The sequence below is a fragment of the Astyanax mexicanus genome, chromosome 13 (assembly GCF_023375975.1).
Source record: "Astyanax mexicanus isolate ESR-SI-001 chromosome 13, AstMex3_surface, whole genome shotgun sequence".
Taxonomy (NCBI): Eukaryota; Metazoa; Chordata; class Actinopteri; order Characiformes; family Acestrorhamphidae; genus Astyanax; species Astyanax mexicanus.
This window is the reverse complement of record NC_064420.1, coordinates 32,674,236-32,818,414: the sequence shown is the minus strand read 5'-3', so window position 1 is coordinate 32,818,414 and position 144,179 is coordinate 32,674,236. Positions and strand designations below refer to the sequence as shown.

General features: G+C 36.9%; 6 protein-coding genes, 1 long non-coding RNA gene and 1 other non-coding gene across 22 annotated transcripts in view; 5 read left to right on the top strand and 3 right to left on the bottom strand.

The window, feature by feature from the left end:
- LOC125780569 (uncharacterized) overlaps positions 1–2,463 on the top strand; it is a 5,130-nt gene extending 2,667 nt beyond the window's left edge. Inside the window, exon 3 of the long non-coding RNA XR_007423848.1 lies at positions 1–2,463. This exon is cut by the window's left edge and continues 543 nt beyond it. This is a non-coding gene — a long non-coding RNA (uncharacterized LOC125780569).
- Positions 2,464–43,491: 41,028 nt separating this feature from the next.
- slc17a9b (solute carrier family 17 member 9b) lies at positions 43,492–63,922 on the bottom strand. Its single transcript, XM_049462710.1, has 13 exons — positions 62,959–63,922; positions 60,900–61,097; positions 58,448–58,587; positions 56,933–57,032; positions 55,329–55,459; positions 51,935–52,031; positions 50,904–51,000; positions 48,903–48,990; positions 48,555–48,589; positions 48,314–48,429; positions 47,755–47,810; positions 47,612–47,641; positions 43,492–47,427 (listed from the first exon to the last, which is right to left on the bottom strand). Exons 1-13 carry the CDS (start codon positions 63,087–63,089, stop codon positions 47,249–47,251), a joined length of 1,398 nt encoding a protein of 465 aa, XP_049318667.1. The 5' UTR covers positions 63,090–63,922; the 3' UTR covers positions 43,492–47,248.
- A 1,755-nt stretch (positions 63,923–65,677) lies between these two features.
- Positions 65,678–69,998, bottom strand: gid8b (GID complex subunit 8 homolog b (S. cerevisiae)). Its single transcript, XM_007249984.3, has 5 exons — positions 69,908–69,998; positions 68,275–68,402; positions 67,982–68,178; positions 67,390–67,587; positions 65,678–66,698 (listed from the first exon to the last, which is right to left on the bottom strand). The coding sequence occupies exons 2-5, from the start codon at positions 68,393–68,395 to the stop codon at positions 66,525–66,527; spliced, it is 690 nt and encodes a 229-aa protein (XP_007250046.1). The 5' UTR covers positions 68,396–68,402; positions 69,908–69,998; the 3' UTR covers positions 65,678–66,524.
- A 1,540-nt stretch (positions 69,999–71,538) lies between these two features.
- Positions 71,539–94,398, top strand: dnajc5ab (DnaJ (Hsp40) homolog, subfamily C, member 5ab). Of its 2 annotated transcripts, XM_049462861.1 has the most exons (6): positions 71,539–71,706; positions 88,297–88,433; positions 89,400–89,570; positions 90,165–90,378; positions 90,580–90,751; positions 91,145–94,398. In XM_049462861.1, exons 3-6 carry the CDS (start codon positions 89,461–89,463, stop codon positions 91,243–91,245), a joined length of 597 nt encoding a protein of 198 aa, XP_049318818.1. In that variant the 5' UTR covers positions 71,539–71,706; positions 88,297–88,433; positions 89,400–89,460; the 3' UTR covers positions 91,246–94,398. The 2 variants fall into 2 exon arrangements, with proteins under 2 accessions (XP_049318818.1, XP_007250047.3); XM_007249985.4 differs by lacking the exon at positions 88,297–88,433.
- A 3,941-nt stretch (positions 94,399–98,339) lies between these two features.
- On the top strand, positions 98,340–111,176 carry trim101 (tripartite motif containing 101). 2 transcript variants are annotated; one of them, XM_007249997.3, is made up of 11 exons: positions 98,340–98,766; positions 103,279–103,427; positions 104,112–104,286; positions 104,383–104,478; positions 104,613–104,846; positions 106,667–106,689; positions 106,793–106,917; positions 107,006–107,274; positions 108,374–108,805; positions 109,142–109,253; positions 110,632–111,176. In XM_007249997.3, exons 1-10 carry the CDS (start codon positions 98,602–98,604, stop codon positions 109,226–109,228), a joined length of 1,755 nt encoding a protein of 584 aa, XP_007250059.3. In that variant the 5' UTR covers positions 98,340–98,601; the 3' UTR covers positions 109,229–109,253; positions 110,632–111,176. The 2 variants fall into 2 exon arrangements, with proteins under 2 accessions (XP_007250059.3, XP_015461437.2); XM_015605951.3 differs by lacking the exon at positions 108,374–108,805 and having other exon boundaries at positions 98,359–98,766.
- Positions 111,177–112,982: 1,806 nt separating this feature from the next.
- tpd52l2b (tpd52 like 2b) lies at positions 112,983–135,251 on the top strand. 13 transcript variants are annotated; one of them, XM_022662936.2, is made up of 10 exons: positions 112,983–113,258; positions 116,820–116,971; positions 117,103–117,251; positions 120,509–120,568; positions 126,357–126,404; positions 126,902–127,003; positions 129,622–129,648; positions 130,502–130,543; positions 130,833–130,881; positions 133,418–135,251. In XM_022662936.2, the coding sequence occupies exons 1-10, from the start codon at positions 113,240–113,242 to the stop codon at positions 133,505–133,507; spliced, it is 738 nt and encodes a 245-aa protein (XP_022518657.1). In that variant the 5' UTR covers positions 112,983–113,239; the 3' UTR covers positions 133,508–135,251. The 13 variants fall into 13 exon arrangements, with proteins under 13 accessions (XP_022518657.1, XP_022518656.1, XP_022518659.1 ...); XM_022662935.2 differs by having other exon boundaries at positions 130,499–130,543; XM_022662938.2 differs by lacking the exon at positions 129,622–129,648 and having other exon boundaries at positions 112,984–113,258.
- Positions 135,252–137,721: 2,470 nt separating this feature from the next.
- Positions 137,722–137,793, bottom strand: trnae-cuc (transfer RNA glutamic acid (anticodon CUC)). The gene has a single exon. It is a non-coding gene; the product is annotated as a tRNA-Glu (tRNA).
- Positions 137,794–138,083: 290 nt separating this feature from the next.
- On the top strand, positions 138,084–140,725 carry ppdpfb (pancreatic progenitor cell differentiation and proliferation factor b). Its single transcript, XM_007249998.4, has 5 exons — positions 138,084–138,243; positions 139,197–139,290; positions 139,401–139,478; positions 139,864–139,963; positions 140,319–140,725. The coding sequence occupies exons 2-5, from the start codon at positions 139,236–139,238 to the stop codon at positions 140,443–140,445; spliced, it is 360 nt and encodes a 119-aa protein (XP_007250060.1). The 5' UTR covers positions 138,084–138,243; positions 139,197–139,235; the 3' UTR covers positions 140,446–140,725.
- The last annotated feature ends 3,454 nt before the right edge of the window (positions 140,726–144,179 follow it).

Here is a 144,179-nt window from a genome sequence, read left to right as displayed (position 1 = left end):
GGCACTATAGTCTGAGGTTTATGAGGATATAAAGAGTATTGGGGGATTTACAGTTGGAGGTGAAAGAAGGCTAAGGGACAGATCATTTCTGATTGAAGATTTGCATCAGAGAGCAACTACCTTAACCCACAAGCTGCAAAGACTTGTTTATTGGCCCACATTTCAATTTCTGTAAAATCCTTGTTACTCTATTTATATATTTTATTTATTGTGGTTTCTGGGATTGGATCAGTTGACATGATCCACAATGACTTTTTTGAAGGAAATATTTGAAACCTCTGTGTTTTCACTTTTTTTTTTTTAAGAACAACTTTCACTATTGTTCCTATTTATTCTGTGTTTATACGATATATCCATAAAAAAGGTTGTACAAAGTTTATGTCATGATTTGCGTGACTCTGTGTGAGTCTGACCTACTAGTGCTATAGTGGATTATTTTGTTTATAAATTGTGTACTGTTGCTTTAAATTACTTCAAAAAGAGAAAGTGAAATACTTTGATTAACACTAAGAAATGAGAAAGGCCAGGAATCACATGGAAAACTGCATGTTTTATTGGGAATATTTCTCCTATTTCTAAAATGCTAATGTTTAAATATTAAATTGTGCTTTTGACATTTTGACAGTTAACATATTTTATGTTAAAATGGCACCATTTTTTATTAATAATTTTGCTGAATGTGAATCACCTAAACATATTGATATGTTCTCTTTATATTTTAAAATAATATTGAAAACAAATACGTTTAATTTTCTCCTCTGGAATGCGCATTTTCCTTTTTCATTGTACTTTGAAGCATTAGTGAAAGGTGCAGACTGGATTTTAAGAGTGAAAGCTAATGTCAGACAGTGGAAGTAAGTGGGGGATCAGACACACATACATACATAAACACACACACGTCTGTGCTGAGTGTGTGGGGATCAGGGGGGAGATACACACACCCCCTTCTTATTAATCCCCTCAGTAGTATGCCCAGTCATGAGGAGACAGAGTCTGCTAGTCTGTACCTCCTGCCACACACACATACTGTACATTTGTGCGCACATACACAAACACACTTTTTTAGGGATGTGTGAAGTGTGTCAGTGTTACGAGTCAATGCCTTTAAAGCTCTGTTGACTTTGAGAAATGCCTGACTCAGGAGTTTGTTGCTAAAATCTGTTAGTAGGCTAAATGTCAGTGTATAGGTCCACAAGATATGCTACCCATTATTATGCTTTCTAACATGCTAATTTGGGGTGTTCTGGATGTGTGTGTGTGTGTGTATATAAGAAAGTGGGCATGTTTTTGTAAAATAATATTCTGAGATTGTAGGTAAAGCAGCCTTTAAGATTTGGCAACCAAAATTATTAGGCCAGAAATGGCAGTTACACAGTTTTGGTGTTTGTGCAAATAAGTGAAAAGGCTGAGTGATTTCACCCACCCCTCCTTTCCTGGCAGCATTGTGTTTTAGAACACTGTGTGACTAGCGTTGCACTGCTGATATAAAATCATGATTGGAGTAGCACTGCTAAGATGAATAAAATAAATTGTAGTTTTGTAAAGACTTTTTCTTTGAAAAGTAAGACAAACATACATTTAGGCTATATAATTTGTTCATTGGTTAATAAAGGGGGGAAATGCATGAAAACCTGTGAAAAAACATCTTTAGTATTCAGTGTTTGGCCTTTGGCTATTTTTTTTTTTTTTTGGTTTGTTTTTCGTTCCAGTTTCAAAAAATGTAATTCCCTTGCATCTCTAGAAGGAAGTTAAGGTCTAGGATTAGAACATTTTTCTGTATGTAAAATACATGTGGCATATATAACCAACATATAGTTTATACAGGACCAGTACAGACTGCTTCTTCTCTAATATACAGATATCACATAAAGCAAGTGCACATGTGAACTCCCTTAACCTCGCTCAGTCATTATTTACATTAGAAGTAGAGAGCTTTCTGTGGTATTGCTTTAATGCAGCGCTTTAATCCACCACAGAGCTACAGGCTGACACTCTCTGAGCAAGGCCAATTTCTCCCCCACTAAACACACTAAGATCTTGTTGAACAGCAGAGAGTGAAGCGCTGAAAAAGAGCCGTTGCATTGCTTGTCATTCTGTTCCTCAGTGAAAATAATGGAATGCCTGAAATCCCTGTGCTAACTATGTACTTTCTTTAATACTCATGATGTTTTTTTTGTTGTTGTTGTTTTTTTTTTTTTTTAATAAATTAACATTCATTATTAATAATGTATAAGTAGCTGGATTCTCTCTCATATCATTTTTATAAGGTAGATAACACATTAACAATTACATAAAATATTTCTTATCTATTGAATTACAATATGATAGGTGAGAAAGCTAACTTATCGCTGGCATGTAGAATAATAGAACCCACCATCAGACCAACCAATGGCAACTTAGTTTGACTTTTTCTTTGGCAACTTTATAAGTGACTGTGTTTTGAGTAAAACAATGTATTTATGTAAATTGTACTGCCTAATGTAAATAAAATAAAATGCAATGAGAATTTAACATGGCAAAATTTGAGAAAAATAGTAAAATGAAAAAAAAAACAACAACACTAAAATAGTTTAACAATAAATAAAAATCAAGGCTAAGACAATTCAACACTAAAATATGAAACTTTGCCAAGAAATAGTAAAAATCAATTAATGCTACAAAAACGCAACAAAGAAGAAACAACTGATTAAATAAGTTTTATGGGAACCAATGCAAGAAAGAAAATTAACAAATAAAAAAAATAAAACATATTCAGCACTAAAAAAGGAATCAATGCTATGAAAAAAACCCTACTAAAATACAGTCAGCAGTATAAAAATAGAAATCAACCGTATGAAAGATTTTAGCAATAAAACAGAATTTAATTCTAAGAATGCTAAGGAATTCAACACAAAGAAGATGCTAAAATAGAAGTCAATGTTAAAACAATAGAACACCACAAATATGATTTAAAAGCTTCAACACAAAAAGTGCTACGCAAATTCAACACAAAATAGAAATGAATGCTACATAAAACATACATTAAATTTAAATGCTAATTAAAGCAATGATAATTGCGCAAAAAAAAAGTATCACTAAATATTATAAAAAAAATAACTGTATCACTAAGGCAGCTTTAGCCCCGCCCCTCCACTGGTGTGGTTTCACTGTAGATGAAGCTCAGACAGTCACTAGACACCAGACCCCCTGTTAGTCTCCTTCCCTCCACACAAGGTGTCAGTTAACAGCCATGATGAGAGGCTCCTCCCCCTCCTCCTCCTGGAATCTGGAATCATGGTTACTCATGCGTGTGTTCATATTTAATATGAGTGTGTGTGTGATTACTACAGATATCAGGTCAGAGAAGCACAGATTAACACCAATAGCTGTAATGTTGAGCAGCTGTTTAGTTCCCCCTTTCTCTCTCTCTCTCTCTCTCTCTCTGTCTTTCTCTCTCTCTCTCTCTTTTTCAAGCATCAGATGTTTCATGCTCCCCTGTCCTACAGATTGTTTGTTCTAGATTAGGGACGGGGGAGGGAGGTGCTCAACCAAACGATGATCCATATTAAATCTCTATAAAATGAAAATTGCAAAGATTTAGCAGGGGATCACGAGCAATGGTGAATTAAATCACAACCTGTTAGGGACTGTGTATGCCTGCCTGCCTGTGTGTGTGTGTGTGTGTGTGTGTGTGTGTGTGTGTGTGAGAGAGAGAGAGAGAGAGAGAGAGAGGGAGAGAGAGAGAGAGTGTGTGTGTGTGTGTGAGAAAGGGAGATATGAGCAATGATAGTGTGATGGTGTAACACAGATATACAGCAGGATTACAGAATGTATTTACTGTGTTGTGGATGATCATTCATTAAACATATGTCGTGTTCATTTCTGTATCTCTTACTTGTTCTCTTTTCAAGAAGGTTAAAGGGGAAGTTTGGTGGAAACTCAAATTTGCACAACTTGCCGCACACCACAAATGTTCAAAGAAGCTTACAATTATAAGTACACAAAGGGTCACAGACAAACTAGAAAACAATATTACTACAAGCACTACAAATACAGAGTACTGCAACCTGAAACCTGAAAATTTTGCATAGTATGAAAAATGTAAAAAAAAAAAAATAATAATAAAAAAAAATAATTACTGTGTGGATATAATTTACTTTCATTAAATCACATCCATGATTTTCATCCGACATTAGATGAGATGACGGAGAGTAACATATTTTATGGATGTAATTTACTTGATGTTAGGGTTTGTGTGTTTAAATCAGGCACTCACATGCCCCAGGAATAGGTGGACCAAGTTCCCAGCAGTATTTTTTTTTTGTTAGGACATTACCTGTTAAGGATTACATGATTTTCCAATACTTTTTCTACTATTTTATAGGGTCATCCATAGTACCTTTTTTATTTTATGTGATGTTGTATGTTGTAAAATTAAAGAAGGGTTCCAAAACTTGTCATACAGTATATACCCAATGTTAGTGATGGTGTTACTAATTTTAACTTTAGTGGTCTAGGGTTAAAGCCACAATGCTATTGATTAATTTTTGTTTTGAGGCCAAAGATTTTTGGGAAATGATTATGGTAACTGACCTCCATCTGCAGCAGACAGAGATCTGGGAATAAATGCTAAGTAATAAAATGCATATTACTTTAGTGTGACAGAGCTGACTTTTACCACAGTAACTGTAAGAACCTTACTGGCCAGCCAGCTCACAGGCATTCATGTGCAGGTAATATCCAGGCTGCTTTGATCTGATTCTACTCAGGTATGACTGAGTGGTATGTGCGTGTATGTGCAGCGTGTTTGGGTGTCTTACCTGTCACAATGACTGCATGTGAGTTCTGCAGCCTGGGGCTATGTATTTGTTGTTTGTGTGTGCATGTGTGTGTGTGTGCATGTGCGTGCGTGTGCGTATGTGTGTGAGAGCGTGCGTGTGCATGCTTGTGTGCGTGATACTTCAAAGTGTGAGGCTCATTGCTGGCCGTCCTATTTGTGCTCACCTGCATCTGTGTCTGTGGCCTCACTAAACACACATGATGGCTCAGTCGCCTCCAAGCAACACACATGCTCTCTTTCTCTCTCTCTCTATAGCTCTCATGCTCTCTCTCTCATGTTTTCTCTCTCATGTCTCTTTTACACACTTTTGTTCTTATAATCTTACCATGTACTCTGTACAAGACTGTGTTTATTCTTTACCTGCCCCATGTATTTTATTTCTCACTCTGGTCTCTCTCTTTCATATTTTTATTTATTGTCTCCTTTGTCTGTCTCCTTCATCTCTTGCCTTTCTTTTTCTCTCATCTGCCACTGTTTTTTGTCTGTTTCTTTCTCTTTTCTATCTCTTGTCTTTTAACTGTCATCTCTCCCTGATAAACCTCTTTTTATTCTTCTCACACTCACCCGTCTCCTGTTTTTTCTCTCATTTCTCTCTCTCTCTCTCTTGTCTTTCCCTTTCTCTTTCTCTGTCTTTCTCTTCTCTCACCTTTCTTTCGAATGTTCTTTCTGCCTTATCTTTTTCCTTTTTGTCTCTCTCATATCTCTCCTTCATCCCTCTATTTCTCTCATCTCTCTTTGTTGTTTTTCTCATCTCACTCTTTTTTATTTCTCCTATCTGTCTCTATCATTCTCTTTTTTGTCTTTCTTGAGTATCTTTCTTTATTTTTCTGATCACTCTTTCTCTCTCTTTATCTCTTTCGTAACTTTTTTCCCATGTATCCCTATTGTCTTTCTATTTTTCTGTTTCTCCCTCTATTTCTGTCTATCCCTATTTCCCATCTCTTATTTTCTCTCTCTCTCTCTCTCTCTCTCTCTCTCTCTCTCTCTCTCTCTCTCTCTCTCTCTTTCAGCAGTAAGTCTGCTTGGCTGTGGAATCGTCCTCAGACTGCAGTCGGGCACAGAGCAGATGGTGACCGTATTCAATTTTCCAGACTTGCATTAAATGTTCGTTATCAACTGCAAATGCAGCCAAGCTCTGTAGCACCATCACACCCCTTTACACAGATGAGCACACACACACACACACACAGTCCTTCAGCAGCCTACCAATGCCCCACACCCCCCTCCTGCCATTGACAGTCAGCCCATAGACCTAAAAACCTTTGACCACACGTCTTCTCAGAGTGACCCTCACTGTGCCATAATCCCATTTTAGCTAAGAGGTCAGACCCATTTGTTCTTTCTGACTTACTCTTTCACCCATTTCTTTCCCATCCTCTCTCTCTCAGTCTCTCTTGCTCTCTCTCTCTCTCTCTCTCTCTCTCTCATACTCTCTCTCTCTCTCTGTGTAATCAAAATCATAGAAGATAAACCCTGTTAGCAGTAAATCAGCTTTAATCTCCAGCATGAGGGAAAGATGAGCATTAATCCACATCTGTCCATACAAATGTTTACCGCTCACATTTCATACCGCCCTCAGCCGTGCCTGCGTGTGGGGACAGCCGAGCACAGGAGTGTATGTCCTGCTTTTTGTGCACTGTTGTGTGTTTTGCAGCACAAATGTTGATACAGTGAGTGTGTTCATGCCAAGATTTATGGATGCGTCTGTGTGTGTGTGTTTATACATGTATGTATGTATGTATGCTGGTATGAATATGTTTGTATGAATGTGTGTGTGCATCTGATCTGTGTATGTGAGTTACAGTATTACCAAGTGTGTGTGATACATGTGTTTATATGTGTGTTTGTGTTTTTGTACACTGGTGTCTGAGTGTGTGTGTGCGTGTGCACATTTCTCTGTAGTTGGGCTGAACTGCTCTGAGAGGTCAGGGGTTGCAGGCTTATGACCGGCTGCCTGGCCTCGTGTAGGCGGTATGATAATGTCATCTGCGGTAAAAGAAGTGGCAGTTCGCTTCCCTTGCTTCGTCTTATAACGTGTTGCACTACTCAGTTTCATGATCGATGACAGTCTATTCAAATTGCCTCCTCAACTTTGCACAGCTGTGTGTGTGTGTGTGTGTGTGCGCGCAGTCTGCATCCCTGGACAGAGCGCAGGGAGAATATAAAGACCGTTTCGGAAACCTTCCGAGGCACAAAGCTCTCATCTGGGCACATGGTGTCTGAGTCACAGCTCAAACAAATCTGGAGAATTCAATTTCTGTCCTTCCACCTCCCCCTTGTTGTTAATGTCAGATATCTGATGCTGAGTCGCACCTCTTAATCACGCAAAAACACACAAGTGCCAGATTCTCGTCTCGCAAACTCTGACTCCTTTTGCACTGATTTTTGCAGGAAGTGCTGTAACCCGAGCTGCCCTCAGTAACTGCTCGGATGAACCTATTAGTCAGGGATACTGTGACCTTAGAGGGAGAGTTAAATACAGAGACTTGACCTACAATACTAATTCTGCCTAATCTGAGACCAGTCCTGACAAAAGTTAATGGTTAATGCTAATGGTAGCATGTAGATATACTACTCTTGCTCCACCTCAGGGCAGCAAGACTTACTGACCTAAGTGAAAGGCTAATCTGACTTTCTAATACACTTTCTTTGCAGACCGAGTGAGTGAAAATCAATTGATAGCAAATACACTTGGCCAAAAAGGTTCTCAGGAGGGACCTCATCCCTTAAATAACTGTGTGGCTTATCTGTATGACAATATGTATTTTTATATTCAATTTTTTGCTCTGATTGAATTTGGCCATCTTGACAGTTTACATTTATGAATTTAAGTGGTCTGTATCTGTCTGTAATATGAAGAAATCTATTCCTGAAACGGCATGCATGCCACGCTCATTGATATGTCTATATACTTTACCTCTGTTGTTTTGCCTCACTGCTGGTGTTATGCAGAATTCTGACTTCCTGCTAGAATCCATGAATCAATATTCTATTAATCTATTGTTTGTTGTGAAGAAAAACTAAATACGAACAACGTGACAGTTATTCATAATTAAGTAGAATGACTTAATAGCTATTCATAAACTGAAACAACTATTAGGTGTCATCTTTTTGTGCCTATAAATATGACTGATTACAATAGCATTAAGTGCATGCACTCAGCATTAAAGTTTTGGAGCATGCCACAAGGGTTCATGCCCTAAAAAACTGTGTGGCTCATCTGTTTGACACTGCACCAAATAATCCTATTTGGCCCATTTGTTTTGAGGCTATGTTCACATTACAAGCCTAGTTAATCAATCAGATGTTCAATTAATTTGAATTTTTTGTTCAGATCAGATTTGGCCATATTGACAGTTCATATTCATAAATGTAAGTGCCCTGAAACGGCACGCATGCCATGCACATTAATTTGTTTATGCAGCAGAAACGTTTTGAAGAAGATCTGTATGATGAGTCCTTACCCCTGTAATGAGCAAAAGCCTCTAGTGGAAGCCTTGAGTAACTTGTGCAGCTCATAGGCAAGATGTAAACATTTACATCCGCAATACAGTTTTATACATGAATGCACGGCCAAAAAATAAGCATACAATATTTCTAGCCTTATGGAACTGGTAGAGATTCTTCTGTGGCATCACTTAATAGAAGCATTTTAAGCACTTTGTTTTTAGGTTAAACTTGACTCGTGTTTTTTTTTTTTTTTACACTTTGTGCAATTTGTTTACGCACTCGGTTTGCTATTGAGACACAGCCTTAGTGTTGGGATATTAAGGCTTGTTCCCTCCTTGTTGAAGATCCAGTAATGCAGTGTAAAAGTCATGGAAGTCATGGAGGACAGGAAACTGTACATCAGCAGTTTTAAGAGCGCTACTATAGGAAGAGGCTAGCCTGCCTGCAGTCGGATGTCAAGGTTTTTTAAGAGGACAGACACACACGCACACACTTACACACTTAAATCTATTATTAATTACTGCACTATAGCCATTTACTGATGAGCTGCTTCCATTGTAAAGGTCTGCATGCTCCACAGCAGCTCTCATTTCAGGTTAAGGACACATGTTCATTAACCTGTATGCCGCTCTTCCTGAAAACTCTTTACATGGTTCATGGTCCATCCGACTTCTCGTGTTATCCTGTCTCTTTCTCTCTCTCTCTCTTTCTCTGTCACCCCCCACTCTCTCACACACACCTACACACAGTGTGGTGGGCCACCTGTCTCTCATGGCTGTGTGATCAGTGCGTTGCATAATCAGAATGTCCATCAGCACTGGCCTCCTACTGACAGCCCCCAGTGTCCTGCTTGAGCAGTGCATGGGTGTGCATGCACACGTATGTGTGTGTGTGTGTGTGTGTAGATTTTTCTTTTGATTGTGAATGCTTTGAGGCTTGATACCCCTCTAACACACATCTTGTATTAGACTTGGTGCCAATAGGTTCATTTTTATCTGCTTCTTTGAGTCCTGCTCCTTTGAGTTACTTCAGTATCTGAATCAGTTTCTCTGATTTTGCTGTTTATAGGTATATGTTTGAGTAAAATTAACATTTTTCTATAAATTATGGACAACATTTTTTCCAAATACCAAAAAATAATATTGTCATTTAGTGCATTTATTTGCAGAAATTGAGAAATGTCTGAAATAACAAAAAAGATGCAGAGCTTTCAGACCACAAATAATGCAAAGAAAACAAGTTCATTTTCATAAAGTTTTAAGAGTTCAGAAATTAACATTTGGAGAAAAATCCCTGTTTTTTAATCACAGTTTTCATGTGTCTTGGCATGTTCTCCTCCACCAGTCTTACACACTGCTTTTGGATAACTTTATACCACTCCTGGGGCAAATAAAAAATCAAGCAGTTCAGCTTGGTTTGATGGCTTGTGATCATCTTTCTTCCTCTTGATTATGTTCCAGAGTTTTTACATTTTGGTAAAATCAAAGAAACTTATTATTTTTAAGTGGTATTTTTAGGTGCTCATTTTTTGGCAGAGCTGTATATGCTATGTATGTATGTAATGGGTGCAACTTAAAAAAGCTGGATACACATCTACCTAAAGGACTGACTTGACAGTGCCCACAAGTGTATACATTGTGATGTGTTATCTTGTGAGTGAGACTCAACAGTGGCCAGTTGTTATCAAAAGAGAAGTCTTCTAGTGGGTGCCAGATGGATGAGATATTCCGTTTCTAAAATTGTGAACTATTTAACATTCCTCAATCCACAGTGTCGCATGTAACAGGAATATATCTTAGAAGGCATTACCACCCACAGTGGACAGTGCAGTGGATCTTGACTGGCTGTGTCTGGCTAGAATTGTCCATATAAACAAGCAAGTGATATTCTGGCAGAAGTCACATCTACATTTAGTGCAGGAGGCCTCACACACACATATGGTTAATGCAGTGTTTTTGGCTCCCAAAGGACATGGCTAAAGTCATGGGACACTATATATTAGTTTTTGTCCCACGACTTTTGGAACAACTAACTGTATACAAAATAGTGTACCCAAACTATGTAGACTAAAAAGATAACGCTGTGTTGATGCAAGATTTTTGAGTGAAAGTGAAACAGAAGCAATCTAGCAATATGAAATCAAATCAAATTAATGTATTGCTTTTTTTTAAGCGTACAAACACACACACACACATCCAACCTGGTGCCCCAGACGATTTAATCTGCAAAGCGACGTCTAACAGAGACGTTAGATACACCAGAATTTGCAGTGATTTAAGGGGATTGATTTAATTACTGTGCTCTGTGCACCATATTTATTTTTTAGGATCTGAAGTCAAAAGCTGAGCATTTGGCGCATAACTAATGCATACCATTAGTCTGATTGTGTTGTATTTTAGTTCATTCAGTCTGGTCGTGTCTGAGTCGCGTACTTAGTGAAATACAGAGCCCCCCCTTTAACTGAACATGGTGTAATGGCTTTTAAATAATGGCTCTCTGTTGCAGTTAATCCAGATTACAGGAGGTTAATGTGAGTGTCAAATGTACTCTTACAGCAAACCCACTGGCATTGTGATACAACAGAGATTGCATAAATGCTACAGAAGAATTAAACAGAAAAATGGACATTAATCCTTTCAACAAAGTGTACAGTTCAGAGATGACACTTTTAATCATACTCTACTTATTTATCAATAGAATATTAATTTTTGATATTATTGGAATTAAAAAAGGCAAAATGCCCAAAATATTCTTTCAACACTCCAAAGACACATGACAAATATGTAGTTAAATAATAGTTGGGACAGTATGAAAAATACAAATTTAGTATGTTTACTTTGATTGCAGACAATATGATCCCAAGATATTTGTGGTTTGTGCTCAATTTAGGGTCATATTAGGGCTAGTAATCAGGTAAAATAAATAAATAAATTAATTAATTATATGATTTAAAACAGGTCATTGTAATCATGATTTGGTAGAGGAACTCCAGTTTGTCTGTCACGGTTTAGGGTTTTGTCAGTACACTTCTTTGATTACAGCATTAATTCAGAAAAGTATGTTTAGATGTTAGAGAAACACATGTAATTTCCTGGGTTGTAGATGCAGTTTCCAATAAAACTGCACAGATTACATAAAAGGGAGGTGATAAAAATGGGTATTAGACTGGAATACATGCACACCTTAAGATGTCGTTGCAGGAGGAATGGGACAGAATAACACATGAAACATTTGTGTATCACTTGGTATCCTCAGTGCAGAGAATGCAGGAACAAATGTATATTAATAATAATGAAGTTGGCCAGACAAAATCTATGAAATAGATTTGGTGCATCCTTTCTGAAATGAAATAAAAATAAAAGACAATGAAAAACAAATTGAAAAAACACTGTTTTATTTACATCTTTAATACTGTCCCATCATTGTCCAATTTAATCTACATTGCAGTCTGTTTCTTACTGTGAAAACAGTAAGATAATTTTAAATGCATTATAATGCAAATGCAAACTATTCATGCTTGGTTTGATACTGTCGATTTGTTTTCAAGTAAGACTTGAATTGAGGACTTGATCAAAATGTTTGTACTGTATCTCAGTCCAAAGTATACGAATTAGCATATTACAAGTTCCACTGCCTCCAAATGTCTCTAGTCTGCTGAATGGTGTAGGTGCTGAGAGCCCATTAAAATAGCCATAAGAAAAGAATCATTTGTAATTACTGAAGAACTCACAGATTTATTTTTCTGTGTTCTTGGACGTCTGAGTGAGCAGACAGCTTGACCAGGCTTTGTGTTCCAAAATCCTCCCCCATGCAGTCCACACTTACAACGTCCATCTCCGCTGTGTGTGTCTGTGTGTGTGTGCAGGCGCATTTGGTGTGAGATCGGCATGGGTACAGTGCCAAATGTCGGCCCACTCGTCCATCACTGACTTGTACCTTAAGAAGCGCTGCTGCTGCCACTGCTGCTACTGCTGCTGCAGTAATGGGGTCTTTTCAGTAAAGGGGCTGCTATCTTTTGTACAGATTAGTAGAAGGCTCTTTATTGGCATGGCCAGCTTACATGCATTAACAGTTGAGCTTATGGAACCTTCTGACTAGCAGATGCTGATGCCTCTTCTCTTATGATAAGTTGTATAGTTATTGTGTAAAAGCTTTTTATTAAATAGAGATATTTTTGTTTGGATAATGTATTGTCCTAGAATAATTGTGATAAACTGTATTATAAGACCATTTTCAAATAAAAGTATTTCTAAAATTCAGAAATTAGAATTTAACTAAAAGATTTAAACATGAAACAAATAAGTGTATTAAATATGAATATGTTTGTTATACTAGCAATTACTAGCAAAATCAAGGTCAGCAAAAGTCAGTAGCACAATTATTTGACAGGCTTAGAATGAAAAGCTGCCAAGTGTGAATACTGAAATAATAACACAAGCAACATAAAATGTTTTTAACTGTTTTTAACCATTATTTAACCAAATACTCTATATGTAGAAAATATTTTGATTTACTTATTTTCGTGATATCACAAAAAACTGCAATGTTTATATTGTTAACTTGCTTGGAATTGCATTAAAAAATCAATGGAAATCCAAAAATCTTTTTTTACAGAAAACAATGAGCTAAATATATAGTTAGTAAGATCAACATACAAAAGAAATTCGACAAATATTTGTAGATATTTAAGTGGCATTCACTGTTGGCACTGTTTTGCCAAACACACCACCTGTCTGCCATGTACTCAAAGAAGAATTGAGAAAACAGTGTAGTAACCGCTAGTAATATGGAGCTTTCAAAAGAAACAGTAAGAACTTCAAATTCTACAATGTGTATGTTAGGAATAGGGTAAGGGTTAGATTAAGGGTAGGTTTAAGTGTAGGAGTAGTATGTTTGTAACTTTAAGTTGTGATCTGTTAGAGCTTTGTTTGAAGCAGCCGCGAGACATACATATTGAAATCTGGATTAATTTAATTCACAAAGCTAGAAATTATTTAAGATGTTAAATATTTCAAATGTGGAGGTGAAGTTTACACCATATTCAAACAGATAAAAAAAATAGTGCATGCATATATGAGTATGTCACTAGGAGCAGATTGAAGTGATTAAACTCATCTGGATATGTCTATTTAGCCTACAGCACTGTAACTCCACAATGACTTTAACTTCACTAGAGCTTGAATACGATTTTGAATAAGTGATGGCAGCCAAGCACAATTGAGTTTTTTTGTTTATTTAATTAGTGAATTAAAAAAATAGAATAAATGCATGTAAAGGCTAGGATCAGAATTATTGTCAAGCTGCTTTGTGACAATAAGTTGCTTATTTTGACAGTAAGTTTGAGAAAAATCTGGAACAAAGCTTTCTTCAAACTCTTCTTTCTTTAAAATGAAAAATTAATGTTACTTTTTTCTGTATTAATGTGTACCTTTATCTGTTCTAAATCATTGTGGATCATCCAAAACCTCTGCACAGTTCTGTATGTCAGACTGACATGCTTATAGTTAAAAAGTATATTTAACTGAATATTTTATAAATACTGAGTAAAATTAGGAATTATGTCGTCTCTAAAAGTACCATCTCTAAAAATGTGGGAAATTGTCTCACAGTTTACATCACCACTGTAAAAAAAAGGGAATAGTTGCTTGTCAGAGGCATCCAAGAATGCTGAATAACCTCATAGACTGCCCAGTTCTGATTGCTCACAGGGTTCAGTGTAGCGAGAGAAAGAGGAAGAGGGAGAGATAGAGAGAAAGAGAGAGAGACTTCAGAAATGTAGAAAGCAAACGCTCATTAGGGGAGCGATTTAGAGCACACTTGTTCCACCATCACTCGCTTTGCTTTTACCACAGACAAGACAAGGTCACTTTCGATTACACACAGGCTGTCATCAGATCATGTTTCAGACCATTTTAATATCTATTTCCTGCTCCCGCTCCTCCTCCTCTCTCTCTCTCTCTCTCTCTCTCTCTCTCTCTCTCTGTGCTGACTTTTATGTCTTTAGCTCGGCCACTACAGATGAGTACACTGCAGTAATTATCTTGTTTTACAATGTCTTTAAATGTCATATCCAGTTATGAAATTAATACCATAAAAAGAGAGCGAGGCTTTTGGCTGTCTTCATGTCTGCAGTGAATCTCAATACAGTTTTTAAAACAGATTTTATGTTTCTATACATTGATTCACTTAAAATATATGATATATGTATAGCTGCGCCCTGCGAACGTGAGAGGAATACGACTGCATCATAGCACCACTAGTTGGGGGTATGTTTTTTCACACTCTGATCATTGGAAGTCTGTGAGGTGGCTTGCAGATATTTTTATTGCTAATTTGATGTGTTGTACTTGTACTTTCATATTGTATGTGTGGCACATTTATTGTCTTATGTAGTGTTTGGCATCGTAAACATGATAAAAAATAAGAGACCACTTAAAAATGATGAGTTTCTTTGAATTTACAAAATTGAAAAGCTATGTAATATAATCAAGAGGAAGATGGATGACCACAAGCCATCAAACCAAGCTGAACTGCTTGAATTTTTGCACCAGGAGTGGTATAAAAATATACAAAAGCAGTGTGTAAGACTGGTGGAGGAGAACAAGATGCATGAATACTGTGATTAAAAACCAGGGTTATTCCACCAAATATTGATTTCTGAACTCCTAAAACTTTATGAATATGAACTTGTTTCTTTGTATTATTTGAGGTCTGAAAGCTCTACATCTTTTTTGTTATTTCAGCCATTTCTCATTTTCTGCAAATAAATGCTCTAAATGAAAATATTTTTATTTGGAATTTGGTAGAAGTGTTGTCCTTAGTTTATAGAATAAAGCAACAATGTTCATTTTACTCAAACATAAACCTATAAATAGCAACATCAGAGAAACTAATTCAGAAACTGTAGTGGTCTCTTTTTTCCATTTAAAAAAAGCTTTTCCAAAATTGCAGGGCTTCAGACTAACACCATCCCACAATCCTGTGACAGATATAAATAGCACACGGGACAAGATTAAAGTTAATTTGCGTGCGGTAAAAACGGTTATATGCAGTTTTTGAGGAGACTAGCTAAGCATATAACTCTGTTTACAGATAAAGATAAAGTCACACCTTTTAATGTAGAGCCAATCCGCTGGTGAGGAAAGGCAATATTTGTGGTTGGTAAATAGTGATGTCAGTTATCTAGGGAGCTTCAAAAGTGGAAACAGTAATCAGGGAAACTGCGCTGGCTAACGGCAGAACTGAGCTTTTAGAATGAGCAAAAGGACATCAATTAAAAACAAATAAACAATGTAAACTGGTTGATCACATCGGCGTTTACTAGATCAGAAAATGTTAAATGTTTCTAATTGTTTCACTTTAGAGCAGCTGTGAGTAAGTGTATGTTAACTCACATTAGCTCATTAAAAAAACAGGAGAGAGGATAAGCTGAATGTACCAAAACTGGTGTGCCACATCATGCCCTTGCTAAATACAGACAGCTCTTTTACTGTAGAATGTTTTAAGAAATTTACAAAATATGTTATTACTTATGTAATGTTTAATTTACTTTACTGTTTAGTTCTATATCTTGTGATACCTGATTCCACTGGGTGTACATATATTTTATAATTGACAATAAAGAGTTATGGTATAATTGTGTCACTTATATCAATGCTTGTTATCACATATATATACAAATAAATCTTTAGGACAGTTCTGGGATGGTTGTGAAAAAAGTCGGTTGGGACAATAACCAGCTATTACTTGTAGATATTTTGACAAATAAGAAAATTTTATAGAGGTGGGCAAAAGCAATTTATTGTAACAGAATATCATAGAAAACTACAACTTTCTTTCTTTTTTAAATATAGTAATGTGACAAATCATAAATCCTGCTTCACATGGACAGGAGCATGAACTCATTGATTTCAGGGTGACTTGATTACAGGTGTGTAATGTTGCATGTGTTAACACCTAGCTCTTACAAACACAGAAGTAGATAAGTAGGAAGAGACAGCTTGTTAATGTCTTCTGTAAAGATTATGAGGGTGTTAAAGGTCAGCAGACTCACATCAGGAGCTCTTTGATCTCTCCTGCTTTAAACCTGTCCATTCTAACCTGTCTTTATCATTGTTCCTTTAGCCTCCCTCTCCACCTGTACCTGGTTCTGCCTCTCATCTCACCCCCACGCTGTAGCGGAATACAAAACGAGCCATCAGAGCGCTGCGGTGCTCCGCCACAACCTGGCCAGTGAAGAGTTCTGTTTACTCAGGGATCCGTGCACATTTGGGATGTGTTCACATTCAAAGATGTGCCAAATCATCCTCTCTTTCTTTTTCTCCGTCAGCCCCCCATCCCATCCCACCCCACCTTCTCACCACCCCTCGTTCTGTCTCTCCATCTCTCTCCATCTCTTTCTCTCTGCTCCCTTTCCCTCATGATAGATGGAGATGTGAAATATTTAAACACACTTTGTTGTTTAGGGACAATGCACTCCAGCAGATGGGCCGGCGCTGCGCGGGGCCGATGTATGCAAATCTCCATACAAAGCAGGCCAGGATGTTTTCAATCTAGCAGCAGCGCCTCGGGCCCTGTTTTAATCCCCCTTTACCCGCGGCCCGGCCGCTTTTTTTATCAAGTCAAACGCCTTAAGCGCTGTGTCAACCTGGACATCTGGCCTCACCATGCAACCAGGAGAGGAAAAAAGAGAGAGAGGGAAAAAACGTGAGAGAAAAGTCTGTGTGTGTGTGTGTGTGTGTGTGTTTGAGAGAGAGAGAGAGAGAGAGAGCTGAATGATGCTCAGCTGAAATGTTTGGAGTTGGTTTTGAGTTATGGAGAAGATTCAGCCTGAGGTGGATGTAGTTATAGTGAGAAAAAATGTGCAAAAAATACATTTCTGTGGAATTCTTCAGAAAAATAAATTTCTATTGTTAAATCATACTCAAAGAAATGTTTAAAAAACTGTATGTTTATTTTAATTCAATAAAATGAAATAATGTTACATTTTAGTTTTGTAATGTAAACCTTTTTCTACCCTATTTCTATAATTATGTTTTAAATTTTGTGTGCATAATAATAACAGCATCAACTCTAGGACTAGGATTTTTGACAAATATTGTGCTGCTCCACCAAAGTTACATAGTGCATTTAGCAGCATGCAAAGCCCAGAGTGACTATATAAAAAGAGACCACATTCTCCGTAATATAATTCAGTGTACCATCAACATCACTTGAAGCTCTGAAGGTACAATTGTTACATATAGTTGCAGTTACAGTAATACAAGGATGGTAATGAGAAAAGCTATTGTCTCAATCGTATTGAAGGATTGATTGTTATGTTGTTACTTTATTATTACTGAGAGTTTTATATTAATCTTCTTAAAATTGAAGTGAGAGAATTTAGAATGTGCCTTGAGTTTTCTGTATTTTAATCATTTATATATGTTAGCTTTACATTAATCAAATATATATATAAATATATATATATTGTTTTGTTTTATTGTCTTGTTTGTTCTAGTCAGGATTGCAGTGGATTCAGAGCTTACTTGGAATCATTGGGTGTAAGGCAGAGATACAACTTGAAAACAATGCCAGTCCATCCCAGGGTAACACACACACACACACACACACACACACAGTCAATTCTCCTAGTTTTTGGGAGATGGAAGGAAAGCAGGGAGAAAACATCATAGCCTACTTTTTACACACAATTTATCGTAATAATAGATTGTTTCCACATTCCACAGATTTACAATAAATCAAAAACAGAAATTGGCCATTATTTAGTACCATTTAAAAGTTTGGACACACCTCTGTTCATTTATTGTGTTTTCTTACTTTGTAGAATTTGGCATTGTTCATTTGATATTAAAGATATTTAATCTATTCAGAAAAAAACAAACCAGAATATGCTTTATACTTTAGATCCTTCTAAATACTACATTTAGCTTTGAGGACAGATTTTTTTACACTCTTGGTATTTTAATCTCAGTGGCATCATGAGGTAGAGTCAACTAGAATAGTTTTCTCAGCATCTTGAAAGAATTCCTGGAGGTGCTGAACAATAGTTAGCTGCTTTTCCTTCACGATGTGAATCTCCAGCTCATCCCAAATCACCAGCTCAGTTGGGTTCAGGTTAAATTGTGGAGACATTATTCCATATGTGTCCCTTAATTGTTTCCATGTCTTTAACATCAATCTACAATGTATAAAATAAATAAAATAATAAAATAAACCATGAATGAGAAAGTGTATCCACAATTGTGAGTGGTACTGTGTTTACCCATTCTCACCATCAATAGAAGGAAGTTTCAGATAGCAATGAAATTATAAGAGGCATCATTATGTGGATGAGCATTGTCCTGTTGGAACCGTGCAAGAGAGTGAGGATTCAGAAGAGGTAGGGCCATGTAACATTGGCCTGTTAAAGATCCTGTTATAAAGACATTGTAGGAAATGGCACCTCACACCATGACACCAGGTCTTTTAGATGTTTGATGCATGACAGAACAAACTGTTCATCTTGGCGCTGACCACGGTGCCTCTATACATGGATTTGTTGGTCGTCTCCATCAAGACAAAAGCATAATTGGTGCAGGTTACTGCTTGGCACTGATGATGATGAGTGTGTGTGTGTGTGCACAGAACCGCTGTATGAATCGCTTAAATTCAATGTGATATTTTTTTTATTGTGTAAGGGGTTTTGTGTGTGTACACTGTGTGTGTTTGTGTGTATGTGTGTGTTGCTGATGGACTTAAACTGGGCAGGTTTTGCTTTTTGGATCTGAAGCAAACATAGTCTTCTTCTGATCTCTCTTTCTCTCTCTCTCTCTCTCTCTCTCTCATTCTCTCTCTTTCTCTGTCTCTCCCTCTCTTTCTCTATGTTGTTGCCGGGCGATTGAGGTCAGCTGTGTTTGATTGATTGGTTTCTGATGTGACAAATGAAGCAGGATACAGCCAGACACCTGGACACACCTGGCATTGGATTTCACCTACAGGCAGCACATGCAAAAAAAAAAAAAAACACACACGCACACACACTCAGACACTCATGCAGAGAGCCATCAGCTTCCCCCCCCCCACATAAATTTAATTACTCGCACATTTACTTAGTAAGGCCAGTGAGGCATGCTGCTGTAATTGTAGTCAACTAGCATCTAATTTGCTTTGATTCAATTATTCATTGATTAATTAAAACGACATCACGTAAGCATAGAGCTACGGTGGTACTACAGCGCCCTGCGCACATCTGTATGAGGCTGAATTCTGCATGTATTTCTGTTTCTCTGAATGTAACGGGGACGAGTGTATCATTTAGTCGGAGTGTGTGTGTGTCAGGTCTTTTAACACTCATCATTTAGCACTGCTGAGATCGCTGGTGCTTGTCGACCTACATAACGTAGGACATCTCTTTCTCTCTTTATTCCCCTCTCTTTCTAACACACACACACACACACGAACATACACAAGTTTGTTTCTATAATAATTACATGATTAATATGTATTTAAAAACTTTCTTTTCTTTTCTTTCCTTTTTTGTAGCATTTAAAAGTATTAGCAAATGCCAGTGGTAATAGTAATTGAACAGAAATATAAAATTAATATATTCAAAATATCAAAATCAAATCTAAATATTTTATTAACACAAAACACATATTTATATGACACGTGTCAAATGTTTGGATACACCTTCTAATTCAATGTTTTTCTTTATTTAATTTATTTTCTACATTGTAGGTTAAGCAATGGAGACTTTAAAAGGGAAAGCTCACAGCTCAGTAGCTCATTCACCCATAATAAACCCAAATTAACAAAGGATTGACGTTGTGAAGTTCTGACTGAGCGCGCTCTCTCTCTCTGACTAAACATAACCTGGAATCTGATTGATCTGCTCTTAATGGACACCGCATCACACCCGCCCAGTTTAAAATGATTCTTCCGCATGCTCTGTGCAATGAACCCTTCTCAATGTACTTTTCTGCATTTTTGCTGCCATCACAGAAGTGTACTGGAACCACGTCAAACCATGACAGACCCTGTCTGGTTGGACCTTTTCACCTTTGGTCAAAAGCATATGGCGTTTATTTCTGGAATATTGGAATTCATGTATTTTAACAAAAGCAATAAGTTGAGCAGATAAAACATGGGTTATTGGGTTCATACTGATTTAGGGTTGTAATACAAGGAATATAGATCTACATTATGACAAAATATGGTAAATAAAGCAAGATATAGGTCACAATACGTCGGCACAGATACACCATATGGTGTAATATAGCTGAGAATTTAAGTGGTTAATCTGCTTTTTGCCATATGACCTATTCTCTTTTGACAGTGCAGTAGCCACATGTAATACATGTGGGATAAATTATTATTACACATATATACTTATGTAGTACACAAGAAAATGATTACTACATACACATACCTTAATTCAGACTTACAGTGCATTCATGTAGTTACAAGCAGATTAACACCTTTAGTTATGGGTTTATTTAACATATTGGATTTATTTGAGTTTATTAAAACTGATTGTTCTATTGCTTAAAAATGTACAAATTAATAACTTGTGAATATTCAAAGTTATTTTTAGGTCGATAAGACTATAACATTAAGTCATTTCAACAGCACTGTTTCTAATATTTTAAGTACAGCAGCTGCACTTTACATTTGAGTAGAGATTGTATGATTAATGGACCAATAAAAATAGAATACAATAAATTTAGAATAGTTTTTACATTAACTTTTAAAGATACATTGTGTTGTCAGGGCAGCAATAATATATAACTATATGAAATAATAGTATCTGTATTATATAGTACACAGCACACAGGTTTGTCAGCACCATGTTTAATTATGGTTTATGCTGTTTTATATATAACCTGTATGTGTTTTACTAATTACTTAAACTGTGTTTTGTAAAACTGTTCCATTTATACATAAACCTGCCTATGGACTGCAGAAAAAAAATGGCACATTTATATTATCAGATAATGATATTGGTTCATGTGTATTGTCCCAGTTATTCAAATAAATCAAATCAAATGTCCCATATATTAGGTATGCACGACATATTATCGCTTTTATGCAAAAATCTCCAAAACTACAACTTTAACTACAACAAAAAAAGAAAAAAAACTTCTTATATTTCAAATCAATTTGAAGCATTTCTATTGGTCCACTCATCATGAAAATGTAAAGACAATATAAAGCATGGCTTCCAATATAAAAATGAGTATAAAAAAAAGAAAAGGAAAACAGCAGAAATGAAGCCATAACATTTTCTGACAACTAATAATGTACCATAAGCCTAAATCTAACCTTAACCTCAATCATCAGTATCAAAAATAAATTATGTGGGCCTTAAAAACCCAAGAAATTAGGTAAAAAATTTATGATTTAATTAATTTGTACAAAATGTTAACCACACTACTGATCCTGATCTTCAAGATGTGCCTGGTTTTCCTACAAAGTGCGGGACATTTTTATTCTACAAAAAAAATATATAAAAACAAACACATGCGCATACTTATCTTTAGACAGAACTTTTAACGTATCACTGTATGACCGACAGCTGTGTGTGAGTGATCTAATTAAACTGGGAGAGTATTGTGAGGAGGATTAAAGGAGGCTGTGTGAAGAGATGAATGGGCAGATGGACAGGGTTTCTCTCTCCAAGGCGGCGGTCCAGCTTCTTCACTCTATATCATAGCCCTTATTATTAACACCCGATTCACATTTGTTTCCTTTCACTGGAACATGCCTGTAATGATAAGAAGCCCCCTAACCCAGAGAGGCACAGTGGGCACTGTTAGAATCCTTTTTGACATTTCAGTATTTTCTAAAAATATTGAGTTTAAAATGAGTGTAAAATAAGTAAACCTGTAAGTGATGTAAGAACTGTTGTATTTCTGCAAAGCTGGGTTTGCGTAATTGTTGTTGGGGCCAATCCAAAACTGCATATCAAATGATTTAGGGTGGTTTTGCATGTATAGTAAATTGAAGTATATAACACATTATAGAATGATACTTTACAAAACAAAATAGTAAAAATAAATAAATGTACATTTTATATGGCTAAAATATGGTTATATGTGCATGTACACAGAATAACCACAGGCAAATACATAAAAACAATTCAAATATAGAAATGGAAAAAGGGCATGATGCCCATAAGATAACACTGTATTTGGCCCTGTTATCATTATATTTTTAACCAGGCCAGACTGGACTTTTTATATGCTGGTTTAATACTGATATTTTTGAGCACATACATACAGCTCTGGAAAAAAAAAAAAAAAAACACTTTAAAAATGATGAGTCGCTTTGATTTTACCAAATTGAAAACCTCTGCAATATAATCAAGAGGAAGCTGGATGATCACAAGCCATCAAACCAAGCTAAAATGCTTGAATGTTTGCACCAGCAGTGGAATAAAGTTATCCAAAAGCAGCGTGTAAGGCTGGTGAAGGAGAACATGCCAAGATGAATGAAAACTGTGACTGAAAAACAGTTATTCCACCAAATATGCATCTTTTTAGTTATTTCAGACATTTCTCATTTTCTGCAAGTAAATGCTCTAAATTACAGTATTTTTATTTGGAATTTGGGAGAAATGTTGTCCGTACTTTATAGAAAAAAACAACAATGTTCATTGTACTCAAACAAATACCTGGAAATAGCAAAATCAGAAAACTGATTCAGAAACTGAAATTTCTTTCCAGAGCTGTACATGGAACCACTCAAGATGAGAAAATGTTTCATCCTGCAACCACTACAGAAACCTTTTTGCAAGCAACATTCTTACATGGGTTAAAAACTAAAGAATTTAGTGGTAAGCACGTTCACCTTCCAGCTGGGTTTCTGGGTTCAAGCCCCTATCTAGGTGGAGTTTCCATGTTCTCTTTGTGCTTGTGTGGGTTTTATTTGGGAGATCATATAAATAAAATTGGTTACTCTAAATTGTCCTGGTATGTGTGTGTGTGGTTATGGTTATAAATTTGTATGTCTTTAAATGTGTGGAAGATTGTATGCCCAGATATGGATTGGTCAGCTCCTTAGTGCCCAATGAAGACCTCCAGGTGGACAGTTGTTTCTGGTTGAGAGTATATTGTGCATGATTGGCTGCTGCTTCTTATCGATGTGTGTTTGACGTGGTTCTGTGTAATGCGTGATTTTAATGAGTTCTTGAGGGTCTAGAAAGGTGCTATATAAGTGTAACCTTATTTATTTGTAAGGGTTTCAATTTTAATCTGCTTTATTTCAATGATTTGTATTTTTGTAATATGGGTAAATCTGACGATTTTGTATGTGTGCCTGAAAGGGTTAAACACTTCGAATAGGAAAGAGAGTGAGTGCATTTAAGAGTGTGTGTGCATGTGTGTGTATGTGTGTGTGTGTGTGCGTGCATGTGCGTGTTGTCTTCAGAATCAGTGTGTTGTATATTCACACTCTGCGCCCAGTGCCGAACACTTTGTTTGTTTTTGTTCGAGAATGTGGGAGAAACTCACCTCTGGGTATATGTTCTGAGGGCGAGCAGCACCAAGTAACAGAGAAGGAGAGAGAGAGAGAGAGAGAGAGAGAGAGAGAGAGAGTGTGTGTGTGTGTGTGTGTGTGTGTTTCCAGACTTCAGGGTCTTTACAGAGATGTGAGGTGTCATGCCTGCTGGACCCCTGCGGCTTTAGAGGCAGCTGTGAGAAAGACAGGTATGTCTGCCACAATCACCTCTGTCCACACACACACACACACACACAGACACACACACACACACACACACACACACAATCAAGTGTATACAAAATCCACACATACACACAAAACATTGTTCAAGCCCTCTAGACCACCACCTGCCCATACACCCTGGTCTAAATACACACATAAAGTCACACACATACACTTAAAGACACACAAACCGAACCAGTTCACCTTTACAACCAGACTGGGCAGAGGAGTGCATTCATACACACATATTTACCCATACTCACATACCCTGTGTGTCCAAATATTTGTTACAAATATTGTCTTTTCTAGCATTTATTTGCAAAAAGGATAAGAAATGGCTAAAATATCAAAAAAAAAAGATGCAGAGCTTTCAGACCTCAAATAATGCAAAGAAAACAAGTTTATATTCATAAAGTTTTAAGAGTTCAGAAATCAATATTTGGTGGAAAACCCTGGTTATTAATCACAGTTTTCATGCATCTTGGCATGTTCTCCTCCACCAGTCTTACACGCTGCTTTTGGATATCTTTATGCCACTCCTGGTGTACAAATTTAAGCAGTTCAGCTTGGTTTGATGGCTTGTGATCATTCATCTTTCTCTTAATTATATTTCACAGGTTTTCGATTTGATAAAATTAAAGAAGCTCATTATTTTTAAGTGCTCTCTTATTTTTTTTTCCAGAACTGTATGTGCAAACTCACATAGCTTTAGTAGTCCCTCTAGAGAAGTATTGCCAGTAGATTAAGAACATAATCATGGAGATTTTGGCACCATATCTAATGTCAGGCGTGGGCCGGAGTAGTATAAAAGCCCCAAGTATTGAGCTCTGGAGCAGTGTAAGAACACCTTCCTTTGACATTAGAGACAGTTGCTCCAACAAAAGCAAGGTAACCTCTTTTTAAGAAAAATACTGTTCATTTTGGGGGAAAAGAAATAAGGAACAATTAGGAATCCCAATTATTTTTTCAAATTTGTGTAAATAGCTCCATTATTGATGTATATTATAGTTCAAGATCTCATTGCAGGTTGTGGCTGAACCCTGTGGTCACATGACCCACATTCAGTTGGTCTATACCTCCAGGTTAGATGCACACACACACACACACACACACACACACACACATACCTAGACAGTGTGTATCAAACACACACACACACACACATAGTGGTTGACTATTGTTGTCCAGTAAAAAGAGTACATAACAAAATAACCACAAGGTGCTACTGTGTTTCTAACTGTCCTTCTACTAAAAGAAAAAAAGAACAAAAAAGAGTGAAAAGACAGATAGATAGAGAGAGAGAGAGAAATCTGGGGGTAAAAGCAAGTGTGAATCCGACAGAGCAGATTGCCTGGCAACCGAATGACCATCATCTGGTGCAAGAGAAACCGCGAGAGAGAGGGAGGGAGAGAGAGAGAGAGCATGAAAAAAGGAGAAAATACGGTGGCAGTTTTAGTGTCTGGCATGCCAAGCCCTGACAAAATTTTGTTGAATTAATTAGTTCTGTTATAAAGAGAAGAGGCCTGTTTGCTCAGTTTATTATACGGCCTGTTGTGAAGTCTCTCTGACTGATTCCGCTCGTGCAGGTTGAAGGTGGCGGTGAGTTCTGATACACGACACAGTCTGAAGAGGGAAGCAACTAGTTTCATTTGCTCAGCTGTGTCTATTTAAGCTTAATTTTGTTTAGTTTTTTAAATGTTTATAACTGTTTAGTCACAATTAGCTCTTGTTTTGGGTTTATTTTTTTTTTCTGTACTGTTGATTCAGGTCCTAAACTGGTTTACTGTCAATAAATTATCTTTATTTACTGTTGAATCAATATTAATATGCCATATTAAGTTTGAATCAAAGTTGAATTATGTTTTAATTTAGAATTAACGTTGATATTGTGCCGTAGTTTCAACATCATACTTTTTCTACATCTAATAAATTATAGATTACATTCACATTGTATTAGGTAGGGTTCTATTTAGAACCATAAAAAACAAAAACAAAAAATCATCAGCAGAAGTAACTCAACGTATGTACACAAACTTTACATTCTAATAACAAATTCTGAGGTCAAAAAGAGGTCAAAATTATAAAAATGTATTATTGCTTAAAGTATAGCAGGGCTTTATATTTAACACTGTATCAACATCAAACATAGTTTGTGTATATATATTTTCAAGTCTTTAACCACCACTAATGTGGATAAGATAACCCTCCTTTTCTGTGTGCAGATAATTTAGAAGATTGCTATGATGTTTGTACAGTAGGTGGTTGCTATGCAGTGTGTTTAAGTTGTTGCTTAGGTGGTTGCTGTGGTCTTATTGTGTCTTCTAAGTGCGGTTAGCTAGCTGAAGAGATTATACCCGAGCAAACTTATAGCCTAGTTCCTGCTTACTTCCCCAGGTTTGGCTTTCTCAAACCTTACCTGTAAATAAAACAAGCTCCAAAGCCAAAACAGAACACGATAGAGTCCATGCTAAAACCACGATTAATATCGACTTGGCATTTTAACAGTGGAAAGAGCACCGTGAGTGATGCTGAGTCTGACTGAGCACGCTTTCTCTCTCTCTCTCTCTCTCTCTCTCTCTCTCTCTCTCTCTCTCTCTGACTGAACATAACCTGGAATCGAATTCATCCGCCCTAAAAGGAGACCGCATCACACCCGCCCAGTTTAAAATGATTCTTCCGCATGTTCTGTGCAATTACCCATTCTCACCAGAGAGGGCCCTAAATCCCCCAAATCCCAAAACATACAGACATCAACTTTAAGTATTTGAAGGTTAAATGTAGCACAAATCTTACTAGGATCCAATCCAGATATTCATCACAGCTCAATTTAGGTGAATTTTTTGGATGAACTTTAATTTTTTTGGTGGACCAATCTGTAAGTGGCCTCTCCTTCTTTCCCACACTTTATCCTCCAGTCCAACCCATAAACTCTTAAAATAGAAGAGCCTCCTCTTTTTGTTCCTACTGCAATGTCTAAAAACACTAAAATAAAAAAACTAACGTGCTTTAGTATCAAAATGCAGAGTCACTCACAGATGAAAAGCCATGATTCCACACGCATGCGCTAACAAAACCGCGTCCAAACAAAACTCGGCCTTCCTTCTGAGCAGACTCTGGGTAGAAGTGTGTTTGTATTTGTGTGTGTGTTTTGTGTGTGTGTGTGTTGTCCGCGCTCATATATAGAATGCTTAAGTGGATGACATTATAAGCACCCGGGGTGGAAGGCAGTAGCAAATGGAGGCATATTTCACTAATGAGGTGCTCTCTTATGGGTTTATGGCTAAAACATAATTAGTAGAAGTGGATATTTAGTCGCTCTCGTGCTCTCCTCTGACATTTCCATAAGAAAAAAAGAAAAAAAAAATGAAGGAAGAAAAAAAAATTGTGGTGGAAATGAAATAAACAAGCTGGCAGCAGAAATGAAGATCATTTGAATATGGAGTCCAGAGAGGCCTGTAAAGTTTTTTTTTTTTTCCTTTTTCTTTTCTCTTCTTTTTTTTAATAATAATAATAACTTATTGCTTTAACGCAATCCTCATTGCTAATGCCCGTAGCGCGTGAGTCAGTTTGCTTTTTCTTTTTTCTTTTCTTTTTTTCCTTCTTCTTTTTTTTTCTTCCCCTCCTTTACCCCTTTTTTCACCCGATCAGTTTGTGCTAAATACTAATTAATGAATGCTTAGTGCGGGTGCCCTTTCTATTGGGTCCCTTTGGTATAAACAGTCGTTAGTGGCGGGCCGTCTTTATGGGGGCTGTCATCAGTATTCTGCCACATGCCCCGGAGGAGGGCGCAGCACAGCGGACGCGGCCACGGCCGGAGCAGCCGCACTTGGATCGGGCGTGAAAGGACCTGGGAATGCACACAAGTGATATTTGTGAGCCGAGATCAAAAAGCATTTACCTTTAGATGTTTGCCTGTTATGAATATTCAATGGCGCTATTGAAATCTAATTTAGGTCTCCTTATCTCTGGGGTCTTTTAATCAGTGCACACAGCCCGAGGGCAGGCGTGATTGACAGCCAAACTTTTGGAGAGAGGGAGGGAGATAGAGAAAGAGAGAGAGACAGAGAGATACAGAAAGAGAGAAATAGGAGGGCGGGCGGGCGAGTGGATGGACGGATAGGCTTGCAAGCTTCTGTTTCGAGGCAGGGGAAAAGAAAGTAAAAAAAAAAGGCAAAAAAGAAAAGGTGCTGCTGTGAATGTAAAACTCACAGCATTACTACAGCAAACACCACTAACTTATCATGACAGCCACAAAAACAAGCCACCTAACCTGCCTCTCCTTGCAGCCTCAGACTTAATTAACTTAGTTGCATTAGGCCTCTCCATTAAACAGCCCCGCCGCCCTTTAATGACTAATGCATTAAACTATTCGTTTAAAAGCGACTGGATGAATAAATCCCCTCCAGACCGGCGATCATATGCAAGCCTGTTTAACCAGAACAAAACAGAGACAGAATTTCAACTAAACGTACAGCAAAGACCCCAGCCAGCCAGAGCTCTCAACTCATACAAAGGCTTTGTTATCACGAGGCCTCATGCCTGAAATTCCTCTTCTCTTCTCTTAAGGACATGAAGTTGTGTCAATCCAGCAATTATAAATTGTATAAAGCCGCACTATATTCAGCTGGTATGAACATTGAATGAGCAAAGCCAATTGATTGCTTTTGGTATTAAAAGCATTGTTTTATCAGACCTTTTGAAATGTTCTGTTAAGGCCTAGCTTTGCGTATGTTCGTTTGGTAAACTGATATACAGCTCTGGAAAAAAGATTAAGAGACCACTTTAGTTCCTGAATCAGTTTCTCTGATTTGGCTATTTATAGGTTGTTGTTTTATTCTATAAACTACAGACCACATTTCTCTCAAATCCCAAATAAAAATGTTGCAATTTAGAGCATTTATTTGCAGAAAATGAGAAACGGCTGAAATAACAAAAAAAAAGATGCAGAGCTTCCAGACCTCAAATAATGCTACGAAAAACACGATCATCTTCATAAAGTGTTCAGAAATCGATATCTGGTGGAATAACTCTGGTTTTTAATCACAGTTTTCATGCATCTTGGCATGTTCTCCTCCACCAGTCTTACACACTGCTTTTGGATAATTTAAGTAGTTCAGCTTGGTTTGATGATTGTAATCATTCATCTGCCTGTTGATTATATTCCAGAGTTAAAATCAAAGAAACTCATCATTTTATACAGCGCTCATCATTTAAAACAGAAACTCATACTGTACAGCTCTCTTTAAAATCGGTATAGTTTATCATTTTTGGTTCATGAACTGGTTATAGTATGTGAGGAATTTTGAATTTTGACAGAATAAAATAATCAAATTAATAAATAAAAGCATACATTTTGATAATACCAGTTTTGAAAAGGAATGTTCAATCATCTAAAATACTGATGTTGATCAGAGGCAGCTTCGTACATTTCAATCTTAATTTATATTCATTTTAAAGAGTTTGATTGCAAATAAACTTATGTGGTTTTAAAAAACAACTTAAAAAGGACAAAATAGAGGCAATGTGAATAATATAATATTAGATCTAGAAATGTGTGTGTCAGAGCCGGGCTCTGACTTTGGCAGATTGGTATTTTAACGGTGCAGCACATCTGTGCTTCTCAGCAGATAAAACTAACCTGTGCATTTATGCTGTAAAGGTGCCTGAGCAGATCTCATTTACAGAAGCTTTTTATTATTATTTTTTTTTTCTGTGATGTGGAGAGAGCGAACCATCTACCCACCCAGAGAGAACATTCTGTGTGGAAAGAGTGGGGGTGTATACATGCTGAGTGTGCATCGCCCAGCTGCATTGACAAGATAGCAATCAACGTCTGATGGTTGACTGTAGTCTCGGTTTTAATCAGTCAGTGGTGCACCTGTGTTTTCCGCTGCCAAGATAGTAATATGCCATGTGATTTGTTTTTTTTTTTGTTTTGTTTTTTTTGCATTCAGTACAGAATAGCCATGAGCCTTTAGGACAAGTCGTAAATGCTGAACATGAGTAAAAGAAGAAGTAAACACTCCAGTCTCTTGTATGCTAATGAAAAAGGTGAGCATAAGTTGGTCTGGCTTCCACTGAGTTTCTATAGCTGTTACTTAATGTTGTAGATCAGCTGTGTTAGGTCCCCCGTCTCGCTCCTTCTGTGTTTCTATTCACATTGTATATAAGCGAGTGTCTTGCTGACAGCGGTTTAGTGTAATGCGTGCGCAGGTGTGAGGTCCTGTCCCGAAGGGGTCCATTAAAACTGTGCCCCTCTCTCTGCTTGAGCCACAAGACTTTATATTTAACACTGGCCATATGCTAACCAGGAGGCCAACAGCTGACTGAGTTTAATTGACAGAAATCAACATATCTGGCAGTGTGTGTGTGTGTGTCTGGTTGTGTGTGTGAGAAGCAGAGAGAGCGAGACAGAGAAAGAGGAGGGGACACCAAGGGGATATTATTGCTCAATAGCAGGGCAGAGAATTTATACCTAGATTGGCACAATGAACGAGGACAAAAGAAACTAAAATATATATTTCACAACTTTGTCAAAGAATAATAATCTGATATGGAAGATAACTGTGGCAAGAGATTAGTCATAGTTCCTTTGTGTGGATATGTTTTGGTGACACTAATGTATTTATCTATGATGTTTGTTTTATTAATTGCCTTAAAGCAAAAGTCTGTAAGCATTGGGAAATTAGCCAATTTAGAGATCTCTTTGGTAAGAATGAGAAAAAATATTTTACAGTTTTCTCCATCACATACGCAAAAGAAATGGATCTGTGCATAAAACTCAGAAACTTAAATTTATGTAAATGATATATCAATATAACAATTACATGAGTAAAAATAAGAGCTTAGAATAAGAACAAGAGCTCAGAGTAAGAGTACAAGCTCAGAATAAGAGTACAAGCTCAGAGTTAGAATACAAGAGTAAGAGCTCAGAGTAAGAGTATGAGCTCAGAATAAGAAGAAGAGCTCAGAGTAAGACCTCAGAGTAAGAGTATGAGCTCAGAGTAAGAGTAGGAGCACAGCGTAAGAGTAAGAGCTCAGAATAGTAGTAAGAGCTTAGAGCAGGGGTGTCCAAACTACGAGGTATTTTAGAAATAGAATGAAAGTTGGCCCGCTGTTAAGCTGGTTTTTATAATGTGACATACAAAGTTTGAACGCTAGGTGTCAGAAACAGGGCAGAGAGTCTAAAAGCGGAGAGGGTGCGCAGTTATAGCGCAGAAAAACGGGCCAAAGAGTCTAAAAGCAAAGAGAGTGCGCAGTTGTAACGAAGAAAAACAGGCCAAAGCGTCTAAAAGCAGAGAGAGTGCGCAGTTATAGTGCAGAAAAACACGCCAAAGAGTCTAAAAGCGGAGAGGGTGCGCATTTCTAGTGCAGGAAAACGGGCCAAAGAGTCTAAAAGCGGAGTGAGTGCGCAGTTATAGCGCAGAAAAACGGGCCAAAGAGTCTAAAAGCGGAGAGGGTGCGCAGTTGTAGCGCAGAAAAAACGTGCCAAAGAGTCTAAAAGCTGAGAGAGTGCGCAGTTGTAACGAAGAAAAACGGGCCAAAGAGTCTAAAAGCGGAGAGGGTGCGCATTTCTAGTGCAGGAAAACGGGCCAAAGAGTCTAAAAGCGGAGTGAGTGCGCAGTTATAGCGCAGAAAAACGGGCCAAAGAGTCTAAAAGCGGAGAGGGTGCGCAGTTGTAGCGCAGAAAAAACGGGCCAAAGAGTCTAAAAGCTGAGAGAGTGCGCAGTTGTAACGAAGAAAAACGGGCCAAAGAGTCTAAAAGTGGAGAGAGTGCGCAGTTGTAATGCAGAAAAACGGGCCAAAGAGTCTAAAAGCGGAGAGAGTGCGCAGTTGTAACGCAGAAAAACGGGCCAAAGAGTCTAAAAGTGGAGAGGGTGCGCAGTTATTGTGCAGAAAAATGGGCCAAAGAGTCTAAAAGCGGAGAGAGTGCGCAGTTATAGCGCAGAAAAACGGGCCAAAGAGTCTAAAAGCGGAGAGAGTGCGCAGTTATAGCGCAGAAAAACGAGCCAAAGAGTCTAAAAGCGGAGAGAGTGCACAGTTATAGCGCAGAAAAACGGGCCAAAGAGTCTAAAAGTGGAGAGAGTGCACAGTTATAGCGCAGAAAAACGGGCCAAAGAGTCTAAAAGTGGAGAGAGTGCACAGTTATAGCGCAGAAAAATGGGCCAAAGAGTCTAAAAGCGGAGAGGGTGCACAGTTGTAGTGCAGAAAAACGGGCCAAAGAGTCTAAAAGTTGCCGTAATTAAGGAGTTTAATATTAAGAGACATCATGAAATGAAACATCAATTTAAAAAAATCTTAATCAGGAAAATGTATTATTTGAAGTGGTATATTTCATTATTTGTTTTATTACAGAGTCTGTGGCCCGTGACTTCAAATATATATTTCTCCTTCTGGCCCCCAACAAAAAAAGTTTGGACACCCCTGGCTTAGAGTAAGAGTAAGAACTACTAAAGTAAGGGGGTTTTCATACCTTTAGTTAGTTTCTCTGGTCGAATCAGTTGATGAGTTTGTTTACTTGGAGCGTTTTCTCCACCAAAATGCGCACCAATAAACCATGCGAGCAGGCTGTGGTCTCTGAATGGTCAGAGTTGTCTGGTGTGGGAGTAAATATAAATATACTAAAAAAGTAAATATAGTGAGAATATTTTGTATTCCAGCGCATATATCTGTGCTTTAACACTGAACGCTGAAACACTGTGCTTTCAAACACTGTTTTAAAGGACGTTCTGTGCAGATTTAAACATAGTAAACTGAGTCACGCGGCTGTGAGCAGTGAACACAGCACAAACCGTGTGTGACACAGCGTTTGTTCATAGCTGTGGTAATTAGCGTTATCTGGCTAGTATATCAGTTTAAACTGCATCTTATCAGCAGTTAAGCTTAAATAAATGGACTATATTTAATAGCTGGGTCGAATCGAGAGCGGATTACATTCTCACCACAAGTGAACCGCACCGGAGTTCATTTAGGACCGGACGGTCCGGTTCTTTTGTGATTACTGTTTTCACACCTGCTTGAAACGCACTCAAGTTACAAACGAAGTTCATTTTAACCGGACCAAATAGTGCTGGTGTGAAAACACCTAAGAGTTCCATCTGATATCACATTGTTAACAGCAAGCACACCATCTCTGAAGGGAAAATTGCTTTCTTATACATTATTCACCTTCGTAGTTCAGGTTAACCTTTGTTAAATCCACAGGGCAACTGTCTCATACATTTGTAAGGTGTTTATATCAAGAATTTTTATCTGCACCGCAGTGTTATTTCCTGCGGATATAATCTTTAACAGAACAGTAAGAATTCTTTTACGGGTTTTATTACTTATCAGCAAGTTTTATATTTGTGGTATTCATTTTATAGTTGGCATATTTATGGGTTTATGGAACATAGAACCATAATTATCGAGTTTAGGGTTCAAAATCACTAGAAAACATGGTTACATTAGAGAGTGAATTGTGAGTGTTTTAAAGAATTCAATTAAAATATTTAGCATACAGCGATGCTGTGTTACTGAGCTGCAGGCTAAAAGCTTTAGTTTCCCTCGTTTCCTGTCTTACTCCACCTGAAATGAAGGAATATGAAAACAACAGTTTTCCACAACAGTCCTAGACAAGTTTACAAATATACAAATACTTTATTCCCAAATATACTGACATGCCAAAAGTAATTTTATAGTGGTATGTACATTGATTATGATGTGTTACCTTAGGGGACAGCTTGAAAACAACCACACCTTTATAAATTGTGAGGTGTTTTCTTGTGAGTGAGCTTGAACATTGGCCAGTGTGCTCATGGTAAGATATTGTGAATTATCAGAGTTTGAGTGAGGCCTGATTGTGGGTGCCAGACAGATGGGACATTCCATTTTGGAGGTTATAGAGGTTATTTATATTCCTTAATCCACAGTGTCATGCCATGGATTTAAGAGAAATATGCCATACAAGGCATTACCACCAACAGTGGACAGTGCAATGGGTGATAATGATTGTGAACAGCAGCATCTGGCTAGAATTGTCCATGTGAACAGTAAAACAAGCAACTCTTTTAAAAATCATATCCACATTGTCTGGGATGCCCCATACACATATCTCACAGGTCTGGGTAGCAATGTTTGGCTCATACTAGATTTTGGAGCATTGCTTGGTTAATTTGATTGAACTCAGCAACAGCAGAGTGTGTGAGGTCAGTACGTTGGATGATCACTACCCTCTCTGATCCCCAACTTCTTTAACTCATTCCAAAGTTTTGGATGGAGCACCATAAATACAGACAACACAGTTCCACTGCTCCACTGCTGAATGCAGGGGGACTTGGTGTCAGTAGGTTTAATTCAAATGCAGAGAGTCCTATTTTAATGCCAGTACATCTCCATGGACTAGACCAGGCATTCTGAACCTGGGGGTCTCAGGGGTCACAACATACTTCCAGGGGGGTCACGTATTCTCAGCTAAATGTGCGACAAATCAGATTTGGGCGCTAAACTGTTTTTTTTCTTTACTGAATCAAACTGATTCATTGTCAGGCTTAATTCAGAGTACCACTTAAAATAGAAGGCTTTTTTTTTACATACAATTTTCTTTCACTGATTCACACTGACTCATTTGCTGTTCTACTCGACTCTTCGATCTCAGGCTCGAATCAGGTTTACACAAGTCCAGGCCGGATTAAAATGTAGTGTTTTTTTTTAGAAAAGGTCGATTTGAAAGAGGAGATGCAAAACACTCGCTTTCAGAACCCAAAAAAAAGGGAATAAGGCGGGAAAATATATTTTCGCAGCCTTCACGCAGCCCTGATGAAGACCTGACGCAGCCAGATTATTGTTGTTTGTTTCTACTGTGTTGTGTTGTGTAACAGCTACTGGCTGCTAAATTTCCTTTTGGATCAATAAAGTGGCTATCTATCTATTTTTTTAATCTATCAATCCATCCATTTATCTGTCAACCCTGAAACAGTAGCATCTTCACAGAACGCTCTCTGTCTGATTTCTGGATTTCACTGTTAAAGAAAGTTCCCAGCACAGTTAAAAAGGTTAAGAACCCCTGGACTAAGCAATCTATGTGTATTGGCATATCTGTGTCAGCAATGGATGCAAAAAAGGAGCTCAGTGCAGTCATGAAAAATCAATGTTCACAAAAAATTGGACACATATGGCACATAAAGTATGTATCACCAAATTCCATGTACAGAAATGCTAAAGGAGCATAAGTCCAGTGGGTCCGTATTCTTACGTGCGCTTGGTTCATTAGCATGCAGCTCAGTCTGCGACAGGGAAGGACATTGGCTGAGACGACAGCGACACAGTGACACTGTCATTAGCTTGATGTTAATTAGTAATTAACGAGGCTGTTTCTTTCTCACGCATCTTCCGTTCCTCTGACAGGCTCTTTACTGCTCCGTCTCACTGAAAACCAATAACATGTGGGGGGTGGGAGGGGGAGGTCCTGTCCCTTTCTCATTTCCCTGGCTGGCTAATTAAGTCCCTCACCATCACCTTAAGGATGTGTAAGGGCCACTGAGTTATGAAGCATCACAGCCAGTTCATCGAGAGATTGTCCAGGAATCTCAAATCAAGGCAAAAAGTAGCTTGGATTAGCATGACTGGTCAAACACTGGCATTAGCCGAACTTGTGGAGGTTTGGCGGGAAAGGCAACCCCTCCATACTGTTTAAATTTTTTTGGGACAGTGCAATCTTGAGTTAAATTAACAACTTTTTCACTGGATCCAGACACCAACTATGTCCATACTGGGCTTGCCTTTTCCCATCACTCAGCATCAGTGTGTAGTCACTTCCTCTGCCGACCTTCTCTTGGTCTATCTTTTTCTTTTAATGTTGGTTAAATCTCTGGCCTCAATGTTGTAGGTTTTAAAACCACTCTAAATGACAGATTAATAATAGTCAGTGATAATAAGGCATGATAAATTAAAACATAAGACCTTTCTTTGGGAGTATAAAAAAAAAAAAACATTTTTGAAGGCATTAATAAATGTGTTCATAAGGATCAAAACCACTGTAAATCATTCTGGTTGTAGAACAGCACCTTTTACATCTAACAGTTATGAAAGTATTTTTCTCAATCGTAATTAATCATAAATTTATTTTTATTTTAAGTCTTCACTTCACCTCAAGTATAATGAAAGGTATTTGAATCTTAGCTACTTCTTCATGAAGCTGTCATGCTGGAGTATCATACTTGTGAAATATATCAAATATTATAGCTACATATATAGGTTGCTACATAAAAAAACAGATTTTTGTCCACGTTTGACCTCCACATTGACCTGCTGCATAATCCTCCTGGCACAGTTATTTATAAAATCAGCTCTTCTGGCATAAAGAGTCTGACAGAAGTGTGGGCCTGGTCTCAGGGATGTGAGTCAGTGAGCATGTCCGCACCAGACGCTAATTCACAATCCCATTCGGCACCTTTTAACCTGAATCATTTGCAGCTATTCTTAGTTGTCTATTTTTGACAACAAACTGTGAAAAGGCTGAAGTTAGCCTTTTTAGCACAGCTATTGATAAAAAAAAAAATAATAATAATATTTTCAAAACAGCAGTTTTATTGGAGAAAAAAAAAAACATTCTTTTCTGTGAAGGTGGATGTACATAGATTTTATTCCATTTCTATTGATCCATTCATAGTAAAATTTGGATACAATGTAAGGGACTGCCAGATTGCTGAAAACAGCTAATTTTGATTTGCAGATGATATTCAAAAAGTATTCAGTTAAAGATGATAAACTTCTTTACTCTTTACTTTTATTGTATTTTTGTACAGTTTTAGAAAAGCTCTCTGATAACTATAATATATAATATATAACATATATTCAGAGTTTGTAAGCAAAGACCAAGTGATATTTTAGTGGTGGTGCAGCAACATCTAAACAAATATGATTCTTATTGAAGTGTCATCAAAGGAAATCTTATAAATAGTTAAAAAGAATAAAACATTTTAGACCCAGTGAGAAAAAGTATGTTTGGATAAGAAATAATTCCCCTAAGTAAACAAAACTGTACATTTTCTTTCAAAGTCAACTGAGCACTGGATGTTGATATACACAGATTTCTCTGGGTGAGTAAATCGCTTTCTTTTATTTACAGTAAGCTTAGATTTCCAATATTTTGAACAGTGCAATTAGAAGCGCTTAGCGCTAGTAAATGCCGCCCGACAGAGCTACACTGGGGAACCCTGACTGTTCCGGTAAGCCAGGGTGCTATCAGCTAGTGGTTCATCCCACATAGCATGTTTTAACATGGTAAATACGCAGGCTACAGTTTGATATACTCACCTCTGCATGATGAAAGTGCTAGAGATGTGGTTAGCGGCTAATGCTAATACTGTACTTCAGAAGAATGGCGTTACTCTTCCTTACAACCTGACTGGAGAAATTCATACATAAGGCGCACTGGATTATAATATACACTGTCGATTTTAGAGAAAATTGAAGGATTTTAAAGTGCCCATATGAGTGCAAAAATTACAGTATTCTTCTGGGAGTGGAAAAAAAAGTATATAAGCAGTAGAATTAAATTATTCTGTTTGTTTACTCTTTTGTTTAACATTAGTTAACCTAGCTACCAGAGGAGCCTAGTGTGTCAAATTCCAGCAAATTCAGGAAGCAAGCACTACATGCAAGATGGCCAAAGAATCACACTGAAGCCTAATTCCCAAAACAAGAAGTGTAAGACTCCTTGCTGACTACAAATTGCGTTTACAATCTGTGATACTTGCCAAAGGGGAGTTATGAAGCACTGACCACGCGGGGTGCCTAAACCTTTTTCTTTTTAAATCATGCCTAAAATATTAAAGAAACTTGTCATCTTTAATTTCATGCGGTTTGGAAATAAATTAATATAAAAATCTTGGAAATATTTAACTATTCACTGCACCAGACATTTTGACCACATGTGCCCAAGCGTCTGCATGCCACTGTATATATAAAACTTTATTCATCCACATATCAATTTAAATTTGCCTTCAGCTGCCATTTGTGTGCTCAGCTATGATAATGGTATTCTCAGGGCATTGCTTTTACTTCAGAAATTGAGTATAATATACCAAGACTGCCGGAATGCACCCATTTTAAAAGCACACACACACACACCACACACACACCTGTGTCAGGAGAGGTCTGGATATTGTCGCCTGTCCATCAAATAGCCAGGGACGCTAACAGCATCAGACTCAGAAGGCCTGGGGAAGTTCTTTTCCACAGCAATTCCTTTAACATCAAGTCAAGAAGAGCGCGAGACAGTGAGAAGACAAGGATGGCAAGGAGAAAGTGTGTGTGTGTGTGTGTGTGTGTGTGTGTGTGTGTGTGGGGTGTACAACAGCTTGCTAGCCTTGAGGGCAGCTGAAGACCTATGAATACCTCTCTTCTCTCCATCGTTCTGTCCCTCTCTCCCTCGTTCACACCTTCTGCTGATTTATGCTTAGTTCTCATCTTATTATTGGCCTGCTGTTCTTAACTGACATCACTGCAGTGGGTGTTCGGGTGCATGTTTTTAGTATTTTCTCAAAAAAGTTTATTTTACACTGATTTTACATACACACGTTAACCACATTTCACAAAAAAAATGTGACCTTTCCTAAAATTAAATTATTTTGACACGTATAAGCAAAATACTTACTTACTTAATTTATTTTAGCAATTGCTCAAAAATTATTTACAATTAAGTCATTTTTATTTTAAAAGAATGTTAATTCCAGTAATATTATTGTTTTTGAGTATGTATTGTAGATTTTTGAGTGTACTCATTTTTGACACTTAGCTGTACTCAATACTTTATACTTAGTATTAGTAAATAATATTAAGTTAAGACCATGTTATATTTGAGGTAAAAGTAGTTTTTGAGGACAAACTATAGTCTGAAGCTAATTTCCTGACTAAGATTTGTGTCTGTTACACATAAAAACATAACTGATTATATAGATGTTTTGCAAAGCAACCACTTATAAACCCCTACAAATTGCTATCCATACCAAAAATAAATAAAATTATTGTTTACTTATTAAAATTATTTATTACAAAACAATGTAGTCCGGAATGGAAATGGGAACTGAGGTCCAGCACAGGTTGCTGATATACTTGCTTTAACAAAGCTGCTACTAAACATGGCAGATAACAGGTTAGGTTAATCTGTTGATTAGAGCAGAAATCAATAGTGCTGTTTTAATACATTTTAATTTGATGTTGGAATTTCAGGAAATTTCATCTGGAACACAGCAACAGTCAGATTTCCTGTTCAGAATCACCAACCTTCTTTATCCAACATGGCTGCATTTTATATCAACAGTAGTAAAAGCAGCAGTTTTATACAGTTTATTAGCACTTATATCTATTTGTGTCTCATTAAATCAGTCATACACGCAATATTGTCTAGTTTCTATCTGTGGACATGCGCTTGTGGTGTTTGTATGCGCCAAATATTGCATAATGCATTGTCATCAACCGGATTCACTAACAATACTAACCTGGAGCAAGTTTTGACTGGATTCTTCAGAAAACACTTTAGATTAAATGCTTGTATAACCATGACTGTTTGGAGAAAATACAAAGTGTATAAATTGTTTTTTTTTTTTGGGTGTGACGTCATGCCTAACATCTGAGGTAAATTGAATGCAGTTTATTTGTCTTCAGTAACTTACTAAACTTCCTCAGTAAAAGCTGTTTACAACAAAGGATTGCAGAAAGTCAGCTAGATTATGCCTAAAACCTTCAAAAAGTCGATTTTTAAGACGTATCGGTTTAAGTTTAAAGCAACATTCCATAAGATTGTTTAATCTAAATTGGACCCAGAAGTATTTATGAGTTAGGAGGTAATGAAATATTCTAATTCATGGTATCAAGGCCCTGGCACAACCATCTCTTAAAATCTAATATATTCACTCTAAAAAGTAAAAAGTAAGAATAGTAAAATATGCTCTGGTAGGTTTTTGTAGTTAATTGCTCTCAACATTTTAACAGAATGCCATAATTGAACAAAACTATCTAATCAGAAATCAGAATTTCATACAGCAATTTATTTACATTAACCTGCATCAAAAAGTAGTTTTCCCACATGCTCTGTGCAGTTACACATTCTCACCAGAACAGTCTTAAAAACAACTCAACTCATATCCCTAAACACTTTATGACCCTTTACGAATAGCGCTTGGTTTGGCTTAATACTTCATTCAGCTGAATTTCTACCCTAGCATCATGGGAACTCTAGTCCTTGATCGAATACACTACACTATTTAAAAAGACTCATCACATTAATATGCAAGCTTTTGATGATAGACAGTGTAAGTAACAAATAAATATATCAAAGCTACATGCTTAAAGCAGCAGTCCCTAAAAACTTTCTCTTTAAATTGAAAAGCAGTAGTATTCCTAAGTTGAGAGTGAACAAATAATTGTAATTTTATGGTATTATTGTCCTGGCACAATCATTCCTCTAACATTTAATATATTCACTCTAAAAAACAGTGTCTGGTCTGGTAGGTTTGTATGATTTAATTACTCTTTATAATTTAACAGAAAATAATTTGTCATAAATACTTCAAAACACAGAATTTCACACAGCAATTTGTGCACATTAACCTGCATTAAAAAGTGATTGTGCAATTACACATTCTCACCAGAGAGGTTTCTAAATCCCCAAATTTTTGTTGTTGTTGAGTCACATTCATATGTGGTCCTAAATCAGATACGTATCCAATTCACGGACGTAAATGTAAACGGTCAAATCAGAATTCATGCATCTTTTTGCTTTTTACGCATGCGCTATGTGATTCTCTTTCGTACCCACACATCTCTTGGTGCAGCAAAAAAAAAAAAAACAGCAAAAGCAAGATGCCTGGCCTTTTTTCTCCTCCTCGACCTGAGCATGTACTTTAGACCAGCTGTTTACTGTTTCTCCACTCCAGCAAAATATGCTCCACATATGAGCTGCTAACACATCCATTTTCCTTTATAAAGCTACGAGTCGTCTCTCAAACATGACGTTTCTTGTTGTTGGTGAAGAAGACGATGTTTATATACGTATCAATGTGTGCTTGTGAGGGAGGCATTTCAGTGACAGTTTCGTTCACATTACACACAGATACGCAGAGTCAGTTACATTTGTGAATGTGAACCGTCAAGATAGCCAAATCTGATTTGATCTGAGCAATGTGGCTTGTAATGTGAACATAGCCAAAGATAATTTCTCCTGTATAAACCCCTCTCACAAATTGCATTGTCGACGTTCTCCTGGCAGACCTTAACCAGGCCGACGGTCTTCAACCAGGTCCTCTTCAACTCCAGTCTCTCTCTACTTGTCTTGGGTGATGACACAGGTTCTTCGCTCTGCCCTGGACTCCTGATCTCGCCCCTCTGCCCACCGTTACGGTAACGGCTTCGGCCATCTGTCTCCACGCTAACCTGAGCGAGTCCCATGAGAGGGGTGACTGACGCCTGGCCCGTGGCACAAGCACCCACTGCCAGCTCACCAGCATGGCACACAGCGGCCTGCCATATGGTGCCACCCCATACATCCAGATAGCGAGAGGGAGAGAGGGAAAGGGGGAGACCTGCCCGCCCGTTCACGCTGATATCCATCCAGTATAGTGGTTCGGTGAAGCTGCATAGTTGTGCTTATGGGGGAGCAGGGGTCTTCCTGGAGGGTCCTGGAGGATCTGGGTGAGGTGGTAGGTGGTATCACACTCTGGTTATATGTGGATGTGGCAGGGAGGACATCAGAACCAACATAATTAGTATAGTAGCATGCACTAAACATAAATAATGCACACACACCTATACACAAGTGCACATGAGCTACACGTGCATACATGAGACCATTTATTTAGTTTATTGTCCACTTTCAGGCCTTGTGAGAATGTTTGGACACAGCAAGTGTGTGTGGACAGTAGCTGAACTCTTCATGAACTGCTAAACAGCATTTCCTGCACACTGCTGCCCCTGTGTGGAGGATACCAAGCCCTTCACCATCAGTGTCCACTTATTACATAATTAGTAAGCACTTTCTGTATGATTTATGTGGACAAATTGGATTGAACGTATTGTTTGGCTGGTCTCATATCACATACATACAGCTCAGGAAAAAAATAAGAGACCACCTTAAAATGATGAGTCTCTTTGATTTTTACCAAATTGAAAACCTCTGAAATATAATTAAGAGGAAGATGGATGATCACAAGCCATCAAGCCAAGCTGAACTGCTTGAAGTTTTGCACCAGGAGTGGCATAAAGTTATTCAAAAGCAGGGTGTAAGACTGGTGGAGGAGAACATGCCAAGATGCATGAAAACTGTGATTAAAAACAGGGTTATTCCACCAAATGTTGATTTCTAAACTCTGAACTTTATGAATATGACCTTGTTTTCTTTATTTTATTTGAGGTCTGAAAGCTCTGCATCGTTTTTGGGTATTTCAGCCATTTCTCATTTTCTGCAAATAAATGCTCTAAATGACAATATTTTATTTGGAATTTGGAAGAAATGCCCGCCCGTAGTTTACAGAATAAAACAACACTTAATTTTACTCAAACATATACTTATAAATAGTAAAATCAGAGAAACTGATTCAGAAACTGAAGTGATCTCTTCATTTTTTTCCAGAGCTGTATTGTTTCTGGTGCACAAAAACATTGTATCTCCAAAACAAGAAAAAAAAGTCCTTCTCCTAACTTTTAATGGAGATCTGTGTAAAAACAGTTTAGGTAAAATCAGTTTGAAGCATTTCTATTGGTCCATTCATCATGACATGTTGATAATGTATAGAACTGCCAGACTCTCATTTTAAAAATGGTAAAAAATTATTTTTCGGTCCTGCAACACAAATGCAACTGCAATTCAAAACATGTTGGGACAGTAAAGCATTTACCATTTTGTAATGTAGCCATTCCCTTTACAACACTTTCACAGACATTTCGGCAATGAGGATGCCAAGTGATGAAGGTTTCAGGTCTTATTTTGTCCCATTCTTCCAGCAAACATGTCTTAAGGTGTGTAAAAGTATAGAGTCAGTGTCATTTTATATATTAAATGTTGTGCAGATTGACTGAACTTCATAAAGTGATTTACTTAGTTGAGTAGTTCTTGCCACAATATGGATTAGAACATTTCTCAAATAGGGCTTTTCACTGTATACCAACTCTACCTCTTTACACCAAGTAATTAACTCTGAAAGCCATTCCAGGTGACTGACTTAGAAAATCCAACCAAGATGTGCAAAGCTGTGATCTAAGCAAGAGGAGCTACTTTGAAGAATCTAAAATATAAAACATATTCTGGTTTGTTTAACACAATTTCTTTACTAAATATGTTTTTCTTCCTAGTTTGGATGACTTCAATTTAGAAAATGTTAAAATAATGATGAAAAAATACTGAATTTAAGGTTTCCAAATATTTGACTCTCACACTTTTAGCAGTTAAAACAACAGTCAAAGGTAAATGTAAAACACACTGCAATATTTTTTTTTCATTTCATTTTCAATGGAAAAAAAAAACTATCATAAGAATTCTTAGACTTGATAAAATATAATTTTTATTCTTCAACAAAATATGTTTACAAATATCATGTTTTAAGCAGGAGAATACTGCATTTACCGTTCCTTTCTTTGACAAATCATACATGTTTTTTCTTTTTTTCTTTTAAAGAATAAGAATATCATCAGTACAGGTTTCCGAGGCCTGCACTAGTATAATCAGGATGGTGTAACAGTTCATTACTCTGCTGATTCATTTTACATTCGGGTTTCTTTCTGAATACGACTGTGAATTAGGAGGTCATGTCTGATTATTTCTGCTATAATTGCAATTCCTCATTGCTGCAGGGAAGGACCCTCTTACCTGGCAGTTACATAACTCACATACTACTGATTATTATTTAGTGAAGAGTAATATTAGAAGTAGATCTACTGCAAACGGTTATGTGAAAGGAGTAACAGCAGGTGTTGGAACATGTGAAATGGCAGAAACCCACAGCCAAGCTAGAAGGCAGATATGGAGAGGGATATGGAGCGAGACAAAAAAATTGTCCTTTTGTGCGAGACGAGGTGAGGAAGGAAACCTAATACCTGTGCAAGTCAGTTCTTGAGCCGCACAAGCACTTTGTAATATTGCTGGAAATATTTCAGCAATATAAATTATTTAACTATAAGATACATAGATCACTAGGCATAGGTATATAATATCTATATATTTATATAGAAATATATTACACACAATCATGTCTAATCTATGTAGAAAACTAACTAGAAGACTGCATTTGTGTATAATTAATCTTATAATGGCGTCCACTAGTGATGCACAGTATTTTATGCAGAATTCAAGTTTCTTTTCTGGACCTCAGACCATCATTATTAGCACTTAAGCAAGCTAAGGGGATGGAGGGGGTCAGCGAGAGTGCGTTTACATCCACTTCATAATCTAATTACTGCAGAACATTGGAGATTTACATAATCTGATCAATGTGTTTACATATATTTTGTAAATCAGACAATGGGAAAACTCAAGAGTTTACATGAGTAGATCAATTATCAGACTTTTGCTGTAGTAAACCAACCAATAAACTCCAACTTTTTAACTCTTTGAGCCACAAAACGAAGATATAGGGTCTGTCCAGGGTCTGTTTTCGTGCATGCACAATCTGAGAAGTACGATAACTCAAGATTAAAGGAGAACTCTGGTGTAAAATTGACTTTTGTTGTAGTAAAACATGATAAAGAATACTAACCTTTGTTGAATAGCCCACCTCCACTCTTCCACACTTTTCAGAGATCCAGTAATTTTGTGCTTTTTTTGTGCCCTGCACTCTGTATAATGGGCGCTTCAGGGCATCCACTTGCCCCTGTAGATAAATTGCTTTTTACACTGTTATCCAGGTTTAAAGTTGCTCCACATTCATTGGTAGAATCTGGAAAGCCCAGATATTTTAAATGAGGCGTTAAAAACTTTAAAAGTGCACAAGAAGCTTATTAAAAAACATGTTCACAACCTGTAGCGTAACCTACATCTCCAGGCACCGCCATATTAAAGCAAAGTCATAATCAGTACAGTGATGGTGGCACCTGGAGCTTAGGCTATGCTACGGGTTGCAAACAGTGTTTTTTATAAGCTTCTTGTGCACTTTATTATGTTTTACTGTAACAAAAGTCAATTTTACACCAGAGTTCTCTTTGCATGAACTAAGAAATATGATTGCTGAGCTACAAACCCATTTCTTGATCAGATTTCTAAACCTTACTCTGAGCAGTAATACAATTATATTCAAACTATGAAGTGCATGTAAACTCACTCAATAATATTAGCGTATTTTGACACGCATGAGCTGTGTGACAGGACAACGGCAATGCTTTTCTAGACTATAGCGTTTAACTAAGAAGACGGGTTACTGACCCCTTGCATAACTCTCCACAGGAATGATTCAGACACGCTCTGCTTCCTCATCTCATCTATAAGCTAAGCAAAAATGCTTCGCCTCTTTGGCCTCATAAGAACATGAACATCTGCGAAAACAAAGTACAAAAATGTTGCCGACATCTTTCACTACTGGCCTTGAAGAGTTCAATAAATAAAAAAAAAATGAGAATCAGATTCCTGATTATCAGACACTTTTGATGTAGATGAGCTTTGAGATTTCTTTGACACAAACATGGATAAACTTGGCTAAACAAAGGTAATAAATATAAAGGACAGGAAAATAATCTAAATATATTTGGTCTTGTATCTGTATCGGACCCATAACAAAAGCTCATCACTGACATATTCACAGTTCTTCATTCCAAACAAGCCTCAGTTCTGAGACTCTCTATCAGCAATCAGTAAACATTAAACAGAACTTGAACAGTAACTTAAAGAAAAGGGAAATTCACTGATGTTTCTACATTTCTGCATAATCTTACTGTTCAGTGTGGTGTATATAGAAATATGAAATACCGATAGTCAGTTGTAGAGAAACTCACTTAAATACAATTTGTTTATAGCAGTGGGGATGATATGTACCAAAGACTTCATTTACTGCTGTTTTAGGCCAAAATCTTTTCAGAAAAAGTCAATAGAAAAAAAGAGAACAGCAGCTATACTAATGGTGAAAAGTTGTGAGGTGTTATCTTGTGGATAAGGCTATAGATATGTTTGCATGGTACTGTAAATTATAGGTTTAAATGAGCCATTTCTAAGCCTTTTCAAATTTTCTGCAAATAAATGTTCTAAATGACAATATTTTTATTGTCTGTAGTTTATAGAATAAAACAAAAGTGTTCATTTTACTCAAAAACATTCCTATAAATAGCAAAATTTAGAGGAAACTGATTCAGAAACTGAAGTGGTTCCTTAATTTTTTCCCGAGCTGTAGTTTCTGTCCCATGACATTCGGCATGACCGTGTATATTTACTTTCTGTATGTAGCTTTCTGAGAAAGGGCTTTTGGAGCATTTGACACTACAGAACTGAACATTTGACATCAAATGACTCCAAATAGCAGAGTGTACTGCTGAGCCTTTTAACTATGCAGAAACTGAAATAGAAAAATCAGTGGAATTTCCCATAAAGAATAAATACAAAAAAAAGAAGGAAAAAGAAAAGAAAAGGAAACACAGTAACTTTGAAGTCATCAACAGGTCATCTTCCACCCAATACTTACTACTGCTTCTCTTATTAGCTGACCAGAACAACAGTAAGTCTACTGGTTCCTTTACAGCAGACTGTAACCTCAGGGTTGCCTCTACACCAGGAAAAACAAACATGTGATTTAAATTAGGACCATTAAAAAATAAAAAAATAGTTGGGGTGGTGTAGAGGCAAAATTGGAACTTGGCTTTGAGATGACGATTTGAGATGAAGATTATTCTCAACAAACAAACAAAATAAAACAATGAATATGATGAACGTTTTTTGGAAAATAGAAATCAGATTGCATCCGTACACTATACTGTCTTAAAGTACAGTCATGATATATCTTAATCTTTGGCCTTCTGTATGTGCTGGCCTTCCGACCTCACTTTCCTGCAATTGCCAACAACCTCAACACTTTCTTCAGCTGGTCCCATTATAACTGCCACCTACTCACCACAGTGGTAGAAAATGAAAGGTTAATACTGATGGGTTTAAACACCCTGTAGCAATCTCACAGGCCAGTGTGGCCAGACCCCCTGCAAACTGTGATGGCCAGATTGTCTGTCTCACTTCCACAGACGTTCCTACAGATCTTTAGCGTCCTCATCTGTAGAATAGGTTCTTTAATTGTGAAGTTCTGTGGTAGTTCTAGGTTGTGCCATCAGGGTTCAGATGTGGATGTTGTGGTAGCGGCCTTTTGTGGCATCGATGTCCACCCTGCGCGCCTCGGCGAAGGCCAGGAACGTTCCCAGACCCAGAAGGTTCACCACGCTGATGAGGGCAAAAACAGACGCCCACGAGTTGGTGGCCTCGATCAGGTAGCCCGATAAATACACCATGATTACTCCTACAGAGCAGACACACAACATAAAATCACAAATATAAAATCACATCACTGACACATACATGAACATAAATAATACACACCAACAGTTATTATAGACTGTCATAATTCACAGTTTTCTAGTTTCCTACAAGTACAGTAAATAGCCAAAAATAGATTGTGATATGGTATATGTAGTATATTTTACCTGTAAATGCACCACAGGTATTCATCACACCTACAGGACACAAACATAAAGACATGATTAAAACACCCCATGCTTGCACCTGGGTCAGTGATCGGTAATAAGACTGTCTAACTGAGAAAAGTAACTGAGAAAAGACCACATACCAAACAAGGCCCCGGCACAGGATGGTGCAAGATCCTGAACATTCACTGAAACCCCACTGCAGAGAGAAAAAAAACAACAACATTTTTTTAAATTTTAAGATTTAAGATTTTAAAATATTAGTAAAAAGTAAAAATGCTCTAGTGTACTTTTTAAGCATACCACCTTTAAGCATCATGATACATTTTCTTATCGTATCGACAATATGCTTTAATACGCATATTAAGAGTTTAAAAGTGACAATTAAATATTTTATAACAGAGTGTTAAAAACATCCACTAAATTGGATAATGTGCAGTAAAAAAAACACTGTAATATGAAACGTATTTGACTAGCAGAATCAGATTATACTCTCCATCGTAATTGTATCATATCAACAGAAATTAAGAAATATATTTTGATATAAATTTAATACCATTTATTTTAGCATTTTTTTCCATCTTGAGAAGAAAAACAAGTGATTAATCACAATTAATCACAGAATAATAGTGTAATTAATTGAATCAACACCACACTACAATAAGGCTACTAATACTGTAAAGAAGAGAAGAGCAGGCTTACCTGTGGCTGAAGGTGGTAAGGCCCATGGTAGCAGAGACGAAGGCCACAGCCATTGGGAAAGTGGTGGTTCCACACAGACACAGAGTAAACACACTGGATACACCCATAGAGAAAAACTGAGGAGGGAAAAAATGGTATTTAAGCATTAAAGCAACATCTTTTTACTATTTTATATGTTCCTTTAGGATCAGTTCACACACACACACACACACACATGCACACACACACAGTGAGATTTTACCTGCATTAGTTTCCTCACTGTAGCTGTATCAAAACCTACAGGGCAAGAAAGAAAATGTCAGAGCGAAGATAAAGACATATATATATATATATTCACAAAAATAAATTCACAACAATTACAGTATAGCTAAAGCCATCAGGCTCATAACACTAGTGGAAAAGGCCCACAGTCAGCTGAACAATGTGTGCTACATATTTAATGCAAATTACAAGCCACAACACTGACACAGCACAGAAGGAACAGCACAAACAAACTGTGTTGATCTTCTGCTACAGCGTCTGTGTGTGTGTGTGTGTGTGTGTGTGTGTGTGTGTGTGTGTCTGTGTGTGCCTGTGTGTGTGTTCATACCCTGACTGATGAGATGATCGGACAGGCAGCCGCTGAACAGTGAGGATGGAATGGCCACGAACCATGGAATCACATTAAACACCCAACCCTGAAGACACAGAGAAATAATATAAAGTGCATAAGGACAAATAGCACTGTAATAAATAAATAAAAAAATAAATATATATATATATATATATAATTTTTTAAATCACTTACAAAGCACATCCATGGGCAAAAGTATTGGGGCGCCTGATTTTTCACAGTTTCTACTCAAATCAAGGGATTTTATAAAAGGGAGTTTATTCTAGTTTTGTTATAGTAACTCTCTACTCTAATCTCTAATCTCCAGGAAAGGCCTTCTAATAGATTTTGGAGCATTGCTGTGAGGATTTGATTCAGAGACTGTAAAAAAAAGATGGACGCCATGTCTCTGTTCCCATTCATTCAATGAAAATGAAGCCAAAATCTTCCTCCATGTTGGCGATCCTGATACCCGAGTCTGCACAGTAGAGACCAGAGGAGGGAGAAAGACTGCGGAGAGACAGCCCGCTCATTTAAATAACCCCGCCCCTGAGGGCTGCCTCGCGGTCACAGACTGCAGAGCGGGGCGGAGCGGAGCTGACGGTCTGTTATTGGTCCCGCCCATAACCAGCCCTTTTACAATAACCACACCTTTTTTGAATAGAGCTGAATAACGTTTTTAAAAACGAATTCTGTGGGGATATAAAAATTTGACAATATAAGCAGAGGTTACATTAGCTGTTGCATTTAAATAATGGAGGTAGAATTACAGTATATAAGAAAAAAACGTGATTGAGAGTTGTCTGTTTTGCCATTGAAACCTATGGGGATGGGTGGAGTTACACGGCTTTCTGCAGCCGAACAGCAGGGGGCGCCCGACCTGTGGTGGCTTCACTTTAGAGAGACGATGCTCTGTCCAGCTATACACAGTCTATGATTTGATTGCATTCAGTGACAAGTGTTAGTAAGGTCAAGATGTTGGCTGATCCCCAGCTCACCTCATAATATCAGATTGTACACAATAATAACGTCAAATCGTGATAATAATTATATTTTGTCTTGACTGTGGGCTTTATTTTTAATGGATAAAACTTATATTCAGTTAATACATAAATAAGTAAATAAATAATTCTGTGTTTTGTCAAATCACCAAAAGAGGCACAGATTGGCCCAAACACTCTTAAATGTGAAAATAAAAATCAGAGCATTGCATTACAGATTTATTTTTAAAAAGGGCACAATGCACCCTCCCCCAACAGTCAGAACATAATATACAGCTCTGTAAAAAATAAGAGACCACTTAAAAATGATGAGTTTCTTTGATTTTACCAACTTGAAAACCAAGCTGAACTGCTTAAATTTTTGCACCAGGAGTGGCACAAAGTTATCCAAAAGCAGTGTGTAAGAATGGTGGAGGAGAACCAGGCTTTATTCCACCAAATATTGATTTCTGAAATCTTAAAACTTTATGAATATAAATTTGTTTTCTTTGCAGTATTTGAGGTCTGAAGCTCTGCATCTTTTTTGTTATTTCAGCCATTTTCTGCAAATAAATACTCAAAATTACAAAATTTTTATTTGGAATTTGTGATAAATGTTGTCCATAGTTTATAGAATAAAACAACAATGTTCATTTTACTCAAACGTAAACCTATAAATAGCAAAATCAGAGAAACTGGTTCAAAGACTGAAGTTGTCTCTTAATTTTTTACAGAGATGAATATATTAAGTATATTAGCTTTTAAAGGCAAAATAACAACATGTTCACAGAGGTGAGAAAATTATAGTATACACATACATTAAAGCTGAATTTGTTGCATAGAATTGCCAATGGTTAGTGCAGTGGATAGATCAACCACGCTTTTATTTTGAAGCACTGGTTTAATGGGGCCCCCTCCTGGAAGCTGATTAAAATTACACTTTTATTTGTGACCCTCCATCTCCATACAACCCATGACATGTTTTCTCCACTCACAATATTACATTTAACCAGTTTACCTTGGAATCAGGGAAAGTGTCCTTGAAGAAAGTCGGCAACCATGACAACAGGGTGAAGAAGGTGCTCGCGGTGCACAGGTGTGTAACAATGACCGCACTGATGGACAAGCAAAGAGACAGAGAGACAGAGTGTGAAGAGGAGAAGAGGATAGAGAGAGAGATTTTTAATTTTCTCTGTGACACAGCTCTACCATAACTCTCTCCCATTTTAAGTCAAATTTGACTTTACATTTTCTTTACATCATCTAAACTAGAGTAAATATCATACAACTCCACTTTGCTACATTGAGAACTGCTGCTTTGACTGTCTAAATGTTTCAAAGATCTATGTTTCACTGATTCTACTAATACTAATAATAATTTACTTGCAAAGATTGGTAGCAGACTGTGGGTCATCATTTTGTGTTGTATTTAAACAGTATATCACAATATACTAAATTGTAACCCCTGTAAATGTGATAACTATTATGTTGCCAGATTTTTGTCACTATACAGCTTTAGCTGTCATACCTGAACTTTCATCAGAATAGTGAAATAAGATATAGAAATAAATTGTTTAAATGATAGATATCTTTCCTCACAGACCATTTAACGATTCATATTCTTACAATATGATTAATAAATGCAAGTTAGAGCAAGAAATATTATATAGCACAATTATGTTAATTGCAAAGAACATTTGCTAAACAGTGAAAGGAAGTGAACAGCACAAGACAGATCATAAGATCTAAAATATTATTAGTATATCATAGATACTGAGTGAGAGCAAGAGAGCACACGGGTGAGAGAGTGAGAAAGAGCTGTAAATAGACGTGAGAACGTGAATAAAGCATTTATAGTACCACAGACACTTTTATTGAGCCCTCACATTAAGCTGCTCCCTGAACTGAAGATCCTTCTTTCTCTCTCTCTCACACTCACACACAAAATAGGATTTGTAGCTCCTTCTTGCAGGATCATAGCCCCTTTGAAGTGCATCACAGTGATAAATGTGCTCACAAACACACAGACACGTCAGGTTCTTATCTCACCACACAGCTGGTTGTCTGAAAAGGCGCAGCCAGTTTCTGCGGGACAGTTTGGACTGGGTACCAGCGCTGCCCAGAGACTCCAGAGTGATGATGGGCCCTGAAAACACATAAAAACACACACATGTAAACACAATATAACTCCATCAGTAACATATACATATATTTTATCCTGGCTTTCCAAAATCAATGTGTTTATATTAGTGTTGTCACAATACTAAAATGACTTTCGTTACGATTCCTGCCTAAATATCTCAAATATATAATTGAATATTCAGTTAGATTTGTGTTTTTGCCGTTTACAATAGCACACAGAAAACAGATCTGTCAAAAACAGTACCAATTAAAAGTTTGGACAAAACTTAAATCCAGTGTTTTTATTTTTCTTTCTTTCTTTTTATTTCCTGAATTGTAGATTGATACTAAATTCATTACGAGCTATGAATAAAACATAATGAATTATTTAGTAAGTATTAAACAAACCAGAACACAACTTATATTTTAGATTCTTCAAAGTAGTTGCTTAGATGACAGCTTTGCACATCTTGGCTGGATTTTCTCAGTCAGCTTTATGAAGTAGAGTCACCTGGAATGGCTTTCAGGTATCAGCTGTGCTGAACTTGTCAAAATGTAATTACTTGAATTTCTTCTGAGAAAATCAGTTGTAAAGTTCTGAAGAGGTAGAGTTGGTATACTGTGAATAGCCCTATTTGAGTCAATGTTCTAATCTTATGGCAAGAACGACTCAACTAAGTAAAGAAATAAATGAGTAAGAAATGAAGGTCAGTCAATCTGAAAAATTTAAAAAGAACTTTGAAAGTTTTCTCAAGTGCAGTCGCAAAGACCATTAAAAATGTTATGATGAAACTGGCTCTCATCAGGACCGACCCAGGAAAGGAAGTCCAAGAATTCCCTCTGTTGCACAGGATAAGTTCATCAGAGTTAACAGCCTCCCAGGTAAGAGCCATCTAAAATGCTTTACGGAGTATTTTGGTTTGTTGAACACTTTTAAGTTACTACATGATTTCTTATGTGTTTCTATATAGACTGGACGACTTTACTGTATTAATTTACAATGAAGGAAATAGAAATATGATTAAAAAACATTGGATTAAAATGTGTTTGGTACCGTATGGCGGAAAAGACCAGAATGGGGTCACTTTTACATGGTGTGAACAGAGTCAAAATAACACAAGAAATAATATATTTTCACTTCATCAATTTACTACCAAAATTGGCTTATGGTCCATTATTAAACATCAAACTAAGGCTAACATTTAAAAATTAGGAAAAAGACAATCATCACTATTATATGGACAGCATTAGTGACTGTTGCCTAAAGAATTATACTTATAATAATTATTTAGTGCTTAAACAGATTTAGGTACATCAGCATTTCAATGGCAAAAAAACAACCTCAGTTTGCAATAAAGTTTTCCTCAATAGCCACAAATAGCTTGGGGGCTTGAAAAAGAAATATTTTGGGCTAATTAACACATAATTACACCACAGTTGCATCAGCGAAGCAGTTTATCAAAGTAAAAATAACACAACTGGCTATAGTTCAAGAAGTGGTACAGGAGGATGTGTGGGGTGGTACAGGAAGTGGTTTTGATCAACATTTTTATTATGCTTTCTGTTTGAGATGTCAAACTCTTTATACTATACTGATATTACATCAGTCTGATATTAGCAGCAAAAGCTTGAACTTTGAACTACTGTAACTACAGTAAACTAGATGCTGATGCGTGTTGTTTTTTTTAATTAATGAGTAATAGGTTAAACAAAAAATACCTATTAACTAGCTAAAAACTGCTGGTTCTCTACAATTTGGCTTAGATGTCCCAAGTCTCCCAAAAGTTGCGGGAGTTTTCACTGATGCCCGCAAGTCAGATAAAATCTGCCGGAATCTGGAACGAGTGGCCCAAGAGTGAACACAAATGTGCGTGCAGGCAACACAGACTTTTTTTTTTCTTGTATCTCATGTGGGAAAGAGAGGGAGAGAAAGGTTCTCCCCTTGTTTGCATATTCATAAAGCACATGCAAAACAGAAAATATGTTCCGAGTGGCCTGTTTTCTGCAAAGAGTCTGTGAGTCAGCCAATCAGTTTTTAGTGTGGGCAGGCAGTGTTTTTTTTTTTCCCCTCCTGGATGGGATGCGTTCAATGAGTAAGAGAAGAGCATCATGGAACCCATGAAAACTAATTTCACCTCTGGCTACTCTAAAGTATATCCATGTCTGGTAAAAGTTGTAAGAGTGATTTTAGCATTGCCCATGAGTGATTAATGATTGCAAAGGCATACAAAAATGAGTTCATTTGATATAATTTTTTTGTGTACCTCCCTGGACTTAATTTTTGCAACTTGGGATGTCTGAGAAAACCATATTAATCCTGGTTTAGAATACAAAGCCAAATCCACATTATAGCAGAGAGCTGTATAACTAGCCAATTACAAAACCTCACAAGTGTTACATAACAGATGCAGTTGCAACAGCTACTTCAGGAAGCCCTACTTTAAAAAAAAGGCCAAACAGAGATTTAAGTCAGTAAACTGAGTGATCATCCATGCTAAGCTAAAAGGTAACCCTCAGCAGACCCTACCACACTCTCTTCAGCTAATTAACATCACATTGAGTGACTGAAAAAAGAGGACCCACAATAACACTATCATTTACATCTTAGAAATAATACTAATGTAAAACAAAGCTAAGCTAAGCTATGCTATGCAATGAAATGCTACATGCCTTCTGTTAGCCTTTACTGTGACATAATCCATCCAGTGCTTTTTCTCTTTCCATGTACCCTTCGTTCAATTAATAAGGTTGTAAATAGGCTTGTAAAACTGCATCTTAACATTTTCGCCTCACTCAAAGTCACATATTTACTGTTTAAAAAACAAACAAAAAATAATTCAAATAAATAAATTCACAAATGTCATATTGTTATTGTTATTAATGTCCAAACACAAAAAAAAAATCTTAGCACAGTGTTTTATTTTTATATCATATCAACCTTTATGCGCCAGTATATTATGATTCCAAGACATTCTTAGATGTTCCATGGTTCATAATTTGCCTCATTGTTTGGGAAATGAAAATAAACTGTGCCTTTCACAGACCACAGTTTGATGTCTTTTGGGGAAGAGGAAGAACAGCTTCCTTTAATAATACATTAGTGTTATTTGTCAAGAGGCAGGACGAAGGAAAGACTTCTGAAGACTTCAGAAAAAAAACAACAGCCACAGTAATTAATTTTTAAGAATTCTTTCTGAGCATGAAAATATATAACCCCTGCATCAGAGACTGTGTGTTTAAAGCTTATTCTTCCAGCTTACACTGAGCTCTAAGTTGCATTTTAGGAAACATACTGCTGAGGGTGAAGCAGGCATTAACTCACCCTCTCCCTTGAGTAAGTACTTCCACATGCAGTACGCCCACAGCACAGAGAGGAGACCAGAGATGTAGAACACACTCTCCCAGCCATACATGTCCAACATGAGCGAACCCACTCCTCCAATCACCAGCGTCCTGCACACATATACAGATGAATGTTGGGTTAATTTGATAAAAAAAAACGAAAAATGGCAAAATGTTTAGCTTGAATGTAATCAATCAGTAAAGACGAATTTCAATTCAAATCTATGTACTAGATGTTTCACCTTTGGCCTAAATTTGTATTTTGTATTTGGTGTTTTAATCAAAAAGAATTGAATTTAAGGATCTGAACTTTAAAAATCTGAATATATAATATATATATATATATATATATATATATATATATTTATTTTTTTATATAAACACACAAAAATAGCTTTGCACAATAATGTGGGTACTTATATACGTTGTATATGTGTATATAATTTGCTTGGCTTTTTAATATACTTCAAATATTTAATGGAATAATTGTGAAAAAAAAATACATTTAAAAAAACCCTAAAAAAAATCTAATCCCATTTTTTAGATTTAAAAAATCAGATGCATAAATGTTATTTACACTAATTTAAATCTATCTCCTGGGTGTTTCACCTGTGGCCTAAATGTGTATTTGGTGTTTTAATCAAATATAATTGAATATAAGGATCTGAATTTTAAAATCTGAAGAAAAAAATATATACATTTAAAAAAAAGGTAACACAAGAAAAATAAACCTGTGTCCATTTTAAATAAACATTATGTTTTTTATTAATTCTTGTATATTCTTGCACTGTTGTATTCTTTTGTCCATCAGAATAGACGTTTATCGGCCAATCAAACAGCATATTAGCCCCGCCCACTGCAATGATTTTTTTCACACTGAAAGTAAAACATGGCAGCATCCCAGCTAATGAGGCACAATAATTTTTTTTTTCTTATCATGTATTTAGTTTTACTGCATAGGAAGGAATTTTGACATAAAAGAAGTAAAATAAAATAAGTTATATAGGATAAAAATAACAATGTTAAACAAATATTTTGTTTATTTATTTATTATTATTTTTTAAATATTTTATTTACTGAATCTTGTTTGCATTTTCTTTTATCACTACAACATAATTCTGGTCTGAAATGGTTAAAATGTATGAATGAGCCAGTAAAATATACAAAATGCAGATTCATTACTTATGTCAGCATTTAAGCTCCATACTTACAATCCTTAGGATTGTTTTTAACAATTTCAACTTTTGCCTGTTATTTCTGCATTCTACATTAATCTTATACATTTTAGTTAAATAAATAAACTTTATTGTTACTTAAATATTTGCCTTCACAGTTTGACCACATTACGTGCATGAAGTAAACGGTTACTTCAAAGCACTGGTTCACAAAACTCTTCCTGGTGTACGTACTATTCATTATACATATGATGCATTCTTGCTGATAATACACCTGATTTCTACCAATCAGCTAACTCCTGAGTTGAAGAACAGAGCTATTCAAGTAAAAGGACAGAAAACCATGTTTTTTTTATGCAAACAACTTTTCTTCATAGTGAACCTGCTGATGGTCCAGTCAGACACTCACCCAAGATATGAGCCACTTCCTACAGTACTCATGAGGAAGCCCCGCTCACTCTCCACCACCTTCTGAGAGCACAGGCTGGCTAAAGATGGGTAATGCACACCTGAAAAATAGAATAAAAATATGGAGAAAACAAAAGGGAAACAAATTATATTTAGGACTCATTACCAGAATCTAGAATAAAAGACTAGGCCAGATGGTAAAGTAGCTCCTTAACAACAAATATATTTTAGATGTGAGCTAATATATATAATGAAGTAGCAAAGGCATGCACAGCACACCTGAGGAGGAATGCATTTATATATGATAAAGATACATATGGCAGTTGTATTTAAGCCAATGTCTGATTACATCTGATTAAATTAGCTAGGAACCACATAGCATGAGAAAAACAGAACTCCTACTGCAAAACCCACTCTCATAAGTAGACAAGTTGTTCAATCAAATTGTAATTATTTACACCATAAGTCCTATTTTAGTGTTAAAGAGCCATCAGGGAGCACCAGAGAGCCAATAAATTAAAGGTTAAATTAATTTTCATAATCTTCTCAAACAAATGAACAAAAATAAAGCATTCAGCACCACTTATGCTCACCCCTTTACTACCCTTTCACAAACTGAATGAAAGAAGCTGTCCATGACTAAGAAAGTAATTAGCTGAACTAACTTAGCCTTAGCTAGCACCTGTTTGTTTACAATTTGTTGACTGCATTTCTCTGTATAAATTTCACTTAAATGTGCCTTGAGTACTGTTGAACTACATTTATGAATAAAATAGCACTACTGAGGTATATTTATGACTGAAAAAGCCCTGCTAAAGTAAATTCATGACTGAAATTGCTCTGCTGAGGTTTAACTAAATGAAATAAATATATGTTATGCTTTGTTGATATATCTGCTTGGATATTTTAAAAAGTGTTATATGTTCAATTAATATTTTTAAATTGTACTTTTGCCATTGCAAAAATAAATTTGGGCTACTTCATTTATTCAGTAGAGAATAAAATGGCAAAATAAATTAAATGTAAATGTGTTCAGAGTAATGTTTAATTTTGTTTAGTTTTAGCTCAAAATTTTCATTTCGATCCATCTCAACTCCAGAGTGAAAATACAATGTCGCAACATCACGGCTAGTCAGCCCCCCCACAAAAGGCCTCCTCAGAGAGTTGCAGGGGAGTCTTTAGCTATTTTCTCAATTAGAAGCAGCTTTGCTGCAAGAACACAGATCTTACATCAGTTCAGAACACTCTAAACATGTCATGGACAAGGCTGTGCTCTTCTTCCAGCATTTATTTTTTTATTTAAGAATGTCTGTTTTTGACAAAACACATTATTTCAGAAGTACAAGCATTATTCCTCTGAGTACACTTCAAAACATCTGCGCCTCGGTGGCGTGCAACTTCTCAGAAGAATAAAGACTCCATTAACAGTTCAGCAGATGCTAGCTGTGCAGGGAGGTAGAGCATGTGGAGAGAAACACAGGCTTCTGACCGCCCTCCACGTCCTGTCCCAACTCACCCTGAAGGAGGCCCATGAGAAAACGGGAGATGGTCATGGAGACGATCGGCTGTGAGCAGAAATGAGCTAGGATTGGTGTGAACGCTGTCATGGCTCCCCAAGCTGCAGCTGACAGTAACATCACTTTTTCTCCTCCAACCCTGAACACAAATAAAAAAAAAAAACAACAAGCCATCAAGACAGTTCACCCTGAGAACTTTAGAGTGAGTGAATTTAAGCAGCTCTGGCGAGAGAATGAAGAGCAGACTTGGAAATCAAAATCACTTTGGTAATCATTAGGCCGAAATGTAGTCTACAAAAACAACTTAAAAGGTCTCCTTCCACTAAACTTCACTTTTACTTGTTATTTGTGAAATACTATAGGTCTCTCTTTAAGTTTTATATGCATGCTGCATATGAAAATGTTCTTCAGCTCACATTGTCTGCAGTAGCTAATAAAAGAAAAGCCTCAGAAAAACGGATGGATCAGGAAAAGCTCTATGTCTACATCAAACCGCGAATTCATGGCCTCGGCCACCTCGATTCAGGACCGCCCACAGGCAGCACCGCAGCTGGGCAGCAGCAGAGCAGACACTGTCTTGTTAGCTAAGGAGGAGCTTACAGCTCTGTTTACACCAGCTAGTTAGTGTTAGCTATCTTGTGTAAGTAACTCTAGGTTTGAAATGGGATCTCCGGTTGATTCTGCGTTTTAACAAGACCCAAATATACACTAGGTCTGACAAGGTAGCACAACTCGACAGAACACCGGTCAAAGTGGGCGACATTGACGTGGTGGGGGGGGGGGGGACGGGGGTGTGATCCACTTTGCAGCGGGAAGAGTGGCACCGTGATTAAAGATTAATAACATTTTTTTCAGCCGCGGGGCACTTTACTTAGCATTCAGTGCTGTAACATTTTATCCGTTGAGTTTTACAGCTGTAAAATTTACTGTGGGGCAAAGGCAGGTAGTCGTTCTCTGCTGGAGTGCTGTTAGCCAATCAGAGGCAATATGTTTGCATGTATGAATATTTATGAGCAAGAGTCCAACTCCTGTCTACTAAACCAGTTATCTAAAGCAGGCTAAATAGAAACACCTGAGCATTTTTTTCCCACAAAAAACAGCTCACATGGCATTCACTCATACTAGAGACCACAACTAGACATTTTAAAATAAATGAAAATATTATGGAATGAGACCTTTAATAAAGATTTTTTTTTTTTTTGAAAGAATGGATGCTGTGTGTTCTGTAAGAAACCAGGGTCTGTCGTGGTCGGTTGTGCTGGTACACATCTATTATTGCAGCATTAATGCAGAAAAGTAAATTGAGATCTTATAAATCACGTTCCTTTTTTTTTAAAGGTAGGTCTATGCATTTTTTTTAAACAAGACTACTCAAAACCAAATGCTGCACACGTTACAATGTATCTTGGATTCATAAAGACTGCAATTAAATACAAAACCTAGTACATATAATAAACTATGCATCTTTGTTTTATTTCACATTTCCTATACTTTTTCTGATATGGGGTTGTAATAAAAATATGCCCCAAACTACCCGATTCACTGCCTATCCCTAATCAGTATATCCTTGATTCTGTTCACGTTTACATAAGATCTCCAGCAAATACAATTGAAGGTTAATGCAAAATGTCAAACCTGATACAAACCTACAGATACTGTGTACCAGAAAAAGAGAACATGACAAGTTCAGATCTGTGTGCTTAAAGTGGTTAAGCTCATCTTTGTTTGCACAGCCTTGGCAAAGTCTTGATAAGTAATCAGTTGATAGGGTGGTTTTGTGCTCCTGTGCAGACAGCTGTCTAGCTGGCAACAAGCTTGTTCAGATCAATGGAATTTATTCCTCCTATTTTTTCGATTTTACTTCTTTTCTCTTCAGCCATGGCTCACATCCACAATTCTCTTTTGAGTAAAGAAAAACTCCATAACAACAACAGTAAAACAACAGAGAAGGGAAACTCAGTTGGCCTACAATACCTTGTCATGGCTGGAAAAAAGCAAACACTCAATGTATCTAAAATTAAATGTACTGTATCCACACTACTACTAATAAAACTAAATATTAACTAAAATAACATTCTTATTTTGAATACTAAATAATATGAGTCTGTTGCCAGATAGTCCACCAAACCCATGTCCCCTTACATATGCAAACATCCTGTTCTATACTTGAACATGCAAAGAACTCATGAAAGCCAGTATAGCTCATCAGAAAGACATTTAAAAAAGAGCCACACCTTGTGCCCACATTGTGTTCTCATGCCTTGACATTTCTTTGGTGACATATTATTCCAGTTGTCATGCCAGAGTCCAACTAGTTACTGTTCAGACATTACTACTACAAAAACAGGAAAGGCTACAACCTTTGGCATTATACTAGATGGGTGACAAACAGCGACACTTCTCTTTAATTAACCCATGTAGAAAAACACCACACCCACAGCTCTGACTGACCTGTCACTGACGTAGCCTCCAAGGACCTGAGTGAAGCAGTAGCCCCAGAAGAAGCTGCCCAGCACCATTCCCGACTCTCTTTTCGACCAGCTGAAGCGCTCTGCCATGCTCACCGCACAGATGGGCATGGCTACTCGAGCACAGTACAGCAGGCATGTGCCCAGCAAAAGCACCACCGTCCATACTCGAGCTACTGGCCTGTGGAGAGACAAAACAAAGAGAGAGAGACTTAGAGGGTTTATAAGATACTATGAGCTGACTAAAATGGCTAAAATTATGAATTTCTTGTTTAATGTTGCAATAAAAGTTTCATATACAGTCCTGAGAAAAAATAAGAGAACACCTTAGTTTCTGTATCAGTTTCTCTGATTTTGCTATTTATAAGTATATGTTTGAGTAAAATTAACATTTTTGATTTATTCTATGAACTACGGACAACATTTCTCCCAAATTCCAAATAAAAAAAATTGGCATTTAGAAAACAAGGTTATGTTCATAAAGTTTTAAGAGTTAAAAAATCAATATTTGGTGGAATAACCCTGGTTTTTAATCACAGTTTTCATGCATCTTCTTTTGGATAACTTTATTCGAGTCCTGGTGCAAGAATTCAAGCAGTTCAGCTTGGTTTGATGGCTTGTGATTATCCATCTTCCTCTTGATTATATTCCAAAGGGTTTCAATTTGGTAAAATAAAAATAAAAAACGCATAATTTTTAAGTCATCTCTTATTTTTTTCCAGAGCTATATTTTATAAATGAGCTGATTGTCTAATTTGGACACAGAACTTCAACGTCATACTAAAAAGAGCCACAATTATGGTGGACCAAACCCTAAACGCCTACATGCCGGAAACCATTTCCCTGATGACCATGAGCCACAACAAGAATTGATTTGTAGCCTTCTTGCTTCTTAAACTGAAACAAATGCAAATGCAGATAAAAATACTAGATACTTGATCTACTACTGTAAATTAAATCAAATCAAAGTGTATTCAAGTTGTCACTTGTCATACAAGGCCATACAGAGTACAGCTAGGTTTGCACAATACAATGTGTTTTCTCTTTGAGTTTACCTCATCACTGTAAGATTTATGGAATGTGTGTTGAGCTAAAATTATATAGAATAGACATGGCTGGAATGTGCCAAAAAATGGCATTGCTGATAAGACTGATCACCTGACAAGACACCTGATGTTTAGACATATTTTTATACATTTAGACATCTTTTTAAAGGAACAAATGAAAAAAAACTTTTTAAAGGGAGCTACTTTTATTTCATACAACTCTTTCAGACCCTTTCAGACAATAGATTTTGTTGCACAGAACACTAAATGAGACCAGTTGTCCATCAGAATAGATCAGAAAGCAGCCACTGAAAAAGTAGCTTAGCCCTGCCCAGTGCACTGAAAGAAAAAAAATATCAATACAGACATCATAAAATTGGCACTTTCCTAAATTTCTTTTTAAAATCAGTATTATTCTGAATACAAATCAGACATTTTATGTACTCCAAACATAGTTTCGTTATGTTTGTCTAGTTTTTATGTCTATTTTTAAACATACAGAATTTGGGTTACTGAGTTGAAGTAGAGAGTGAACAGGCAGCTTCTCCAATTGCCCTGTATGAGATTTCAAAGCCCTCAAAAGTTTTCAGAATGTGAATAAACCTATTTTACTGCAGAGAAAAGGGATTTTGTATCACCTACACATGCAGACCGTATATGAGATTTTTTAAGGAGTTAAAGTTAAGCTAAACCTTTAACCACAAACTTTAGAGTAGTCTATACATATAAGAGCATCGACTAATCCAGTTTACCTTTCCTATCCCAGATTCTAGTTCTGATCCTCCATCTGTAGCTATGTTTGAGCCTTTATACAAACCTGACTGAGCCCAGTAAACCCAGTGAGCCCAGTAAACTCAGTAGATAGGTTAAGTTAGATTGGGTTAGGTAAGTAACACGTCATTCAAAGGAAGAAACTAATCTAGCTAAACTGTGTTCCTATGTGTGTAAAGACTGTGAAATAGACTGAATCAGACGGACAGATGTTAAAACACTCACCTGGACCAGTTCTGACTGGCTTCTGGCCACTTTTTCTGAGCTCCGACCGGTCCGAAATGGTCTGCTGGACTGTCTTTAATACTTGCCAGGTCTGCACTGGAGTTCTTCCCATGTTTTTGTAGAATTGCCATTCAACGCCAAACCGAAAGACTGGGTTTGTTTTCGGACTATCTTCCCGGAGTCTGAGAGAGAGGAGAGGAGAGCTCGCGGAAGCGTGAGGAGCAAAAAGACGAAAAGATGGAAAAGTAGCTCCTATCACGCAGTAGCATCTCCTCCCCAGCAGATATGAGGCTTTACCTGAACCCCGGGCAAGAAAAGGTGACACGCCACCGCTCGGTTTCGGCGCTAAAAGCCTGGAGAAGAAATTCAAGCTTTTCCTGCTTCTCTAAGTGATGATAATCCACGTGTCAGTTTTTTTTTTAACTAAGAGCCGTGCAGTTCCGGCAGCCGCCGCCGGGGGCGCTGCCAAACCAGGAAGTAACGTGACTCAGCCTCTTTCAACCAAAACAATTCAAATATCGGCCAAAAATGCACGAAACGCGCGGATCTACAGTGTATTTACTGATGTGAAGCGAACGAACACCACAACAGAGCTGATAAACAGTCTAAAAGGACAAGCGTACCTCCAGAAAACACGACTAAAGAGCGGCAAAAAGCAGCGCGAGCGCTCCTTGTGTTGACAAACTAAGATGCTAGCTAATTAGCTAATATGCTAGTTCCAGTAAAATGCATCTATCTATAGGTTATCTAGCTTAGCTACCCACAGGACCAGCCTTTAGAACAATCCACAGAAGACGGGAGAATCCGTATTAAATCCATAATTAATGATAAAAAAAATAAAGCCAGTAATAAAACAGCTTCTAGCTGTTAGTTAATAAATACCGGCGTCTCCTGTCATTGGTGAATGTGCTGCACTGGCAGCATCATCGCAGGGTCTGTGTTTTTTGCTCCACGTGTCTTGCTTGGACAGCAGCAGTCTAGCTTTATTCTTATTATATAAGACAGGTGCTGCCTTTCACACATTTCAAACCTCTTTATCATCATCATTTCTTCATAATCTTCTCTCCATTGTGTTGTGAAGTCATGTAAAACCTTTTTACATTCAAACCTTCTTACAAAAAGTAAGGAAATGTGTGTTTGGGAGGTTATTGCTTCATTGTAACAATGCTTCAACAATGCTTTTCAAGGGGATGCATTTTGTCAAGAAGCGGTGATACATTATTTCTTTTTTCCCCTACCATGTAAATGAATACTGAAGTGATCCAGACTATGAAGAAATACATAAGGAATTAGGTAGTAACTTAAAAGTGTTAAACAAACCAAGTTGCTTAGTTGAGTAGTTCTTTCCATAAAATGGATTAGAACATTACTCAAATAGGGCTATTTCAACACTAAAATAATCTACCAAACACAAATTTCCCAACTTTTTGTGCCATGATCAGTAGTTTTAATGTGTTTAGAATGGTCCGTTAACATTACAGAAAGAAAGCTTGCTTCTAATATTGGGGAACATTTATTCGTTCTAATGAATAACCCTAGTTAGATCGCCCATATCTCCTTATTTGAAGAAATCTGATTTTTTGTTTTTGAAAATGTAGACTTCTTTTTATATGAAAAATCAAAACTGTGCTTTATTTACACCTATCATTTTTAATTCATAAATGTAAAATAACTAACTGCCAACAATAAGGAAAAATTACAGATTTTTGTTTTTAGTTGGTTCATGTCTACATCATAAACCATTTTTTTTTTATATTTGCTTTAAACACTGGGGAACATTTAGATCTTCCAATGAATAACCCTAGTTAGATTGCTCACATTTCCCTTTTGGAAAAAAAAACCTGTTCCTTAATCTTTTTTTGTTGAAAATTTAGACAGCTTATCTACATTAAAACACAAAACATGTCTTGAAATAACTAATCTTTTTTCCTACATAATGACAAAAAACAAACTAAAATTAAAGAAAGGAGTTTTTCCAAAAGGTATAAATGGTCAAAATGTTGTCATTCGTTGGAAGGGCCAGATACATGTAAAGTACTAGAGACCCAGTAAAAATACAAGTGGTCTATCAAAAAAGTGACTTAAGTAGAAGTGGAAGTACTAAAGTAATTAACCTTTTTTTGTACTTAAGTACTGCAAGTAGTTTATTCTAAAATGTCCTACTGAAGAATTGAAAGTAAAAGTACAGTACTGTGTTATGTAGTTATTACAGAAAGCAGTGGAAAGTTCTCAGAGTGAAACACAGAATGGGAACAGTGTGGTCTTTTTATAAGATCAGCTTGATTGACTCAGTAATGATGGGCTTCCTAAAACCCAATAACAGTGTGGTGCATCTACCACTCTGTCAGTGATAATGTGGGTTTGTAATGATTGGTAACATTTTTAGAATTGTAACAAGTAATAATGCAGCACATAAAAAATGTATCGGAGTAAAAGTATTAAACTCTTTAATACTTTTAGCATTTTAGTACTTATGTAGTCTACGTAATTACTTCCATTAACATCTGTAATAGTTTGCTTCTAACATTGTGAATACTTTTATCAGGATTATGTAATGTTTTTAGTATGTTTCATTAACATTATCAAGAGAATGTTTTCTCCTATAACTGAACTCTACACAAATGTTACACAATGTTAACCAAAGTTGTAGAAAGATTCCCTCTTAGCTGAGATTATCAGTAGATTTAATACCTTTACTTATAAATAAAAAGATGTACAATAACTTCAAAAAGTATTTAATACCTCTGTAAAGCATCTGACTTCCAAAACTTGCTAACTTAACTCTGCATTTTCTATAAATCACATTATCGCATATGTCAATTTTAGCAGGGTAACTACGATAATATGCAATAGTACAAAAAAAACATTACAATGCAATGACACATTCACAGAGCAGATGATCCCTCCTTACACTCCGTCCAACACATTTACAAATGGTCATCTTCGCAATCTTTCACACTGCAAATGACAAAAAAAAAAAAAAAAAAGATGCGGAAGCTAACAGCATACAATTCCACCAAAATCAGTCCAACGTCCTGCTGAAACTCTGGTGAGTACAGGGCTTTACCCTCCAGTAGATCCTCAGAACTTGAGGTATACCTCAGCTTCGATTTCTAAGCCGTGCATCTGACGAGGATTCACTCGAGTCCAGAACTAGGCTTTATCTACATCCAAACACAGAGCCACAGAGCTCTGATCAACCGGTAAATATATAGTTTCTGAACAAAAATAGAGACAGAAGCAATCTCTGCAAAACACAATGGCTAAAATTCAATGCAAATCACCAAGTCAAATATAGAGGTAACAAAATCGTAAAATTTTCTCTGCATTAAAAAGTGTTCTTTTTTTGGCCATAAATAACTTTTAAAATTCAAACACTCCCATTTGCACAACCCATTTAATGCAAAAGTCTCTGATAAGCAAGAACAATTACGCTAAACAAAACAAAAAAAAAAGTATATTTAAGTGTCAGTCACTGACTGAGTATAAATAGTGAAAGGGGAGGGGGAAAATGTCCATTTTGTTTCCCACATAACGCAAGCACTGAGCGGCTTTGCTGTTTGTCTTCACTTGGGGTCCTCAATGGTGCCCTTGCTGAGATCAGTCATTTTAGGATACTTGACTTTCTTCTGGTCCAGTTCGTTCTGAGCCCACAACAGAAGTTTCAGGAGTTTAGCCAGTTTAGGTGTTGATTCTCGGTTCTCATAGTCCAGCACAGCCTGGTTAACCTCACTCCAAACCTGTTAATAAAACAAATGGAAAATCAATGAACTGAAATCAGTGATTAACTGGCAAATCAAAACACATTTAATCAGCCAAAGTACAGAGATTGTCTTAAATTAGTTTTGAAATGGAGTGAATTACAAGCAATGGAAGTTTACCCATACCAGCAATGCAAACTGCATCACACACTTGCTTCAAACTACTTCAATCTATACAATCTATAACCTTTACAAAAAGTCAAACATCAAGATTCAACATGGCTGCTGCTGTTTTTGTGTTTTGTGCTTGTGTTTGCACTAGGGTGCTTCCTGTGTGAAGATTACTTCAGTCTAATCTAAAATTGGACATCTGAGAAGTCATGCACTTTTGATCAAAGGGTTTCATGGTTTACTGACCTTTAAATACATGAGGAAGATGGAAATAAAACTTAGATGTCTCACAAAAAAGTTAAGCTTTTGGACAAGTCACCAATGATTTTTGTGTCAACAAAAAACCTACAATGGTGTTACATCCCCACTCACAATGTGAGGTTATATTTTAGGTATATATTTCTTAATTAGTGTTGTAGTTTTTGAATAGTTTTGTGCATGAGAGCCTAAGTTTTAGAGCTGGGCAATATAGCACCAAAAAACTCTTTTCATTTTTTTTTAATTATATGTTTTCAGCCAAGAATTAAAGTGCGCTGCTCCATGCTTTTAAATCCTCTACCTTCTGTCTCTGCATCATGTTAAGAAGGTCTCCAAAAGGTGACTCCTCTGGGTTGTCGAATGCCAGCAGTGCCAGCGTGCGCTCCATCTCTGTCAGGCACTCTCGACTCTCCTCTCCCTGTTCTGCAAGCTGTGTCTGTGCAAACTCCAGCGCTGCCTCTGTCTCCCGCAGACGGATCAACTCAATCAGGTGCTGTTGCTGCAAAGGGAGCAGAAAACAGTCCTTGTGTTAAAATAATTATTTGTACAAAACTCTAACAAGGAAAGGTCAATAAAAAATGTTACCTTACACAATTCCACTTGGTATAGAGTTAGTAAGCAGAGTGTGCACTCACCAACTTAATGTAAAATAAAATTCAAGACTGCTTGCTCAGATCTTGGATACAAGCACCAGGTCTGTGATTGAGGGATTTATTTTTATAATATTATTATTAGTATTATTATTAATAATATTTATAATAATAAAAATATTTGTTTATTTCTATGTACAATAACTTGCATTCAAAGCTTAGAATGCTTTTCCCTTTTATATACAGTCACTGCTTTTGACAACATATTTTGTACATTTACTAAAGATGTATTTATGATTTTACCTGGAGGTGAAAGTAAAGGTAGCGGTTAGTGTCTAGCAGTTCTGGGTGCAGGCTGTTGATCAGTGCAATGGCATCCTGAATCTGTCCTTTCAGGATCATCTCCCTGATCTTTATCCTCTCATCGAGTGAGTCCAGATCCACACTTGGTTCAATGCCTGATTCCAGCCTAAATTTCTCTGCTGCCTCCTTGAATCCCTCTGGAGAAACAAACATGTACAGAGTGAGTGTACACAATACCTGATCTTTACTACATCACCATGACATAGTAGAATACACATTACGGTGTATGTTACCTGTCACCAGGTAATTCATAATAAGTCGATTCATGTCTGCACGCTGAATATGAACATTGTTGAGCTTCTCCATCCACTCCTCTCGAGTTACATCCTCTGGCTTTTCAGCATAACTCATCATGAAGTGTCTGAAAGGACAAAAAGATGTTTTTAACACACAGAAAAACTATGTTAAACAACATTACATATTGACCTGTCGTGATCATTATTGTTTATTGGACAATATGAAAAGGTTAATTGGTAAAATCAGATAAAAGGTACAGACATAATGCTTGCAATACATGTTTTTGAACATCATAAAAAAATTAAAGTCCACATATGTGACTCTTCTTACTAAGAAAAAAATGCTAAAGGGCAATACTGAGGTCAGCAAAAACTACTACTGTTAAGGATGCATGATATCTGATTTTTTTTATTATTTTTTTAGGAACATTGGCAATATTTCAAACCAATATTTGCTATATTTATTGCATGCCAGAAAAGGACCAAGCGACACGGGCCAATCTACCTTTATGATACATTTTTATACTTATATCTATTCAAATGTGTATTAGTTTTAAAGTTATAAAGTGTGTATATCAGCAGATATGTACATCGAATTCCCAGAATTCCCACTCCGGTGCATCCCTTAATTGTGGTCATGTAAACATGTTTCACGTTTTAACACTTTATATGACAAAAATATCTTCTTTTCATATTTTGAATATCTACACGTTGGCACATATTTAGCCAACATAATCAAATTGTGTACCACAAACTCTATACCAAATTTCACAGACTTTCAGTTAAAGACTGTATTTAATTTTTTTTGCCATTTTTGAATAGACGTCCAGAAAGTTTGCACCTTTACACAATGTAAAAGCAAATACATCCCACTGTTTATTGAAGTCAAATCTACAGAAAGTAAATACACTGGTCTCTAAACTGCGTTTTCCTCATTTTTCTCATAACGTAACATTTTAATAGACACTTCTTTGCTTTAGTCCTGTAGAACCGTAATGTAATGCCTTGGTTAATTAGCTAGCTAGCTAGCTAAGTTAGCTATTTTCTCATTATCATCTTTCAGAATATAACGTTATAACATAAGCTACCTTACTTATTTGACAGGACAAACAAACATAAGCACACTTTTAAATGTAGTTCGCTCTGTACTATATGAAGTTATCGCCGCATTTTGATGAGAATATAATAATAAACCCGTGTTTTCAGTAGTTGTAGCTAAAGGTCAGTACAGACAGCTGTGCTGTTAGAACAGCAGGAATAGCTGCTGGCTTGTTTGTAAGTTTTCTAGTTAACTTAGACATTGTTACGAGCTTTCTACGTTGATTTATTAAACTTTGACAGGAGCATACAGATACACCGTGAGAGCTTTAAAACATTACGGGGCTAGACTGTAAGTCAGGTTAGATTTAAGGGTTTTTTAGTGAGGACTGAAACGCGAGCTAATTATTCAGGCCTTCCCGAAAATCACAACACTGAAGCCTCACAATCCAGACCAGCCAAAAACAGCCCGCACCCTGCAGCACGCTCACTAAACACCACCGACTACAGCACCGACACAGCACTGACACACCAGCACACACACGCACACACTAAATTACACACTAGTGAGCCGATAGTCTGTACGTTTTACCTGAAACAGAGTTACTGCTTAACAGCAGCTTGTAGTGCAGGCGAGCAGGGCCGCAAAATGCACGGCCTCGCGAGAGTTCACTACGAACGAGATTTCCGGTGTTGCCAGATTCTACAAAATCACCCCTTACATTTGTGGACAATGCTATTAACGTTCACACGATTTAGAAAGATTTAATTTAGACATGGAAGATTCCTTTTGTGTTTACGTGGAATAGAGAATTATTTTATTTATTTATTTTATCACTTTTTAAGTTATAGAAACTTCCACATTGATAAACAGAAACAGAAAACCATTGAAAAACATAAAAACATTGAAAATATAAGTATGAGTGACTTTTCAATATGTTATCACTAACAAAAGCAGCTTGATCAGTTGATGTATTGTTTTATTTTAGAGGTGATCATTTGAAAGTGAAAAAAATGATTTTAAACGGTTGTTTGGGATATTTGGGAAATTTATTACTCACAAATTAAAAAGGTCTCTCTCAAAACCGCAATTATATACATACTTTTTATAAAAAAAAACACATTATTTTTATAGAACACTATGAGATAAGTAACTCAAGCATCAGTTTTGGGGCACTGTTGTTCAATGACACGCCAATTAATTAGTAAAGGCTCCTGAATTTGTTTTTTGGCGTAGTTATGTAAGTTTATGTAAACTATTTTTTTTGCTTTGGTAGTTTATTTGTAAAAAGAATAAAAAACAAGAATACTGTTATATTGTTATTAACTAAATTATCTTAATATTATATTAGGGCCATATCGCGTGGTGGCACCGTTAACCATCGCCCCAGTATTCATCACTAACCCATCTTTGGAAAACACTGCAACAGTTAAAGTCGTACCGACTAGTTTCCGACATTTATAGACATCAGACCAGAGGTTCACCATCCTCCACAGAGAACAGTTCATCGCGCGTGTGCAGTAGTACAGTTAGTTACATTTGTTAACTGCTGAAAGAGCATTCCAGTGTTCCATTTCCCAATCACCTGTGAAAATGGACCTAGTTGGCAAATTTCTAACCTTATATTTTTAATAATAAATAAATGTTGTATTTGTACTTTATTGTATTTTTATTTTTTTCTGTATTATATTTGTATCTTATTTTATTATCTTTTCACTACTTTTGTGTGTTTTTTTTGTTGTTGTCGTAATGTGTAACGTCAATAAAGTGTCTATAATCTGTCTATAATATTTTTTGTTGAGTTAGAAATGGTAACTGTGAAAAAATAACCTGAGGGACCAATTTGTAACTTTTGTAGTATTTTTTATTATGTTGTATTTTTATTTATTTATTTATTTTTTTGCTGTTGTAATGTCTGACGTCAGTTAAGTGATTTATCTGTGTATAATATTTTATCTTTAGTTATAAATTGATTGAGTAACTGTGGTATAATAATAACCTATGCAGGAGGGTCAGTTACCGGTGACCTGAGGCGTGATGTGATGGATCAGCCTCTGTAGCGGTAATCTGACCGTTTTCACGGTGTTTAAACCCGGCGCTGAATCCTGCGCTGTGATAGGCTGAGCCAAAACGCATTCAAGGGGGCACGTCATTGGCCTAATGGATTCCCTCGCGCACGCCACGCCCCTTCTCGCGCTGCCCGCACGCGCCTCTTACGTCAGCGGTTGATTCGCTGTGTACTGAGGCGGGCAGGAGCGGAGCTGGTCTGAGGAACTCCGGCTACTGTGTGAACGTTATTATATCCGCCTGCAGCTCAGAAAACACCGGTAAAACTTCACAGCGGGGCTCGGCAGGGCTTCGGGAGCGGGTTCGCCTCCGAGTTTAAACAGGTAAGATAGCGCGGGGAGACTGTTAGCTGGTAGAGCGTCTCAAATCTGTCACTTCTCTGACTAGCGCTGCTAGCATGTGTGCTAATGCCTGGATTACCCTGACAGCCGGGAGCCGCGCGGGCTAAACTGGAGCGGACCGGCGAGCGAGCATTAGTAACGTTAACCCAACAACATGGATGCTAAGTGTGTGTGTGAGTGTTGCTCTGCGCTGGAGGAGAGATTAAAGTCTCTAAATCCAGCCAGGCGGTTCAACAAGCGCCCTGTGCTTCTTCTTAGCTCTCATATAACCTGGATAAATGAGTGAAACTAACATTACAACATGGTTTAGTTATCTGAGGTAACTAACTAATATTGTAAAAGTGGAACATTTCAGTAATCTGGTGCTGAATCTTAGCTAAATCAGTCTGAGTAGAAAAATATCTGAATAATCCTGTTGACTTTGGTCATGGATATAACCACTATGGGTCCGTTTCCCAGACAGGGATTAAACCTAAACTACTAGTCTAAAAAGACTAATTTCAATTGGAAATTTCCAAATTCCGAAAGCTCTAGTTAGTTATGCCTTTATGGCATAGTGTTGTCCTCAGGCAACAAAACATGTCCATACCATTAATGCTGCAACTAATGATTATTTTGGTAGTCGATTAATCTAATGACTATTTTTCTGCTTAGTAAATTAGTCAACAGTTAGTTCCATGCCCTCCATCTCTGCTTGCTGTGGGTATAGCTTTTGTTACTAGTTTTCTCTGTCTTCACTTTAAATAGATAGAAACAACTAATCATAGGATTTAAAATGTCCAAAACATTTTCCTTTAAATGTGGAAAGTAGTGATATTTAGTGAGGAAATACGTAATCTGTTGTGTTTGGGTACTTTTGGAGACGATTCGTCAACAATGAACATTTGGAGTCTACATTTTTTTATATTAGACATTGTTGATGATATCGACTAATCGTTGCAGCCCTACAAATCATACCTTACCTTATTTGTTTATGTAGATTATTTACTTGCTTACATACTGACTTATTTATTTATTCCAAAAAAACTAATCCTCCTGAAAATCATTTCAGTTGGGGTTGGATCTTTGCCTGCCGGGAGACGGGCGGCAGTGGTGGGTCTGCGTGACGTCACCCGCCAGCCACTTTTTCATCGACCCGGCAGTGCCAGGCACTATCCCGGCAGTACTAAAAACTGACAGGGGGCTTGCGTACAGTACGCCGGCAGTTTTAAAAACTGTCAGGTAGCTTCCTGACAGTACGCCGGCACTACTAAAAACTGTCAGGGGGCTAGCTGACAGTACGCCGGCAGTATTAAAAACTGTCAGGGAGTTTCCTGACAGTACGCCGGCACTACTAAAAACTGTCAGGGAGCTTGCTGACAGTACGCCGGCAGTATTAAAAACTGCCAGGGAGCTTGCTGACAGTACGCCGGCACTATTAAAAACTGTCAGGGAGCTTGCTGACAGTATGCCGGCAGTTTTAAAAACTGTCAGGTAGCTTCCTGACAGTATGCCGGCACTACTAAAAACTGTCAGGGAGCTTCCTGACAGTACGCCGGCAGTATTAAAAACTGCCAGGGAGCTTGCTGACAGTACGCCGGCACTATTAAAAACTGTTAGGGAGCTTCCTGACAGCATGCCGGCACTACTAAAAACTGTCAGGGGGCTTGCTCACAGTACGCCGGCACTATTAAAAACTGTCAGGGAGCTTCCTGACAGTACGCCGGCAGTATTAAAAACTGCCAGGGAGCTTGCTGACAGTATGCCGGCACTACTAAAAACTGTCAGGGGGCTTGCTCACAGTACGCCGGCACTATTAAAAACTGTCAGGGAGCTTGCTGACAGTATGCCGGCAGTTTTAAAAACTGTCAGGTAGCTTCCTGACAGTATGCCGGCTAGGGCTGCCACGATTAGTCGACTAGTCACGATTATGTCGACTATTAAAATAGTCGACGACTAATTTAATAGTCGATTAGTCGTTTTTTTTTTTTCTTTGTTTTTCTCTACAAACTGCTGCGACTGCCTTTCTGTCCTGGACGCACATGCGCAGTAGTGGAAACCGGGGTAGGTAGTGGACGACATCTCAGGACATTATACATACAGGCTCTGGTTTCATGGCTACCCCGCTACAGAACTCAAAAGTGTGGGATCACCAAGAAAATAAAAGTGAAACGCGTGCAATGCAATATCTGCAATGAAGAACTTGCCTTCCTCGGCAGCACAACCGCGATGCACGAGCACCTGAAAAGGAGGCATGTTGTGGCTGATTAAATGACGAAGAAGCTAAATTGCTATTTAGCTGCTAAAATTAGCGTAAACAGAGCGTTAACTTAGTACTTAACTTACTCATCTTGATAGCTTTAAAACAGAGGTCACTAATAGGCGGACCGCGATCCGGATCCGGACCCAGACGTTGTCACAAATGCCGTCCCAAACCGATAAACTACAGAGAAGGATTTCATTCTGACAGTGGCTTCTGTTTTCAGTGCTTTTCGGTGCAGTAAACTCACAGATCAGTCATGTGTGGTGTAAAATCACCAAACGCTCTCCTCTGCCAATCAGATCTGTGCAGACCGCTGCCCTGTGTACGGTAATGTACACAATATCTGGACAGAGAGGCATTTTTTATTAATATACTTTTTTTTCATAATAGTTCAAACAACCTCACGGTTGAGATGTTTCATAAATGCCAGTGCCTTATCCTTATTTTACACAGTTGTTTACACTTTATGCTAAACAGTAAAATAATTGTCTGTTACAACAAGCTGCATATTTCATTAAAGGTTTAATGAACTATGATTTTAATTGTTTTTATTTTTAGTTAGCATATAGCTGAAATCTAATGTTGGTTGTATAATAGCAGCTGCATTCTATTGTGATAAACTGTGTTTTATATTCAATTAACGTATGATCCGATTAGTCGACTAATCATAAAAAATAATCGGTGATTAGTCGACTATAAAAATAATCGTTTGTGGCAGCCCTAATGCCGGCACTACTAAAAACTGTCAGGGAGCTTCCTGACAGTACGCCGGCAGTATTAAAAACTGCCAGGGAGCTTCCTGACAGTAGGGGGCTTTCTCACAGTACGCCGGCACTATTAAAAACTGTCAGGGAGCTTCCTGACAGTATGCCGGCAGTATTAAAAACTGCCAGGGAGCTTGCTGACAGTACGCCGGCACTATTAAAAACTGTCAGGGAGCTTCCTGACAGTATGCCGGCACTACTTAAAACTGTCAGGGGGCTTGCTCACAGTACGCCGGCACTATTAAAAACTGTCAGGGAGCTTGCTGACAGTAAGCCGGCAGTTTTAAAAACTGTCAAGGAGCTAGCCTAGGATGGACTCTTTCATATGGGAGTGGACCTGTTTTGGCATTATGGAAAAATCATGAGAAATTTCATTTTAAGCATGAATAATAAAAATAAATAAATAATATAAAATAAACAATACAGTGAATTTTTCCCAAACTTGCAGGAGTCATAGCCTAGGACAGACTCTTTCAAATTGTAGAGATCATGAGATCATGAGAAATTTAATTTTAAACATGAATAAAATAATAATAATAATAATAATAATAATAATATAAAATAAACAATACAGTGAAATTTGCCGAAACTTGCAGAAGTGATAGCCTATGTTTTGGCATCAAATGCTAACAGTGGAACTGTTTTGGCATTATGGGAAAATCATGAGAAATGTCATTTTAAGCATAAAAAAAAAAAAAGAATTATATAAAATAAACAAAACAGTGAAATTTGCCCAAATTTGCAGGAGTCAAAGCCTAGGACAGACTCTTTCAAATGGTAATGGAACTGTGTTGGCATTATGGGAAAATCATGAGAAATGTCATTTTAAGCATAAATTAAAAAAAAAAAAATTATATAAAATAAACAAAACAGTGAAATTTGCCCAAATTTGCAGGAGTCATAGCCTAGGATGGACTCTTTCAAATGGTAGTGGACCTGGTTTGGCATTATGGGAAAATCACAAGAAATTTTATTTTAAATATGCATATACTATATATATGTTTATATCTATATATTTTTGTAATTAATATAAAATAAACAAAACTGTGAAATTTGCCCAAACTCGCAGGAGTCATGGCCAAGGACATACTCTTTCAAATGGCAGTGGACCTGTTTTGGCATTATGGGAAAATCATGAAAAAAACATATTTTAAGTATAAATAAAAAATAATAAAATTTATATAAAATAAACAAAACAGTGAAATTTGCCCAAACTCGCAGGAGTCATAGCATAGGACAGATTCTTTCAAATGGTAGTGGATCTATTTTGGCATTATGGGAAAATCATGAGAAATTTAATTTTAAACATGAATAAAAAAAACAATAATAATAATAATAATAATAATAATAATAATATAAAATAAAAAATACAGTGAAATTTGCCCAAACTTGCAGAGGTGACAGCCTATGTTGTACTCTTTCAAATGGTAGTGGACCAGTTTTGGCATTATGGGAAAATCATGAAAAAATTAATTTTAAACACGCATACAATTTTTTAATTAATATAAAATAAACCATACAGTGAAAATTGCCCACACTTGCAGAAGTGATAGTCTAGGATGGACTCTTTTACAAGGTACTGGATCTGTTTTGGTTTTTTGGGAAACTCATGAGAAATTTAATTTGAAGCATGGATTGAAAAAAGTAATATTAATATAAAACTCTCTCTTTCTCTCTCTCTTAAACACTGATGGGATATTATATCAAATAGATAATGTACTGCACAAAATATACAGTGAGGTGAGTTATTTTAATCCGTTTTTTCTCGTTTCTGGGCTTAATGTATGTCTGAATTAATATAATAGACTGAAACGTGTCGGTCTCCCGTTATCTGTGTTTTGTAAGCGTGCTCTCCGCCTGCGCGGCTGTTTACCGTAAAATCGCACGTATACGCGCATCTAAATTTAAAGCGCGGATGACTTGACTGAGAATTTCCGAAGCGCGGATAGCTTGACTCCGGTCTTACTTTCAGCAAGCTCCATGACAGTTTTTAAAACTGCCGGCGTACTGTCAGCTAGCTCCCTGACAGTTTTTAGTAGTGCCGGCGTACTGTCTGCTAGCTCCCTGACAGTTTTTAGTAGTGCCGGCGTACTGTCAGGAAGCTACCTGACAGTTTTTAGTACTGCCGGGTACGTGCCTGACACTGCCGGGTCGATGAAAAAGTGGCTGGCGGGTGACGTCACGAAGACCCACCACTGCCGCCCGTCTCCCGTCAGGCAGAGATCCAACCCCCTCTCAATCATTTAATGCTATTAAACTAAATAACTGGTTTGGTTTTGGAAGGTTAGCTAATCTATAATGCCAAAGGTTCTTTCCTAGCTAAAAGTAAAAACAGTAGGTGTTTTCCACAGTGGTACCATGGTAAGTGTGGTTATGGTGTCTTATTCTACATGTAGTAGGTTTATTAACTCTTTAGTGGGGAAACAACTGTGGTTTTCTTCATTTCTTTTTTTCTTCCACCATTGGTGTCACCTTCATTTTGACTGTCCTGAAAATCCAAAAGCAAAACTGAATGCACTGTGCAGCAGGTTCACTACTTTCACTATACTGATAAATATGTGACCCATGTGTTACAGTGTGTAAGCAGAAGTCTGTTAATGCTGGTGTTAATGAACACTGTAGTGAGGTATTTCTTTGTGATTTACTTCTCTGTTGTTGAGAGAGAGAGATATTTGGGTTTGATTTGGAATGACACAAGCCGTCATCTGAATAAGTTTGTTGGGTTTAGCCTGTTTAAAGATCACAGTGCTTCTAGCACTTCTGTCGTGTCATTGGATCAGGAGCATTATGCCAGGAAGTTCAGTGTAAGTCAGCTTGACCCACTTGTATTCTTGCCCATGTACCACATCTACTTCTTTTCAATAGTAGGTATATATACAGGACCAGTCAATAGTTTGGACACACCTTAAATTCAGTGCATTATAGATTAATACTAAAGTCATCCAAAATATGAAGTATACATTGAATTGTAAGTGTTAAAGTTTTTTTTAACATTCTTTAAAGATGGCACCTCTTGCTTAGATGACTTTTTTACATCTTGGCATTTTCTAAGTTAGCTAGAGGTAATCACTTTGAATGGCTTTCAGTTAACAGCTGTGGCTTGTTTGTTGCATATTGTTGCTGTCATGTAGAATCCATGAAATCCCATGTTTTGCATTTTAAGAATCTGGTAGTTGTTCTTGACATTGTGACATTATTGTCCTCAAAGTTACTCTATAAAGAATAAAGTTTTTCAAGTACACATTTTGTCCAATAGAAGCTTAATGGATATATAAAAATGCAAAATTGCGTTGCAATGTTTTTGTAGTGCAGCTTTATCCTATCATTTCCCCAATAGGACCACTCTAAACAATGTGGTGGTTTTGGTTTGTGTGCACATCAGATGATGTGTACAAGAACAGGATGCTGTTACCACAGTGCTGAGAGAGGCATAGCGCTGAGCCCTGCACAGCTTGTTTAGTTTGCTGAGTAAATTGTCTGATTAATTGACTGTGTCTTTGTTTCTTATCATGTGAGCTAGGATGAGGTTTTTCAAGATTGAAGTTCCTGTACAGATTCTTCCTGATCTCAGCGTCTTTTTAAGCATCAGAGATGAATTAGCATTTTGTTTTGAAGATAAATCTAGTCAGAATTAATTTACTTTTCACTGTTCCTTTGTGATTCAGTCTCTTAAGCTACCTTCACACATGCAGCACCTCACTGGATCTGGTGTTTTTAGGCTGTTCACGTTGTTTTGTATCCAACATTCGTCCAAAGAGTTTATGTTCCTGTACTGATGCACATGCAAAAAAAGAGCATTGTTTTATTTGACGTTTACCAGCATTACAGGAGATATTAAGGAGCTCCAGAAGCCAACAGCTGGTCTTATAACTGAGAATGATTTTTAAGCTCAATGTAAAAAGGGCATGTTATTCACCCCTCGACCACTACTAAGTTTTTCTTTAGACTTTGTTTTTAAGCTTTTATTGTCTTCTGACACTGCAGCCACTTCCCACTGTGGTTTCATTCAGACATTCCTTCAAATATATATTTTTAAAACACAGAGTAGCATTTGTCCATTTTGGCTTCTACTAGAGACTGTGAAACTGGATTGATGTCATGGTTGCTCAGACTGAGTTGCATTTCTGTGTATCTGATATTTATTGGATTTTAATACTGCATTTTAAAGTGTCCACAATCAGATTTTAGATGATCAAAATTGAGTTGCATTGCCTTTATTTGTCACTTTTGTCACAAATTTGCCTTTACTCGTTCACGCTACCACAAAGATAACACATCTGTCTTTCTAATTTTTGGGCTTTGTTCACACGGAAGGTAAAAGGGCCCTAAATATGTTGTTTATTTAAGGGTGTTTAGGCTGTTTGCTAAACTCTTCAAACTTCATCAAGCTATATATTTTTTATTCATCCTCCTGTGGCTGTATTCGGCATTTCTTTAGGAACACTTGATCGTTTGTTGTGGCACAAGCCTTCTAATTTTGTGTGAAAATAGACTGTACTCTAAACATGCGTGTTATTTTACTATCCTATCACTGCTGGGATGTTTTTCATCTACTTGCATTCATTTTCTATTTTCTTCGTGTGTTTGTGTTTGTTTCCAGTTCACACACACACTCAAATGATGCATACATCTGTGTCACATATGGCACAAAAGATCAGCTTGGCACACTTTTACTTGATGAGTAAATGTTACTATTAGTTGCTGTGTATATGTTTGCCATCATTGTCAGTGGGGGAAAATATGCAGTGCATCTGTTAATTAAATGCACATGTTTTAAACCAGCTAATGACATAAACAGCTCTTTATATTGGCTGATAAATGTTAACATTTAAGACTGAATATTAAATACTAGTTATTTAATATTTTTATTTATTTTAGTTCAGGCTGCTTTTTAGGCTACATTAAGATCCTCTTTTGAGTAGAAATGTGTGAAGATGTGGGACAGGCTATTATTAGAGTCTGTTTATCACCCACAGTTACACTTGTAAATGGAATGTGCAAATTAGGTTCCACACATCAAGAACTTAAGAACTTGAGTCTTGCCTTTAAAGTTCCAGGATAGCAGCTCATCTGACACCATGACTTTCGTCGTGAAGGTCAGGAGGAGCCCAGACGTGTGCTCTCAGGAAGAGGTTTCCATATTGGTTTCTAGTGAATACAGAGAGTGATGGAGGCAGGTGAGAATGAGTGGATGTTTATATGAGCTCAGCACAGGGAGACAGATGCTCCTCAGCAGGAAACGAGGACACAGCTGGAGAAGAGCCGGTGTCGATGAGCTGCGTGCGTGTGTGTGTATATGTGTGTGTTGGCATATTTTGCCCTCGAATTGTGAGCATTATTAATGTGTCGATTCACATTTCATGTTGCACACATACTATTTACTTTACCTCCAAACACCAAACATAAGATACACAAAAAAATAAGAGAAGGAGTTACACTGGGATTGTAGTGACTTCCATATTTTGTGGTATTTTTAAGAAATTAGATTTTCATTAAATAGTCTAATTGTGTTCCTAATTGTGTGTGGATAAAACATTGTATTAGGGATGTAACAGGTTACTTAATCCCACTGTTTAATTTGATTAGTGAACCTGGCTTTACAATTCAGTAAACAAAATGTAAAAATGAATACTAAATCTAGTTATTGCATGATCTATGAATTCAACTTGGAGAGCTGGGAAAGAGAACTGGGTGGAAGAAGTGAACACTGTCACACCCCAAATGTACACATGAGACTGAGAGAGCTATATATATTTTGTTATAAGTTTTACAGTGTAAATAATGTGTTTTTGTTTAAGTTTAACCACTGACATGCCACTAGTATCATGTCCCATGAGCTTTGCCATATCCCATGGAAGCAACAGAACATGGATGTGATTTCTGCCATTCATTGAGCTTTACTGTGGGTGGTAATGCTTTCTGTGACATATGTTCAGTACACATGTGACACTGTGGATTGAGAAATGTTAAATGTCCACATAACTATGAATCTATAAAATATATACAATTTAGCTAGGTAAATTGTCCCACCCATTCAGCTGCTACTCAGCTGTATATCCCCTTATCCCAGGTGATGGCACAACCTAAAGAGAGTGAAGACTAGCAGATGTCTCCTCCGATACGTGAAGTCAGCCACCTCCTCTTGTTAAACTGCTGCTAATGCAGCATTGCCAGCACGCCCGCAGGAAACCAGAGCGACTCTGTTTCAATACATAAGCTCACAGATGCCTCATGCTGATTGACATCACCCTAGCTCCATCTACCCACCCAGAGTAAGCACCACAGTGATGGCAATAGTGGCAAGGAAAATACTCTCCCACACTACAGAAAAAAACCTTGGGAGAAACCAAGACTCAGTAAAAGGGACCCATCCTTCTTCGGTTGATCCAGAGATTACAAACAAATATCACAAAAAAACATTTACAATGCAAAGTTTTGGCCAAATCTATCAACTTTTACCTGTCTCTAAATGGTCGTCTGTCATTTGAAACAGCTACCTCTACACACCAGTATCGTGTTTTATTTTGATTGCCCACTTCTCACCAACACACCATAATTAAATCGTGATGGTAGAAACATATAGCACATACAATAAGGTATGCACTAAAATGTAAAATTACACTTGTACATATCTGCTGATATGTACATCTCTAAAATAACAGAGAGACAAGACAGTCAATATAACTTTAAATCTAACAAAAATCTTGTGTTGGCCCATTGTAGTAGTGTGGCCAGCTTTCCTTTTCCGACATACAATAAGTATATCAGCAAGTATCTGTTTCATATATTGACCGAAGCAATTAACGGCCGATACTGATATAATTCTGATATTACAATTCCAACATCCATAAATACAATCAGTTTCTGCTTGGACAACCAGTTACACTTGGAAAAACACTTGGACAAAAGTGAGTTTTGGTACCTAAGTCTTAAAGTAAAGGACACTAGTAAAGGTGTTGTATATGTTTGTTTTTTTGCCACTAAAGCACCAGCATCTCAAAAACAAAACAAAAAAAACGCTTCGTATTTAGCCACACACTTTTTTCAGTAGTGCCACCCTTCTCCCGATATTTTTTTTTCAGCACAGTGTTAAGAAGCCCAGAGAACGTAGTGGATGAATATTTAGATGGTCAGTTTCTTGCAAGCACAGTGTTGCGTGGGCCACTGTTTCCACAGGGTGGGACAAACATACAAGCACAGCTGAACCGGCTGTGAACACAGAGGGTGTGAAAACAGCGAACACAGAGAGTGTGTGACTTCATTCTCTCCTCTAAAAGCCTTTACTCCACTACATCTTCATGTTGAAACCAGTTGTTGACTGCTATGTTAATGTTTAAAATATCACTGTTAAACTATCACCATGATATCACCATGTTGCCATGTATATCAAGCAGTAGATTGTAATCATGTGCACAAACTTCAAGTCCAGCTGTTTGCAGCTTAGCTCCACTAGAAGTGTTTGGTAAAATGTTTAATTTGTTTGGTTTTAGCCAGAAATGTTAATTTCAGTGCATCTCTAATTGTTGTCAGATAAAATTTGACATTGCGGTTTTTATGGTATCATGAATGTATCCAGGATACACAGAGTGATGTTTTTGGTTACTATAAGTTTAAAAAGAAGCCTACTGTGGTGTAAGACTAAAGTTTAGAGAGTCTGTATTCACTTACTTTATTCGGTGGAACAGTTAAGAGAGTCCAATAAACATTTTCAGAAGGCATCATTTACAGTACTGTCAGTACTGAATACTGCCAACTGTTCTTTAACAGTTTCTTCTTTGCTGTCAGTTCAGAAAAGTGATATTGATGTGTGACAATTTCTACAATTAGAAATTTTTTGGAAATATACTGTCCAGTGCTCTCACAGCTACCTTGTAAAATTGGGTCCAGCCAAGAGAGGCAGTCAACTGAGTCCAGATCAGCAGAGCCATCGTTCAGTTAGTTTTCTCAGTTAGCCTCTTTAGTTTCCAAATCTGTATTCTCTTAAGTTTGGAAGACAATAAAAAGTGGAGAGCATTTTCTTCATTGCTTTATTCATGTGACAAATAATCCATAGTAATGACAGTCTGATTTAGAGAGAGGGCGTTTCCTTATGCCTTTCTGCAATAAGTCATGGGACCACATTTTACGTTTACTCAGATCAGCCAACGTACAAAATAATACTGAAAAGTAAAATACCAGGCAGTGAGGAAACAGTCAGTAGCAAGCAGGATAAATGGGCAGTCGTAAAGATCTGAGCGAGTGGGTCGGATGTCTGGGTCAGAACATCTCTAAAGGGCAGGTCTTGTGGGGTGTTCCCGTTATGCAGTAATCAGTACAGACCAAAAGTGCTCCAAGGAAGGACAGCCAGTGAACCAGTGGCCAACCAGCAGAAGGGTCATAGGCACCCAAGACTCACTGAATCATTTGGAGACCTACATAAAATTATGCAGGAGTTTAATGCTGTGGTGAATTATTTAAAAATGTACTGTGACTATACTCTATGCTCTTCTGGTAAAGCTAATTATAGCAGATTTTAGTGTTGTATCTTAACAGGCATGGCCTTTGTTGTGTGTAGGCTACATGATATTCAAGATCTGCAGGTTTAATCACAATAGTGATATTCAAAACATGGCGTGATCTTTATTTACACTACATTATTAGATTTTGCAGTGTATTTCCTGTACGTTCAGTTATGTATTCGGATTGTAGGCAGTAGTCCAAGCTTCAGGAAAGATCTTACTAGGACACAGTGTCTCTCCAACTGAAACCACACACATCAAATCAGTGATGTGTAAATGAGGTCATGTTATAGGCAGAGGTGGTAAAAAAAAAAAAAAAAAAAAATACACTACCAGTCTTCTTTTTTCTTGGCAGTGCTACTGCCTGTGTGTGGTCCAATTACAGAGACTAATGTCTGAGGGTCTTTTTCAGGTTTTGGAAAAGTGAGCAATAAGAGATAAATGGAATGGTTTACTTATAGCAAAGTACTTCCGTTTATAATGCATATTAATATTGATTGTACAATGCACAGTGAATATTAAAACATATATTGCTTAAAGTAGGGGTGTGCCATATAATATCATAAGCAATAATATTTCCAAATTTTTTGATGCTGTGAACAATATTATACCCTGAAATATCAATCCAATATTACCCATCCCTAGGTATCACATCAGGGTACTACTTTTTCTGTTTTTAGCAAAAGAAATAGTCACACTGTTTTCTTTTCCCATTATATATCTACTAGAGACAGATTATATTTGTCCAGTATCATTTATTTTACTTTAATCCTAGGTATTTGGAGTGCATGATTGGTATCATGACATTCTGGACTTCTGTTACAAATCTGACCAATTCTTGGTCTATTCTCAGTTAGGGGTGATCCATATCATATTATTATTTTTAACAATTCAGTGTTTTGTCATATCACAAAGAGTATCGTTAATCGGAATATATCATGACATTTTGTGATATTATTTTAGGGCCATATCGCCTACCCCTAGCTTAAGGAGAACTTATGGAGAACAACATGTCAAAGTAATTAGGTATGTCCTGAATTGATCTATGCATGTTTTTCCACCCTTTGTTTTGCAGTTGAGTGCATTTAAAACTTAATATTTCACTTTATGCCCCCAATCCACAAACAAAAAACTCAATACATCAAAAATGAAGTGATTTTACTGCAGCATTGTAAAAATTCAAAAGGTCTGTTTAGGATTACAGCAATAAAACTACAGTAAGACTTTGATTATAGATTCTGCTGGCAGTTTTTGGTTGATCAGGGTTCAAGGAACATTGCTGTTGCACAAAATGTCATGAGTTTATGCCTTTGTGTCCTTGAGCAACACAAAGCTGGCCAAGTTTATTTGTAGAGGCTGTATGAGGAAGGTTGAGAAATGACCGTGAGATGTTGAGAGAGGCAGATGTTCTACATTTTGCTTCTCCATGCCTTTTCAACAGTGGAGAATGGGACACACCTAGGTTTACACAGATCAGCCTGGGAGGGGAAATGAATAACATTATTTGTTTATCTGATTACAATAGCACCCAACATGTGATCTAGATATTGGGCAGTGAGTGTGTGGTCAGTTTCTAAGGTTCATGGGTTGACAGCAGAAACAAATAGGACCATTTTAAAATCTGAGGGCCAAGGCTGCTCCTATCAGTGTTTTGTAAAGTGGGTTAAACATTTGGGTGGGGTAGAAATTTAGCAGTGTTCTTTCTAAATTACTCTAACGAGTCTTTCTTGTTTACTGACATTCATAACAGATTTCTAGTAAAAGTGGTTTGTAGGAAAACATTTAAACCATCACAAAGATCTGATTCAGGTTTATCATTAGAAACATCTTGTCATACTTACCATCTGTGTGAAATAATCTACTGTGTAGAATTAGATTTAGTGTTTCAAAATTTTATCTTCGAATATGCTATTTGTTTATTTTTAGATTTCTTGTAGCTCTGTCAGTGATCTGATTTCGTGCTTTGATTTTCCTCCTATGAATCAGACAGATAAATACACTCTTACTTTATTAGTAGCTATGGCAACATCTGGTATCACTATGGAGAGACGGAGAGACAATGTGACCTCATTCTTTTGTTTGTATTGCTCACTGGTCGACTTGTCTCACACATTTACTCCCCTTTATATAAATGACTATTTTTGTTTATTAGTACTCTATTGGCATTCTTTTGTATGATATGAGTGCAGTAGCCTATATCTTCCTGATCTGTGAATGTTTAGAAGAAACAAGGCATTTATTTGATTCAGCAAATGTAAATGATGATGCACTAATGGGAATTCCAGGCAGTTGCCAGTATCCAGTGTTTTTCATGTGCTTATCTGTTGATGCTGATGCACATTAAATATAAAATACACATTAATTATTAAAAATTGAGACCGAGCATAATTAGCATCATGGCCAAATGAACATTAGTTTATAGACTGTTACAAATGCATTTTTTTAATGTAGAAAGAATATAATGAAGAGCCCAGAATCATGTAATAATCTGCCACACTGGCATTCAATAAATGTCTGATATGATCTCTTTAATAATCCATCCTAAAGGTCTTTAAAATGCCACAGACACTAAATGCAATTTAGCTTTTAATGTAGGCATGTTGTTAGAAAAAAAACAATTTTGTGCTGGAACCTGGTACCATTTTCAGTGTACAGTTCCAGTTTTCTTTCCAGGCTTGTTTAAAATGTTGGTATATTGGAACGATTTGGTGTATATATTAGTATATTGGCCTTAAAATTCATGTTAATATGTTAATTTAGGTTCCTGTATCTGCAGATTTCCTGTATCTTATAAAGTAAGCAACGTATGTCATATTTCCAGCATTGTACACTATTTTGTTAGTAGATTATTTTCCTGTTTCTTATTTCAACAGATTTCTGTTTTTATCTTGATATGCTGGATTGAAAGCCTTTGGGTGCCGCTTTGCAGCATTTTTGGTGTGTTTAGATGGCTCCTCACGAACATGGTTCAGCCAAGTTGCAAATAAACAAACCATTTAAATGAGGCACATCTCGACTGGGAAGCAGCTCTCATCTTTCAGCAGACACCAACCTGGTAGAGAGTAGCAAGGGAGAATGTAAACAAGGACAGGGCAAGCACAGATGGACAGAATGAGAATAGTCAATACATGTGATAAAAGCAGTTGCACTGGAGAACAAAAGGGGCCTGAAGGCCAAATAGATTTATGGCGAATTGCCTTTTTCAGCATAGGGCTTTGTAGAGACAGTACTTATTCAAAATCAATAATGTCCTTAACATGTATTGAAAGTAAATTAAAGTGCAGTTAAATTAAATATTTTATTACTCTGTGACATTTCTGTTGGTCCATTCAGCAAAACATTTTCTATGCAAATCACCCAGGGGGCATTTTTAAAATAGTATTAGAATTCAGGGTTCCTGATTGGATTATATATTTTGTTGATTTTGTGAAGAGAAAGTAAACCCAGTTGCACAAAACTATTTACAATCATCATTGCAGTGACCTTATATTTGATTAACCTAAAAACAGAGGGAAAAAAATACTGGAGGAAAAAAACACCAATTGATGAAAAGAAGCTCTGGACAACTGTTGAGGTTTAGGATGTATGTGCTTTGTATTATGGTTGTGTGGAAGCCAGTGGCAAAAAAATCACTGAATAGATGGATGAAAAAATAGATTACAGTAAATATCAGTAAATTCTGGAAGCCAGTTGGCCCTTCCTTTTAGCCCTTACACCCGATTCTTGTTAGGGTGGAGGGGGGGAGTGTTAGGGGAATATGGCCCTTCCAGCAGAGATTTTTCAGAGGCACACTCTAAACGGAGGGCTGAGAATCACTGGCAAGATGGCAGGACAAATAACCAAAGAAATCCAGAGATCTAAGTATTTTCCTTGTTAAGTTAAATTATGATAACCACAATATGACCATAATTTATTTCAATGTGTAATTGCAATGTTTTGTGGCCATTCTTTTTTCAAAACAAACATAAAGATATCACTTGTAATTTGTCTCAGTAGTTGGGTACCTAGATAACTTTCCTGTTCTACCTTAACTAGTTCCGCAGAAGGCAGCGACTGTAGCGTATAAGGTGGAACGGAAAAAATAAAATAAAAGCTAATTTCAGCTCAGCATCCCTGAGGAATTAAGGAATTGACAATAATAATTACTGCTGCATCACCTGCCCTCTTTTGTGAAGACATATGATGCCTTAAAAGAGTGTTAGAGGTGGTTAACAAGCAGCTAGGTTGCTGAACTTATGAACTTAGTGCTTCACTGCTGTCTGCTATCTGTATCAGATGCTTAAAGGGTTGTCCCAATTCTTAGGGGGGGAGATTTCACCCCTTTCCCTTATAACTCATAGTGGAAGGGTTACACTCGAAAACAATGGGTAGGAATACAAAAGAGAAATGGGATTGGGCCCTACTTCACACACTTCTGTAAGGCATGGCAAAAATCAGAATTAGGTAGGTGTCTGAATATTTGTCCACACCACTTTACCAGTTTTAATCATTCAGTTTAATCTATTGACGTATTAAAAATGGTAGACAAATTAAGTGCTTCAATTAGAAATAGCTCAATTCTTGTTACAGCCAAAAACAGGATGTCAGCCAATACCAGAATCAGCCAGTTTAAAGTTTCAGGATGAGTGTGGGAGAAGAAAGATGAGGAACAGTGCCATCTCTACTCTTTTCCCATTCTACCAATGACATTCATTGCCTTGAACTGAGATTAAGCCGTAGTAGAGAGAGCGGTTTACAGCACGCCACAGAAGATTTACCCTGTCCATATGGCCGGGTAGAGAGCAGGTCTGGGAGGGGAGAGGATGAGAAAACGGGAACAGTGAGTGTGGTAGACAGACAGACAGACAGACAGAGAGAGGAAGAAGTGCTGTGTTGCACTGCGGGGGATGTAGAGGGAAGCCCAGGGAGTAATTGGCTTTAATGAAACTAAACATGCACATCCTCACACACACAAACACGCACACAAAATAAAGCCGCACACACAATGCTTTTTCAAAGCTATGATGATTATGTGATTAAAAATCTCTCTAACATTTTTAAAGCTCTCTATCTATTTTTCTTTCTGCAGTGTTAAGAGGCACACAGGGTTTGAGAGGTGACAGAAATAACTTCACGTATTCAGACTCTGCTAGAGCTAATCCGCTAATGCTCTCTGATAGGCCTGCACGATTAGCCTCACAAAGGATGGAGTCACTCCAAACACAGGCAGGTGTGAGGATATGGAAGATGACTTTGTTTTCTCCTGGGTTTCTGTAACATGTTAAGAAGGACTGAGTTTCTTCATAATCTTAAATTCATTTAAATTCAATTAAGTTCATTTTGAATCAGTTGTTCCCTTCATTAGGCCTTTCTCTGGCTAATATAATAGAACCACATTGTAATAATATGCAACAAATTAATACTAACACAAAGTTAAGGGATGCCCTGTGGTATTTTCTACAATATACGGTATACATCTGTTTAACGAATATTAACACATTAAAGTAATGAGAAGAAAAAATCAGCTGAAATATTCATTTGTGTAAAAAAATAAATATAGTAAAATTAAACACAAGGAACTAGAGATTCTGGCAGAAGGCTGAACACATTTTCACAGGTTTTCATTAATTTTGCTACTTTTTGTCACCACTGCATGATTTTAAATAGTCCAAATATCTTGATTTTTTCTAAAAACCAACAATTTAAACTCTGAAAGATTTGCCAGAATCTAGCCCCCTCTACAATCATATCTGGAAAAGTTTCCTTTTAGATGTTTACCTCTATGTTCCTTCTGTGTTAAGACTTGGCACCGGAAGAAATTGTTCTTATATTTTTTGCATTAAGAGACACAAACTTTATTTTATCTTCTGTATTACTACTCCCCTGGACTCGGTATATTTTTGTTTTGTATTTTTAATTTTTTATATTGTTGCGTATAATGGATAATAATGGAAAACCCAATAAAAAGATGATTTAAAAAAACTATATTTTTTTATATTTTATTTATTGAATACTCAATATAACAAGAAAGCACATGATCTTAAAAAATGTAAGCCATTGTTTTACTTGCCACCTTTTGCCATTTTTATCTGAATAATTTCAGTTGACAAATATTCGCAGCATCCCTGTAAAGAAGAACTATAAATGTGCTAAGAGGTGCTAATGAGATTTCTCTCTCTCTTTGTCTTACAGAGGCCGTGGTGGGTGTGTGAAGGAGTGCATGTGTGTGTGTTTGTGTGAGTGAGTGTGAGTAATGGCTGACCAACAAAGACAACGCTCCCTCTCCACATCAGGGGAAACACTTTACCTGGCCCTAGGGGTCTCTAAGACTGCTACACCAGAGGACATCAAAAAGTGCTACCGGTAAGAAAAACACTTAACTTGTGTCTGCCTGGAATAAATATCTCACTGGAGCTTTTAGAAATCAGGGAAATCTCATGGGAATAATTCTACCTTTACCTGTTTCAGCCCTCTAACTTTAAACACTATTTATATTTTTGTGCAGAGTAATTAAATGGAGTGTTACACTTTAATCCACCAGGAGGCAGTGTGGAGTTACAACCCATCCGTTAACTACTTTTGTTTATGCTTATAGTTAAAGAATGCAGAAATGAGAGCATGTAAACTGCATTAGACAATTAAAAAAAAACAATGAAACTTGTATTGCATTGTCCTACTAGTACTTTTCTGACTCGCATGTATTTGCATTATAGACATTATATTACTGTAATTGAACAACTTAGACAAAAGCAAATATGCACATAATCATGTTATAAAATATATTTTAGTGATGTAGCTTTTAGGTGTTTAAAATCCTACAGTGCACAAATCAGTTTCTCATTTTACTCCATAATCACACCATTGACTGAATGACTTGATTATTACAAACTAGGTGGAATTTCCCTTCAAAAACAGTTCCTCTAAGCACTGACCACAGATTGTTGTTTTGTATTATAGGAAACTAGCACTGAAGTTCCATCCAGACAAGAACCCTGATAATCCAGAAGCAGCAGAGAAGTTTAAAGAGATCAACAATGCTCACGCCATCCTTATAGATCCCACAAAACGCAACATCTATGACCAGTATGGATCTCTCGGCCTCTACGTGGCTGAGCAGTTTGGAGAGGAGAACGTCAACACATACTTTGTGCTCTCAAGCTGGTGGGCTAAGGTGAGTGTGTGCAAAAAATGCAAATTTCTGGTCCCTAAACCAATTCCTAAAAACGTAAGATGAAATGAATTTTAATGAAGTATTTTATTGTGCCCTAGATTGGCTAATTTTGCTTAATTTACTTTTTCCTGTTGAACTATCTTCCTTTTGACAGTTAGTAAACTGAATCTATTAAATCTCTTTCTCTCCGTTTCTCCACAGGCATTGTTTATCTTCTGTGGCGTTGCCACAGGTTGTTATTGCTGCTGTTGTTTGTGCTGCTGCTGTAACTGCTGCTGTGGAAAGTGTAAACCGCGGCCTCCCATGGACCACGAGCCAGATTTTTATGTGTCCCCTGAGGACTTGGAGGCCCAGATGCAGTCTGATGAAAGAGGTTAGTCCATACAACTGGTGCACTCTTTTAATGTACAGATATTTTTTTTCACAATAAGAGTTCAGCTGATAACATAACAAAACATCCAATTATCCAATTTTGGGCCAAAAATTGTTTTTACTAAACTGATGGTTTCTACAGCAGCTAATGTATACAGAGCTTTTTTGCTGTCGATATCACTGCTTTTGTGGGGTTTTTTTGTGACACTGGTTTTACACTACTATTGCTTGAACCTTGTAATTTTAATATATATATTTTTTGCATTAATTAGACTTTTAATACACAAAATCTGGAGCCATCTCTTAGATTCATTTGTATATGAGTTATAAATTCCTTTTATTTTGATTAATGGAAATAAAAACACTTTACACATGTTTCATGCTTTACTCACAGATGGTGATCCCATCCTGGTGCAGCCTTCTTCAGCCACAGAGACCACTCAGCTGAAGTCAGACAGTCACCACTCCAGCTACCGTACCGACACGGGCTACTAGAGCCTTCTAGAACCTTCTTCTCGACCTCCTCTCCCTTCCCTTTTCCTCTGGGACCACCTAGCCAGCAGAGGGAGCTGTCCTTTACACCCTGCGCTACAACTGCCGAATGAGTGAAGGAGAGAACGGGATAGAAGGGCTGGACGAGTGGACAGGTCACTGTCTCTGATCTCTGCTATGAAATGTGAAAGCTCTAAAAGCTCAGGCATGCCTCTGCACAGACAAAGACACAGGATTTTCTTTTGCCTTTTTACCACTCCCAATTTTAGTGTATGTAATGTAACAGTACCGTTTTTATATTAGATGCTGTTTCCTGGTATGACAGAGACCATAGTCGAACTATGCATAACAGCAGATCCATAACTTACCACTGATTTTCTTGTACCTACACTGGAACATTCCCTAAATATTTATTATCAGCATAAGCATATCTTCAGTTCTCTGCTTTTTTACGTTCATTTTGCAAAAAGCAAAAAAAATGAAAGCCAGCTAGCTAAATATATATATATTGTACTAGGTTTGTGTACTGACCATAGACAAGGCAAGGGAAAATTTAGTTTTCACTGTTTACGTTTTAAAGTCTTTCGTTTGTCTGTTTTATATTGTGACAATATTCACAGTTTAGCTTAGGTGACTTCTTTTCTTTAACCAGTTGATTTGCACCTACTGTCATCTATGGTGTGTATCCAAAGGCCCAGGAGTACACCACCAGAATTAAGGCCCTCATTAATAAGTCACACATCATCACTATGTCACTATGCTTTTGACAGGAACTGTCCATAGTCTTACTGATGCACACACACTATTCATTTGTAAAAGACAGTGTAGTTGTGGACAGTTTGGTGTGGTTTTTAATTGTGGCTATTTTTGTTGTTCCCATGTTTTATCATGGAGTTTATCATGTCCCTTATTCTTTTGTAGCATTAGAAATTAGGTCTGCCCAATATATTGTTTCAGGATGGTCATCGCAGTGTGAGTATGTGTAATGAGCAATGTCATATACGGCAAATTAAACCACACGTCATGCTTTTTGGCTGCTCTGTTCACTGATTACAGGAGGTGACCAGATACTTTTGGACATCTTGTGTAATGCTGTACATACATTTCCATGAGGAAATGCAGGCAGTGTGTAGTTGAAAGCTTTTGTATTTAATTTGAATACTTTGGATAATTCTGAAGTCCATAATTAATACAAAAGGACCATAAAGCATTATTCCTATTGTGACAAACACCTTTCAACTGGAAAATGACTTGTTTTAGGTAGACCATATACAGGCTTTCAGTTTGTTTTGTAGATCATGTGTGTATAGCAGGTATGCTGTTGTGCACATCCTTGCACAATATAATCACGAGTGTAGTTGTGTGGTTAAGGAGGTGGAGCATTAGTGGTATGAGGTTTGCATGCTCAGTATTATCATTACTGCCACATGACCATATTAGCCAAACATGGATAGATCTCCTGCTCTGGTTCAGTCCTCTGCCTTCCTGTAAATGCTTCATCACACCGTCAGTGTTCTTCTCTCTGGTCTCTTTCTTTGATTTCATTTTTTACCCAAAGATATTTACAGAGAGAGAACTGTTAGACTAAATAATTTAAGTACAGTACAGCCAGACTCCAGTGAAATACCATAGAAAAAAGTAATGTATTGAATGGGGTTTATTGTAATGCTTACATCATTTCCACAATAATGAAATGCATTCCATCAACACTATTGCTATTGCCAGACATACATTAATAATCAAACAAAAAAGCCAATACTTATCAAAGTTCTTTAATTAAGAATGCTGACCCACAATTAGTTAAAGTTTACTGAATTCTATTAGACAGCTGATGATGGATGAACTTAGATCAGTACTTTTACTTCGATAAGTTTTAAAAAAATAAGGCCCAATGAGTGTGTTTACGTGCACTCAAAAAATCCATTCTTATAAATTCTTACATTAGAGTAGCTTTGTAATGATTTTTCCGTCTGTTCATGCACTAAAACAGACCCTGGTACCTGAAAAGGGCTGCAAGCTGGCATAATAACACTTTCGTAATCTATATCTTTATCTCCGAGCTTATGTATTTTCATATTTTGCGACTTGATGTGCTTTCAACAAAAGATGTGGCGTGAGGTTTGGAATTAACACTACATCTTTATTCTGTGAGGGGTTTTTTTGGCTGGTAGTAAAAAAACAAATCGGATTATTGGCATACTCATGTTATCTTCTTGATCCAATTACTGTAAGCACACTCTACACACTTAATACTTTAATATATATATATATATATATAATTTCTTATCATGGAAATGATGTAGAAATATCCAGGGCACCGTATTTCCAGTGCATATATATAAAACATAATTTTAAATGGGTTTTAAAGATGTATGTGTGTATGTGTGTTATATGTTGTTTTCTTGTGGGTGGCTGAATGAGAGAGAGAGAGTGGGTGTGAATTTATGCTTGTTGTCATGTAGTATGAGTCTACTTGAGCTAATGTAAACCGATGTATGTAATTGTTTAGATTAAATTTTTTGTTTGTTTGTTTGTTTGTTTGTTTTTTTGCGCTTCATTAACATCACCACTGTTGGTCTTCAGGCTTTTTATTATGATTTAGTTTAGTGAGAGGTTTACATTAAGGGAATGATTAACACAAACAATTTCAGTTCTGTGGTCTCCTAAACAAACCTTCTCCAAATGGTTTAGTGTGAGTAGTGCCACGCCACCTTTTAGATCTACACATTCTGGCTACCAGAGGAAATCCACTCTCTCTTATTTTTGTACATTGTAAATTTGTTCTTTTAGTTGCTAGTTTTGATTTGACTACATGGTGGAAGCACAGTCTGGAGGCTTTGTCTGTTTAAAGGTAGTATTTAAAGAAAATCATGCAATCACCTCCAGATATCATAGAAACGTTGGCGAAATAGTGATACAGTAGGAAACTTTTATTTAATTTATTTTCTTATGTTTTTAACAAATGACTAGTTGAAATGATGTGTAAGTGGATGTGGCCATTCTACTGACTGGCTGAATTCGTTTGCGCTGTGGGAATATATCTGTTGAGTTCAGTCAATGTTTTTTTCCTGTTGTAGCATGAGAATTCTGTGTCTGAGAGGGAAATAATATGAGTAAGTTATCTTGCTGTTGTACAATAAATGTTTCTAAAGATAAGTGCGTGTTGTAATGGTGTCATTCTTAATATACTGTATGCAGCTGTTCATTTTAGTCTAATCCACACAAGTGTGTACACACTAATCAAGCCTTGATTTAACACACATTATCCAATTTGTCAGCTTCACTGAGTGATTTTTCGCACTATAAGGCTCACTGTATTATAAGGTGGGGGGGGGGGGGGGGTAACTAAGGTTAAGTAAAGTTAAGCGAAGTAAACAAAACTGTAATAAAAAAAGACTTTCTTTTAAAGTCAAACGAGTGCTGAATGTTAATCTACACAGATTTCCCACCTGAAAACTTTAACGTTAAGTGATTCTGTTTATTTACAGTGAGCTTAGACTTCCAAATTTTTCCAGTACAAAGGCTGGAACATTAGCATTAGCGGCACACCGCTAGCCTGACAGCACTACACTGAGTAACCCTGAGTGTTCTGGGAAGCCAGGGTGATATTAGCTAGCAATTTGTCCAACGTAGCTTGTTTTTACACGGTAAACACGCACGCTACAGCCCGATATACTTAGCTCTGAATGATGAAAAAGCTAGCATGGTTAGCGGCTAATGCTGCTCCAGCAGTGTTATCCGGGGTTAGAAGCAGGCTATAGTCTGATAATACTCACCTTTTATAACGCTGCACTTCAGCTGAGTGGCTTTACTGCTCCTTACAGCCTCACTGGTAAAATTCATACGTAAGGAGCACTGGAATAAAAGGCACACTGACAATTTTTGGGAAAATTAAAAGATTTGAAATGTGCTTTATAGTGTGAAAAATACAGTATATGGGAGCACTTTGTAGTGTAGTGCTGTAGTCCTAAGATTTCCCTGCATAATAATTTTAGTCTGTTCTTCAATAGTGAAAACCTTATAGGACCATCACAGAGCATGCATTATTTGGGGAGGGGTCATTCATCCTTTGCACTGCACTGACACTGGCATGGTGGTGGTGTGTTTTTGTGTATATGCACTGGTATGCATGGACCAGATACAGCTGTGCTGCTGGAGTTTTTAAACAACTCTGTGTCACTGCTAGACTCCAGCAGCACTGCTGTGTCTGATCCACTTGGATGAATGTGGCTATAGCCTTTTAAAGGAGAAATCTGCTGTAAAATGCATCTGGAGTGTAGTAAAACATGTTAATGAGTACAAACGTTTGTTGAATAGACCTCTGCATTCTGAAATACAGAATTTTTAGACGATGCTCCTAACAGTCTTATAATGCTAATGATGGGGGCATAGCATTGCCCAGGCAAAGAAATCACATTTTTCTTTACCCCAAGTCAACTTATCGGGACTTAATTTCAAGATGGCAATGCTCAGTAGTGATTTCAAATTTAAAACTCAGATTTGAGCTGAATTTATTTATTTGAATTTGTGTTTTCATGCACTGCAAAGAAGTCTGTATCAAAATGACAAAAGCCATGTGAAAGAAAGCCAAAACAGGTTTCGTTACATCACACAGTTTTGAAATGTTTTAAATAATTTAGCACATTTTGGTCTGTGCCTAAAAAATACAGACAGCTGATCTGAGATCAAAATGTTTAGTCCCATAATGTTTCTAAATAAGCATCACGCACATTGTATTGCTTCATTATTTGCTCATTGTCAAGCCATTAATATTTATGAAATGAAGAACTTCAAAAAAGACCCAGGTCTGCTGTTTGGGATCATTTTAAACTTGAAGGCAAATAGGTAAAGTACCAGATTGCCCACCAGATGTCACTGTGGTGGATGATGATTCGAATTTGACATAAGATCAAATCTTTTTTTCTGAATCAATTGGTTCATTTGATTTGATCTCTCAAAAGCCCCACTTTTGCCTTCACTAGTGCCCAGAGTATTAAATACCTGTGCACTTTCAGAGTTCTCAGTGCCTTTTTTTAAATCTCAGGACCCTTGCGTTCTACTAATGAAGTCTGTGGTGATCTTTGAGCTTGTTAATGGTATAAAAATAGCCAAAAAAAAAAAAAATAGCCTAATGCTAGCATTGTAAGCCTGATGGAGCATAGGCTAAAATCTCTGTATTTCATAATTCTGGGGGTGAGCAAAGTTGGGCTATTCGGCAAACATTTATACTCTCTATCATGTTTCACTATACCCCAAGTACATTTCATACCAAGTTTATCCTTTAATTACTCTTTTATGCAGATCTTTATGCAGTCATTTTCAGCTAGCCCTTTCTGAAGGTCCTTTCCAGTCATATGGATGGATTCCTTTGCCTTTATAGTAAACAACTTTAAAAAGTTTTCTTTGTCATCCAGACGTTGCCTTAATTTCCATTGTTACCCTCAACAGCCATTTAATTTTTAAAAAGTAGGACTTGTAACACAGGAGTAACGGCTAAATGGAAGAACATTGAGCTCTCCACAAAATCTTCAGTACAGACCTTGATAGGGGATAGGCTCAGATTAATTAATTCGGAGGTGAATCCTATTGCTCTCCACACCCTCAAAATTTGGTTTGGTTTAGTTAAACAATTTAAATTACAGACTCAAATTAAGCAACTTAAATGGTTTGCCTATGATCCCTCATTCCAACCAGGATTGTTAGATCATCATTTTAAATTATGGGCTCATAAAGGGCTGACAGCTTTCTGTACATTGTTTAAAAACGGGAACCTGATGCCCTTTCAGGAGCTGAAAGAGAAGGTCAATCTTAATAATCAAGATTTTTTTAGATATCTGCAGATCCGTGATTATTATTTGAAAGAGATCAGGTCCACAGATCCACAGCTGGAAGAGAACCCCATTGTTATTCAATTAGTACAGGCTTACTCTATACAACCCAAGAAAATAATCTCTAAACTGTACAATGGAATAAGGAACTCGAAAAAACGAATCAACTGATTATGTTAAAAAAGCATGGGAAAGAGAGTTAAATATTGTAATACCCCAGTTGGACTGGGATAATATCTGGAAAACACAACTAACATCTACAAGCTCAAGAACTTGGCGTGAATTCAGCTGGAAAAATGTTATTCGATTTTTTATTACCCCTAAAGTCAAATCGATGCATATGGGTGTTTCACAACCATGCTGGAGGAACTGTGGCTGCCTTGACGTAGGACAATTCCATATTTTTTGGGAATGTATTAAAATCCACTACTACTGGGATGAAGTCTGGAACCATATTACCAAAATCCTCTCGCTGGATATTCCCAAGGAGTTCTTGGTGCTTTATATGGGAAATCTACCAGATTGTCTTGTCGGAGCAGATAGATACCTGATGCAGATTTTTTTAGTAGCCAGCAAGAAAGCAATTACTCAAAAATGGATGCAGGCTGATCCCCCTACCACAGAGCTGTGGAAAGATATTGTTAATAAGATATATGAGATGGAATCCCTTACCTTTGCCCTGAGATTAAACAAAGTTAAAATAAAAAAGAAATGGGGAAAGTGGCTAGACTACATTAACACCTGACTGTATTTAATAGCCTTGAATGTTGGAGAATTTTACCCTAACCCTGGTCTTTTTGTGAATGTGTATGTATGTGCATGGATATATGCAGGTGTGTATTTATGCATATATGTATATATATTTATATATATATTTTTTTCTTAACCCATGTTTGCTCATTTTATGAAATTATCATCAGTTGATGATCAGCTCCTAATGCTAGTTCTTGTCCTCACAGTTGTATTGCTTCTTAACTTTTTTAATTCATTAAATCTAAAACTGTGCATTAACATCTGCAGATATTTAAAATATTTGATTGGTGTTCTGCATAATTATTGCAGCTGCGCTATATTAAACCCGTTATCTTCCTTCACGCCTTTTCTTGACATGTTATGCCCATCTAGTCTAGCTCTGAGATGTGGACATGAATGATTGAAGTAACAAGAGAAAGAAACAGTTTCTGAGTCTGTTTGCCAGGATACTGCTTGCCCGATATGGGCCGTGCTGACCTATGAGGGACTGAGACAGGAGGGGGACAGTAACTAGACACCTCTGCACACATATACACAGACACACACACACATACACACTCTTACTCCTACCACTAACTCAACCTCAGAACCCTGCTGCCCTGGAACAGCTCAGCAGCAGAGAAACAAATGAAAGTGAATGAAGCAGAGAAGGCCAAAAGCATATATGGACATAAATACTGAAGATGAGATGACCACTGAGAAGATCTAATCACACACTTGTACACACAAGTTCTTTGTGCATCTCAACAAAGTTTGGAACAGTGAGCTGGGCACAATCATGTCTCTTCCACTGGACCTGAGCTCTTTCACCAGGGACGCCTCACTGGAAACACTGGAGAAGCAGCTCATCTGCCCCATCTGCCTGGAGGTGTTCACCAAACCTGTGGTGATCCTGCCCTGCCAGCACAACCTCTGCCGCAAGTGTGCCAATGAACTCTACCTGGTGAGTCCTTTGAAGTTGCCAATATTTAATAAGTGGAGAACAATGGAAATCAGTGTAGGTATCTATTATAAGTAATTGAAAAATGTAACTCTAGATAGAGTAGAAAAAAAACTAAAAGAAGTTTCAGGCCAAAGAACTTCAAAGCACTGTGTTCCCTGTAGACCCGGAGGAACTGCCACAAAACTCCTCAGAACATCCAACATCCATCAGCATAGGAAATGATGTTTATCACACTCTATTCTTCTCTTTTTCTTATTTATTTATTTATTTGTACTGTAGAATAAAATGAGGCTTGAAAGTAAAAAGTGTGAGCAATGGTAAAAGTAAAAAAAAATTGCTGAACCAGTAGAACAGAAGGGAATTAAACTCTGTATACAAGGTAGGCCTTTAAATTGTAACTGGACAAATAAATATTTTGATACAATTTAGAATTTATGCATCAATAAAATATACATCAGTAGATGAAGTCATTGTAATACATGTAAGCTACACAACAGATGTGATCATAGGTGATTATATATAAACATATGTTTTAGAACTTTAAATAAACAGTGTCATTAGTCTGTCATTGTTTCTAATGTTGCTACTAAAGAGTTTCATTTTGGGCTTTAAATCAATCAGAAAATACCACATACAGCTCTGGAAAATACATTAAGAGACCACTTCAGTTTCTGAATCAGTTTCTCTGATTTTGCTTTCTATATGTATATGTTTGAGTAAAATTAACATTTATGTTTTATTCTATAAACTAAATTCTATAAATAAATAAACATATTCCTTTAGAGCATTTATTTGCAGAAAATGAGAAATGGCTGAAATAACAAAAAACAATGCACAGCTTTCAGACCTCCAATAATGCAAAGTAAACAAGTTTTCATGCATCTTGGCATGTTGTCCTCCACCAGTCTTACACACTGCTTTTGGATAAATTTATGCCACTCCTGGTGCAAAAATCCAAGCAATTAAGCTTGGTTTGATGGCTTGTGATCATCCATCTTCCTCTTGATAATATTCCAGAGGTTGTACATTTGGTAAAATCAAAGAAACTAATAATTTTTAAGTGCTCTCTTTTTTCCACATCTGTATATCTGTAACAAGAAAAGTATTATTAGATATTAAATCATACAATGCAATTCCCTGTTTATAGCAATTATTATTGTTAACCGACTAACATTAAAAAAAAAATCTCATACATTAACAATACTGTGTTGGATTTCAGAGTTCATTTACAATTAATTATCCATACACTCCATTTTTGCTGCAGCACAGTGTAGAGATTTGTGTAATTATTACTCTAAAAATTTACAGCAACAGAAAACTGAATTTCACACTGTTATGGTTAGCCGTACACTGCTAACTATAACTGACAGTGAATCTCCCTCGAAAAACATTAAAACTACTAAAACACTAAAACCATGCTGTATTTTTGGTTGATGTTAAGCCCATCATTGACCTCCTATATTTAGCAGCAACATTCTGAGTAATAACGGAGATGTAAAGATTTCATACTCAGTCTGTTGTGTGTTAGCAGTGGTATAAATGACCACTATGGTTTCTGGCTCAGTGGATCTGATCTGTCTGCTGGTTGAGGCAGTTGCTACATGCCAGCTGATCATCACACTGACAGATATTTGGGGCTCTGACAAATATCCTCATGACCACCTGTGCAGTTCTGTGTTTGTCAGAAAGTGTGCCTCCATAGAAAAACACCTGAGAGTACACAGTGTGTGAAATGTTGTAACATTTCTAAAAACCATGCTTGTACCAATAGCAGTATTGCTACACAAATGCACGACGCATATAGAGAGACCAGGGTCAAATGCATGTCAATATTATGCCGATCCCAAGCAGGTGGGAGGACTTTAAAAGACTGCCCTTAGTCTCAGTCTGAACGCTTTGGTGTAAATATAGTGTATGCCCTACATCTGCACCCTTTGAGGTGTTAGCATACTAATCTCTCTCAGGGCGAACAATGGAGAGATTGTTCCATGTGCGAAGCCTCTAAAGCCTAACAAACAGCCCTCTGCACTATTTCAATCTCTTCATAATAACTGTACTGCTGCTCAGATGAACCCTGTCACCTCCATTCCATTCAGAACTAAAGTTGGATCAAAATGGATCAAAGGGTGGATCCAGTGGACTAAAGTGCTGTCACTGTGATCCAGGGATCACTGGTTCAAATTCTGGTTTGATTATATTTTATATCATCAGCAGCCAGAGTCTGAGAGAACACAACTGGCCTTGATTTCTCACAGGTTGATGGGAATCCACCACAAAATAGTTGCACCAAAAAGAAAATGTCGAACTGCAATGCTGCAAAGCAGATTGGCAGTGGGTCATCTTTAATGATGTCCCACTTTTGTCTTGGTGGAGATGACCAACAAATTTGTGTGTGGAGGCACTGTGAACAGTACCAAGATCAACAGTTTGTTGTTAATAAGGTCTGGTTTCATGGTGTGGGGTGCAATTTTGTTCAATGCCAGATCACCTTTGCATTGCAATGTTACATTAATGAGAACCTGCAACCAGTCGATAGTGATGCCCCAACACCAGGAGGTTGAAGACTAGCACATGCCTCCTATGTTACATGTGAATCAGCCACCGCCTTTTTGCAAACTGCTGCTGATGCAGCATTTCCGAGTAGCCAGCCCACTCTGAGGTAAGCGCAGCGACTCGGTTCCGATACATCAGCTCACAGATTCTTTGTGCTGATTGACATCACCCTTTGGAGTGATGTGGGGAAACAGCGCCATCTGACCACCCAGAGAAAGCAAGGCCAATTGTGCTTTCTCAGGACTCCGATAGATGATGGCAAGCAACATGAACAGGATTCGAACCAGAAATCTCCGTGTGGGATGATTTTTGACACTCTATAAACTCTATCAACTCTCCACCTCACCAGAAAGTCTGCAGAAATATTCAAGCTGCATGGGATGGATTATTGCAGGACACCATTTGGAAACCTCTACAACTTCCTGCTGAGATGTCTGGAATGCTGCGTTACACAATAATTCTGCATGTGTCGGTATCAGTCAAAGTTTTTCATGTATTATTCCTGGTAAGCTATCATTGTAACCTCCAGGTAGTATTACGCTTCCTTCTGCATGAGTGTATGAACAGGGATTGGGTAGTTAAATTGGCATTTTTAAATTGGGTAAAAAAGGTAAAAATTGAAAAAAATTATTATCAAATCTATAAATCAATTTATCAAAGTCTGTTTGAATGACAAGTTAATAGAAATGTTTGAAAAGATTTAAACCTTCTCTCCCTGTAGCTTTGTAGTTGTTGTCTTCCCAGTCTATGTTGTCATTTTTAGCATTATTTGTAATTTAAGAAGTTGTTCGGGAGAGGGGGTGATGGGTCTTGGGGTACTATACATTTCAGTGGGTATAAATGGCACGTGAGGCTGCTGTAGGAAACCAGAATCCTAATGGTCTTCAGGTATTCCCGGAGATTCCTGAGGAGAAACTAAATTACTCCAAAGTACCTTTAGGAGAGAAGTCAAAAAGGTCAGATACAGAGTTCTGAGGTCCATTCTCTGAAATTGCAGTTGATGCTGTTGAATGCCTTACCAATACCTCAGAGTTGTTAGTCCTCTAAGACAACACATTCGCTAATTATATGGAATTTGAACAAACAGTAAACAAAGTAATTAGACAGGCCAGGGGAAACACCCCACTGTGCAAGATCATGGCCTTCCAGGACTGGCACCGGGCACCTCTGCGGTAAGCGAGGATTCTGATTTCCATTCGACCCATATGCCTCAGCTGCTGAAGCCTTTAAAGAGCATGACTATTTCAAGACGTCCACTGTGTCCATTTCACTCTCCTGCTCTCGCTCACTTCACATCATAGTCTCTGGTGTACCCTCACTTCACCTCAGAGAGGGAGAGAAAAAGCAACTGCAACTTGTTTGTCTTTATCTGGAATTCAGGTTGACACCAGTGAGACACACTTGTTAATAAAAGTGTACTAAATTTGTCTGTATCAGTAATGGGTCAGAAAATAAGAATGGACACAAGGGGGTTTCAGCAAAGTTGTGTTTTATACCCTACCTTAGCAACAGAAACTAAATCAGAAGCAGCTGATGGTTAAGGGTAAGATTACTCTGTCCTGGTTCAGAGGCCACATGTCTGCAAATTGGCTCTGAGAAGAGCATGTTCATGTACAAGCAAGTGATCATTATCCTTACTCAGCAGATGGGACACCAGTTACAAAGAAAGGCAGATGCTACAGAGTTAAGGAACACTTTGAGCCAGAGCTTTGGAAATATGTCTTAATAAAGCAAGACAATTGCATAACATCTTAAAGGATAAGTCACTTTTTAAGGGGTTCTTCAGTTGGAGGAACCTACATGAAAGTTCCTCAACATTTCTCAAAAGACTTTAAGAGGTTCCTTCACATGTTTAATGTGAAGGTTAAGGTTTAATAGGAGATAATTCAAAACAGCACTTGCTTAAAGTAACAGTAAATAACACTGAACAGTAAGAACATACTAAGTAAGAGATTGCAGCCATCTCTGTTACAGGTTGGGTTTGGAGGACGCTTTCGCTGTCCATCCTGTCGACATGATGTTGTCTTGGACCGTCATGGTGTTTATGGGCTCCCAAGAAATTTATTAGTGGAAAATATCATTGATGTCTACAAGCAAGAATCTGCAAGGTCAGAAATAGAAGTGCATTGCCTGGTCAAATGTTGTCTAATATATCATATATATACTAGGGGTGTAACCGTATGTGTAATTGCCCAGAACTGAAAAGAAAAAAAAAACGTAGACAGCTTGGCCATATGATATTGTGAGCATGTACTTAAAACTTGACATGCAGTTGATTGAGCCATCATTGTGCCCATGCTCCAAGCGTAGAAACAGGTGTATGGCCTTTTCATTAAGAAATATGGGCAGGATTCAGGTGGTCAAATAGCCTCACCTGCAGTTTTTACTGTGTAAGCACAAATCCAAGATGGCACAGTTTTCATTTCAGCCATCTTTAGGCTTCAACCGGAGTAATTGGGATGTACCATCCACTCTTTTGGTATCTTCACAACCATAGTTAATTTGCCTGATTCAATAAACAACATTGTTATCTTTGGTTTGGTTTGTATTTTCACTAAGGGAATGCATGTGCAAGTGTACCACGATGCCTCAATTAAACTCTGTAAGAACATTATCTCTCGTTTTAAATTCACTAAAACAAGTGTTAAAATACAGTCTATGGTGCACAAATCTATTGTTACACCCCTACAGTATATTTTAACTACGGTTACATTGTTAACATAATGCTGTACATTTCAAGTCTGGCTTCAAAGACCTCACATTCATTTTGTAGTAATTCCATGTGTTTATAGCTCTAGGCCACCACCAAAACCATTGGCACAAATAACGTGTGAACAGCATGAAGGAGAAAAGCTGAATATTTACTGCATCACCTGTCAGCTGCCCACCTGCTCACTCTGTAAAGTTTTTGGGGCACACAGCACCTGTCAAGTGGCCCCCATACCAGAGGTTTACCAGCAGCAGAAGGTAACATAGACCATATCCTGGTAACTCCTGGAAATATAACATCCAAACACTTCCAAAGAACTTAAGTCACTAACTCTACACTGTTTTTATTTTCAGACTGAACTCAGTAATGGGCTTGGATGTCTGGTTGCCACTAATGAGAACATCCAAGCATTCATAAATGATCTTGAGGAGCTCTGCAGGAACATTGAGGTTTGATCCCACTTTAAGGAAATGCTGCAGTATCTTTTAACAGCTGAGGCATCTACTTCTGAACCCTTGTTTTTTTATTTATTATCACTGCATCAGCTGTAAAAATATGTAAGAATTTGTGTAATTTATTACAGGAGAATGGCAAAAACCAGACGCAGGTTCTGTGTGAGAAGTTTGATCGGATGTCTGCCATCTTGGAAGAGAGGCGTAAGATCATGGTGCAGGAAATCACATATGAGCAGGATGAAAAGATTGGCTGGACACGGAGCTTGGTCCAAACATACAGTGAACATGTTGACACCAACTCAAAATTAATGAAGACTGCTTTCAGTGCAATGGAAGAGCCAGAGATGGCTGCATTTCTGCAGGTAGGAAACTTCCAGGATTTGTGCAGGTTTGCTTAAGTTTCTTTGGAGGATTTCCTACACTGTAAAAAGAGTGTAAAATGTATAGTAATTTGCTGGCAGAAAAAAGCTAGTACATTGCTGTAGTAAATTGTGCCGTATGCATATTGTACATTAAATCAGATTATCTATAAAACTAATTATGAACATAATAATGACAGTAATGTACACATCCAGTCACAATTTGGACACACTTTATAATTAATGGGGTTTTTGTTATTATTTTAACATTTTCTATATTGTTGATTAATCTTAGTTATTTTAGTCATCCAGAATATGACGAAAAACATATGAAATGATTTAGTAAACAAAATACTGTTAAACAAACCAGAACAAGTTTTATATTTTAGATTATTTAAAGTAGCCCCTCTTGCTTAGACAAACATCTTGGCCGGATTTTCTCAGTCAGCTTTATGAGGTAGTTACCTGAAATGGCTTTCAGTTAACAGCTGTGCAGAACTTTTCTTGCCCTCCTATTGTGTTTGAGACCATCAGTTGTGTTGTGAAGAGGTAAAGGTGATTTAAATAATGTTTTAATCAAGAGCTAATCAACTAAGTAAAGAAAAAAAAACTTCATCAGATCAGTCAATCTAAAAAAAATAAAAAAAATAAAGTATCCTTAGGTGCAGTTACAAAGATCATCTGATCAAAACCGGCTCTCATCAGTACTGCCCTAAAAAAAGTTAGCAGCATCCCACATTACTGCATGATTCTTTGTGTGTTTCTTTTAATAATTTGCAATGTAGGAAGAAATTTTGGACTGGTACTATTAGCACAGTAATAGGCTGCTGTATTTTTTTATCACAGCAAATATTAGGCTTTTTAAAAGCATAACTGCATTAATTTTAATATTTTTAAATTAAAAATGGTAAAATAATTACATCACCATGCAAAGAACCATAGAAGTTGAAATAAGGTAAACAAGTCACAAGCTTTACTAAATGGAGTTTATGGTAAACAAGTCACAAGCTTTACTAAATGGAGTTTAGTAAACAAATGTAGCTAGCTAGAAATAAACCCGGGCACACGTACATTCACAAACATTTATATAGTAAGTTTAGTCCTACACCAAACTAAAGATGCTGTCTAACTAAATGTTACCAGAAAACAAAATATATTAAATGCCTCTGCCACATTTCTCTCTCCCAGTGCAGTTTACCTAGCATTAGCTAAGTAGCTAGCAGAGTAGTGCTACAGAATGGCAGCAGGCAGCCAATAATCGGCAAGTTAAAGATCAATAATATACATTACTCAAAGAAATTGAAGGAAATAAAACTTCTAACAAAATTTTCACAGTTTGTATCAGTTACAACACCTTTACAGACAGATTTACTGTTTACCACTTCAAAACAAACGAGATGAAAAATGCTCCCTTAACATTAGCATGCTGAGGTAACTGACCACTAGCAACGTCTGTTAAACTGAAAAACTGGCTGCTTTTCTCTGTACATTTAGCTACATATAATCTAAATTGCTGTAGCTTTCTGTGTCTATATACATTTATCAAGAATATAAAAATGTCCTTCAGTCTGCATGATAGTTAAAATGAGTAAATAATAGAAAATAGGATTCTTGGCTGATTAAAAAATGCCCTAAAATTACTGTACTGTGATTTTCAGTACAAATATATTTAATGTACAATTAACGTTCCACTGAATTTAATTTTTTTTTTTAATTATACAGTAGTATTGCTGTGAAAACTGCAGAAATGTGTTACAGTGTAGAATTCTTATTGTGCTGAGTGTGAAGGGGATTTTAAGGGTGTGTTTTCTGCTCTCTTGTAGGACTCAAAAAGCCTTATTGAACAGTAAGTTTCCTTTTGAGCAGATTTTTGTCTGTTGCCATCATTATCTAGGTACAGCTCTTTCTCTAGCGTTTACACCAATGTCGATTGATTTCCTCTCTTCAAGAGTCAGTGAAGCAGCTAAATGCACCCCAATGGAGACTTTAGTGCCTGGATATGAAAACATGGATCACTATAAGGTCGATTTTAATGCTGAGGAGAGGGCTCTCTACCAGCTGGATTTCCTACAACGTGAGACATGAACAGTCAATAAATACATGTGCATTTCATGGCAAGCGATTGATTTAAATTGAGAATAATACTGATAATTACTCTGCAGCTGAAGATGAGGTTGAAGAGGATCCAGAAGAACCAGAAGAGCCTGAATCAGATCCTGAGACACAACTAGAGACAGAACCTGAAATGGAGCCTGAACCTGAGCCTGAACCACGGCACAGTCCTGTACAGAATCCTGAGATGGCTCAGGATCTGAGGCCAGAGAGCTTGGCGATAAACAGTGCGGAACCTCAGAAAAAGGAGGATACCCATGCACATGCGGAAGCAAAAAATGACACGCTGTGTGAGAAAAACGGGTTAAGCACTCTACAGGTAACTCTTTTACCTTCTCTCATATCAATTTGGTTGTCGTTGTTTATAGAAAATTGATCAAATTTTACTAGGGATGCACCAAATATTTGGCAATCAAAAATATGCAGAACAATTTTAAAAGTCATATTGCAGTGCAGCACCTCAGACTGCACCACCCTCCCCCAAGTGCTCTAGATGCCGCCAGGGAGCCAGTAAACAGCTGATAAATGGCAGGTTTAAGTTCATTTTTATTCACTTACTCACATAATTTAAAAACAAAATAAATTGACCAGCATTACTTATCAGGCTTGTGTCTGTTTACTACCTTCTTCACAAACTGGCTGTTTTTCCAGCTGAAACATTTGGGCTGTACAGGGCTAAGAAAATAACATTAGCTGAGCTAGCTAATTTAGCCTTAGTGTTTCCAAACTTAGCTAGCAATTTTGCCACTAGACATATAGTGGTAGTTTTTCTTTTTTGTGAAATATTTTGATCTTCTTTCAAAAAAGTAGTAAAATATTAATTTTAATTTAGCCGCTTGGCTTTATTCATAGAGGACTCACTTGCGAGCTCCCGCTAGCGGTTTGCCCTCATTTTCCGATATAATGGGGGAATAGGAAGTGGGTAGGCTCTCCATAAACCAGCTTTGATTACGCGACTTTTCAGGCCCCTCTGGAGCCTTTATTTAAAAAGAAAGAACAGTGACCAATCTAGTGACTTTCTGTAGAAATGTACAGCTTTTCAATGTGATTTTATTTTTTCAAAAAAAAATTCTGCTAAGGTATTAAATATGTTCATTGTTTAAGAAATAGTAGTTGTAATTATGTAGCTAAATGATTTAAAAGTAAGACAAAAATACATGTAGCCTATTTAATTTAGTTGTAAAAAATGACAAATTTAATGCAAACATGCGAAAAAATGTGTTTAGTGTTTTGGTATTCAACATACTTCTTTGGCCAAATGTTAAATTATTTTTTGTTTTTTGTTTTTGTACAAAAAAAATCTTTTTTGGTGCATTTCTAATTTTAACTTGTGCATCATGTACAAGTTTTACCCCAAACAAGTCCCATAATATGTTATACATTTGCAAGCTATATTTCTATTTCCCATTACCCTTTAGAAGGGCCAGCCTGAGTTTGGGTGTGAGGAGCTTGATGCAGGTGGCTTGAGAAACCAAAGCGTCCCTGTACAAGCAGATGAGGAGACCAAACTCTACCCGAGCTGGTACAAACCTCACAGGGAAATGCTTAGCCCAAACCTTGCATTGTCTTTTGATGCCATGGGGGCTCGTGGCCATGAACCCCAGCTGGTAAAGGATCCCTCAGTTCAGTCACCTCTTCAGCAGTTTCAAACACCTCTGTCCATGTGGCTGAGTAGTAGTGGTTTCATTCCGGTGGCTACTGAGAACCTTGAAAACCCTGAGAGGAGTCACTCTGGAAAAGACTCCCCAGATAGTGTCCAAGGGCAAGTGACAGAGGCTGAGAAGCCTGTTACTGAGCTGGGAGCTGATGAATCTGCCAGGAAGGAAGGAATGACTTCATTGTCTTTACAGGTCAGTTTAGGTGCAACAGATTATGGATGACTGTTTTGTCACCATCTCTGCAAGACATCAGTGGCCTTGCTGCACTTCTTCATCAAGCAACATCATTGTCATCACTTCCTTAGTCATCATTCATGGTCTCCAAAGCTTCTTGGTATAATGGCTTCATTTATGGGACCTAAGTTTAAAACTGTGAATTCATGTAAAAACACCACACCACTAAAACCCTCTTTAGGTTGGCTTTAAGCAACGCTTGCCCATTGTTAAGAAGATTTTATTTTGACTCGTGGTTGTTGATTTCCCCACAAATGTCTGCTTTTCTCCATCTTCACCTCCATCTCTCCTCAGACCATCACCCTTGTCTTTTACCTCCTGACCTTTCTGGTCATCCTCCAGAGGGTATGGGGAAGCATTCAGTGCATTCTAAACACATAGCACTGACGGGACATTCAGCTTTCAGGTACTGGCCTAATAACACATATCAAGTGTTATTAACATTGCATTGTAGGTTTATGCATTTATGTGTACTAACCAACATTTCTGGTCCTTTTCTCAACTCTATTCAGCTTTTTTTATTTTTCTTTAGGTAAGTCTAGTACCTGTAACCAGTACTTTTTAATACCCCATTGCTCATGTTCCTAGCAAGATGATTTGGGACTTAAATGTTATATGTAAACCTTGAGGGTACTGACTGTCCAGAAAGAATCACCACTCTATTTGGAGCAATGCAGCCATATACTAACTTTTATAAAAAAATCTCCAATTTGGAACAGAATCTTTTCAGTATCCTCCAATACAACTGTATCTTTTATCTAAAGATAATGCAGTGATAGTGTTTTGCATAATACCCAGTTATATTTTGTGGGGGAGCTCTGGGCAATATACCATGAATATTTTATTTTATACAAGAATGTAAAAATGAACCATATAGTAATATTTTACCTGCTACACAGGATACCATCTCATATATCTTATTATAACCTAGCTGTGTGTCGCAGTAGAAAACAAAGCATGTAGCAGTAGGTACCATGCCATGAAAAAGTGCCGATAGATAGCTGTAGTGAGTTTAATTATGTAATGTAAACTACTCTTGACTAACAAATATAAATTATGGATTTATTTTTAACAAAGGTTCTACTATAACTGTAGTTCTGGAAAAAAATAAGAGACCACTTACAAATTATGAGTTTCTTTGATTTTAACAAATTGGATTTTACCTCTGGAATATAATCAAGAGGAAGATGAATGATCACAAGCCATCAAACCAAATAAATGCTCTAAATTACATTATTTGTATTTGGAATGTGGAAGAAATGTTGTCCGTAGTTTATAGAATAAAACAACAATGTTCATTTTACTCAAACATATACCTATAAATAGTAAAATCAGAGAAATTGATTCAGAAACTGAAGTGGTCTCTTAATTTATTTCAGAGATGTCTGTTGGCTATTATTGTTTGCGTGGTTCTGGCAAAGACCACAATAGTCAAAATCTGTGCATGTGACATCTGCATCTACATCAGCATCATTTCCCTCTCTGTATGGTTAGGGTGATCCCTGCTCAGGGTTCCCGGGACAGCAAAAAGATGAAACAAAGCATGATGCTTTCTTTTACAACAATTTTGGTGCCCCCATGTGGTAGAGATACAGTTAGTCATAAAGCCTGAAGGCTACATTTTATGGCTTCAGAGTGGAGTAAATCTTGTAGCGTCTAGTCCAGAAATCCTAATGCAGGTGTTTCCTTTTGTTCTCTCCACACCCACTGACAATGTTACCACACAAATTTAATGAAAGTGTTTCTACATGTCTGTTTCTCTGTTCTCTAATGGCTTCTTACAGACTGCAGCTGCAGAGAACTCAGTGGTGGGGTCAGTCTCTCCTCCTGTGACAAGCGAATCTGTTCGTCTCAGCTTCTCCTTTTCCTGGCTTAATCCTCTTGCCAAGAAGAAGTGATCGCTCCTCTCACTGAGAAGATATGGGACACCAGAGTCATTTTGGTCCAGTGGTCTTTAAAGTCGGCTGTGGATTGTTAGGTCTGGGCAAAAGAAGCAACACCCACCACCCATGTTGTTGTTTTATCTTTTGTCAGCACCAGACAGTGAATATGGTTAAGTCTTATGTTTTTATTGTAGTGTATATGATTGCGTTTTTTTTATTTTCGAGTTTTTTGCTTGCTGTTACAACTTCTAGGAATCACCAACCACAGCATCTGCCTTAGTTTTACACTGGATCAGCTGTTACAGATTTTGCACAGATTTTACAATTTATTTTTTCAAACCACTGTTTCTTTGCACATTATTTTTTTTAGATATTATAGCAGTACTAAAGAGATTTGTATAAGCATTGTTGTGGAAATATCAAAATAAAGAAAAACATGCAATATTGAGTTGTTATAGTTATTCATAATGTTATGCTTTCTTTTTCAATGTGCATATCATTTGTTACGTATTTTTCTTAACATAGATCTACAGTTAAACAGAACAGATGTTCCTTTAAATGCATAAACAATTCTGTCTATCCCAGTAAAGGAGCAAATAGGATCAGACATGTTCCTAAAAATTCCAGCCCAACCCATTTTTCCTGCTGTGGTATTTTTCCTTTCAGAAACCTGGGGGGGTGGAGTGAGGTATTTTTGCAGTTTTCTTTTGCACTGGGAGATCAAAAAGTGCTATATTAATAAATGTGTATTTGTAAAAAAGTATAGACTCTGCGGTACAAACATCTAATATCTTCAAATCTTTACAGAAGAGCTGAGGTCCCACCTTTCAAGGAAGTTCAGGAAGTCTCTTCACGCAAAAAAGGGCGAGAGAGGAACACAAACATAGTGAGAGAATGACAAATAAAGCATACTTAGTTGACCATTGAGGTTTGTAGGATTTTTTTTCCCTTCATGGAGCTATAACTCCCTGAAATGAGTTTTTGCAGGGTGGGATATCTGGTAGGAAAAAAGAGCATCTTAAAAAACATTTTTTTTTATTCAATGTAAACCGAAACTGACAGATTTAACTTATTTTGAAAAAAGCTAACAAATATATGGCAACATTTGAGATACAAGGTTTACGGATTTGCATGACAGTGTTTATTTTTTTATATCAACTTCCATTGCTTATTGACCCAGCATTCAAAACACCAAAGATGCGTGTGACCAAAGTTTGCATGGCTCGCTGATTAGGTTAACACACTGCAGTGTGAGTTCAGTCATCAGCTTTTTTTTTTTGACAGTTTTCTTTTGTAATACATATAAAGAGTTTATTTTATTGACCAACATCACATTCTGACCCCTGGATTTAGCTATGTTTTTCTAAATCATGATCAGATTATTTTATATTAGCTAGCTAACCTTACTATTTTATACATACATTTAATATTGTGTCTGGTTTTATATTAATATGTAGTTGTAATATATGATGGTATTGTATTAGGAGTTATTGTAATGTTATTGGTATTGGAATAGAGTTTGCTTGTCTAGTTTCTTTATACTGCTCTGAACCCTTAAGGTGACATCATGTAAAAAAAAAAAGCATGGCCATGTCTTATTAAGGCGAAAGAACGAGATCCTAATGTGTGGCCTTGACTTTTTAAGTTGGGGGATTTTATAGTTACGTTGTGGGGACGACTTCTAAATGCGTGGGGACAATATAATAAAAAGTCCTGGCCATTTGGTCTATTAATCAATTATCTCGTTCCTATGTGCTAAATAAGACGTGGAAACAAGATAGTCCTAGCCATGCCCATGCCTTAAGTTGTGACCACAACTCATATATCTTGTTCTCACACACTTTTTTTTAAGGCATGAGAACAAGATAATTATGCCCCTGCCATATACGTCATACCCACAACTTAAATATCTTGTTCCTACACGCTTAATGAGGTGTGGGAACAAGATAATTAAGTCATAGGGACGACTTATTAAGGCATTCAAACAAGATAATAAAATCCCGGCCATATAAGTCAACCCCACAACCTAATTAGCTTATCTCGTTCCTATGCCTTAATAAGTAGTGGCCACCCAGTATGACCTGGTTCCAATGCTTTAATTAGTCGTGGCCACACCTTATTATTATTTTTTTAGATGATGTCCCCTCAGGGGCTCCGTAGTTACGGTATGTTTATAGCGTTATTTCTGGTCATCCATATTTCTCCTGCTGGAAAACAACACTCACCCACAGCGTCATCCGCGTGCGCCGGAAAAGAGGTGGACTGGGCGGCCCGTCAGGCTGAGCTGGCTGTGAGTCTGAGAGAGTCAGTGAGGGTGTATAGTGTGTAGTGGGGGTCTGATACCGTAGCTGCTGCAGCTGAATTCCCGTAGTTAACCGAGCTCTGCTGTTCATGCGTGTCTGACAGGCGGTTCAGAGCCTCGGGCAGGTTTAGTTTTATACGATACTCGAGCGGAAGGAGCGGCCAGGACTCGCGCTTTAGGAGAAAACCCGCTCGGCTGTTCGACGACATGGACTCCGCCAGTCAAGGTAAACACAGAGCCAGCTGTACCTCTGCGCTGCAGCTCACTGCCTGATATCCCTGACCCGCGGGGTTATTCCTCTTTCTGTGTTTTACTGAGGAGACTTTAATTACTGTTCATAGGCGGGAGCGCTGTGTGTGGTGGTGGAGCAGAGAGCAGGGCAGGGTCGGTGAGCTAGTATCATGTTACTCCAGAGATAGCAGCAGCCAGAACAGAAACAGAACAACGACTCAACACCAGTTTCCCCCCTCACTCTCTCACCACGGAGATTACCTTTTAATTAAACTTTACAACACCTTCAGGTTTATCATGAATATTTATTTAAATATTTGTGCGTTGATTAGTTCACTTTTAGTAGTTTTTTTTTATTTAAAATTCTGTCATGTTAGTAGGTAGTCCCTTTTACTTTAATGTAAATATCCAGAAACACCTTATTTAACTTTATGGAAAAGCAATTTAATCGTCTGTGGCATTGATTTTAATGTATTTGACGAAATCACTTTTAAGCTATAAGACCTCTAAAAAGAGGTCTGACTGCACAATGTTCTCCTAAAGCAACAAAAGAAAACACTGTTTAAATAAGTAATTAATAAACGAAACTTTAATATTTTCTATTACATATTAAAGCACATATGCATCTTTTATTATTTTATCTTGAAGATATTTAAATGTAAACATGTCGTAACATATTAATCTTATGTATTGTTAATATTGCATCTGATCTGGCTTTGGCTGCTAAAAAGATTACGTCACCTCCAGGTAGAACCTTAAACCAAATTCTATCCCCCCCAAAAAAAACCACTTTTTTATTTAGTGCAGTCTTGTCTTGTAGCATTGTATTTACATAAAAAATAACATGAAATGACAACAATTAATGATGGAAAACAAAAATTTAAACAGTCTATATTTAACATTGTCTCACAGCCATCGGTTAGTATATATATTTTTTAGTTTTCGTTCTACGCTACAAGAACACATCACAAGTTATAATAGTAGAAAATATACTAGCAATACAGCTCTGGAAAAAAGTAATAAGACCACTTAAAAATGATGAGTTTGTTTGATTTTACCAAATTGAAAACCTCTGGAATATAATCAAGAGGAAGATGGATGACCACAACCATCAAACCAAGGTGAACTGCTTGAATTTTTTGCACCAGGAGTGGCATAAAGTTATCCAAAAGCAGTGTGTACGACTGGTGGAGGAGAACATGCCAAGATGCATGAGAACTGTGATTAAAAACCAGGGGATAACTTAAACTCCGTATTAAAAGTTGTGTAATTGTGACAGAACAGTAAACAGCAAAAACTCATATGTTGCATATTTGATTTTGTCTTGACTTTAGAAAGCTTCGTGTTTTTATAATAATATTTATAACAGATATAGTTTGCTATGAATTTAATTATAGATTGCACAGATTATTTTTAGAGCTAGCCATTAAAACCTGTGTCACAAAACAATAAACAATTTTTGATTTTGTTTAGTAATACGGTATATATTATCATCAACAAGAACGCCCACAACAAATATCTGTACCTACAAAAGGGTCAAGTATTATTGTTATTATTGACATCACATAAGATATTATATATAGATATATTTTATTATTGTCTAGACATATTTTGCTGAGGGTGTGGCTGGCAATCAGTTCAGTGTTGTCATCGGTTGTAAATGCAGTTTCAGTCAGTAAGTGAAGGTCCACTTGCTTGATCCTAAAGCCAGTCAATAGGATGGACTGCTGTGGCAAGTTGTAACACTATGTTCTGCAGATACATGGTCAGCTGTCATGATAAAACCTGTCTGGAGTAAGCACATATTATATTTGCAGATGATATGAGCACATGTGAGGAAATCTGTGTTGTGTTGTTTGTTTGTTTTCTCCCCAGTCAGCAACTAAACCCAAAGCAGAAATGAACACCCTCATTGCAGAACGAACCGCAAAACAGAGCTTAGTATCATAGCCATTTTATCGTGATGAGAAGTGGTCTTAGGTGTTTGGCTATATGATGGTGGCCTGCTTCCCTGTGTGTCTGTGTGGAAAAGTACTCTGAGCCCTTTAGAAAGCTTTTAACCTGTCATTAAAGCACTCTCCTCTGTTTCCAAGTGGGCATGCCCAGGACTGAACTGCTAATACGTTCTCCACTTACACCCGACTCCGTCTGAGCAGAACACAGCCATTGTGCACAGAGCTAAATAATATCTGTGGGTGAACTTTAACAAATTTTCTGTTAAAACTGTGTTCTTTAAGGGGAACTCTCAAGCCAATATGAAAATGTTACCATTACTACAGCTAATGTATCGTAAACATGCTTGTTGGCCTTTTAAAGTGAAAATTTCTATTTGAAGTTCAGAAAAAAAGCCTTCTGAAGATGTATCTTAAAGATAGACACTATAGGAGGAATACCATGACTGAATTGGAACTTTAATTTTATTTATTTTGGAATTATTTGTAAGTGGGAGGTTTCATATATGGATTGGATTTTTTATTTTTATTTTTTGGCAAAAGAATGCCAGACATCTAATGTCACTGCCAGAGAGAATATCAAGTCTGTATTTATATAATTCTTGCTGAATCTCTATAAAAAGAAACCACGTATGGAAGAAAAACTGAAACATAACATTAGTTTTGTTTATGTTAATTCTGAGGCTGAGCTGTTAAATACAACACAGCATAAAATATAACATATTACATTTAAGTCAAAGGTAGAAAGAAACCTTAAAAGCAAAGACACGGTTGTTGGATATACGGCCTGCTTAGGGCAACAGTTTTTTCTTTGTTTTTTTGTTTTTTTTTGCTGCTAGGATCTACCTAATATTCTCCGGAAATGTTAGCTAGCACTGAATCTGTTTAGGAATGTTATTATATATATATATATATATATATATATATATATATATATATATATATATATATATATATATATATATATACATTTATTTATTTATTCCCCCCCCCAAAGCTTTCCGTCAGCTGTCCCAATCTAATAATTATCCATCCCAAAATATATATTTTTTACCTTTATAAATATGTATTTTTCTACCATCATAACGTCTTCACTTCACCTCTTCTCCTGGTGTTCCCAGCAAGCTGATTGGCTGTGTGTTGAAAGGCATGACTTTATCCATATACAGATTCTGTGCTAAGCAAAAAACTCCCAGTTATATTTCAATCAGCAATCCTTCAAAATAACTTACACCACGCACATTTTCTTTACAGAAAGCATCCCAAAAAAGTTCCATAAACTATTTTTATCGTCCCTGGGACGGTGTTAGTTTGGAGCCCTGTTACATTATTAGCACACTTGAGCGAGAATGTACTGATTAGTTATTTTTCCAAGATCTATTTATTTATTTTTTAATTCAAAAACAGTGCATGCAGTCTGACTGCTTTGATACTGGACTAATGAGTTTGACGCCTCTGGTTTTATAGATGATATATGTCTTAAAGTCTTGGATAACAAAATGAGCAGATAAAGAATATTAAAATATAATATTATATTGAATGTGGTTCCAGGCATATCATTAAGAATAATCTCATTTATCTGCCTTTCCTTTTTCTTTTTGCAGACATCAATCTGAACTCTCCAAATAAAGGCCTGGTTTCTGACTCCCTATCAGAGATGCCAGCAGAGACGGGTGCATCTGGTGTCACCCCAGTAGCGCTCCCTCCAGGACTCACAGAAGAGGAGGCTGAGGAACTGAGGACTGAGTTGACCAAGGTAAACAACAAGAGAAAACAACAACAGCTGCAACAACTACACTGGCCTGTTCTATTGCACTGCAGTAACCTGCAGGTGGTGAAGGAGAAGAGTTTGTGAATTAATGTTTCATCATCTATGTATCACTTCAGGTGGAGGAAGAGATCCTGACCTTGCGACAGGTGCTAGTGGCAAAAGAGCGTCATGCAGCAGAATTGAAGCGCAAGCTGGGCCTCAGCCCCCTGACTGAATTTAAACAGAACATCTCTAAAGGCTGGCAGGATGTCCAGACCTCAAACGCGTGAGTAGATCTCATCTCAATTCCTGTCTGTCCCCACTATCATCTAGCCGGTTCAAATATAGGTTTGGACCCTATTATTTAAAGTTCCTAGTACAGTGAATTTACTGGTTATATAGGACATTATACTGATTGATAGTGTTGATTAAGCCACATAGATTTTGCTATGTGGATTAAGCTATATGTGATATAATAGGTGTGGGTTTTAGGATTTTGGGCTAAAATATAATTTTCAGGATATTTATGAATGCAAATAGTCAAATAGAAACATTTATTTTAATGATCTGTGTTCCACAACTGCACAAGTAGCTCCTTTAGTCCAAGAGTGAACAAATCTTTAGGTTAAAGCTGTAATCAGATGGGATCAGTTTTACGTTGGGAGGCGGAGTTATATAATTTTACTACAGGACCTCTGTAATATGTTTTTTAACAATTTGCTTGAAACGAGAAATCTCGGCATCAATCACTGAGATGAGAGTAGCTATACTTTATTAAGGGACTGGAGTCACCTTGCTTAAACATTAGCAGCTACAATGCAAGTATGTAAAACATATGGAATTTGATTTAATAAATTTCCAGTCTGGAAAAGCATGAAATATGGGAACTTTTTTTAATTAAAAAAAATATATTTCCAAGACTAGTGGTAACAGCATTATTCTTAATTTTATGTTTTAGAAAGTAATAAATAAATAATGTTTTTTCAAAGCACTTGACAACGCATTTATTGACCACTGAAATAGATTAATATAGGCTAACCTGAGGTTGTTTATACAGCTCATTTTACAAAAGGCCAAAGGAGCTGAAATCTTAATGAAGCAAAAGCACGCAGTCTGTAAACTTGACTACCGTATTTTTTGCACTATAAGGCGCACCTAAAATCCTTTAATTTTCCCCAAAATCATCAATTTTAACAGTCAGGTTGTAAGGAGCAGTAAAGCCAAAGGATTTTCAGTTTAGTTCTCCAGCAGCATTAGCATTAGCTGCTAACAACTCTAAGCGCTAGCTTTTTGGCTGTCCAGAGGTGAGTGTTATCGGCCTGTATCCTGCTTCTAACCTTTGGGTAGCACTGTCGGAGCAGCATTAGCATTAGCCACTAACCACAGTGAGGCGAGTATATGTGACTGTAGCCTGTGTGTTTACCATGTTAAAACAAGCTACGTGGGACAAACCATTAGCTACTATCGCCCTGGCTTACTGGAACACCCAGGGTTCCTCAGTGTAGCTCTGTCGGGTGGCCTTAGCTGAATTAGAAGGAAAACATGGCAACACCCCTGTTCCTACTACTCGTTACTAGTGTAGCAAAAACAAATATGCGTTAGTATGAAAATAGACCATAAAATAGCCTCTTTTTGATAGTGCGCCTTATAGTGCAAAAAATACAGTAACATGGCACATTCAGTCGGGATAAAAACCTTGAGAAACTGTAGTGATAATGACGTTATCCTGCCTCCTCATGTAAAACTAATCTTGCCTGATTAGGGCTTCAAGGAGATACAATAGTGCAGCATTTGTGGTGGGCTGATTCTGAAAAGGCTTTATAATATACAAATGAATAAAATAGGCTGCTTTTTAAGTACTAAAAATATGAATTATATAAGATGCATGGGCCAAACCAAATGTCATCATGGACTAGTTTTGGTTTATGCACCCTTCATTGGGTAGCACTGCTTTAATAACATTCAGCATTTTTTGTGGAATGTTTTCTTTAGAACTCAATTAGAGTCATACCAAAATAATCTTGACTAATTGAATCTCGACTAATCACTGAATCTTTTCCTAATGCATAATAATAATTAAATCAAGTAATTAGTGATCCACACTCCTAGTATGTACTGATGCCATGTGACAGGGGACTTTATAGCAGCTGTTCCTGCAACTCTTACAAGCTAATCCCTCTGAAGCTCCCAGCACTGCTGTATTCTCTAACTAACTCACAGTCCACCTCTCGCTTCATGATGCTGGAAATCAAGCTCTCTCAGATATTGGCAATTTACATATAAAAGTGCTGAAGCACTAGAGAGACTGGCATGTCTCCTCACAAAAAGCTTTGAGTGGCATTGTTTTATGGGTTGAATAGACAGCGGCGTTGTATGAGTTCTGTGGGAGTGTTTTAGTCTGAGTCAGGGTTGACTCACAGCTGTTATTGTGCTGATTTACCTTTTCACTTCCTGTCATTCTTGCATAGAAAACCTGCAAAGCTAACAACTGTTGTTTAAAAAGGATTATTGGGTTAATTAGATCAGGATGATATATATTTAGGAGCAATATTATACCTCCAAAAAAACTCTCTATTAGTAAGAATGTTTTGCTTTTTTGTTGTTTTGTTTAATTGACTTCAAATACAGGTATACATTTCTGATTAGATTTTACCTCACAATAGCACAATTAATTAAATGATTCAGATGGAATTTGTCTGTAATGAACAGGGAATTTAGCACTCAGTGCATAGCAGGTCACATGCTCAGCATTCATATGGGATGAGTTAGTCATGTTTGCAGTACAAAGTTTGCTTCTTTAAGTACAACGAGAAGGATTGGACAGCATGAGAAAGAATGCAAACATTCATTATTTAAAAGGAAGAACGTATGGGAAAGGCAAACACTCACAAGGCCAGGTCTTGATAGGACCAGAGGTTCACAAGGACTCAGGAAACAGTGACTCTGTTAGCTTTAAAAAGAGTTTACAACTAATTATTTTTGCAGTAATTGTGTTTTTGCATTTTACTACAAATAAACATATTTACAGTATACTGTGTTTATCTATGTAGTTGACAGTATCCACGCCTCTGTTTGAAAGTTTATAGATGTTACACACTATTACCAAATTTTGGCGGGAAAAAATACTAAATTAATAGTTATTAAAAAAAACTTTGTGATGTTTGCTACCATTATTAGGAGTGGCATCAAGCAAAAAAGAGATTTAACTCTGTCCCTGCTTTTACCAGCAACATTTGCCATCATTTAATGTCTTAAGTGTTATTTCCTGTTCAGAGATACACAGCAGAATGAGTGGTGGTCCACCTAATAAGTGGTCAATCCCTGAAAAAGGCAACCAAACATCTGGGAGTGCAAACGCACCAGACAGTTTTGGAAGATCAGTGCAGAAACAGTTTTTAGCAAGATTTGAATTCATGTGTTTAGAATGAGTAAAGAAGCCTTTGAACAGACCGTTCCAGCTGAAGCGTTCAGCCCTCTTTTTCAAGGTATATAATGTGCCCTCAGTCTGTTGGAGACAGCTCATAACCCCATGTGTGTTTGTAGCTATGTGAGAACAGCAGAGAAGCTGGGCCAGTGGAATGAGAAGATTGCAGGATGTGAGCTGTGAGTCTGTGGATGGTTTGGCATATTTGGGGCTGTTTGCTCCTGTTCCTCTCACCAACATGTAATACTGGATCTTTAGTGGTGTGTGCAGTGTGGTGCACGTCTGCTTGACCAGGTTTGACTGTGTGTGTTTGTACTGTCAGTGTGGATCAGTTAAACTATATCTATAAACAAAGTACACTTCCTTTAAAAGTAGTCTTTTGATAACAAATTAAAATGTGCATAATTTTTTTTTCCTTAGCTCAGCAGATCTGCCGGGGGCTTGTTTGAGTTTTGAAGTTTTCTTCTTTACCTTTTCTGTGGAGACTAATGTAACTAACAAGAAATGCCTTGTTTCTTTTTGTTCTTTTGTGCTTTTTGTTATTAAGGCTTGTAGCTTCAAAAGAAGTAAACTTCACACACAAATCATGATTATTACGTAATTTGACGATTCTAAGGGAGGGAGGGGCTAAACTCAATCTGAACTACGGGAGCCCACAGGGAAGCCCGGTGGTGTAAATGAAAACTCAGAGAATACTGATTTTCATAAAACACACCGTCCTTAACTGTAAATTCAAATGAAACGATAAAATCGATTAATCGACCATCTCTATATTGCAGTTACGCAACAAGTAAAGCAATGCAACAAAACACTTGTTTTTATTTTTTTGTAGACTATGGTCTTTTGTTACTTTTTTTTTTTTTTTTTTCCCCTCACATAGTCAGCAACACTGGAGACCAGCACATCACTGCTTTACGCTCTTAGATCTTGGTTATTGTAAATCAATCAACCAATCAGAGCAAAGCTACGTAATTCATTCAGAAACTCACTATAAAATGGAAAAACATAATTTTTAATTCCGAGGCCACAGTGTTGGTTTTTAAATAGACTTGTTAGACAGCATATTTTTTATTTTGCCAATAAAATAGGACTCTCTGGAGAATTTAAACAAGAACTTGTTAACCACATGCCCAATGTTCCTAAGATTTGGAGCATTGGAACTGTGCTTTCTGGAATGATGGTTCTCCCTCCAGTACTTTTGGGGTGAATTTTAAGTTTGGTAATCAGGTTGGATGGTGATAATTTAACATTCTGATTCACCAATGCTTTTCATGATGAAACTAACATAAAAATCCTTATAGCAACATTCCAAAATCTAATAAAAGTCATCCCTAGACTGTAGAAACCACATTGCTTTAACAAAAGCAGGATACGCTACCCTTGAACTTGAAGAAACAATGAATGAGTAGGTGCCCCAATACTTTTGTCCTGGACAAGCAGTAGTAATCCTGCACTGTGAGTTGGAGTGATTGTGTGGGGGTGTTCGGTCATGTGGTTTGTGTGTGTAGTCTAAGTCTTGAGTACAGCGCTCTGTTTGCTTTTCTGTCGCCTTTAACATGCTCGGTTTGATGTTTCCTTAGCGAGCTTTGCTAACTCTCAATGCTTCTCCAGTCAGTGGCAGTGACAGCCTATTACGAAATCCTCCGCAGTTGCGTGAAACAAAGACCCCGTGTGTTGTTGTTTCTCTCTTCAGTAGTAGTGGGTGTCTGAAGCACTGACTCACTGCCTTCTTCAGATATTTTTACTCCTCTTCTTCATTCCTTCATTGAAGCAGACAAGCTTCTTTTGGTTAATTTTGTTTGTAGGCTGGGGGATTCTATTTCTATTCTGTTTAAATGTGGTGTTTTTTTTCTCCTGTCCTTGAAATGCTGTGATAAGTACAACGGGTGATCAAAATATGTAAATATCATAAGAACTGTGTTGAGTCTGGCCTTTGAGACTCTTAAGCACAACAAATGCTGCTACTTGGACAGACAACAATAACCTTTTTTGCATGATATTTTGTTACAAAAACAATTGTGATACACAATATATTTAATTTAGAAACTGTCATAGTATAAAAATGTTTGCTCGCTGTATTTATGCTCGATATATTCATGCTTGCTATATTTAACTAGTGGGCAGGGTTTAAACACAACAAAATATGAACCACTGGTCTGCCATCAACCTTTTCATGTACTCTAATTAAAACTTTATACTGTGTTTTTTTTAAATCAATACAGTATTGCAAAACATGCTATTGATATACCAGTATTTCCATATATCAATATTTTCCTGCACCCCTGATTTTCTTTCCCCCTCCTTAATGATAACAGTTTAATAAAGCATTGCATTAATTAAGTTTTAATTATTATTATTATTTAGATATTGCAATTGGAATATAAAATGTTTAAATACTTTACCTCACTAGGTAAACATAATGGTTAATATTGAGGGCAGGCAAAAATGTTTGAGGTTATTACCATATATTATACCACAGTTAGTTCCGACCCTGCAATTTGATTGGCTGAGAGGCGTTTTGTGAGTGCCGTTATCAGCCAGTAATGTACTGTAATCAAAGCTCTCCATGTATTAGTCCATGTATGCAGCGCTTACAAACCAAACAGAGCAGTTACAAATGGAGCAGCAATGGAACTATTTTAACTTGCTGAGTGTTTATTTTATAGCCAAACAGGTCATATTTTCTCGTCCTCTTTAACTCAAAATCTTTAAACAAATAGCAATAATGGAACTGTGTTATAATCGCAACAATACACTTGAGGTTTGTGCTATAACGTCTGCGGCCTCGTGCATATGACCGCAGCACAGCAATACCAATATTACACATTATAGCACTCCCTCTTGTGTATTGTTGCTTAATTGTACAATAACTCAATAAGTTAATTACGGTGACAGCTCTAGCTGCAAATCAACACTTCATTTATTTCTTTATGAAGAATATTATTGGATTTAATCTTAAAAATGTCACACTTGCTGTTGCATTACATCCTTTTACAGCATATAAAAAGGCCTGCCATTTTAGACTTTCCCAAAATGTAAACATTAAGAATATACCAGTATTCTTGCAATTGGTATGTTTCATTATCTAAATGCTAGTCCAGTCATGCACATCATTTTTCAAACACATATACTGGGTCAGTGATATTTTAATTTCTTTCTGTAGGCTGTATTGAGTGTGTGGGTTATTCAATTCATATCTCTCTGTCCTATTTCAGTATCCGCCTACCTCTGCTGTGGAACTATTCACTGTTCCTCCTTCTCCTGTTTCCTTTTTTAAACATTTTGGACATTTCCTTTCTACGCTCATTAATTTGCTGCAGTGGCTGCAAATTGAGAAATGGCGGGAACATTATAGCATTACTTTTAACATTAATTAAAAACACATTTGTTTTTCTTAGGTGGAATAGCCCCCTACCAGATACACTACAGAACATCATAGACCCCATTTAACCCCTGGTCAAATTGTGTGACTGGTATCTAGATTGTATCCTGATAAGATTTTAGCCACATGAATTTACAGAATGCTGTTACAGAATATGCACATTTACAGAGCAATCATTACTGGTGTTTTTTGTTGAACTGGGAGGAGGAAAAGTTGTTAAATGAGTCTGTAAAGGATTAATGTTTTTACACTGCTATAACATGTAGCTTGAGTCGAGTGTGTCTCAGACCACCTCCTGAAGTGTTTTGAGTGATCGAATTTGTATCTGTTTTAAATTCTTGGGTGAGTTTACACTTGTGTTTTAATTTGTTTTTTCCTTATTTAGATATAATCCTGATTATCAAGGTTCAGAAAGTGATCAGGTGTAAACAGTCATAGAATAACAGAATAGCTTGGAAAATTGATAGTAGTGGAATTGTTGAAAAATTAGAAAATTGGTCAAGTCAATCTTAAACCCCATGTCTACGCTTTTTTGTCTATTCTCTATTTTTTTGCATTAAAAATGGCAGACATACATACAGACATTCTAACTCCACTGATTAAATATTATTCAGTGTGGTGGGGTGAAGACTGAAAAGGCTACAAGGTCATGAGTGTGCGAGATCTCCCACTTCCCTCTTAACAAACACACACTCACAGAGTTGGCAAGAATTGAGCAGTCTACAGTTGCTGCTGAGAATAAGAGGAGGAGTGTAAGTTTAGAGGCAGTGTTGTTGTTTTTTTTTTGTGCCAGCTTATCCTCTCCAGATTATTCTGGGATACATTATTATGCTTGAGCTCTCAATGCAGTCAACAGACAGCTTTAAAAAGCATCATGCTTAGGTTCTGCAGCTGGAACCTAAAGAGTTAACACCAGCATATAATGCTTTATAGCACAGCTCATTATCTGTTCACAACTGCTCTACCTTGTGTAGCAACTTCTGCTTTTCAAACAACTTCTGCTGTATTTAACTGCATGTAGAAAATGCTCCTTTATTACATCCCACCATAAATTAGAGGTGCACCCATCATTACCTTTTATGACCGATTCTGATTGCTTTATTGGAAATTGACCAGTGCATGTTTTTATAGCAAATCGTAGAATAACAGATAACATTGTTTATTTAGATTTTATCAGGACAATGCAAGTTCAGTCTCCAATGATGCATCAGCCATCCAAGGCCTAGAATCAAAGGAAACGTAATTGGCCATGCTTTCTCTAGGGGAGGTTGGATGACCATCCCTCTGCACTCATCTCGCAGTGTGACGCTAGGCAGTGTGGGTGTCTGTTGGGCTAAAGATACATTTGTTGTTTAGCAGTGTGTTCACATAGACAGTTGTTTTCATGCTTATGTATGTACTATGCATGTTTTTACGATTCAATAAATCACAATATACAATATTAAAACACAACACACTGGGTGCATGCACTGGCCCTACCGTTTTTGCGTAAGCGTAACTTTATATTTTGAGAATGTGCACAGCCAGTACACTAGAACTGCATGATATTGAAGAAAAAAAACATTGCGATAGTTTGTTGTTTTGCGATTTATATTTTGCATAAAATTACTACAGTAACCTAAGACTGAATAATTTCTACCAATTAATGATGTTCTTGATGTTTAAGTCATCATGTGCTTTGTTGTGCGCTTGAATAAAAAAAAATGTCGATTGTTCGATTTATTGAAATGTTCGATAAATATTTTAGATTGTAGTTTTGTAATTGCTTTTTTTTTATTGAAAAGCAAGACAGAAATACATTTAGCCAATTTAATCAATAGCAAAAAAAAATACTAAATTAATGAAAACCTGCGAAAAACCATGTTTGGTATTCGGTATTTAGCTTCTAGCAAAATGGTTCCTTTTGTTCGGCTTTGGAAAAAAAAAAAAAACAATTTCTTAAATCTTTGAAAGATTTCATAATAAGTTCATTACTAAATGTGACATTACGTTAATATACATACATAGTACTAAAATAAATTATACTGAGTGGATATGTCATAGAAAATGAGAATAGTCCAAAAGTCCTTTTATATTAAGCAAGATGTAGCGTAATGTGTTCGATTTAGTTTATCTAATAAAATTGCACGTCTTGCGATTTTTGTCTGTTGCACATGTCCACATTCTGATGACAATGCTTTGCGTAATCTGACTTTGACTGGCAGCCCTTATCTTTCTTTAATAGATGAGTAGATCATGTATATGATGGACATGGCATTGCTTTGTATGTGTTATGAGCCAATATTAGCAAATTATCTTCTCTTGCACCCCTGATTATATGTCTTTAGCATTTGATGTGTTTTAACTGCACCACTGAAGGCTTATCAGAGATTTTGATGTTGCTGTGACTTTGCATTTTGTTTTTTTTCTCCGTTTTAGAGGTTGCATGTTTCAATGCTTGTGTTTACAGTCTTGCTCCTAACTGGTCATGTCTTTCTTCTTTATCCCTGTAATAATGTTATGTTAGTGATGCATGTCCAACCAACCCAGTTCAGTTGTGCATGCAGGAATGAAATGTTGAACATGTTCACCTTGTTTGTTTGTAGATATCTTTCAGCCTCCAGCACTCTGGATGACATTGCCCATTCTGAAGTGTGAGTTGTTTTGGTTCTCATTCTTTCTGCTCTTTTTGTTTAAGCTCTTTTACTTTCTTTATGGTTTTATTTTATTTTTATTTTTTATTTTGCTCCGACATTGCTTTGCCTCGTTCTCTCGTGTTGTAGCAGGGAGGTTGTAAAACTGCTGTCATGGTTGCTTGCTGTGTTTCGGGCCTTATTTAAAAAAAACAACAAAAAAAACTGCTGCCTCTGGATATGTTGCTCGGAGTTGTTTAAGGAGCTTCTGTTGGTGTTGACTTTATGGAGTTTATGGAGAAATCTTCAAAGGTGAGACTGTTGCTAGTGGGTTGGCGCTAATGCTAGTTTCTCTCAGTCTAAAGCAAATAAATGTGTGTCTGACTGTCCTGAGGTCCTGAGTCTGTATATCTCCCCCTGGTGGACGCACGGCTTTCACTCACAAAAGAATGTTTGGACACTTCTGTGTCTATCCTCCATGAACAAACTCCATTCTCTGCTTTCCTGTCCTCTTACAGGTACAAGAAGACTCAGGAAACACTGTCTCAGGCAGGACAGAAGACCTCCGCCGCCTTCACCACCATGGGCTCTGCTATCAGTAGGAAACTAGGAGACATGAGGTAATCTCTTACTCTAGTCATGATTATTCATGCCAATAATAATAATTCATGTCATGATAATTCATGCCAATGTTTTTTTGTCTAAATCAAATTTTACACAAATTTATCCTCACTTTAAGTGTAGTTGGTTGACAATATGTCTCAGTTAGCCATATCGTATTGCATGCAATAATACAATTCTAAATATTTTTTCTAATTCAGTGTTGTCATATCACCAAAAGTATCATTATCATGAAAATACCATAAAATATAGTGATATATTTTGTCTGAAGTGTTTGCTTCTGTAGATTTACACTGGAACTGAACGGCTATTGTAGCTGACAATTAACGGAAGTTTATGTCAAATAGATTTATAGACCTGTTTATATTTTTTATGGCATTGTTTTGCATGTCTGTAGACATTGATAAAAGCATGCTGTATATAATAGGATCCAAATGTCAGAGACCACCTTGAGAATCTGAAAATACACATTTCTTCATTTTCAAAAGTGATTAAAAAAAATATAAATACAATTAAATATAAAATATCTTTCATTGCACCTTCAAGATTTCATCTACCTGCATGAGGATTTTGTACATACTCAATTAGAATCAAATAGATTTAGTCACTTAATATCTGCTCAAGTGTATTCAGTCATTAAGGTAACTTTAATTAACAAAGCAATCTTATTTTTTCCCAAACATTTATGTAAAAATTAAACTTTTTGATGTTTTAAAACGTACTGTACATTACAGTCCATACAGTCTTAAGTAAAAAGACTAGTCTGTGATGTAAAGAAAATCTACCTATTGGCATATAACCAACAATTCAGACTATAGTTAGTATAAGTGAGGCTCCAATCTAGACCTTTTTAAATGAGGCCTGATACAGGGCATCCAGTCAGAGCAGGAGTCATTTACATATATCAATTTTAAAGACACGTTCCGGCTCATATTAAGATTTGTTGTATAGAACAGAATTATACCTGTTTTTAGTACTAACAATAAAAATATGTATAAATGACAAAGAATATAAAACAAAAGACAAAAGAAACAAAAAATATTTAAAATTAATGTGTATTAATAATAAAATAAAATATATTTTAATTTATGTGATGTGATTTTAGTGGTGGCACAATACAACGTTTTCATGTCAGATACTTTTTTTTCCGTGCTACGGATACTTATTTCAGTCAGATACTATGTGTTTTTCGTAAGAAGCAAAGATGTCTCCCCAGAGGACTGATTGCATCTGGGGCACGAAGAAAACTGTGTGAATTTGTTTGTTCATCATCCTGTCATTCTAAATGATACGGCAATTTATTATTCATGCTGATATCAGGCTGTATAATACACTTTTTATTTACAGTCACCCATCCCAACTCGTTCTCTCTCAGTACAACTGAGAGAGCTGTGTTCTTTTCTCAGTCAAACTATCATCACTGTCCACATTGTCTGTCTGTCTCTGTTGTGTCTTGCTCATCTGCATTATTCTCGCATGCTCCCGTAGTCCGTCAGTGCTTGCTCTGTTTCAGCTGCGGATCCAGCGTTTGCTCTGGCTTCCTTCCTGTGCTGTGCCAAGGTCTTCCTGTACTGTGTTTTTTGTTCTGTTTTGTGCCTTATCTCTGCAGCACTGCTGTCTTTTATTCCATTATCTAAAACACAGAGAGCCTGTTTTATTAAGCCTTCAAAAATGGTCAAATGTTAAGACGCATTCCTAGCTTCCTTTTTTTTTTCAAGTTCTCTCTAACCCATGTTTATTTAATTCCTTTAAATCTATTTTTAACACTTGATCAAATATTTATCTTGAGGTCAGGATTTTCAGGATCCTCGTAGCCACTCCTTGTGCAAACTCCTGATTAGTCACTGCCACATCCATAGTATTGATAGTGAATAGTACAGCTATCAACATGACAGCAGGAGAACATAGAGCTTTAAAAGCGTAGCCTTTGATCTGAACTCTTTCAGAGCAGCCTCTGCTTATAGTCCAATAAACTCCAAGCATTCAGTTCCCTTGTGGCAGTTCTACATGACAGGCTGTCAGTACGTCTGTACTGAGGCTATGTTGGAGGATTAGCAGTAACTCTAGCTGTCCTTTCAAGCAGTCTTTAGTACAGACTTCAGTCTAAAGCTCAGCTGGTAACTTTATTTATCAGATCAAAAGCAGCAGGCAGTTTATTAATATCGGTGTTCTTGTTTGAATAGTTTGCTGTTGAATTTGGCTTCTATGTAAAATCTAAAGTTACATATTACTACATAGTACATAGTGCTTATTGCAGTGTGAACCACAATTCATTAGCAGTTTAGTTAGTGCAGTTACTCCACTTTGTGTTTATTCCATTCCATGACCATATGCACATCTATTCTTCTCATCTATCCGTCATTAGTTGTCACTATTCTGTCATTCTGGGCTATAGTCAACAGTGTAAGTGCTGTAAAACAGTATAGAGCATTCTCAAAAATAGACTTACTGTGAGGTTCGGTTTATATTGTTTATATCTCTTATTTATTTATTTAATTATTTAATTAATTATTTATTTCTGCTTGTGCTGATCTTGCCTGATGCCTAACGCTCACCCTGGTTGGTTCTGTGTTCCCTCCCTTTTTCTTTTTAATCGATGCACCTGATTGGCCCGCAGAGCTCTGCCTTTCTCTAACTCCTTTGGGTAAGACTGACTAGTTATCAGAAACAGCATATTGTAGATAAATTTAAAGATACAATATTGTGTATTGTGTCATGGGATTTCAGGTTTAGCGCTGCATTATATATTATATGAGGTCTTGTCAGCAATGTTCATACTCTCTAATATAAGAATGAATTTTGCCCTGCTTGATTCTTCGGCCAGTTGCTTCTGCATGATATATGTAAACCGATCAGCCATTCACACATTCAAACCACTGAATAACTTGATTGTCAAGGGTCGGGATGTACTGTACATAATGTGCAGCATGTGAACAGAATCAGTACTTTAAATTTTAAGTTAAATTTTACTTTAAAAGAGCCACTTTGACCAGGGTCAATTTGCACTGGCTGGATGACTGGATTGGAGTGTCTTCAAAACATCAGACAGGTCTTGTGGGGTATTCCTGGTATGCCATGGTCAGTACTCATTAAAAGTGCTCCAATAAAAGACTAACAATGAACCAGCAACAGGTGTGATGAAGGCTCAATGATTTGATGGACATAGGCCTCCAGTCTCAACTTGCAGGACTTAATTGATCTAGATTGTTAGATACTACAGTACACATTCAGAGGCCTTGTAGAAGTGCGTCAGAGCTGTTTTGATGGTACAAGGGGAACATAAACAGTAATAGACAGGTGGTTTTAATGTTATGGCTCATTGGTGTATACAATGTAAAACTGCATAGAGTTTTAGATTATCATAAACATGTTTTGTACTGACTTTAAAGGTCAATTATGGTTGCTTTGCTTTTGCATCTTTCTTGTTCTGAATGCTTCTACCTTACCTGCTTGTTAACACTGGCACCTCTTGTCTCCTTTTAACGCTTTCAAAGTAGCAACTACTCCATTCGCCATTCGATAAGTATGCCAGCCATGAGGTAAAGTATTCCAGGTCAACTTCAGTACCCTTCTGTTTGCCTATGTACAGTTAATGTTTATTATTCAGAGCATTTAAAATAAAACCAATGTTGTCTAGTGTTGCCTGAAGTTTTAACCTAATTAACACTGAATACATACAATGTTACAGAGGATGAAAATGTGTGTTACATGTGGAACTCCTTCTCTTTGTCTTTGGAACAGATTCATTTGGACTTTCTGTATGTCTGGCGCTCATCTGCCTCTTACAGCAGTGAGCACTAATACAATTCTAATGCTTTGTTTTGTTAGGAACTCCCCAACCTTCAAATCGTTTGAGGACAAAGTTGGAAACATCAAGGTAAGGCATGACTGAGATGTCCACTTAAACTGCCTGTACATCTGTACCATGCAGTCAGAAACATGAGATCTAATAGATCTCAATGTACTGATAAAAAAAAGGAAAGATCTGTGACTCAGAAAACTTTTAAACACATTCATGAATTCTTCACCGTATATTTTAGGATTTGTCAGTGCAATGTGCACATGTGCAATAGTCACATTGCATGACATGGATTTTAAACCAACCAAGTCATGCTACAATTTGCTTAATACAGACTGAGAATTCATATTCTTTATGACCTATGATCTACAGATATATATTGTAGACCTATGATTTACAATATTATTTATTTTGCCTAAATTATAGAGCTTGAGCTCAACCATCTGCAGCTCAATGTAAAAAAGACTAAATAACTGGTGGTGAGTCTGAGGAAGGACAAGGCACAGACAAGGCACTAGGGGTGTGCCATATCATATCGTACGCGATAATATCGCCAACGTTTTTAAATATCGTAAATTATATTTTACCCTAAAATATCGTGCCATATCACCCACCCCAATTATCACATCAGGGTACTACTTTTTTGCTGTTTTTAGCAAAAGAAACATTAACACTGTTCTCATTTCCTATTATATATCTACTATATGAAGTAGATTTTACTTTAATCCTGCACATATGGATATATTTGGAGTGCATTAGTATCATGACATTCTGGATTATTGACTTCTGTGACAACTCAGATTAAACTTTTGTATTTTTTAATATCTCAGTTATTGGTGTGCCACATCGTATCGTATGCAATAATAACATCTAATTTTAATTTTGTTGCAGTAGTGTATTCTTAAAATATTTTTTTTTATTCAGTGTTTTGTCATATCGCCAAGAGTATCGTTATCGCAAAAATGCCTTGAAATGTCATGATATTATTTTAGGGCCATATCGCCCGCCCCTACAAGGCACTAGTGTCCTTTGTGTCCATCAGGGGTCAGTGTGGACACTGTAAAGGATTATAAATATGTGGAAGTGCACATTGACGTATTTCAGTATTTGCTGGACTATGCTCAGGATCTTCTATGAGCCTGTGGTGGTGAGTGCTATCATGGTGCAGCAGGCCGAGTGTGGCAAGCACCAATAAAATAAAATAAAAAATGATCCACAAAGCCTGTGATGTGTGCTGGGTGTAGAGCTGGACTCGCTGAGTGCAGAGTTAGAGAGGAGGATGCTGTCAAAGCTGCAGGCCAATTTGGACACTGGCTTTCACCCACTCTGACACAGTGGTGAGTCACAGAAGCACTTTCTGCCAAAATGCAATACAGAGCGCCACAGGAGGTGCCTCCCTTCCTGTGGCAATAAGACTCTACAGCTCCTCTCTTAATGTGTGACAATATGCCTCTTATCATACAGTTCATATGAGCAATAGTAATAATAAAATAAAAAATATATATATTTGTTTTATACAGGATATTTTAGATTTATTGTATTTGTTAGCATTTTTTATTTTTTTTTTATTTCAGATTATTAATGTTAGTAGTAATCATTTGTTCAGTGTACAGAAGTGGTTGCAACTGTAACAACCCCAAATTTCCCTCTGGGATCACTAAAGTATTTCTAATATTATTAATATTATTATATGTTGAATCATTAAATAAAAGTTTAAAAATCTGTCAGAAATAGAGCTGGGCAATATGACAAGTAACAAATATATGATAAATTTGGTACTGTGATAAATGATTCACATCTGATTATATGGTGGATTTCATCAGTGCTCAACAACACACTGCTCAACTGCACACTTCGTTACAATGTGTGTAATTATTTTAATTTTTTAAAAATTAAAATTAAATTTTTTTATTAATTTCTAGATTTAAATAAGTGTAGTATTTATTTAACTCTTGAGATTTTTTTTCTTCTAATGCATTTTGTGCATGTGAAAATAGGATGATAAATATTGTTTGTTGTGAAAATATTGCAAAACAGTGGCTGATTGGTATTTTTTTTAATGTGGTGTGTCCCACTCTGTTTGGTCTGTTTGGACATTAGAAGCTTGTAAGATATAAAACAATATATTTATGTTTTTTCCTGCACACTCTTTAAAACGGGGGCGGGCAACTCTGGTCCTGGAGGACTTGATTCCTTTACAATTGTGTGCCTTTCCTGCTCAAGCACACTTGAGTTAACTTGTTTGTTAATTGCCAGGTTTAGTAGGTCTGTTGGAGCAGGTAACTCGGGAAACTGTGCTGGACTCAGGCCCCATTGCCCTCTCCTACCATAGAAGACTCACTTTAGGTTCCATAAAAAATCATATTTAGAGTTTTTTTAATGCATACACTGTATATTGTTGTTTTATACCATTTACATAGCTCCTGCAATTGATAGACTGCAGGCTATGCAGTATGTTGGAGTGCAAAATTTCATAGACAATAAAAAAAACGGTGGTGAGTCTACAAAAGGTGATTTATTGGTTAGCCTTAATTATCACTCAATGTGATAATACAGATGTGGCTCAGTCCCATTCTTCTCTCTGTCTGATGGACTGTTTGGGTTTTTGTTGCAGACCAAGGTGGTTGGAGGAAGAACCAACGGTGATGGCATCCAGAGTCCGTCCAGCGAGTCGAACCCTGTGCAGGACAAAGCTCCGTTCTAAGCCTCAGCACTCCCAACCCGGACACTCATTTCATCTCTTAGTAAAGCCTGACCCTCTACAGCTGCCAAAACTTCTCTTGCACTCTCTCTTTATCTCTCTCTCTCTCTCTCTCTCTCTCTTTCTCTGTATCCTCCTCTCTCCTCCAGCCCCTCTTCCACCAGTGCTTGCATGTGCTCGTCTCATCTCACCACATGGACACAAACACACACACACTTGTACTTACACTTACACACTACAGCTAACTTCACAAAGCGTCATCCAAAACAGGTTGTACAAAAAGAGAAAAATGTTAAATCATTTTGTATTATAAAGTATTTTACACTGCTTTGCATAATGTTTTTACATAACTTTTATCGGAATATGAATATAAGTGAATACAAATAACTATATTTAAACTCTACTGCCGAGCAGCGTTCATCACATGGTTAAAAAAAAGGGGTAAATAGAGAGGAAACACCCTATGAAAACTGAGTGGGAAGGAAAAAGAGGAACTTGCTGCAGTTTTCTATGCTGCTGATCTTTAATTTGAGTCCTTTTTTACTCCAATACAGTACAATGTGAAGCAACACTTTGCTGTACATTTAGTGAATGTCTAATCCTCTGTCTGCCTTACACTTGCACACTCTTGCTTTATCGGTTGTTGTTTTTTTTTTGCTGGTCAGGGCATGTTACATTTGAGGTTGTTTTCCCTTTCACCGTCCTCTTCAGCCCTCTACTACTCCTACTTATATAATTTTTGATTTCTAGTGTGAAATTGATGGAGTTGATTTTGTTTGTGCTTTGTCTAGATTAAAATCTGCGAGCCTTTGCTTTGTGCCACTGCTTTAAGAGCAAACTGAGGCCATTTTAAAGACCTTCTGCTGTTGAAACGAAGAGCTGTTTCACCAAACCGCACTTACACTCACACTAACTACTACACAGGTATCACTATGAAATATGAAATGACTCTTGCGTTAGCCTGCACTAACCTAATCTAACGTAACCCAATGTAAAAAAAAACAATGTAAAAAACAATGTAAAAAGAAAACAAAACACTGTTTAAAAGATCAGTGGTGTCAAACTCCTTTTGTTATCTTGTTATCTTCTTTTAAATTATACAAGACTGCATATTTGTGCAGTTTGTATGGTAGCACAGTCACTTTTTTTTTTTCTTTTTGGAAACCCAATAAGATAAACTGCATCATTGGCCAAATTTTCTTATCATTTCTTCTGTTTGGATAAATTAAGCCTTTTTTATTTTGCCTCCTTTATTCTTTGTTGGTGTTATCTCTTTTTTCTAAGTGTCGGTGGGTTGAATTATATCAGTAGTTTACAACATTTATCATAGACCACGCTGAAGTTCAAGGGACTTGTTATATCTGTGTGCCAGAAATATGTACAGCTATGCTGCCAGTAATACACAGCAGGGGAAAGTTGTAAAGTTTGGCTATTGGGTTCATCTTATGGCATTTATTAGATAGAAGGCTCTATCTCTAGTTGTTAGCTAGGAGAGAAATATGTAGTGTACGGAGCATGTTTTCTGATGGAAACCGTGCTAGAAAACCATTGAACTACATGTGTGCAAATGGGACTGGCTGTTGTAGAGAGCACGAGCACCATATTGCTTTAATTTAGGAATCATAGCTTAGGTGTACAACATGAAAAAATTTGGTTTTCTTTTGAGACATTGGTGGAATGAATACTTATCATTTATGTTCACGTCTGTGTTTATGTTTGTATATCAATAAAGCATTCCTTCAAACAACAGCTGTTCTCTCTTTTTTTGTAAGTAACTGGTGTAAATACTGAATATATTCAACTGCATGGAACTGCCTGTAGATGGCAGCATAACTATTATTAAAGCGTTCATGGATCTGAAAGTAATATTAAACCAAACTCTGTATCCAAAACATTCTGGCATAAATGTAAAAAACACGGTTGATAATTTCTGTATAATTTTGACGTTCATCAATTAATTTTCAATATATTTACTTTTAAACTGTATGTTTTGAAATTTGAAATTCCATATCACTTTTGCATTTGGTATACAATGATCCTTACGTAAAATCCTCATATAAATAGTTTATCATAGATGCTTTTTTGGATTGAATATTTGAACCCCTGGGGAAAATACATATTCCTTTTACACCATTTGACATTGCATCAAATCATATAGCAAATTGATTTAATTGGGAGTTGATTAACATTAATACATTCTTCATCTTTGTATAGTTTTTTGTTCCAAATTAGATCATTGTGATGGGAGACGTTTTCTGTGTATGTATATAGCCAAATTGGAAGTTATCCTAATTGATATAAATGTTATGCACTTCAAAATGAAACTTTAAAAGGAATTCAGTGTTACGTACCTGTTTGTAAATGATGTTCCAATTGTTATTTTTACTTTGATTGGTTCTTTGACATTGATAACAGTATTATTTGTTTATTGTTTAAAAACGTTTATACCTCCATTCTCAAACATAGCACTGGTTATGTTCTTCTCATTTAACATTTTTATTAATATTATATTTATATTATTACTTTGATTATGAAACTGGAAGCTGGGTAGCTGATTTAATGCCTTGCTGTCTGTCTGATCTGTAACTGAAAGGCAATAAAATGTGTCTTACGTTTCAGACACAGAACATGAGTATTGCCAAAGCTTAAAGCTGCTGTGTGCCTGCTATTTCTGGGATGGAAATGTTCTCATTTCCACAGTGCTCATCTTGTCCTTTTTCTGTTGGGTGAAAATTAGGTGAAATTATTTATCACACTGGGATTTTCCAGAGATAAATTAAGACTTTTGTCATTAATCTCTAATTTCAGTATAACCATTTTACCTGTTTTCCCTAAGCAAAATTGTTTATTTTGTGTAATTGTTATCTGTATAATTGAATGTTTAATAGCTCAATAAGAGCTAAAGAACATTTCTATTGGACAGCGCTTACCTTAGGAGTATCTGTCTAAATGAAAGATTCTGCCTTTATGTTATATAGTATTATTTGGAAAAAAAAACATAACATAGGAATGTGAAATGTGTTATGTACAAAGATAATGGCACATGTATATGTTTAAATGTTATGTTTTTATTAATATGTTAAATGCATTAAATAAAAAAGAAACTGTTTTCTAAAACTGAAGTAATTACTTAAAAAAGGTAGAAAGTTTTGTTTTCACATAAGGTCAAGAGAACATGTCATTTGAACAGTGTGGTCCAAACCTGCATGCGACTGCACACCTGGCATGCACCTAATATAAAGTTAGGCCTGATTCCCTGAAATGTCCTCCCTTATCAGTGTCCCGCAACTGAGCTATTTTAGTATCTAAATACAGAAGTAACCCTGGAAGAAAGAGAGAGTAGTTAATTATTTACATCAAAATAATTCCTGAGTTTACAGCAATACATTAACTGTCATTATATGTATATATATATATATATATATATATATATATATATATATATATATATATAATATTACTTTTATTGATATATTTATATTTTTCATCATGTTTTTTCTGTAGGAGAATTATATACGGCGCCACACTCTAGCCATTTTAGAGGGTGGCATAGAAGGCACAATTCGTAATGGCACAATTTTCTGTTCGAAAAGCGAGACACTAATTATTAAGACACTACCATTTTTTTTTTATTTAAAGGCACACACAATTAGGTCAAAAATAAAAATAAGTAAAGATAATCTGTATGTACAAAAATATGTAATGAAGGATATTTCCCTGTTTATGTTCTTACTATATTTTTAAATTATTGCTGTAAACTTACTAATACAGAGGGTTTTTTTTTATTTGTTGCCTTGTGCAGTTAGGGCACTTTTGTTTGGATTACTCGTGAAAAAGCAGTGATTCTCATCTCTGGTCCTGACCCCGCATGTTTGAGGTGCGTCCTTGCTCTAAAACACCTGATTCAAATTATCAGCTTGTTGTCAAAAAAAGCAAAAATCTAAATTTAAGCTTGCTTAAACTCCTACGCTTACCAAATGAAAAATATTTTTCCACCCCTAAAATATAATTGATGTCATAGAAGGTTAACAGCTAATAAAAAACATATGTGGGCTCTAAAGTATTGTCAGCAGGTTAAATTGGGCGTGAGTTGCAAAATACTTCATAAAATGAATAAAACGATGTGTTTATGAGCCATAACTAAGTAGGTAACGTGTGAGTTGTGTTAAAGAAACAGTTAATTTTGGGGAAAAAAAACTTCCACAAAAAAAGTTTCGTTCCCTGACCGGGAATCGAACCCGGGCCGCGGCGGTGAGAGCGCCGAATCCTAACCACTAGACCACCAGGGACTGTAGCATATCGCCGAACTCCATGTGTTATATCGTGAACACAATGTAATGCACTATACCTCACAATTACAATAAAAGTAATAATAACGGTTTAATAAAGTCAGTACGTCTTTATACTCCCTTATATTCTCTCTTCCCGCATATTTACACCTTCAGTCCTCTCTCCTACTGACTGCACAACCTACAACAAACACAGAGTCTCGCGACTCGTCAGAAAGCTGGTTTGAGCCAGTTTGACCAGGCAGGGGCTCCTGCTGACGTCACCTCCCTGTATAAAGCCCCGCTCTCCGGGGCTGTTTTCAGACAGCACTGCGGTATCTTCACTGGACGTGGAGGGTTTCAGCCACCCAAACCTTTACAAATGGGCCCCGTCGCCTAGCGTTAACTCCCCAAAGCCTCCGACTGAGCCGAACATTGTGCTTTAACACCCTCAGCACAAGCAGAAAGAAGGTGAGTTCAGTGGAGATACGCGTTTGTTTCCGTTATTTTTGAGGAGATGTCGGCTAACGCTAGTTAACCCAGTTATGAACTACAGTCACAGCACGGAGAAAGCGTTGTTTTGATGCTGTTAGCCAGTTAACATAACCTAGCTGTTAACGGTTTAGCTGGTCGTGTCAAACATTTCTTTTTATAAACATTCGCTTTCCTTTTTTAAGGAAAATTCCAGTTCAATAATAATAAGTAAATTCTGTCAAATTTGTGCAGAATTACCGTTAGCCAGTTGGCTAGCTAGCTTAGTTGTTTTCAGCTTTGTTTACAGCAAAACCATTGTTTGTTTGGTTTAGTTTCACTGTAAAGTGACATTAGTCAACCAAACGGCTTTAATACTGGACTGGATTGAATTTGACTCTGAAAATTAGCCCTCTATAGCATGATATTATTAATATTTAGACATTTCTTTTGCAATATACAGCTCTGGAAAACAAATAGAGACCACTTCACTTTCTGAATCAGTTTCTCCGATTTTGCTATTTATAGGTTTAGGTTTGAGTACAATTAACATTGTTTTATTTCATAAACTACAGACAACATTTCTCCCAAATTCCAAATAAAAATATTGTCATTTAGAGCATTTATTTCCAGAAAATGAGAAATGGCTGAAATAACGCAAAGAAAACTAAGTTAATATTCATAAAGTTTTGAGAGTTCAGAAATCAATATTTGGTGGAATAACCCTGGTTCTTAGGCACAACGTTCATGCATCTTTGCATGTTCTCCTCCACCAGTCTTACACACTCCTGGCTTGTGGTGATCTGTCTTCCTCTTGATTATAATTGAGGTTTTTTGTTTGAAAATATATTGTTAATATTTAAAAACTTAAATTATATTGCCCAGCCATACTGTAAAGTTTAGACTAATTTTTTTTTTTTAATGTCTAATCATATCTCCATTCTGCTTTAAAGGTTACCATCTAAGGACTGGTGCAGACGTCTGGAGCAATCATGGCAGCAATCCCATCTAGCGGTTCTCTTGTAGCCACCACTGACTACTATCGAAGTAAGAGATTTTGCAGAACAGTAGCTTTGCAGTAGCTACTTTTTATATAATGTTAGATTAGTCTTTTAGCTTAGTAGTGTGCATTTTGTTCATTGTTTGTCTGTCTTCAGGGCGCCTGGGTTCTACCTCAAGTAGCAGCTCATGTGGCAGTTCGGAGTACAGCGGGGAAGTTATCCCACATCACCCAGGTGAGCATTGATGTTTTAACTGTTAACAGGTCAAGCCAGATTGTGGCTTGTACATTTGTTTAGTTTTTTTTTATTTCCTACTTGAGTCCTCTGCCTGAAATAAATTTCAGCATGGCTGGAATAGTCTAGAAGCTTTACCCCTACCAAAGTGTTATTGACATTTATGTGTCAATGCAATAGACTGTTTGAAGGTAATCAAGGCAATCATTCTTGCAAGTGTTGAGTAAACAATGAGTGTCTCACCTGTAAAGCTACTTGTGATTGCCTACCTGTGACACATCGTTGGACCTTGACCCTGACCACATGGACATTTTCTGCTATGTACTCTGGCATTTCTCTTGGTATTGAGTCTCTTTTCATGGGATTTATTGTTCTTCTTTTCTAGGCCTGCCCAAGCAGGACTCTGGTCACTGGTGGTCAAGTTTCTTCTTTGGGAAGCCGAACCAACCAGGCATGGGTACCCTGACCGAGGAGGCACAACAAAAGTGAGTCTTTCTACTCCATTCTTTGTTGTGATGCCCAAATGCTTGCATGTTTCCAGTTTAAACTAAACATAGTCCAAAATGTGTGTGTGTGTGTGTGTGTGTGTGTGTGTATATATATATATATATATATATATATATATATATATATATATATATATATATATATATATATATATATATATATATAGGAAAAAAAATATATATATTTATTATTATTATATATATATATATATATATATATATATATATATATATATATATATATATATATATATATATATATATATATATATAATTTTTTTTTTTTTTTTTTTTTTCCCCTTGACTAACACTTTTTTTTGCTTTGGTTTTGCAGGGGAGGAGTAATGAGTGTCAGTGACGGGCAGGTGATGTGCATTGCCCGGGATATGGTGATGAAGAGGCAGGCCAGTGAGAGCAGTGATGCTGGGAAGTCGGAGGCGGGGACCTCTCCCCCTTCATGAGTCCAGCTTTGGGGGACCAACGCTAGGAGACGGAAACGGCTCTGTTTTTATGTTTTGTTTTGTTTAGTATTTTTCCATCTGTAGAATAGGCTGCATTTTAGTATTTGTTTCTTTTGAATTCATTTTGTATGTTTTGACTTGAAATACAATTTTTAAAAAGTGAAGGTTTTGTACATTTCTACACATCTGTAACACTGTGGTTGCTTTTTAAATGTTTTTGTTACTTATTTCCACTGTCACCATGTGCTCACGGAAACAATAAAAGTCTTAAGCAGCCAAACCTTTTGACTATGCATATTTAATGACTTAGTAACTGGTGGTTATTAATTCAGTATCTCTTGTAAGCACGTGTGTCTGATGCACCACAAAAATTGGGATAAGTTATAAATTTGTTTTCTTCTTTTTTAATATTTGTAATCTTTTGGGGTATTATCAAGAGTTTTAATCTCAGATTTATTCTTCCTTAATCCGCTGGGGCTCGAGTTTTAAGATTCTCCCACTGAACAATGCTATTATAACATTTTGTTGTAATATTACTAAACATCAATTCCCAAATTAGCACTTGTTCATGCAGTGTTCATGCAATGAGCATGAAAAGCTGTTATATAACTACCATGTTAACTTTGCTTCACTGGAGCTTCACTGCAGACATTCCACTGTGCAACCCTGCTGTCTATTGTATGTTCACTACAAATGCTCAGGCCAAAATGAGTCAAACTGTGTGCTTATGTAGTGCAGTGAACCTGAAGTTTATGGAAAAGCAAACCTGTTCAGTGGTATCTATTCCTGGCTTTAGAGTCCACAGAATGCTCTTCTACACCATGTGGCGCCAATGTGCCCATATTGTGGAAATAATGACGATAGTTAACAGACAACACAGGCCTCTTCTGAATAAGACCTCAATAAAAGCAGTGTTGTGGTCTTATTATTATTAGTAACTGTTACCAGCATGAACACAAAAGCAGATGATGCCTTAAAATTCATTCTTAATTAAGCATTTTGAGCAAATCCTTGAAAGGGTTTTAAATTATTTTAACCTATAGGCTAAATAATCAGCTGTTTCTTTTGCTCAGCTGTAGTCTGATCAATTTAGTCTTTTACTGGGCCATACACCTCTGTGGTTTTCCAGGCAGATGCCACCTAACCTTGGGGAAAAAAGTTTTTGGCCCCTGCCGTGTGCTGTTTTTAAGCTGCATTCCATTTAAACTTGGCTTAGTAGTGGTAAATAGTAAAAGCAGGTAGTAAAAGCAATACAGTATACAGTTTTTCAGCACTTGTATCACTCAGCGTATTTAAAAAGCAACACTATACGTTATGAGTGTTCTTAAAATTCCACTTGATTTGGACACTTGAAAAATGGCCAACATACTCAATAGAACCCTAAAATACAAATACAAATACAAATCCATTTCTGTTTTTTTTTTGTAAAGAGGTTCCATGAGAAATAAATTAAATTTCTAGTATACTGCTTATTTTGTAGCTGTAGTATTGCAGTAATTCAATTCAATTATCAGTAATTTATTTGCTGTAATGTAAAAGACTTGAATACCAGATCTATTTAATATATATACAACATTACTGAATGTGGGTAGCAGTTTCAGTCGACACAGATAATGGGCAATAAAGGAAATTCAGTTCATTTTGTAATCACATCATATCAAATCAAAGGCACAAAAGGAGCTCAGACAGTACAGACATTACTTTTTAAAGCAGGGTGATTATTTGTACAGCTCTCTAATTCAAAGTGCCTTCTTTTTCCCGTGTGCATGCAGATTTTCCGGGTCACTGAGGGCCGATAGATGGAGAGATGGAAAAGGCTATTTTGTGCTCTGATGAAACTGTCCTTCGTTTCTTTCCATCCCTCTTCCTCTGTGCTTGGCAACAGGTCCACTTTAGAAAGCTGGGTGAAAGTGCCAGAAGCTGAGAGCCTCTACTGTTCAGTCTCTTTAAGCCATACTTTTAAAACAAGTATGTTACATGGTAGCCTCTGGGGAAAGCATGGAAAATGAAAGGTAGGTAGGGTGGGAATGCATTGTGGACAAACTTAGCTGCAAGTTGTTTGGACAATTTTTCCTTTGATGCATTGAAGAAGTGCATTTAACATTTAGGATATAACTGGAACTCATCCATGTCCAAAGCCTTTAACCACTGTCCTGAAGGAGGAATAGCAGAGTCTCTCTCTCTCTCTCTCTGTAACACTGCGTGGAGTCTTTTCAGCCATATGAAGAGGGTCTACTAGACTTCCTACAGGTCAGCTTGCATTAGCTGTTTGGAGGAGGTCGTACTGGACTCTTCAAAACCACATTCACTACCCATTTACTGGTCTCCTGTCCAGGAATTCCTGCAGAGAGACAGAAATTGATTATATTTTACGATACTCATACGAGTTATGAGATTGATTCATGATGGAAATATACGAAGATTAGCTGTAACATTAAAAACCCATTGACAGATGACATAAATTTCATTGACAATTTTTTTCTTCTTCTTCTTTTTCTTTTTACAAAAATTTATCTAACTTACAGACCTAAATAAACTCAAAGAGTTTTTTTCTGTCAGAACAAATGGGATCTTTACAATATTAGTTAGGTCATTTTAATTTAATTAATATTTAAAAGAAAAAGTATCCACACATTCAAATACATGCAAAATAACTTACAATATTAAAGCTTTCTTTTAGAGACCATATAACAATTATAACAAAAGAACAAAAACTCAATACCCCACATCAAAGACAACTGTACAAAAAGTACAAAATGTTTTTAAAAGTGAAGGCAACATTTCTACATATAAAACTTAAATAACCACTTCAGTTTCTGAATCAGTTTCTCTGATTTAGCTATTTATAGGTATATGTTTGAGTAAAATGAACATTGTTGTTTTATTTTATAAACTATGGACAACTTATCTCTCAAATTACTAATACAAATATTGTAATTTAGAGCATTTATTAGCAGAAAATGAGAAATGTCTGAATTAACAAAAAAGATGCAGAGCTTTCAGACCACAAATAATGCAAATAAAACAAAGTTTATATTCATAAAGTTTTAAGAGTTTATAAATCAACATTTGGTAGAATAATCCTGTTTTTTAATAATAGTTTTCATGCATCTTGGCATGTTTTCCTTCACCAGTCTTACACACTGCTTTTGGATAACTTTATGCCACTACTGGTGCAAAAATTCAAGAAGTTCAGCTTGATTTGATGGCTTTTGATCATCCATATTCCTCTTGATTATATGTCAGAGGTTTTCAATTAGCTAAGATCAAATAAACTCGTCAATTTTAAGTGGTCTTTTATTTATTTTTTTCTAGAGCTGTATGTGTAATAATGTGTTCATGCAAAGTAAATCTTGACAAAAGCTTCGGATAAAAAAAGGCACCTTGTATTGATATTGACTCTCTTGTACCTTGGTGTGAGGATGTGGTCACCCAGATGGACACTTGACTTTGTGTCAAACTGAACACAGGCTTCACTTTTTCAGTGGGGCTGGCACCTGCACAGAAAACAAACAAACAACCATATAAACAAGTGTTACCTGTATATTTTCTACAGACACGTGGCACTAAAGCCAAGACAAAAAGTAATCTGCTCACTGTAAGCAGCTGGTATGTTTATAAAATTGTATAAATCGGTTTAGGGCTGCTTATGTTTTAGGCCAAACAAAATGTTGGTGTCTAAAACCAGAACCAGTATAACTAAAGTCAGGGCATTAATTTGTCCAATGAAGTCC

What these genes read in the sequence shown, in the direction of transcription:
- ppdpfb (XM_007249998.4), top strand. Translation starts at nt 139,236, where the DNA reads ATGGCAGCAATCCCATCTAGCGGTTCTCTTGTAGCCACCACTGACTAC. An exon ending in CACCACTGACTACTATCGAA is followed by an intron (nt 139,291 to 139,400) that starts GTAAGAGATTTT and finishes GTCTGTCTTCAG; the next exon opens with GGCGCCTGGGTTCTACCTCA. An exon ending in AGTTATCCCACATCACCCAG is followed by an intron (nt 139,479 to 139,863) that starts GTGAGCATTGAT and finishes CTTCTTTTCTAG; the next exon opens with GCCTGCCCAAGCAGGACTCT.
- trim101 (XM_007249997.3), top strand. Translation starts at nt 98,602, where the DNA reads ATGTCTCTTCCACTGGACCTGAGCTCTTTCACCAGGGACGCCTCACTG. An exon ending in ACGGGTTAAGCACTCTACAG is followed by an intron (nt 107,275 to 108,373) that starts GTAACTCTTTTA and finishes ATTACCCTTTAG; the next exon opens with AAGGGCCAGCCTGAGTTTGG. An exon ending in TGACTTCATTGTCTTTACAG is followed by an intron (nt 108,806 to 109,141) that starts GTCAGTTTAGGT and finishes ATCTCTCCTCAG; the next exon opens with ACCATCACCCTTGTCTTTTA.
- slc17a9b (XM_049462710.1), bottom strand. Translation starts at nt 63,089, where the DNA reads ATGGCAATTCTACAAAAACATGGGAAGAACTCCAGTGCAGACCTGGCA. An exon ending in GCCAGTCAGAACTGGTCCAG is followed by an intron (nt 61,098 to 62,958) that starts GTGAGTGTTTTA and finishes GTCTCTCCACAG; the next exon opens with GCCAGTAGCTCGAGTATGGA. An exon ending in GGAAGTGGCTCATATCTTGG is followed by an intron (nt 55,460 to 56,932) that starts GTGAGTGTCTGA and finishes ATATGTGTGCAG; the next exon opens with GACGCTGGTGATTGGAGGAG.
- gid8b (XM_007249984.3), bottom strand. Translation starts at nt 68,395, where the DNA reads ATGATGAGTTATGCTGAAAAGCCAGAGGATGTAACTCGAGAGGAGTGG. An exon ending in TATGAATTACCTGGTGACAG is followed by an intron (nt 68,179 to 68,274) that starts GTAACATACACC and finishes TTGTTTCTCCAG; the next exon opens with AGGGATTCAAGGAGGCAGCA. An exon ending in ACATGATGCAGAGACAGAAG is followed by an intron (nt 66,699 to 67,389) that starts GTAGAGGATTTA and finishes TTTTATTAACAG; the next exon opens with GTTTGGAGTGAGGTTAACCA.
- tpd52l2b (XM_022662935.2), top strand. An exon ending in GACATTGCCCATTCTGAAGT is followed by an intron (nt 126,405 to 126,901) that starts GTGAGTTGTTTT and finishes GTCCTCTTACAG; the next exon opens with GTACAAGAAGACTCAGGAAA. An exon ending in ATAAGTATGCCAGCCATGAG is followed by an intron (nt 130,544 to 130,832) that starts GTAAAGTATTCC and finishes TTGTTTTGTTAG; the next exon opens with GAACTCCCCAACCTTCAAAT.
- dnajc5ab (XM_007249985.4), top strand. Translation starts at nt 89,461, where the DNA reads ATGGCTGACCAACAAAGACAACGCTCCCTCTCCACATCAGGGGAAACA. An exon ending in GACATCAAAAAGTGCTACCG is followed by an intron (nt 89,571 to 90,164) that starts GTAAGAAAAACA and finishes TTTGTATTATAG; the next exon opens with GAAACTAGCACTGAAGTTCC. An exon ending in GATGCAGTCTGATGAAAGAG is followed by an intron (nt 90,752 to 91,144) that starts GTTAGTCCATAC and finishes CTTTACTCACAG; the next exon opens with ATGGTGATCCCATCCTGGTG.